This window comes from Podarcis gaigeae (genome assembly GCF_964106915.1).
Source record: "Podarcis gaigeae genome assembly, chromosome: 9".
Taxonomy (NCBI): Eukaryota; Metazoa; Chordata; class Lepidosauria; order Squamata; family Lacertidae; genus Podarcis; species Podarcis gaigeae.
The window spans coordinates 9,809,688-9,953,866 of record NC_139685.1 but is presented as its reverse complement, the minus strand read 5'-3'; the positions used below and the strand labels follow the sequence as shown (position 1 = coordinate 9,953,866).

The window sequence follows — 144,179 nt, the reverse complement described above, 5'->3', positions numbered from 1 at the left end:
TTCAAATGGCTAGGAGATTCCTAGATGACCCTTGGAATCAGTTCCTACTTTACAGTTATAGGATTCTGTGAGTCTATGAATGAAGACCTCTCAGCCCCACGCACAAGAATGTAATTGACAGAAGAGCCCAAAGCTGAGAAACAATTGCAGTTTAATTGAAGTATCTGCAGAAGTGACTGCTATTCAGGAAATTTAATCTGTGGCAATGCATCTGTTGGAGGAAGGGCAAATCTAAAATCAACTCTCATCTAGTTTGACTGTTAGGCCTATTGCCCAAAATGTTTGTTAGTGCTTTTGTCAATAGTGCAGTTTTCATATTTTGTCACAAGTCATTCTTTACAGAACTCTGGTACCAAGATAATTCACTTTGCTCACCACCTAAACCATGTGGAGCTCCATTTCACATCCCTAAACTGTCCCTTTAAAAACATCCTTGGATATGGAAGAATATAACGATTACAGGCTGGTTTTCAATTTACCTTGATTGGGTATTGTTGTTGTTGTTGTTTAGTCGTTTAGTTGTGTCCGACTCTTTGTGACCCCATGGACCAGAGCACGCCAGGCACTTCTGTCCTCCACTGCCTCCTGCAGTTTGGTCAAACTCATGCTGGTAGCTTCAAGACCACCATCCAACCATCTGGTCCTCTGTGGTCCCCTTCTCCTTGTGCCCTCCATCTTTCCCAATATCAGGGTCTTTTCCAGGGAGTCTTCTCTTCTCATGAGGTGGCCCAAGTATTGGAGCCTCAGCTTCAGGATCTGTCCTTCCAGTGAGCACTCCGGGCTGATTTCCTTCAGAATGGAGAGGTTTGATCTTCTTGCAGTCCATGGGACTCTCAAGAGTCTCCTCCAGCACCATAATTCAAAAGCATCAATTCTTCGGCGATTAGCCTTCTTGATGGTCCAGCTCTCACTTCCATACATCACTACTGGGAAAACCATAGCTTTAACTATACGGACCTTTGTTGACCTTGATTGGGTACATTAATTAAATTGTTAATGATCAGACAGGTTTTCCAGATTCATACCAGGATTTAGAATACAATTTGAGTCAGAAAGCAAATTGCTTACCTGGGTTAACTGTATTTGTTTATAACCCCAGAATTATCTAATGAAGCTAAATAGGGAGAGATTTCAGGACTCCCATAGCTAGAATTCGCTGACACAATATGTGGTGATTGTTTTAAGACAGGCATAGGCAAACTCAGACCTCCAGATGTTTTGGGACTACAACTTCCATGATCCCTAGCTAACAGGACCAGTGGTCAGGGATGATGGGAATTGTAGTCCCAAAACATCTGGAGGGCCAAGTTTGCCTATGCCTATTTTAAGATGTCATGTCTTAAAAGGGGATTAGACAAATTTGGGGGTGACGCTATCATTGGCTGCTGCCTTGGTACCACCAAGATCAAAGTTAACATCCCTCTGTATAGCAGTAGCTGAAGAAGAAGAAGAAGAAGAAGAAGAAGAAGAAGAAGAAGAAGAAGAATTTATTTATACCCTGCCCATATGGCTGGGTTTCCCCGGGCAGATGGGTGGCTCCCAACAGAATTAAAAGCACAATAAAACATAAAACATTGAAGGGTTGCATTCAGATGTCTTCTAAAAGTCAAATACAGTGGTACCTTGAGTTACAAACGTTTCGGGTTACATACTCCACTAACCCAGAAGTAGTTGCTCCAGGTCGTGAACTTTGCCCCAGGATGAGAACGGAAATCGTGCGCCAGTGGCATGGCGGCAGCAGGAGGCCCCATTAGCGAAAGCGTGCCTCAGGTTAAGAACGGTTTTGGGTTAAGAACGGACCTCCGGAATGAATTTAATTTGTAACCCAAGGTACCACTGTAGTTGTTTATCTCCTTGACATCTCAAGGGAGGGTGTTCCACAGGGAGGGCGCCACCACTGAGAAGGCCCTCTTCCTGGTTCCCTGTGACCTCACTTCTCGCAGGGAGGGAACCACCAGAAGGCTCTCGGCGCTGGACCTCAGTGTCTGGGCAGAACAATGGGGGTGGAGACGTTCCTTTAGGTCTACTGGACTGAGGCAAGAGAGGGCTGTTGCCTCTATGTCATGTTTCTGGGCTTCCTACAGGCATCTTGTTATTTGCTATAGGCAACAGGAGAGATAGCTCAGTTGGTTAGAGCATGGTGCTGATAATGCCAAGGTTGCAGGTTCGATCCCCGTATGAGACAGCTGCATATATCTGCACTGCAGGGGGTTGGACTAGATGTTCCTCAGGGTCCCTTCTAACTCTATAATTCTATGATAGGTCTTTGGTCTGATCCAAAGACCAAAGACTGGTTATGTAGTAGTTGCCACTCACTATCATCCATCCTTTCAGGGATGCGGGTGGTGCTGTGGTCTAAACCACTGAGCCTTGGACTTGCCAATCAGAAGGTCGGCGGTTCAAAACCCCGTGACAGGGTGAGCTCCTGTTGCTCGGTCCCTGCTTCTGCCAACCTAGCAGTTCGAAAGCACACCAAAGTGCAAGTAGATATATAGGTACCGCTCCGACGGGAAGGTAAACGGCGTTTCCATGCTCTGCTCTGGTTTCACCAGAAGCGGCTTAGTCCTGCTGGTCACATGACCCGGAAAAACTGTCTGCGGACAAACATTGGCTCCCTCAGCCAGTAAAGCAAGATGAGCGCCGCAACCCCAGAGTCATTTGCGACTGGACTTAACTGTCAGAGGTCCATTGTTGTTTAGTCGTGTCCGATTCTTCGTGGCCCCATGGACCAGAGCACGCCAGGCACTCCTGTCTTCCACTGCGTCCCACAGTTTGTTCAAACTCATGCTGGTGGCTTTGAGAACACTGTCCAACCATCTTGTCCTCTGTCGTCCCCTTTTCCTTGTGCCCTCCATCTTTCACAACATCAGGGTCTTTTCCAGGGAATCTTCTCTTCTCATGATGTGGAGCTTCAGCTTCAGGATCTGTCCTTCCAGTGAGCACTCCTTCATGGATCACTGCCCTGTCATGGCGAAGGGGCTTGAATAACTCAGAGAAGCTATGAGCTATGCTGTGCAGGGCCACCCAAGACAGACAAGTCATAGTGGAGAGTTTTGACCAAACGTGATCCACCTGGAGCAGGAACCGGCAAGCCACTCCAGTATCCCTGCCAAGAAAACTCCATGGACAAAGACAACAGGGGTCTGGCAATACCAAGGTTGCAGGTTCAATTCTCCTTTACCTTTACCTTTTTTTACCATCCCTCCTAGATGACCTATAATTAGGTGGGCTCCTACCTGGTTGGTTGGAGTGCTCCGTCTTCTGGAATTTGCCCTGTGGAGTCTTCCAGGGCTCACCCTTCTCCCGTGGTTTTGACATCTACGTGAAACCTGAGAAAGATTGCCCAGGGATATGGAATGCAGTGTCATCAAAATTCCAACGAGACCCAGCAATTTTACCATTCATTTCTTCAGAGCTGGTGGTAGAAGTTCCATCCCTGACTGAAATGTATGAGGGCGGTTTCGAGATGAGAGCAAACAAGCTGAAATGTAATCCCGACAAGAGACAAAGGTAATAGGCCAGCCTCAGGCGAGAAGTTATCGTCTGTCTTGGATAGGGTTACATTCATCCTAAAAGTCAAGGTGCATTATTTGCATGCATTCCTCAACCCTACATTACTATAGGATTAAATTCTGGCAGTAGTGAGGGGAGACTTTCATAAACTTTGACTGTTCAGCCAGTGTGGGCACTTTTCTCGGACAAAAGTTTGGCTGCCATCATTCCTTATGAAGTGAGCAACTACCGCAGTGAACATTATGTGCAGTGCCAATTTATGCCAAACAAGCAATAAGCTAAACAAGCTATAGCTTAGTGGAGGGCCCCAAAAAAATTAAAGGGGGAAAAATGGATGTACATTTCCAAAATATAAGATAAAAAACAAATAAAATAAAACCTACATACAGCAACAGTGTTTTGTGTTGTGTAGGCTCCTATGATGTAAGAAATGGGCCCTGCCTGCTCCCTAAAATATCCCTGGTTTTACTCATTTCTATATATAAGGTAGGGACGCGGGTGGAGCTGTGGGTAAAACCTCAGTGCCCAGGACTTACTGATCATAAGGTCGGCAGTTCGAATCCCCGCAGCGGGGTGAGCTCCCGTCGTTCGGTCCCAGCTCCTGCCCACCTAGCAGCTCGAAAGCACCCCTAAGTGCAAGTAGATAAATAGGTACCGCTTTATAGCAGGAAGGTAAATGGCGTTTCTGTGTGTGGCACTGGTGCTGGCTCGCCAGTGCAGCTTCGTCACACTGGCCACGTGACCCGGAAGTGTCTTCGGACGGCGGCGGCTCCCGGCCTCTTGAGTGAGATGAGCGCACAACCCTAGAGTCGGTCACGACTGGCCCGTATGGGCAGGGGTACCTTTACCTTATATATAAGGTGCCCACATTCTGCATGGACTGGCTGCATGGCAAGATGTGCAAATGGCTTCAGATACCTATTACGTCCATAAATTACCATATAGCATATAGTAAAGGTAAAGGGACCCCTGACCATTAGGTCCAGTCATGACCGACTCTGGGGTTGCGGCGCTCATCTCGCTTTACTGGCCAAGGGAGCCAGCGTACAACTTCCGGGTCATGTGGCCAGCATGACTAAGCCACTTCTGGAGAAGCAGATCAGCGCACAGGAACACCGTTTACCTTCCTGCCAGAGCGGTACCTATTTATCAACTTGCACTTTGATGTGCTTTCGAACTGCTAGGTTGGCAGGAGCAGGGGCCGAGCAACGGGAGCTCACCCCGTCGCGGGGATTCGAACCGCCAACCTTCTGATCGGCAAGTCCTAGGCTCTGTGCCACCCACATCCCTCCATATAGCATATATTCAACACAAAAAACAGCAGCAATTAGTTGTTGACAAAGGACAGCTGGACACATAAAGGGCCCCATTACCTTCAGTAGCTTAGGGCCTCATCAAACCTAAATCCGGCCCTGATTATATGGGGCTGCCTTTGAAGCTTCACTGAATGCTGAATGCTGTTTCTAGCTTCCTGATGAGGACAGGTTCAAGGGAGCACAACACCCCAATATTTGGCTCAACTGCATGAGTCTCCTATTTGGTTCAAGAGACAATTAAGAGTGCTGATGGTTTGTTTTCAAGTCTTACACAGTGTGTGATCTACCTCCTTTCAGTTCCTGTGTTTCCTGGTGATATCGCACCACATCAAGTATGCTTCTGCAGGCTGAAGATGAGGTATATAACATACCTTAAGGTGGTAGTAGTAGTGTATTAGCAGTAGTAATAATGGTAGTATTAATACTAATCTTAAACATTTGGTGTGATCCAAGTTGTCAGGGGTTCAGAAGGAGAGACACAGGAGGGGGAGCAAATGGAGAGTGAGGAGGAGGAGTACGAGGGGGGCGCAGGCAGTGACAGTGGCCAGAGTTATTCCACAAGCCTCTCTAGCGAATCGGAGGACTCACAGAAGGGAGCGCCGGTGGCCAGAGCGAAGGGGGGTCCAGGGGGGAAGCCCCAGGAGGAAGGGGCCAGCGGGGAGTCCCTGAGCAGCAGTTGGAGATCAGGACCAGCGTCTCCACCAGAGCGCAGTGGGGAGGGGGAGTCCCAGGAGTCGGGACCAGTGTCCTCACCACCAGAGGGAGGAGAGGAGTCAGGTTTGGCAACGCCCACATCAGGAAGCGGGGAAACGGTCAGAAGGAAAGTCACCGGCTGGGCGCGCGCGCCAAGTTCAAATGTACAGGAGCGCGGCACAGCGGGGAGCCCGGGAAGGGAGCCAGGTCCTAAAGCCCGCCGGAGGGAGGGGCAAGACTCAGGAGGCTCAGCGTCAGAGGAGTCCAGGAAGGAGGGAACCCCAGAGGGCAGAAGGACCCAGCGCAGGAAAGAGCAGCGCAAGAGGTGGAGCCGGGCTAGAATCTTAAACTGGTGTGGGTGGAGCAGTGAGTCAGAGGGGACTTAGCCGGTCTAGCGTCAAGATGTGGGTCTGTGCGCCCAGAGCTTGGAAATGGAAACTAAACTTTAATAAAGACTTTTGTATATAACATCCACTGGGTGTTGGTCCTCTGTGAGCTGGGACCTAGCGGCAGTCCTGACACAAGTCTTAGATTTCCTGTGTAAAGAGAGGGGAAACATTAAACTAGAAGCCAGAACAGTGTGTTTTTCTATCCTTGGGAGGCAAAATTGCACTGGAAACTGTAGTTGCACACTGTTTAAAGCAGACATCCCCAAACTGTTAAGTGGGAAATAGGTGATTTGACTATACAGTGGTACCTCGGGTTACATATGCTTCAGGTTACATACAATTCAGGTTACACACTCCGCTAACCCAGAAATAGTGCTTCAGGTTCAGAACTTTGCTTCAGGATAAGAACAGAAATCGTGCTTCGGCGGCGCGGCGGCAGCAGGAGGCCCTATTAGCTAAAGTGGTGCTTCAGGTTAAGAACAGTTTCAGGTTAAGAACGGACCTCCGGAACTAATTAAGTACTTAACCCGAGGTACCACTGTAGCTCCCTGCTGGGGAGCCAAATAGCACAATCTTACTGTGACCACGTTTATCCTGAAGTTAGCCCTTCCAAGTTCATTGAGACTTACTTTCCAGTAACTGCATTGGGAATTACAGCCCTAGTGGCAAAGCCAACTTCGTTGCTGCGTAATGTGTGAAATGGTCATGCTTCCAGTTCAGAGTTCAGTTCTGTAAACACTGCACAATGGTTTCGACAAAAATGGCTATCCTGCTCGAGCTGCGCGGCTAAGCAGTGTGCATCCCCCGTGATTTAAAGTGACAGTTATGAAACCAAGGAAACAAAGGCATGTCATTTTGCAGAGACTAATGATTCATATAAAGAGGAGGCTATATACAATGCCAGCTATTTAAAGCTACAGTCTCCCAGATATGGCACTATAGGTAGAATTGTTCAATACATTTGAATGTGGATTGCCAAACAACTGGAGAATGAGGGATTGTTTGTTTGCGTACCAGCAACGTAAAGCAAGTAAAAATATGTAAATCTTAGGTGTATTAAGTTTAGCATTAACATACACACCAGCTATCACTCTCCCTGTTTTCTGTTAGCTGTTCCACATAAACAGCTGCCTGTATTTTGCCTTTTGAAGAAATTGCTAGGATGTTGTGTGTTTATTTGTTGAGTTAGTTTCTGCACAGATATACAAGATTACACTCATTTCTTTCCCACCCCAAAATTGCTTAATCAGATAGTAAATTTTGCTGAATTTATCTGAGTTGCTGTGAGTCTACAGTAATTTCAACCTAGATCCATTGTGAAAGGAACATTTTATTATGAATTCCTAAATTTAACAAAATGCAGCCTTCTCCAAGTACATACCATATTTTTCCGTGTATAACACACACCCATGTATAAGACGCCCCCTATTTTTGGGGATGCAGATTTAAGAAAATGGGGGGGGGGGGAGAGATCTATCCGTGTATAAGACGATCCACAATTTTGAACATAATTTTTTAATTAAAAAAGCCCTAGTCTTTTTATTAAAGACTATGTTACATGGCATCAGGCAGTAATCTTTGGTGTGAGAATAGGATTATTAGGGCCAAATTACACATGACATTAAACACCTCTTTGCATTTAATGTTCTTTACACAGAATCACAGAATTGTATTACAGATGGAAGGGAACCCTACTGTCCTGTTGAGCTGGCTTTTCCAATGGATGTAAAAATGTTTAGTGAAACTCCTATCCCCAATTCATGTGTGCACCAGCTCAGCTCCTTGGATGCTTCCAGACTATTTTTCAGGTGGGAATTTCAGTGGGAATTTCGTGACAACACTTGCTTTGACACAACATCATCTAGCCTCCAGCAAACAAATCCGAGTGAATTCTCAATAAACAAGTCATCTGAAATATCCTTATTTGCTGGACATTGATTGCTGGTATTTTTTTGGTAAATGGCAGTTGCCACTTAGGGTGACTGTATACAATTCTGTGACTACCTTGCTTATACTGCATTTCCATGCATTGTATATTACAGGAGGTGCAGTTAAAAAGTGGGAGGTTCTTAAGTCAAGTGAATGGTATTGTCTTCCTTTGTTATGCTTTAATCATGATCTGGCTGTTGAGAGTAAAATGGAGGATAAAATTTTCACGCCACATATTCACTCCACCCCTGCTGAGGTTAACATTGAAAAAGCCAAGGAAGTTGGGGCAAAGGCTGCCAAACTGGTTATACAGAATCAAGGTCACTCCCACTGATAATAGCAATGAGACTGTGCAGTTGGTTCTCACAGAAATCAATAGCACAAGGACACCACAATAATTTTTTTAAAACTCATAAAACTTATCTGGAAAACCCCATAATAAAAGGGCAGAAATAGCAGAATAGCTACAGGTTGGTGAATGTGTCATGCGACTCACAAGGAAGCAAGACAATCCTAATGTGGATTGCACCTAGATTTTGCTTACATGTGCGTATGTTGGTAATATATTCCAATCATAATTTTAACACCATGAAGTCCAATCACTTGAAGGTGAAAGAAACCATAATTGTATATATATTACCAGCCTGATAAACTCAGTTATTTTGATCAGTAGTCGTTGCCTGATCACCAAAGAATTGATGCTTTTGAATTATGGTGCTGGAGGAGACTCTTGAGAGTCCCATGGACTGCAAGAAGGTCAAACCTCTCCATTCTGAAGGAAATCAGCCCTGAGTGCTGACTGGAAGGACAGATCCTGAAGCTGAGGCTTCAATACTTTGGCCACCTCATGAGAAGAGAAGACTCCCTGGAAAAGACCCTTATGGGAAAGATGGAGGGCCCAAGGAGAAGGGGACGACAGAGGATGAGATGGCTGGACAGTGTTCTCAAAGCTACTAACATGAGTTTGACCAAACTGCGGGAGGCAGTGGAAGACAGGAGTGCCTGGTGTGCTCTGGTCCATGGGGTCATGAAGAGTTGGACACAACTAAACAACAAGTTGCCTTTGCTTTCGGCAAGTTCAATAAAATCCTGTAGGGTATTTTTTTAAAAAAGAAAATGAATTTACTTAGCAAGGTACAAAATGTGCCGTCAGCACACTGCTGGTTATTTTTGTCTTGGGACTAGTGTGTCTTGCATGAAGAAGTAAAGACAGCAAGTGGCATATTTCATTTATAAAATAAACTTTTGCACAAATATTTCATATATGGGAAAACTAAAAATTGGGGGCAGTTTTGACAGCACGTCTGTGATGAGCTTCTGTTTCTCTGCTAAACATTTACCTTTGCACCTGACATGATTGCTCTGAATATAGGTGAACCGGCAGGTTCCCTTTTCACTATGTGTTGCCTGCTGAGACCGAAAGAAAAGTTCTTTTCTGTTGCAGTTTCTTCTGAAGAGACACTTTGGGAACTCCAGCTGTTCGCAAGCATGTATTTTAGGAGCATGGACAGTTTGAGATATATATTTCATACACACTTGCTCTGGATTAAGAATCCCATCCCTAAAGTCGAATTTAATGCAAATTGTATGAAGAATAGCCATATCATTATGGTTGAAACATTTCTTCTTCTTTTTTAAATAATATTTATTAAGGGTTTTTTAATTACAATATAAATAAACAGACAAAAATATTACATATCATAACATCTTTTCTTATCTCCTTTGGACTTCCTCACATCTCCCGCTCCTGCGTTCCAAATTATAAAAATTAAACCAGCAATTTATCACCTTGTCTCCATCCTGACTGTCTATTTTTCCAATGTTATATCTCAAATTTTAGATACATTTATTTCCCTCTTAGCCTGATAATTATCTAAAAAGATTTGTTTTTTCTTAAATTTAATTTGTCTTCATAATTCACCTCATCTGTTTTGATGGTGCCAAATTGTTTATAGTCAAGCATCCTGCTTAACATTCATACAATTTACAATATTTTTGCAAATAAATCTTAAATTTTTTCCAGTCTTCTTCTACTGTCTCCTCTCCCAGATCTCGGATTCTGCCAGTCATCTCGGCCAGTTCCATGTAGTCTATCAGTTGCATCTGCCATTCTTCCAGTGTGGGTAGATCTTGGGTTTTCCAATGCTTAGCACCAAGTATCCTTGCTGCTGTTGTTGCATACATAAAAAATGTTCGGTCCTTCTTTAGCACCCCTTGGCCGACAATACCCAAAAGGAAGGCCTCTGGTTTCTTAGGGAAGGTATACTTAAATACCTTTTTCAGCTCATTATATATCATTTCCCAGAAAGCCTTCACTCTAGGGCAAGTCCACCAGAGGTGAAAGAACGTTCCTTCATTTCCCATACATTTCCAACATTTGTTATCAGACAAGTGGTATATTTTTGCAAGTTTGACTGGGGTCATGTACCATCTATATATCATTTTCATTACATTTTCTTTCAAAGCATTACATGCAGTGAAATTTAGCCCAGTAGTCCACAACCTTTCCCAGTCCTCAAACATAATATTATACCCAATGTCCTGTGCCCACTTTATCATAGCTGATTTAACCGTTTCATCTTGTGTGTTCCATTTTAGCAGCAAGTTATACATTCTTGAGAGTATCTTAGTCTTAGGCTATAACAATTCCGTTTCTAACTTCGATTTTTCCACCTGGAATCCTAGCTTTTTATCATGTTTAAAAACTTCTTTAATCTGAGCATAATGTAACCAGTCTCGGACTTTGTCTTTCATTATGGTTGAAACATTTCTTGGGGAAATTGAGACATAAGGGCTCACCAACTCAGTTATATTATAGTGACCCTGCCAGTCCCCATCTGAATGTGCATGGGGAACAATGCCCATATGACTGTATTTCATCGGCTCCATCCACTGCAATTATGAAGTTTGCAGATGATACTACCATAATGGGTCTAATTACAGGTGGAGATGAATCAGCGTACAGGGGGAAGGTTCAAAAAGTATCTGCATGGTGCCTAGAGAATAACTTGACCTAAATATTAGCAAGACAAAGGAGATGGTGTTGGACTTTTGGAGGAAGAGAGGGGAACTAGCCCCGTTGTATATCGGGGGGGTTGTGTGGAGAGAGTCCTTTAAATTCCTGGGAGTTTACCTTAGTGAAGAGCTGACTTGGAAAAACAATATAACTCAAGTGGTTAGGAAGGCCCAACAGAAACTCCATTTTCTCAGGGTCTTGCGAAAGAACAATGTTAAACAACAATTGATGGCCTCCTTCTAAAGGTAAAGGTACCCCTGCCCATACGGGCCAGTCGTGACCGACTCTGGGGTTGCGCGCCCATCTCGCTTAAGAGGCCGGGGGCCAGCGCTGTCCGAAGACACTTCCGGGTCACGTGGCCAGCGTGACGAAGCTGCTCTGGCGAGCCTGCACCAGCGCAGCACACGGAAACGTCCTTTACCTTCCCGCTATAAAGCGGTCCCTATTTATCTACTTGCACTTAAGGGTGCTTTCGAACTGCTAGGTGGGCAGGAGCTGGGACAAGACCCACAATAGAAAGTGTCCTCTCATATTGTACTACAGTGTGGTACGTTGGCTTGACAGCCATGGACAGAAAGTCTTTACAGAGGGTGGTGAACAAAGCACATGATATCATGGGCTGTCCCCTGAGCCCGCTAGATGACATCGCAAGGGATCGTTGCCTTAGGAGAGCGAGAAAAATTCTCAGGGACGATTCTCATCATGGCCAGCACCTCTTTAATCTTCTACCCTTGGACAGAACATACAGTCATATCTCGGGTTGAAGTTGCTTCATGTTGAGCATTTTTGGGTTGTGCTCCGCGGCGACCCAGAAGTAACAGAACGCGTTACTTCCGGGTTTTGCCACTCGCGCATGCGCAGACGATCAAAATGACGTCACACACATGCGCAGAAGCGGTGAATCGCGACACGTGAAGATGCGGGTTGCATTCTGCTCAGGATGCGAATGGGGCTCCAGAACGGATCCTGTTCGTATCCAGAGGTACCACTGTATAGAAGTATAATTATAGTTGTACCAACAGGCTAAAAACAGTTTCTATTTGTGGGCTGTTAGGTTGCTGAACGGAAAATAATAAAGTGCAACTGACTTTCAGGGTTGGTGTGTTGTGCGACAAGCACACAGAGTGCAATGAGATTGAGTGATTGCGGGGGGAGGCTCAGTTAATTTTATTGTACACAGGTTGTACATTGACAATAAAAGTATTATTATTATTATAATGCTTTCCCCCTTCTGCATTTTGCTCCTGCCTTGCATTTCGCAGTGCTCAAATGTAAACCAGAAATGGGAATTGTGTGCAACCCATATTCTTCTGTCTCCCTGACAAATAACTTGGAAATTAAATGTTTCTCTTAGATAGCTTTCCATTGTTAATAATTCAGCTATTTCAATCATAAATATGACACTAACAGGATAGCACAGGCCCTTCACATCATATTAGGTGTTAGTCAATAGTGATATTATTAGCAAGCAAGATGCAGCCTAAAAGTCTTTCTTTTTCCCTCTCCAAAGGAAACCACGGCAGGTTTAAAATGGTTCTTAAGTTGTTTGCACATTACCATTTACTCCAGCCTGAGTGAATTACCACCGCTGGTATTTGATGCAGAGTACATATGACATTAGCCACAATCCATGAGAAATACTGCTGTTTGATGTGAGGTTTTCCCTCAAACCTGCTTCTATCCAATTTGAAAATGGGAGCTGGGGTTAACCTGAGCTGTGTACAGTTCAGATAGCCATTGCTCATGTGCAGACAACAACTTTATTGAATAGGAATTGGGGTGGAGAGTTGCAAATCGGTTAATGTGCACCAGAATAAACACACACAGACACACACCCATTTGGTGTTTACAGCAAGTACAAATTTGACTTGAAATGGTGCAGGCAGAAATTATCTTGCTGCATTGGATTGGGTAGCTCCTGCAGACCAATCAGACTGCTGCATTCTGAATCCTATTGTTCTAGGCAATCTGCACAGAATTTTGCTTAATGGTTGCCATCAATTTGATTTTAATTTGATTTTAATTAATTTTATAATGAATGTTTTTAGAATGTTGGATTATTTTGATTGTTGTTAGCCGCCCTGAGCCCAGCTTCGGCTGGGGAGGGCGGGATATAAATAACATTTATTATTATTATTATTATTATTATTATTATTATTATTATTATTACTAGGACAAATCAGACTGCTGCATTGTGAATCCTATTGTTCTAGGACCAATCAGACTGCTGCAATTTGGATCCTATTCAACTCAGTACATAACAGTGTCCATAGCCTTCAATGTGTGTTAAAAGTATACCTGAGCCACATGTTTTCTATGGTGAACTTTTGACTTGAAATGTGTGGGTGGAGATGGGGAAGAAGGCAGCCTTTGCATTTCTCAAATCGGACTTTGATTTGATGCATAGAGAGCAATTATGGGAACAGTTGATAAGACATCTCAGTTGATAAAGAGGCAGCTTCATCTCATGAAACAATTATGGTATATTTAGAAGCTTCAGTGCTAATCAGATGTTGTGTGGGAAGCCATCTACCATGTCCCTGTTATTGGTGATAATAATAATAATAATAATAATAATAATAATAATAATAATAATAATAATAAAATAAATTATTTATACCCTGCCCATCTGGCTGGGTTTCCCCAGCCACTCTGGGTGGCTTCCAACAAAATAATAAAATACAATACCCTATTGAACAGTAAAAGCTTCCCTAAACAAGGCTGCCTTCAGATGTCTTCTAAAAGTCTGGTAGTTGTTTTTCTCTTTGACAACTGGTGGAAGGGTGTTCCACAGAGTGGGTGCCACTACCAAGAAGGCCCTCTGCCTGGTTCCCTGTAACTTGGCTTCTCCCGCCTTCTCCCCTGTCAGAGACTGAAGGCAGCTGTTGCACTGCAACATCTAGGGAAGCTAGACAACATACTCAGCTATACAAGTGCAAATAAAACGTTTTAAGTGTGTTGTAAAGTGCATTATGGGATGCGGGTGGCGCTGTGGGTTAAACCACAGAGCCTAGGACTTGCCGATCAGAAGTCGGCGGTTCAAATCCCTGCGACGGGGTGAGCTCCCGTTGCTTGGTCCCTGCTCCTGGCAATCTAGCAGTTCGAAAGCATGTCAAAAGTACAAGTAGATAAATAGGTACCGCTCCGGTGGGAAGGTAAACGGCGTTTCCGTGCACTGCTCTGGTTCGCCAGAAGCTGTTTAGTCATGCTGGCCACATGACCCGGAAGCTGTATGCCAGCTCCCTCGGCCAATAAAGCGAGATGAGCGCCGCAACCCCAGAGTCGGCCCTTTACCTAAAGTGCATTATACAAATGTGACACTAGATGGCGATGGTGAGATATGGCAATTTCTTTCTTTTTTTTATAAAATTTTTATTAAAGTTTCAACAAGTTTTAATCATAACAAAACAACACAATAACAAACAAAACATAAAAGACAGAAAAAAGACAAAAGACAAATAAGTTCAGCTCTTAGTTTCTTGTAACTTACTTTCCCGACTTCCTCACACCTCCCCTTTCTGTATTCCAATTTCTAATTTATTTTCAGCAAATCCTTCCCTTATTTTTGACTTAATTTAATGTTGCTTATTTTCTTTAAATTAACCATTATCGCTACTAACCACTTATTTTCTAATCCACCATCATTTTAACATTGATTAATTTTGCTATATTTCTTAACTTATTTCTCATAAAACATTTTTACATATTCCTTTCAATTATGTCACTAATGCCACACTACCTTTATATCCTGCATCCCTTTAACATTCAAATATTTTGCAATGTTTTTGCAGATAGTCTTTAAATTTCTTCCAATCCTCTTCCGTTTGTTCTTCTCCCGTGTCTCGGATTCTGCCAGTCATTTCTGCCAATTCCATGTAGTCTATCAATTGCATCTGCCATTCTTCCAGGGTGGGCAAATCTTGTGTCTTCCAGTACTTTGCGATAAGTATTCTTGCTGCTGTTGTTGCATACATAAAGAAAATTCTATCCTTCTTTAACACCGTCTGGTCGACAATGCCCAAGAGGAGGGCCTCTGGTTTCTTAAGGAAGGTATACTTAAATACCTTTTTCAGTTCATTATAGATCATTTCCCAGAAAGCCTTAACCTTTGGGCACGTCCACCAGAGGTGAAAGAATGTTCCCTCAGTTTCCTTACATTCCCAACATTTATTATCAGGCAAATGATATACTTTTGCAAGCTTGACTGGTGTCATGTACCACCTATAAATCATTTTCATAATATTTTCTTTTAAGGCATTACATGCCATGAATTTCAAACCGGTGGTCCATAACCGTTCCCAGTCAGCAAACATAATGTTATGACCAATGTCTTGTGCCCACTTAATCATAGCTGATTTGACCGTTTCATCCTGAGTATTCCACTTTAACAGCAAGTTGTACATTCTTTAAAGTACCTTAGTTTTAGGTTCTAACAATTCCATTTCTAATTTCGATTTTTCCACCTGTAAACCTATTTTTTTATCCATATTAAAAACCTCTCTAATTTGGTAATAGTGTAACCAATCTCACACTTTATCTTTTAGTTTCTCAAAGCTCTGCAATCTCCATGTGTCTCCATTTTGTTCTAGTATCTCCCAATATTTCGGCCATTTGGCCTCCATATTGAGTCTTTTCAGAGCCTTAGCTTCCATAGGTGACAACCACCTTGGGGTCTTGTTTTCTAATAAATCTTTATATCTTATCCAGACATTAAATACTGCTTTCCTGACAATATGGTTCTTGAATGCTTTATGAGCCCTAACCTTGTCGTACCACAAATATGCATGCCACCCAAACGCATTGTTAAATCCTTCCAAATCTAAAATGTCAGTGTTCTCAAGAAGTAGCCAGTCTTTCATCCAGCAGAATGCTGCTGATTCATAATATAGCTTCATGTCCGGCAGGGCAAACCCCCCTCTTTCTTTAGCATCAGTCAATATTTTAAATTTTATTCTGGGCTTTTTGCCCTGCCAGACAAACTTAGAAATGTCTCTCTGCCACCTCTTGAAACAGTCCATCCTGTCCACAATCTGCAAAGTTTGAAACAAAAACAACATTTTTGGCAATACATTCATCTTTATAGCAGCAATTCGACCCAACAAGGAGAGCTTCAATTTTGACCAGATTTCTAAATCTTTTTTAACCTCTGACCAACATTTTTCATAATTATCTTTAAATAAATTCAAATTTTTGGCTGTCATATTTATCCCTAGGTATTTCACTTTCTTCACCACATTTCTCTTTCTGAAACCTTTCTATTTCCATTAACGTCATATTTTTCTCCAAAACCTTAGTTTTTTGCTTATTTAGTTTAAATCCTGCCACCTGACCGAATTCCTGAATCAGTTCTAAAACTCTTTTCATACTAGATTCTGGCTCCTGTAACGTCAAAACCAGGTCGTCTGCGAAGGCCTTTAGTTTATATTGTTTAGCTCCGACCTGAATTCCTTTGATCAACTGGTCCTTCCTAATCATATTCAAGAGCACCTCCAGGACCGAAATAAATAGCAATGGAGAGATAGGGCAACCCTGTCGTGTTCCTTTTTCAATTTTAATCCCTTCTGACACCACATTATTAACTATCAATTTTGCCTTTTGTTCCAAATAAATTGCTTCTAGACTATTTTCAAACCCCCGTCCCACTCCCATTCCCTTGAGATTTTTCTTCATAAAATCCCAAGAAATATTATCAAAGGCCTTCTCCGCATCAATAAAAATTAGAACTGCTTTTGTATTAGTGTTCATTTGCAATAGCTCCAATATGTCAGTAATGTTCCTTGTGTTATCAGACAAATGTCTGCCTGGGAGAAAGCCTGCCTGATCTTTGTGTATCACTTCATTTAACACTCTTTTTAATCTATTGGCTAAAATATCTGCAAAAATTTTGTAATCCACATTTAGGAGGGATATGGGATGGTAGTTCTTCATTTGTGCCTTTTCAGCTTCGGATTTTGGTATAAGTGTGATGAAAGCTTCTTTCCACGACTCCGGTGCCTTCTTCCCCTCCATAATCTCTTGCACACCTCCTTTAATGGTTGAATTAAATAGTCTTTCAAAGTCTTATAATACTTGGAGGTTAGCCCGTCCGGCCCTGGAGACTTACCCAATTGCATGTTCTGGATGGCACCTTCAATCTCCTGTTCCGTTATCTTATAGTTCAGTATTGTCTTGTTTTCTTGAGATAGTTTTTGTAATCCATTAGTTCTTAAAAATTGGTCTATATCAGTCTCTTTCTGCGGCCCCTAGATATGGCAATTTCAATATATTTTTCAAAACTTTAAAAAAGCATTTTCACGGTGTTTTTTATATGTGTCTAGATTCCACCAGCATATATTCTATCTGTTCTTTAGTTCAAATTATGTTGAGGACCTTGCACCTTGTCTTAACTCCCCCAAATTTCATACTCCAAACTTTGCAGAGGCAAGGGAAGCCTCTATTCCTCATTGCAGGCGATGCCATTCTACTCAGACACAAATAGGTCTAAAATGTTTATTAAAGCAATTGTCCTAACACTTGCAAGAATGGAGCTCCCATAAATAACCATGACAGGACTCAAGTATTACCCATAGGCTCAAAATGTAACAAAAACTATAATTGGTCTTTTGATGGACTTGTACAAGTTTCAACATGCAAGTATCTAGGCATTTTGTTTTATTCTTCATTATCTTGGACATCTCATGGGAATTTTGTTAATTGAAACTCTAATATGGTTGCTACTCAGCATTCCCTGCTCCCCTGACACTTAGAGGAGGGTCTTAATAAACCCCTCCGTATTGCAAGTTTTTAGTGCTAAAACATGCTAAGCTTTATATGGTTTTCACATTTGGATTTCAGTTCAAGTGTTGAGAAAAGTTCTATCAGGTTTCTTAAGGTCAATCTTTAGTGTCACCAGGTATGGCAGTTGCAGCTCTGAGATTAGAAGTCAGTGTGGTCTAGTGGTTAAGAGCTGTAATCTGGTGAACTGGGTTCGCGTCTCCGCTCCTCCACATGCAGCTGCTGGGTGACCTTGGGCTAGTCACACTTCTCTGAAGTTTCTCAGCCCCACTCACCTCACAGAGTGTTTGTTGTGGGGGAAGAAGGGAAAGGAGAATGTTAGCCGCTTTGAGACTCCTTCGGGTAGTGATAAAGCGGGATATCAAATCCAAACTCTTCTTCTTCTTCTTCTTGGACTGAAGCAGGGGTCATCAAACTTTTTCAGCAGGGGGCCAGTCCACTGTCCCTCAGACCTTGTGGGGGGCCGGAGTATATTTTGAAGGGGGGGGGATGAACAAATTCCTATGCCCCACAAATAATCCAGAGATGCATTTTAAATGAAAGCACACATTCTACTCATGTAAAAACACATTGGTTCCTGGACCGTCCGTGGGCCGGATTTACAAGGCGATTGGGCCAGATCCGGTCCCTGGGCCTTAGTTTGCCTACACATGGACTAAAGCTTTAGCTTTGTTTAATGTTCCTTTCTCCCTCCCTCTCATAGTTATGTATTCATTTAGATCGGTATATAAGCTCATGGACAAAGTCACTAAATTACAAAATTTATATTCTGGGTTTCTCTCTATTGTAGCTTTTTTCATACGGTCCGGACAAGGCTAGATGTTGTACTATTCAGTCTATCAAAGAAACAGTTTTGAAAGTCTGTGGCTTTGGTAGATTGTCGGTAGATCACCTTTGCCGTTTGGCATTAACCATACTTCTATTAAACTCTCAAAGCAAATGTTTGCATAACTTAAGCATTCAGAAATATACAAAGGCATTCTCTTGTATGTTCCATCATCATACCCTCAGATCTTTTAGAGAGCAGACTTAGGGAGGGACCCTATTTTATTAGGTTATTTCCCAGTGGTTCAGAAGTAATTGCAACAGCAAGCCATGTCTTATTATGTCATAACATTTATTGATATCTCTAGAAAGTTGAATAAGCCAGTGGTTTAAACCAGTGTCCTGTGGTATCCCGGAGTTTCTTGAATGAGAGTCGGGGATGCAAGCAAGCAACACTGGCCTCTACCCCTCTTTCCCTCCCTCCTCTGATGCCCTCTCTTATCTCTGCCTCCCCAAGGGGCTGGCCAGGGGGTGTTGGTTGCCAGGAGCTGTGCTGGGCCTGGGGGTAACCCATGAAACGCAGTCCAGGACCGGTCCAGAATCCGAAGGTTCCGCTGGGAGTCAGTCCGACAGGGCCAAGGCAGGACACGAGGCAGGAAACCAGGCAAGGACAGGGACAGGATCTCAGGCAGGATCTAGCATACAGCAATGTTACTCCCACAACCTGGAGCGGGGTCCAACAGCCTTATATCTTTGTCAGGGTAGCAGCCGGTCCTGATCCCCTGGCGACTCACCTCCCTGTTTCACCCGAATGCAAGCACTCCTCCTGCAAGTACTCAGGTCTCTCCTTCTCTCAGACCTCAGTCTCTGCAGCTCAGGAGACGTCAGTGAGTTACTAGACCCAGGGGCTGCCTCAGTCTCCCCTGACCAAACAGTGGAGCAGCTGTAAGTGATGGCCCAGCTGAAGGCAACGAGGTAATCCCCGCATCTGGAGCCAGAGCAGGCTCAGGCCCCTGACTCAACCCAGCTGGTGTTTGTTGCAGAGGAACCTGTGCAGACTGGGACTCTTCAGGATCAGGCCCCAGACTTGGTTCAGATGGTGCCTGAGGCTAAGGATCCGGTGCAGACTGAGTCTGCTCTGGTTCCGAGTCCGAGTCCCAGGCCATCACAGGAACTAAGGTGGTCTCAGAGTAAGCAAGCATGCGGCTGAGGGACGCCAGCAAGCCAGCCCACCAGCCCTTGCCGTTGGGAAACGATGGACAAGTGGGAGACCAGGCAGGAAGGCGCTGTACTGGCCCTTCTCTGTGCAATGCCTGCCTGGGAGCTTAGTGCCTAGTGCCAAAGGGGAGCCTTTCTACTATGCAGGCCTGGCAGTGACAACTGCTGCCTCCCAAGGTGAGTATGTTGCTGGCCCCATGGTCACCCTTTGGCCAGACTCCATCAGGCCACTAATTCTGGGGACATCCTCTTCCCAGGCCCCTGTGGAGCAGCAAAAGAAGGTACCACTCTTTGGGGTGAGAGAGCAGCTTAGAGACAAGGAGTGGTGGCTACAGCTGCCCAGAGGGCAGCTGCCTAGAGGACTCCAAAGGAGAGGGGAGAGGAGGCTGAAGGAACGCTCCACAAGGGAGGGTGTTCAAAAAGGGGTGAGGGGCTGCCGACTCTGCTGGCAAGGGGTTGTTGGGAAACTACTCACACAGAGTCAATTAAGGTTTGGTAGACAATCTGAAGGAGTAAGCCTGCCTGGTGATAACAGAGACATGGAGACCGCTCCCTGATTGGTCAAGCTCTCTCTAGGGAGTGATAATTAATGGCCTACTAACTGGAATGCGTTAGTTCATGAGTTCAGTAGTTCAATGTGTCAGTGTAGGAGTTGTGAGTTGTGTCAGAGAGAGCAAGCAAAAGATCCGTGTTCTGTTCCTGTAAATAGTCCACTGTATATAATAAACACCTAACTACAAGTTCCTGGTTCCTGCTTCGTCTATCCTGTCTGCAGCCAAGTTGCCAATTGCTTCTGTGGATTCTGCGTGTACTCTACTAGTTCTCGCTAAGGTCCTGCAACTAGTCGGAAAGTTGTGAAACACCAAATAGCCAATGGCCGCTTCATATTCCGGAAGATCATCTTAATATTACACTTTTATTCATTGACGTACAGAACCTATAGCTAGAATCCTGTTGAAACTAATGAAGATACGTATAAAGGCCAATCCAAAAAAGCACAATCATGTTTTCCTATCTGCTTGATGTGGATTTGGGGACCACCAGTGTACAATCAAAGCAGGGGCCAAAAAAAACCCCAAAAGACTTTTCCCAGTGAAGTAGCAAATGATAAAACTGAGTTTTGTGTCACCCCTGCTCCAACCAATACGTCCTCACAAAGGGACCCTTTCCAAAATAAAAATAAAATATGTAACCAACACATATTTGATGATTGAGGATGACTACTTGTTGTTGTTTAGTCGTTTAGTCGTGTCCGACTATTCGTGACCCCATGGACCAGAGCACGCCAGGCACTTCTGTCTTCCACTGCCTCCCGCAGTTTGGTCAAACTCATGCTGGTAGCTTCGAGAACACTATCCAACCATCTCATCGTCTGTCGTCTCCTTCTCCTTGTGCCCTCCATCTTTCCCAACATCAGGGTCTTTTCCAGGGAGTCTTCTCTTCTCATGAGGTGGCCAAAGTCTTGGAGCCTCAGCTTCATGATCTGTCCTTCCAGTGAGCACTCAGGGCTGATTTCCATAAGAATGGAGAGGTTTGATCTTCTTGCAGTCCATGGGACTCTCAAGAGTCTCCTCCAGCACCATAATTCAAAAGCATCAATTCTTCGGCGATCAGCCTTCTTTATGGTCCAGCTCTCACTTCCATACATCACTACTGGGAAAACAATAACTTTTACTATACGGACCTTTGTTGGCAAGGTGATGTCTCTCCTTTTTAAAATGCTGTCTAGGTTTGTCATTGCTTTAAGATGACTACTAAGGGAGCCCTTTTCTGCATTAAATTTGAAAGGTATATTGCTGATGAAATGTGTTTATTAAAGATTTGCATGTGTGTGATTTGGTAAAGGCAACCAGAAGTGAATACTGTTGTTTTTTTATTGTACATAATAAAATATGTCTTCAGCTGTAAGAATCTGATTTAAAATCCTCTAGTTCTTTGCTGAAAGGAGTTATGAACCTTGAAAGGTCAGCTGTTGATTTCTCACTCTAATACCACTAGGGCTTAGAAGAGCTTCATAATGAGTGTGTCGAGATATTCTCATAGGTATCACAAATTGTTAAGTCATTTTGTTTCTCCAAGTACTTCCTCCTTCTCTTGTTCCTCAGCTCCCTACCTATATGACTGGAAACAGAAGACTGGCTTTTCACTACTCCCGTGGCAATTTCCCAAATACACCAAATCTATAAAATAAAAGACAGTAAAAACAAAATAGCATTTAATAATATTCAGCCATTAAAGAGAAGAAGACTGATTCAAATAGCATGAAAACTGTCTCCCAAAGCAGCAGATTTATTAGTTCTGCATTTCAGTGTACCATGAACTACAATTTAAAAAAAAAAAAAAAAATCTACAGATTTAGTCAGTGTTCTACATTTCATATAGTTTTGGCTCCATGGGTAGCCCCATTAGAGCAAGACCTTTTCCCTGCTATCTGTGAGCCCCCCAAATTGGCTCTGGAGGTCAGGATAACCCCCAGAACAGTCGTCGTCTTCTTCTTTTCTTTGGTGATCACTCGTAGCCGAGTAAGATTGTCTTCCATAAACACGGTTTTAACAATGAGTCCGTAAGTGACTGTGGAGGCCAATTCTGGATCCACACGTCCTTCCACAGCGGGAACATTGGTTTCCAGGCGGGAGTTGATCACGGAGTGGATTTGCAAGTGTGCCTTCCTCTTAGCACATTTCTCCCTTGTGTCCTGAGTTCGAGTGTCTCCAAAGCCCATGAGACCTTTGGTGGAATGTTTTACAGTACAATCCTTAAATGTGTATGGAGGTAAATCCCATTTTATGCTTTGAGAATTACTCCCAGTATGTACAGGATTACAGTTTCTGTAGTTTGGGGTTAGAGAGAGAGATGTCAGTAGATATATTGGGTGAAATTCACACCATTCTGTGACAAAAGTTCTGTCTATACAAGCATTGCAGGTGGAACAATTCCCTCTCTTTTCTGGCCTTGTTCGTTCCTTGAGTCCACACTCCACCGTGCCTGTTTGTGTTTTGGTACCTAAATTTTACTAGACCTCAAGGCTCGTGTAGCCATTTGCTATGTTTTGTTGGATTCAATAAGGCTGTTTAATTTTAATATAAATTTTTCTATTAAAATTAATTATAGTGTGTATTGGAATTTGTGGTTATAATTAATATTTTCTGCTTTTAGGTGTCAGTCACTCATTAGTTTTCTAAATAACAAGGAACCCTCTTAGTCAGTTGGCATTTTCTAGTGTTTTAATTGCCTGCTGTGATATAATTATTGTGACATTTGGGGATGTTTTTAACATCTTGAATTAAATATTCTGACATCCCACAGAGCACTTCATGAAAACAGCCAAACTGTATTTGAGTCATTAGTAATCTACAGCTAAGCTGTCCCTTAGCATTAAAATTGTTTTTGACACAAACACAGAGGAAATGTAAAGCTTTTAACGGTTTTATTCTAGGCCAAATTTTAGCTCTTAAATATGTGATGTTATTGGAAGTACATTATAATTTGCTAGGGTCAAAACATCACCTTCATTAACATGACCCTTGAGCCACTACAGGTGCTAGATTTAGAAGATCTTACATACTAGAAATCTTTCTTCAAATAGAAGCAACACAAAACCATCTTTGAATCCTACAAATCCTATGTTTATTTAGCATTTGTCCTAAGGCTGTGTCCACACCATGCATTTAAAGCATATTTTCCCACACCATGAATTTTGGGATTTGTAGTTTGTCAAAGGTTCTGTAAACTCCCAATATTGTTCTGGGGGGGGGGGGTACTTTAAATGTATGGTGTGTATATTTGTTTTCACAAAGCTTATATTGTGATTAGACTGTGTTCAGGCTTTATGGAGCATAAGTTCTGTTTTTTTACGGAGTGATTTTAAAACAACAGACACCCATCCTGCTTTGTTTGAAGGGTGCTTACATGTCTTCCAGTTCTGGTCCTTTGTTCATCGCAAATTTATCAGAGTATTTCGCCATCACTTTCTCTTTCTTTCTTTCTTTCTTTCTTTCGCAAATAAGTTTTTATTAGTTTTTCACAGCTACATTTTTACAAATAAAAACAAATACCTTTTCACAAACCTTCTCTTTGAGATTCTTTAAATCTCCAGAGATTTTAAGAGATTTAAAGAATCCCCATCACTTTCTTAACAGCAAAAAAAAAAGAAAAGTTTTTAAGGGGATTTGTTGCGCTAGGCTGACAAAGCACTTTTGATCCAACCTAAAGTTCTGTTATGGGAGTGGCCGCTGGGACCACATAACACTGGTCCTGAGAGATCTGCATTGACCCCCGGTATGTTTCCGAGCACAATTCAAAGTGTTGGTGCTGACCTTGAAAGCCCTAAACAGCCTCGGCCCAGTATACCTGAAGGAGCGTCTCCACCCCCATTGTTCAGCCCGGACACTGAGATCCAGGACTGAGGGCCTTTTGGCGGTTCCCTCATTGCAAGAAGTGAGGTTCCAGGGAACCAGACAGAGGGCCTTCTCAGTAGTGGCACCCACCCTGTGGAACGCCCTCCCTTCAGATGTGAAGGAAATAAGCAGCTATCTTCTCTTTAAAAGACATCTGAAGGCAGCCCTGTTTGGGGAAATTTTTAATATTTAATGCTGTATTGTTTTTAACACTTGATTGGAAGCCGCCCAGAGTGGCTGGGGAAACTCAGCCAGATGGGTGGGGTATAAATAATATATTATTATTATTATTATTATTATTATTATTATTATTATTTACTTGAATCCCTCCTACAAAACCTCCTAGTGGTTCAGCAATAAAACTAGTAGCAGATGTGCAAAACTAAGCTGGGTCTGGTATGGTTTCAGATTGGATAGGGGGGTGTATGTATTTCATGTATTACAGGGGGTGGGACTAGATTACGCTCACAGTCCCTTGCACAGAATCAATTCCGTGATTCTACAGGCTGGAATCACCCTTTGTCTATCCCATCACTGTCCAATGCCTCTTCTCCCTTCTGCAATAGGCCACTCACTGTGCTTTTGACTGAGAGCCAAGGCAAGTCTCTCTTTGTGATGTAATGAGAACTATGGTGCTGATTAAGGGGTCATTCCTGCCTGGTCCATGTAACCACAACTTCCAGAGGACGATCTGTAGGAGAGAACAGGCCTTGTTTGCCTTGCCGTGTTTGGCAACCCTCCAGAGCCCATTCCATTGCAGGCTTCTGGAAGATTTCTTCTGCTTTTTTACACTAGCGTTAACATCCTTCCCATTCCTGGGTCAGCTTGCATTAGTTTCAAGCACTTCTGCAACAGAGTTACTGGTTAAACCTCCACTTTCCCGTTGCAGGCTTCCAGATGCCAGCAAGAGTCTCAGTAATACAGCACTGTGCCAGCTGATTCTTAATAATGTAGCGTGAGTAGATGATGGATCTCAAACCCTCAGTGAGTTAGGGACTTCCTCTGCATGTGACAACAGGCTCCAGCCAACTGAGCAGACAAGACCAATGGTGGGTCCAAAAGTCAATACAGTGGTGCCTCAGGTTAAGTACTTAATTCGTTCCAGAGGTCCGTTCTTAACCTGAAACTGTTCTTAACCTGAAGCACCACTTTAGCTAATGGGGCCTCCTGCTGCTGCCGCGCCGCCAGAACATGATTTCTGTTCTTATCCTGAAGCAAAGTTCTTAACCCGAGGTACTATTTCTGGGTTAGCGGAGTCTGTAACCTGAATCGTCTGTAACCTGAAACGTATGTAACCCGAGGTACCACTGCATAAGCTGTAGAGCAGGGGTCAGCAAACTTTTTCAACCATAGGCTAATCCACCGTCCCTCAGACCTTGTGGGGGGCCAGACTGTATTTCGAAGGGAAAAAATGAACAAATTCCTATGCCCCACAAATAACCCAGGGATGCATTTTAAATAAAAGGACACATTCTACTCATGTAAAAACACGCTGATTCCCGGACCGTCCATGGGCCGGATTTAGAAGGCGATTGGGCCGGATCCAGCCCCCGGGCCTTAGTTTGCCTACCCATGCTGTAGAGGTAAAATGACTCATCAACCTGGGAAGGTAGCCGATCTAGGAGAAGAAAAACTCTGATCCTAAACCTCCACTGTCTTGTGGGATAACTTCAGAAGAAATGACTAAGGAGTAAATCTTACACAAATTTGTAGTGGAATCCTTAAGATGGTTGGATTGCATCTTGTATGCCTCCTTCTGGTAACTCCTGCAACTAAGCTGGTGCCAAATGTGTTTCTCTACTTACTTTTGGACCACATCTGTGAGGCCAAGAGTGGAGTCTTGTCACCTGGGCAGCTCAGGACCTCCCTACACACTGCGTTGGCTTGTACCCTGGGGGTGTCATTTTGGTGCTGCTAACACAGTGGTTTGACTTCACCCCTGGAGGAGCACTCCCTTGTCTCTTGAGAAAGAAAGATTGATGCCTACAAAAGTATAACCCTTGGGTCGTCCCTGATCAGCACCAACCCACTTTCCCCAGTTGGGAGTCCAACAACCTATGGAGAATCATAGGCTTCTTAACCCTGTTCTGGGGGCTATTTTCCTTCTTTTATAGTCAAGCCCCCACCCAGGAAAACCTGAGGTTCTAGTTTGGATGCCTGAGTAGCTGTCCCACTGTAGCCCCACTTATGCGTCCTTGACTACATTTCATATATGACCAAATACAACTACCGTAACATCCGCCAGCGACTCAAGCCTCACAATGGAGGGGATATTTCATGTGCAATTCAGTCCCTCTGAAGTCCCACTTTCTTGATGAGGTATGCCACATTCTGTTTGCATGTGCTTAATTACTGACTGCTGACCCTGTGCTACCAGTTTTATTTTCTACTGTTTCTATTACAGTGGTACCTCAGGTTACAAACACTTCGGGTTACAGACTCCGCTAACCCGGAAGTAGTACCTCGGGTTAAGAACTTACCTCAGGATGAGAACAGAAATTGTGTGGCGGCAGCAGGAGGCCCTATTAGCTAAAGTGGTACCTCAGGTTAAGAATGGACCTCTGGAACAAATTAAGTTCGTAATCAGAGGTACCACTTTAAAAACAATAAAAATAGAGATTAAAAAAACACTGAAGGGTGCATTGACATTCTCCAGCAGATGGCACTGAGTTCATTGTGGCTTTCTACCTTTGCTTCGGAGACTCCTGCTGTATTTTGCAGATCCTGGCACTAAACTGTTTTTCATAGTTGCATTAATGATTTCTGCTAGTGGTCAAATGCTGCGTTTGCATGCAGTTTTATTTGCTCTGCTGCAAATCACCCTGAAAATGTTTTTTTTTTATGGAAAGGCAGAGGAGAAAGATTAAAAATAATTGACACCTGGATGCAAATGATTCCACAGACATTAACCCCATACTGGGGTGTGGGTGTGGGTGTGCGCACACTTGCACACACATTAGGTGGGTGTGCGCACACTTGCACACACATTAACTTATACCATCCAGCTTATAAAGATGGGCAAGAAGAGGATAGCATTCATCAATAGTGTCAAAACACAGGCAAAGGTTTAATTAAACAGAGGAGAGGTTTTAAATAAAGCTTTCCTAAAGTGAAAGGACAAGAACAGCTTTTGAATAAATTCTTGTGACATCTTCCTTTCATCACGCTTGTGCAATTTTTTTTCTTTTAAGAAGACTGCTTTTAGCCTTTTAAAAAAACAAAACCCATCACTTTAGAGTTAAAATTCCTTTTCTCTGTTACAATGTACATTTGCTAAGTCAACAATATCCTCTATACGTGTCTGGAAAGCTTTCATCTGTAACGTGAGGAAACATGAATGAGCCAAAGGAATGTTTAATAACTTGCCTTGATATTGGATTTTTTTAAAAAAAAAATACTTTCCTTGGACAGCACCCATATGCCCCAGTTCACTTAGACATATAAGGCTTTGTTTATGAGAATTAATAATCTGAATTCAATCCTCGGGTAAATTGTTTATCTTAAAGTCCTCCAGAGCAAAGGTACTTTTCCAGTGTTGCATAAGCTGTCATCTTAAAATAAGTGAGTGTGTTGTGTGTGTGTGTTAACTAATATGGGAGAAACACAACTGTTTCTGCTCTACATTTTGAAGACTGGCATGCTGAAAAAACAACAAAAATTGATTAGCTTTCCTCCAGCTCATTTCCAATTCTTTTTCTTTTTTGAGGGGTAGATTTGCATTGTTTCTAATAGTTCTTCAGACATTCATAATGTTGGGGCACCCAGGGGAGCTCTTTGCCACTCCTCTTTACCATTTTCTCTTTCTGAAAACTTAGGGTTTGACACACCTCCACTTGCTCCATGCCTAAAAAGCACAGGTCCGAGAGGATTTGTCAGTAGGATTTGCCAATAGGATTCTGCCTGGCCCATTATAAGGTTTGAGGCAGCAATGCTTCCGAATACCAGTTGCTGGAAACCGCACAAAGAATGGGGAGAGTCCTCTTGCACTCATGTTCTGTTTCCCAGTTTCCCACGGGCACCAGAGATGCTGGACAAGATGGGCCTGTGGGATGATCCAGCAGGCTATTGTGATCTTCTTAAGGTTCCTGAATTCAATGGGATGCGGATGGCACTGTCGTCTAAACCACAGAGCCTAGGGCTTGCCGATCAGAAGGTCGGCGGTTCGAATCCCCACGACAGGGTGAGCTCCCATTGCTCGGTGCCTGCTCCTGCCAACCTAGCAGTTCAAAAGCATGTCAAAGTGCAAGTAGATAAATAGGTACCGCTCTGGCGGGAAGGTAAACGGTGTTTCCGTGCACTGCTCTGGTTTGCCAGAAGTGGCTTAGTCATGCTGGCCACATGACCCGGGAGCTGTCTGCGGACAAATGCCGGCTCCCTCGGCCAGTAAAGCGAGATGAGCGCCGCAACCCCAGAGTCATCTGCAACTGGACTTAACAGTCAGGGGTCCCTTTACCTTTACCTAAGGTTCATCATCAGAGCAACTTTTCATTCAACTTGAATTCTGCACTCTGTGACAATCTGCTTCAGAGATGCGTGTTTATTCAGTACTTCTTGCATATGAAAGGGATCGTTGTTGTTGTTTTTTAAATGAGCTAATTTATGCTTGAATTCCAATGTGTGCACAGATAGGTTCTGCCCACTAAAATAGACAAGGAAACCATCTACAATAGGGACCTCCAGGAACACATAAAAGCACCAGTGCCTTGAAGTAATTACTACACAACAGCCCTTCTGTACGTGATCAAAGATTGCTCAAAACCTTCCTAACATACCATATTTACATAAATCTAATGCACCATCAAGTCTAATGAGCAGCTCAATTGTCAAAACCTTGAAACAAAACAATTATTTGCTGGGGCCATCAAATCTAATGTGCGCTCTAATTTTCACAACATTATTTGACCAAAAAAGTTGTGAAAAATTACATTTGAGTAAATATAGTAACATTTTATCTCATTGATTGGAAGAGGATTCTCAGATAACTGAGGTATATAATATTATCCAGCACTTAAATTTGGAAGCTTTTGTTATATTTATGGTTTGTTAAACATGATGTGTCATGACATCCTAAATAGATTTAACATTGAAGTAATTTTTCCCCACATACATGATATGAATGCCATATGTAATATCCTTACATGTCACAGTCGTGTGGTGGAACTGTAGCTCAGTGGGTATAGCACAGGCCTTTGTATGCAAAGAGCCTTGGGTTCAGAACCTGCTGTCTGAGACTCTGTGTATGGTGTGGACTGTGCATACAGGTGAGTGGTTGACCAACTTTCAATGCAGCCCTCTGGTTGGAAAAGGGCTTGCAGGCAATAGGGCTGCAGAAAATCAGAATCGACAACATCACACATATAGTACTGTAAGCTACCTGTTTGTCCAATTAATGGAAAATTGTATGCAGGTACCATACAACATGGTTTATGTGTAGAAAGCAGGGGTTTTTTCCAGCCAGAACTGAATTCCAGCACCTCTGTAGCATTGTTTATTCTAAACAGTTTTCATTTTACTTGGTCAATATTGAAATCATCGCAATGAACCAAGAGGATTAGAAAGATGCCTTCACACCAACTTGGAGGCTGTATGTTCGCCTAAACAGGCAAATCCATGTGCAAATCCCCATCTAGATAAGGAACCGTGTGAATGGCAGACATGGAGTTCCTCTGCATAATCCAGTTGATGGGGCTACACGAATGGATCCCTTTTTAAAAGCAACAAGAGCTGTTGAGCAGTTGTGGGTTTCCCTCCCCAGCACTGCTGCAAACAGAAAGGCTGTTTGGGCGTGCCTACTCCCATCTTCTTCCTTCTCTTCTAAACCTGAGTTTGTTTACGGTATTTTTCACTTCATAAGATGCGCTTTTTTCCTCTTAAAATCTAAGGGGAAATGTCTGTGTGTCTTATGGAGCGAATGTGTGGTCTGGGGGGGGGGGGGACCCAGGCTTCCCTCGCCAGTCCCAGAGGCGCGGAGAGCAGTGGAAAGGCTCCCCAGGGCTGGTGGTGAGGGAAGCTCGGCTTTCCCCACCGCCAGCCCCACAAGCTGCGGGGAGCAGCAGAAAGCTGCGTGCAGCTTTCGTCGCAGCCTTCCCACTGCCACCCAGGGCTGGCGGTGAGGGAAGCTTGGCTTTCCCACCGCCAGTCCCACAAGCTCGGGGAGCAGCGGTAAGGCTGCGCACAGCCTTTCTGCTGCTCCCCGACCTGCTCTTTGGGTCGAGCAGCTCTGGGGTAGCCCGCGAAGCCTCTGCAGAGCAGCGGGGAGCCTTCATCCCGCTGCCCTGGGGAGGCTTCGCACAGCTATCCCTGGCTTTTGCGGGAGGTGGGGGAAGGGACAGAGCGAGGCTCTCTCACTTCCCCCACCTCCCACAAAAGCCCCCAAGAGCCGCATATATATTTTTTCTTGAATCCCCCCCCCTCCAAAAAAAAAGTAGATGCGCCTTATGGTCAAATGTGCCTTATGGAGCGAAAAATACGGTAGCTACTCCTTGGAGGAATTCCAGTCCTTGCATACAGTCTCTCCTCTTGTACATGCTCCATACCAGCCTCCAGAGTCCAGCAGGAGTATGCCTCTGCTGCCATAACAACTGACTCATGTACCATGGGTCATTGCTTCACTGGCTCTTCTTTCACCAGAGCCACTGTTTGCTCCCATTGGCCCTGCACACAAGCACTAACCAAGCCCATTGGCCAACCAGGAGAGGAAGTAAGGCCTGAATTATCCTTTCTACTGAGAAGCTTATTGGAACTGCCCTATTATCATTTGAAGAGGGCTCTGTGCATATAGCCCCAGACGCTATAAGCATGCACAGTTGGATCTGGGTATCTGTCATTTATCCAGGGCACTCTGCAATAAATGGGATTTGCTAGTAAATGTCATCACTGAACATGTTATTTGGTTGAATTTGGAAATTATCCCATCTGGCTAAGTAAATGTCAACATTTACTGGGAGTACAAGTACTTTTCTAGTTACTAGTAGTAAATGACAGAATGTTCTGACATTTCCCCCTCTCCTTGTAAATGCTATGATTTGCTAATAAATGCTAGCTTTTGTCAACCTTTGGACATTTGCTGCAATAGATATCATAAACATGTGTAATATAATATGGAAAGTTATTTCCTTTGATTCCAAATACTGCAGTGCACATTAAGTACACGGCCAGTTCTGCACACTTATGATTCACTCTACTAATAAAGCTATATTGTAATTGAGTAGAAAGATAAATTATATAGATTTGCAATTGCAGTCTCACACTCAAAAACTGGGGGCAAAATGTCACAATTTTACCAAACATATCAGCCAGGAAATATGGACTGTTCCTAGTAAGAAAGGCCATCTGGAGCCTTAGGAGAAAGAGTGGATCCATTTTGAGATTAAACATGTTTTCTTTTTTAAAAGGAAACTGTTATAGCCAGTTTAAACACACTCTTTCAGTGTAAGTCAGGGCAGAACAAGCTGTTGCAGAATAAAATGAATGCAATGTACCAGCAGGGCAGAGCCTTTAGTTGCAGCGGGAACAGATTTTGGCCGTGATCCTTGGGGTGAGGATAGGTATTACAAATGCAAATGTCCCTGTTGGAGGCTATATTATTCCAAGACTCCTTCACTTGACTTATTTAGACCAGTCACATCCAAAGTGTTATGGTGAATGCTGAAGCATGTGGCCATTTCACATGGGAAAAAGGAGTCCAAGCACCCTGGTCCTAAACCATTCCGCATCGTATTATGTGTACGTGTGTTTGTGTATATATGTGCACACAGGTAATTTGCAACTTATGCACATTTAACTTGCATACAGTCAGCTTTATGTGCTCAGCAAATTTAGAAAAACAATAAAGTGTGAGCAGAAACAGGGTGGTTGTCCGGGGAAAAAGGACTTTGGCAATCCTACCTGCCATTGAACCCAATGCGTTTTTTCACTATATGCATTTTTGGCTTTACATGCTATCTCCCACATAAGTTGAGAATCATCTGTATATATGTCTCTCTCTCTCTCTCTCTCTCTCTCTCTCTCTCTCTCAACACACACACACACACACAAAATTTATATTCTATTTTTCCTGCCCGTGGAGGAAAATAATGACCCAATACCTTAAATTGTGCCTGGAAATGTACTGGTAACCAATGCACTGGTTACTATGCAGTTTATTTATTTGCCTACCTATCTGTATTCTGCTCTTTAGTATATGTATTTCCAGAGAAGCCTACAAAACACCTGGGGGCGGGGCTTAAGTGAATGGTCATGTTAAATGCCCTATTCTCATATATACACATGCTTTTCACTAGAACATATATTAATCTATGAGAACACCAACCCTTCAAAAACAAAAAAGACTGTTTCCTTAAAGACAATAGACCTCTGTGTTCAGGAGTCCACAGCAGATACTAAAACCTGGACAATTTTTAAACTATTGGGACTACTCTGCTCCAAGTGAGAATACATCTATTGAGAAAGAGCAGGTGCTAAAGCAAGCCTGTTCCAAAGGTACAGGTGCACTGGAAAACATCTGGTTATAGCAGGCTAAATCCCACAACATGATGATGTAACTGTTGCATTTGATAACTCTGTAAAGGTAACCTGATTCCTCTACCCGCTTCTCTACCAAAATAAAATGAATGAGACTGTAAACTGTCCATTTACTTTGCCAGCTACAATGCAGATTTACTTTACAAAAAAGTAGGTCTGGTTGATTTCTGCAATTGTTCTGGAGCAGGTATACCATTAGCCTCTTATCTATTCCGTTCTCTTGGCCTATATAAAAAAACAAAGGCAGTGAGCAAGCTTACATCAGTGCCATGGTGAATCTTGAACTACAGACCTTCTGGGAGCTGGAGTTTATCCATTATTCCTGCCTCAGAAATGGACACCCTAGCTCCTAAGCAGCTTAATCCATAAATATTGTTTTAAAAGAAAGAGATAAGAGCAGCCAGAATTGTTTTGCATTAAATGGAGATATGCCATCAGCTGCAATGCTCTATCATTCAGGGGGGAATTGCTCTATCAATTCATCTCCAGTAAAACCCCATATACCATGCAATGAGTTAATTAGCATTGCAGCAAGTTAATTTAAAACTGAAAATGTCAATTAGTATTGGAGAAGGACAACACTGATCCTAAACCTCCACTGACTTGCAGCTATACTCATTCATGAGAATGGCTTCGGGGTTAAACTCCAAGGAACAAGCCAGACCTGCTGCCTTGTGGGACACCTTCGGAAAAATAAAAAGGCTAAGGAGTAAACCCTACATAAATCATGAATGGAGTCCCTAACATGGTTGGATAGTGTCTTGTAAGCCTCCTTCTGGCAACTCCTGTAGCCAAGCGGGTGCCAAACCTATTGCTCTGCTTTCCTTTGGACCGCATCAGTAAGGTCTTGTCATCTCGGCAGCCCAGAACCTCCACATACACTGCCCAGGCTTGGCCCCAGAGATGTCCCTTCGGTGCTGCTAACACAGCAAAAACAATGCAGAAGGCAGCAGTTACAAGTTACCGGTCTCTGCACAGTAGGTACTGTGATTCTCCAGCAGTCTGACTTCAGCCCTGGAGGTGCATTCCATTCTCTCTTGAGACAGATGAATGCCAACAACAATTAGTATTGGACTGAAACTGTACCCCCTTGATTTCACCACTCTGCACCTTGCACCACTTGTCTCCCCTCTGATTGGCCACTGAACTTTTCTTTTTAATATATATATATATATATTATTAACAATTTCAATGTAACAAAATATCAAAACATCTCATATTCATCATCCCCCCCATCAAACCCCCCTCCCTCCCCCACAAGACTTCCTTCAGCACCTCTCTCTGATTTCTCAACTCACATTGTTCTCTGCATACTGTAAAATTGTATGAATCCTTATATTATCTATCTACTACGTTAACAATAAATAGATTTGTGTATTTTTATTCAAACCCTGCCAAGGAGTCCAATTCGTTTTGTTGTCTTTTTAAGTAATATGTGAAAAGTTCCCATTCTTCTTTAAAGTCACAGTTGTCCTTATCTCTCAGTTTGTATGTCAGTTTAGCCATTTCTGCATAGTTCATCAATTTCACTGAACTTTTCTGTCCTTGTATAGCTTTCCCTTTCTAGCAGCAAGCCTGCAAGCCTATGTGTCCTTGCTCTGCTAAGATTCCTGTAACTGACATTGCCTTAGCTCTCTTTGCGCCATTCCTTCAAACTAGCTACCTTGGCCTGATTTTCTTCCTCTGGAAGATCCAGTTGTTGCCTAATCCTTAGACGGTTCTAATCCTGCATTGAAATATGGGACTCTCCAAAGTGTGATAGCTGTAGGCTTGCGCTTCTGGGAATATAGGTGGCTAGGTAAGTGATACTGAAGTCTGAATTAATTGCTATTCTAAAATGGGCAAGATCCTGCTAGGCTATTAATTACAGCAGTCTGTGAAATCGTCTGATGATGAAATCCATTGTCAAATAGTTAATAATGCTACATTACTCTAGTTGACTAATTTGACATTTCCTTTATGTATTGGTAGGGATGAGGGTGGCGCTGTGGGTTAAACCACAGAGCCTAGGGCTTGCTAATCAGGTCGGCAGTTTGAATCCCTGTGACGGGGTGGGCTCCGTTGCTCGGTCCCTGCTCCTGCCAACCTAGCAGTTCAAAAGCACGAAGTGTAAGTAGATAAATAGGTACTGCTCCGGCGGGAAGATAAACAGCGTTTCCGTGCACTGCTCTGGTTCACCAGAAGCGGCTTAGTCATGCTGCCCACATGACCCGGAAGCTGTCTGCGGACAAACGCCGGCTCCCTCGGCCAGTAAAGCAAGACGAGCGCCACAACCCCAGAGTTGTCCATGACTGGACCTAACAGTCAGGGGTCCCTTTACCTTTACCTTATGTATTGGTAATTGTTGCTGAAACAAGTAGCATGTGTAGATAGCCTAAACAAGAGCCCCAGTACATATTGGTCTGGTGTCGCTCTGGGGTGGCTGTTAGCTTTGCTGTCAAACTGGCTGCTGTAGGGGAGGAAGGCTACTCCCTAGGTGCTCTGCTACCATAGTTGAGAGTTTTTTCCCCTGGGGATGGGGGGGGGGTGATCAATAGGAAGGCTCTTATATCCATTACTTCTATTTATTTTGTAATTTTTTCCCAAGCACTTTAACACAAAATGCTTCCAGGGCAACTCAAGAGAATTAAAAATAATATATGGCTATCTAGCTATCAAACATTCCTTCTGTGCACAGACTCATGTTTCTCTGCTTTGGGTCCTGTTTGGATATCTAATATTAAAGTGCAATTAGTAGTGTATCCTCTGTAGGGCTTGCCTCAATATATTTTCTGCTGCCGAGTTGCTGTGGTGATGACATACTTAGTTATACAGCCCCTTTGCAAGAACCACATAGTGGTCCTATTTCAAACCATATTGTCTGAAATGAACTAAATCTACCACCAGTACCAAATATCACCGAATGGTGCTATCATCTGAACTGACAATTTACCATGGTGAACATAACTGTAAGATACTAAACCTGTGACTCACATTGGACTACTCTATCACAAAGTTGTAGGAGGCATAATTGTACTACAAATTTATATGTTATACCAGATTTGCTATCCTGATTCTTCTCTCTTTGTTCACACCCTCCCCAAAGAGTCCTAGTTTACAGTGATGAGAACTGTCTCGAATCCCTAGTTCCCCTCCCAGACCCCAGGGTGCCCTAGAGGTATGAGATATATTCAGGCATTCAGTCCATGTGGTGAGGAATTTCAGAAGGGAAGAGCTGGACCATGCCTGCAAACACAATCTCTCCCCATTCTCACGTTGGGGGAACACCTGCAGAGGGCAGCCTGCTCCAAACATATAGGCTCCCTTTGTGATGTGGAACATAAGGGAGTGTGAAAATCCTATATGCATAGAAGATACTGTACCTGCTTCTATAGATGCCCCCCCATGGGTAGTAGGAGTGGGTGGCAAGTCTAATAGGAATATGATGGTAGGAAAGAACCAGCTGACATGTCTCTCTCCCCCTCCTCGCCCTCCTGTACACATTTAGACTTACACGGCAAAAAATCCTCAACAGGTCTATTGAATAGTTATAAAGCCTATTTTAAGTTTGTAGTATAGATGCACCCATAGTGTAGGCCTTGTCTATGAAAACATTGCTAAAGGAACATGCTGACAGAATACTGCCTTTGAGTGTTCTATATAGAGAGGGTAGGATACACATACCTTTAAGTGAGCTCTTCAGGTTTGCAAGCATGCACATGGGCCCCCAAAAGCTGGTGGCTCCTGCTTTAAAAAAAGACATAGCCAAATGTGTAGTTACAAACCTGTATATAAGGTCCAATTACTAGAATGAGGAGGTAGATAGAAGGAAGGAAGGATAGCAGCGCTTCACCACTTTCACAGAATGTGAAATAACAGCAAGCATACTGCCTGGTTAATTTAGTATTCAGGCTTGTGCAACCGAAAGAAAATGTACCTTCCCCCTTCCACCAAGGTAGAGATGTAACTTTTAGAGACTGGAATGGGGAAGAATAGACTGAAATAGTAAGGGTAGCAATTCTCATAACAAAACGTTTTTAAAAACTTCCATAATCTCCTCAAAGTAGGTAGAAGTACCAAAAAAATGGGTCTGTTTTTGATTTAAAAAGAAGAAGAAATAATTGGCCAATTAATGCTAACAAATAGCAGAAGAACTGGCTCAGTCCTAGGTTTCAGTAGCTAGCAAATGTGGTAACTGATATTCCTCTTGGGATTAGATCTTGTGATCTTCTCACTGCCCTATTTAATTCATATAGTTTAATATTTATATAACATCACCAACATGCACTAGATGTAGTATACAATGATCATGAAGAATCTATGAGACACAAAATCAGCCAACCTACTTGCAACGTGCAAAGCTGTTCTTGTTCATCAAATCATCTTTAAAGGAAGAATGGGTTGAAATGCAATTCTGAGACAAAGGTCAGTAGATTACTAAGGCTGAATCCCATATATCGGGAATAAGGCACATCCCATTGTAAACTGTGGTGTTTTCTTCCAAGTCAGGCTACAGGATTACTGTATGTGCCTCAAACAGCTTTCTACAGTTTGTTGTTTCTGTTTCTGAAATAAGCCATCTTCATTTGTTTTATGTTGCAATGTTCTACACTTACCATGTTCCCTGTAACAGGCAGCTAGTATATGGCTGCTGCTAATCCCCTGCTATAACCACAGTAAAGTTTGAAGGTTGGGGGAGAGAAAAGCCATTATAGATAGATGATAGATGATAGACAGACAGACAGACAGATAGATAGATAGATAGATAGACAGACAGACAGACAGACAGATAGACAGACAAATAGATATTACTAGCATAATTCACAAGGCATGCATCTGGAGCAGTGACAAGCCATGGTTCCTGCAACAGGTAGATGGACCTTGAGAGCAAAGGGGGAAACACTTGTCAGGTAAGTAAACAGGAAAATGTAATTTGTACTTGTCAAGGAATAATCCCAGGTGAGTCAACCACTGATGTATGCAAAGTAAAGAGTATTTAATCTTATTAGGCAGTTTGATTGAACATCTTGTGTCTTTGTGTTGCCTTTTCCCTAGCCTAACATAGTAGTCATAAACAGTCTTTACAACATCTGCCTGGTAAGGGTTTTAAGCAAGATCTTGAGTAGCCTCTTCAAATGAACAAGTTATAAGAGATCCTCTTACAACCCAATTTCTAACACTTGACCCCCTAACATACTGTTATGAGTACTAGAAGAAACTAAAATTGATTAAGTTGGTGGTTCCTGGAAGGAATATCTATGTCTGTATATTTCATTGAAAACTGACGATGTGTGCACATTACTGACTTAAAACACAGCAAGGTCATTATTTTTCTCAATTCAGATCAAAACTGGTTTGGGGAAAACTGCATCAAAACACTGTGTTTCCGAAGAACCAACAGAATAGATATGGATTGCAGCCAACGTTGCGTGCACACCGCTTCCCAAACCGTACCACATGGTATTCTACTATGAATCTTCGGTACATTGTTGCAAAGCAGGAGTATTTGCTTCCAAATCCTGGAGAAATATGAAGCTCAACTTTTTAAAAAAGTTTAGTGGCCTAAATGTAAGTGGAGAAGACCTGCATAATGTGTAGGTATCACAGCAAATCCTGTTTCCCTCATTGCAATCTAATGGCCATTAATGCCTAGCTAGTAGGATGATGCTTTCTCCATGAAGGGGTGGGGTGGTGCTTGCTGAATTTCTGCCTACATCCAGCTGTTAAAGATACTTGCTCTGCTTTGCAAACAACACGGTTAACCTTACTATTGACTATGAATTGAATCACTACAGCAGAGCTGACATATATTGGGATAAATATTATGAGCCATGGCCATTTCTAAAACATTTTTTTGAAGGAAGAGGGGCTTGTGGTACTCAGGAGAACTGTGATGTGCTGCAGCCACTTGCAGCAAAGCCACTCTGAGAAAATGAAGGCGGTGGGTGTCTGTAGTCTCACCCAGCAATTTACTGATCAGGGCCGGACTGCGTACTTACAGTCTAGTAAAACAGCACTCGTTTCCACTTTGCTTAAGGAGTGTCTGATTCCTTATGTCCTACCTTGATCACCAAGACCCCTTATGAGGGACTTCTGGCAGTTCTCAAAGTCCCTGAGATTTGGCTGGCCATCACTAGGGACCAAGGCTATAGTGTGGCAGACCCTACCCTATGGAACTCCTTATTTGCAGTTCAGCGGGAACCATTCCTCCCTTTAGTCACATGCCTCTTGACGACTGTCTTGCTCAGGCCTTTGTAACATGAATTTCTTTTTAATCCAATCACTATTTGATGCTTCAAATAATGTTTTAATGTTGTTTTATGTATCTTTGTTTTTGTTGTTAAATATTGTATAACAGCTTGTTATGTTTTTTAATGAAAGTGCTCTTTATAAATTTGTAAATAAAAAGGCAGGTAGGGATGTTCATTTCTGCTGTTACCACTGCCACTACTTAATAAGCTTATGTGAGCATGGAATGGCATTAGGACTGCACTGAGGGTGGGGACTAGAGGGCATCTTGCCCAAGGTGATGGCATTGATCTGCACAGTCTGTTGAGAATTGAATTTTCAACTTGCTTCTATTCTTTCTTTTATTTAAAAACTCTACTTTTTTGTAATATGAACTGAAATAACTGCATTGCAAACTTTTGTTTCACAGATACTTATGGCAAAAGCGTACTCTGGCAATTCTCCCCTGGTCGGTCCCTGCTGATCTCCCATAACTTAACTGAGGATGTTGATTAGAAGAAGGATCTTGTATCCTTGATTGTAGCTGGCTGGAACTGATAACTACTCCACAGCACATGTCAGGTGTTTGTTGTGATCAACTGTCCAATAAGATAATGTAGAAAATCGCAGTCACATGTGACGCACCTTATTTTTGTGATTGTCAGTTGTTTAATTGTTGCAACCTTAGGGTAAAAGGTGGGTAATAATTGACTATTATTAGTGATAGTAGAATGCTTTTGTTTAAGAAAAGGACTGGTTAACATCCTTCTTAGAGAGGAATAAGTATGTGTGGACAGAATGTTGTATTGGCCTCCAAACTACACTTTCCTACCAGTGTCTGTTAATGAACAGCTGCTACACATCACAAAAGATATGGGATATGCTCTTAGGTGTGCACTCACTTCACATTTCACACATATCACCATGAAAATACCCCCCAGAAGTCTGAATGTTCCCCTTTTGTCAGTACACTGCAAGGAAGATCATTAGTGCATGTATAAGTTATGTTTCATGGCGCTCATTGAGAAGATTTTAAGGACCCCCTTCTGCCTTCAAGTATCCCTTGGAATGCTGTTTGAAAACTATTGGCAACTCCTACAGCTGTGGGGGAAAAAAGATTAAGGGTACTTCTCATTTATAATGCATTTGAAATGAATCCACATTTTTCAAGCAACTAAGCATAAATCGGGACGCGGGTGGTGCTGTGGGTTAAGCCACAGAGCCTAGGACTTGCTGATCAGAAGGTTGGTGGGTCGAATCCCCGCGACAGGGTGAGCTCCCGTTGCTCGGTCCCTGCTCCTGCCAACATAGCAGTTCGAAAGCACGTCAAAGTGCAAGTAGATAAATAGGTACCACTCCGGCGGGAAGGTAAACGGCGTTTCCGTGCGCTGCTCTGGTTTGCCAGAAGCGGCATAGTCATGCTGGCCACATGACCCGGAAGCCATCTGTGGACAAACGCCGGCTCCCTCAGCCAATAAAGCGAGATGAGCACCGCAACCCCAGAGTCGGTCACGACTGGACCCAATGGTCAGGGGTCCCTTTACCTTTACCTTAACATAAATCAGCGGGGGGGGGGGGGAGGATAGCCATGAAGCTCCTAGTTTCATTAGTTTTGTATTGCTCTTTCCCCCTTCCTACTGATTTGTCCTCTATGGTGTGCTGTTAATTTTCCAGTAGCTTTGGTTATATATATTTTTAAAAATTGTTTTTCTTTTTTTCTTACAAAATTGTACATGCATAAATAATGATGCGTGACACGAGTAAGAAAAAGCAGATCACTGGGGGACGAGTAATATACTAGCACTTTGGGTACAAATTTGTGGGCAGCTGAATGTCTGTAATTTGTGTTGATCAACTGGTTTGTTTTATTGCTACACCACTTAATGTTATGGTGATATTGTGGTAGATTGGTGAGCGCGTGTGCAAAATCCTACCCAGACCCCGTGATCATCATCTGACCCCCTTTGTCCACAAGAGGACTGGAGGGTGGCAACACAGGAATTGGGCTTTTCTGCAGTGGTTCCCCATTTTTGGAGTCCTCTCCCCAGGAAGGCTCACCTGGTGGCTTCACTACATATACTTCAGGCGCCAGGCGAAAACCTTTTACTTCTCCCAGGCCTTTGGCTATTCAATCTATGGCCTTTAAAAATTTGTGGGAGGGTTGGGGGTCATTTGTGTTTTATTTTGGCTTTTATTATGTAATTTGCGTTTTTATCTTGTATTTTTATGAGGTGAGCCTTGTTTTTATAGATGCTGGAAGCCGCCCAGAGTAGCTGGGGAAACCCAGCCAGATAGGCGGAGTATAAATAATAAAATTATTATTATTATTTATCCCTGAAATGCACAGATGAAGGGCGGTAGAGAAATGTAATAGTTTGAAGAGCAGCGAACAGCAACCAGATTTATGCAGTTCGCGAAGCTGACAAGGCTCGCGAACCTTTAGGTCCGCCCATCTCGCAGCTGCTACAGGCAGGAGGCCCGCCCTTTGGCGCAAGGGCTTCTGGGGTTTGTAGTCCGCAGGGAGGAGGCCCGCCCTTCTGTTTAACGGCTTTCCACACAGTGCATTACCGGCCCGGCACCCGCTCGCCCGCCGCTGGCAGTACGGAACGGCTGTACCTCCTGCCTCTCTCCGATACTATCCGCTCAGGCGCTTTGCTTCTCCCCGTCCTCCTCTTCGTTCCTCGCGGGTTCGGAAACCTGAGCGGGGAAAAGAGACAGCCGCGAGCGAAGGAGCCTGAGGAGAATCTGAGGAGAGAGCGAGACCGAGAGTAGGCGTGGCGAGCGCGCGCTCCCTCGTATGCAAATGAGAGGGCGTGCCGCGCGGGCTCCCTCCCTCCCGTATGCAAATGAGCGGGCGTGAGGTCAGAGGCAGACGGGAAAGGGAAGAGGCAGAATGGCCGCCGCGGCTCCCGCTCCTGGCGCCTCGCAGTGCCGGAGCCCCCGCTGCACGGCGGAGCGCAGGGGAGTCCGCCGCGAACTCGACTCCTGGCGGCACCGGCTCATGCACTGTGTGGGTAAGGAAGGCGGAGGGGAAAGGGGCTGAGGGGGGTGGGGGGTGGTGTGCGCGGGGCGGGGGGTCGGCCGGTGGAGAGGAGCCGCCGCCGCCGTGAGGGAAGCGCCGTGAGGGAAGCGCCGAGTGCCGGCCGCCAACTCCCCCTCAGGGAAAGGCCTGGAGGGGCGGGGTGGGGCACTTGCCCGCCGCCGCGCTGAGGAGGGTGGGTGAGCGGCGGCTCCTTTTGTCCCGGGTTCCCTCCTCAGAGGGTCCGTCCCTGTGCGCGCCCGCCCCTTTAAGAGGGGAAGCCGCTCGTGCGTTGACGGTTGGGATTTGAAGTTTCCCCCTCCCTCGCTCGCTCGCGCTGGCCTGCGCCCGCCAGCCTCCCTCCCTCCCTCCCGGGGTTGTCATAACAACGGCAGTTCTCGCTCCTTTCTCCCCCTCCTCCTCCACCTCCTCCTCTCCCCCATCCCCGGCTATCCTGTGTCCAGGGCGGCTTATAGGGTCGGGTCGGACACCGTTGTTGTTCTCCTCTCTCTCCCTCTCCGCTCTTGGAAAACTTTTCGACAGCTCCGTTGGCTGCAAAAACCACGTATTAGCTGTGGATTTGGTGCTGAGTGTGTGTGCATGCGTGCACATGTGTGCACATAGAGATTTTCGTGTAGCGTGGGTTAGTGGCGCGACTCTCGATTTCTCGCTCCTTAGGTTTGCTTTTTCCTGCAGACCTTTATCCAGGTGTTGGCCTTATCCCATTCGGGTGGAACTGTTAACATAAGATGAGCAGATCGTAGCCGAGGGGAAGTTGTACAAGCACTATCAAAATGTGCAGCTCCCGTTTCTTGCAGGGACATTTCCAAGTGGCTCGTGCCCCATGTTAGAGATGGGGATGGAGGAAGGAAATGCCTTTTGATTTTTATACAGTACAGTAGTTCCAGTAGCAAAGTGACTTGGGTTGGTCCTTCCTCTGCCTAGTGCTGCTAAATGAAGATCTTTGGATATGATTGTTGAACTACCTCCAGATAGCATTTTTGTTCAGAACTGTGTCTTCCAGTCTGAGGCTTCAAGAAGGCATTTTCTCTCTGACAGTGTGGGGCATCTAGTTTGGCATCATTTAAATTTACATGAAGCACATTGTCTTGCAATCATCAGTTGAATCTCTTGAAGTCAGTAGTAGTATGCTGGCTTCTGTTCATTATGTGGCTAAGAATAAAATGAAAGTGGTTTTGGAGCAGTGTTGGAAACTCAAGATATATAAGTTAGGTGCAAAATGGCTCCTTAACCAAAGGTTACAGTTGCCAAAACAGAAAGTCTGGTTGCCATTTTCGTGCAAGATGCTCTAAAGACTTACTTGTCAAATGATGGACTGACTGATTGATTCTCAGTTAAACATCTGGCTAGTTCAGATGATAACCTTCAGCTAGGTTAAGAGCTTTGAGAGCTTAAGAAAAGTCACAGTCATATACATACATACACATACACACTCACATACATTGGCCTATTTCAACCTCTTATTCTTAATGTTGACTGCTCCTGCTCAGGCTGCACAGGAAAAGCATTTTGGTTCCAGAAATTCATTCCAATTGTGCAGCTAAAATGTAACAGAATTCTACAGGATGTGGTTTTAGTGTGTGAAAACAGTCAGGATCCAATGATCCCCAGGCATCCACCTCCAGATGGCAGAGATTGACAGGTGCCCTCCTGGCACTCGGGCATCTTCACTTGGTCTCAAGTGGCTGAAAGCCTGCCCCCTGGCTAATTTCAAACACTGGTTTGGAGAGGTAAAGGTAAAGGTACCCCTGCCCATACGGGCCAGTCGTGTCCGACTCTAGGGTTGTGCGCCCATCTCACTTAAGAGGCCGGGGGCCAGCGCTGTCCGAAGACACTTCCGGGTCACGTGGCCAGCGTGACAAGCTGCATCTGGCGAGCCAGCGCAGCACACGGAAACACCATTTACCTTCCCGCTAGTAAGCGGTCCCTATTTATCTACTTGCACCCGGGGGTGCTTTCGAACTGCTAGGTTGGCAGGCGCTGGGACTGAACGACTGGAGCGCACCCTGCCACGGGGATTCGAACCGCCGACCATGCGATCGGCAAGTCCTAGGCGCTGAGGTTTTACCCACAGCGCCACCCGTGTCCCGGTTTGGAGAGATACTGATGTATGAATTATGTTTGGATAGCATTAAACTGAAGGATTGCTTTAGTATTTGGGGCCTCTGTCAAATGGACTTTAGCCATTCTGTTAGCTTTATGCAGTGTTTGAGTTTGGTGTTTTAATTTGTTGGAAGCCGCCCAGAGTGGCTGAGGTAACCCAATTAGATGGGTGGTGTATAAATAATAAAATATTATTACTACTACTATTATTAGTGTGGAGTTGCATAAACAGCTGAGAACTTGCAAGTTCTGGCACCTCATTATTCCCTACACTGCATTGCTGCTTGCAGATCGAAAGCTCTTTCACTCAGATAAGAAAAATGATGGGGAAGCAAAAATAAAGTACAGTATGGGCATTCATATGATCTCGTTCAGGTGGTGGTTTCATATTCAAATGTACTATTGAAAGTGGGGGACTTTAATTGTCTATAGAGCCTACTTAAAAATGGTAGAAGCGCAGCCTTCAGGTTGCCCCCCTTCTGTCTAATGTATTGGGAATACAATTTTATAGTTGAGCATCTTTCCTTCCCCCCCTTTATCCCTAGAAATTGCATAGTATTGCTAGTTTACAAAAATGTGGAGAATTCAGAAGCAGTGCTTATTGTTTGTAAAGCAATTGCTATGTCTTGATTAAGAACAGAAGAGCCTGCTGGATAAGGCCAGTGGCATCCTGTTCTCACAGTAGCTGAATAAATGCTTGCAGGAAACCTGGAAGCAGGACCTAAGCACAAAAGTTCTCTCCCCTTCTATGGTTTCCAGCAATGGTATTCAGAATGATTATTTCCTCTGAGTCAATGGAGAATGATCATAACCATCATGGCTAGTAGTCCTCTCCTCAATGGCTCATGACTCAAATGTTGCCTATTTTTACCTGACAAACATTTCTCCCTCCTCCACACTTTTATTCAATATTTTTGTTAGCGCAGAATCAATATTTTAGTATCCAGCTACTGTGTTGCCCAACTGCCATACGTATTTGAAAGATAACATGGACAAGATCCTGGTGAACCATTACATCATCTTTCATGTAGTATTGGGTGCCTTGGTTGTAAACTTAATGGAACAAGTAATTTGGAATATGTCTCTTGCAGGACCAGTCAGTAATAAGCACAAAAAACCAAACTCTTGGAGTTGGCCTGCAGAATTTCTTTGACAGGAAGTTATGAGAGCAGAAAACTTGAATTCAGAAAGAAGTTCACTGTGTGTCACATAAATTTGAACAGTTAATGATGTGCAGTTGGGGTTGTTGTTCTGAAATTTTCTTACTGTTAAAAAACTGGTTCCGGATTTCAGCTTTACGATGTATCACCAGCTAAATATCACAATATCTTTATATATTACAATATATATCTGCTGTGGCGGAGGGCCTTGCTGGGCCTCCCTGCAGGGCCAGAGGGTCCCCCCGTACCTCCCCGCAGTGGTGGAGGGTGTGGCACGCTTTCCTGTGGCGGCAGAGGGTACCACGGGGCCCTCCTCCACCGTGGAGGAGGTCTGGCGAGGCCCTCTGCCACCACAGATATATATTGTGATATATCAAGATATTGTGATGTTTAGCTGGTGATACATCATGATATTGAAAACCAGATATTGCCCAACCCTAGTCTAGTGTGTTTTCTGTATGACCTGTTTTGCTGTGGCTGGTTTCAACCCTCCAGATACCAAAAAGAACCAAATAAATTCTGTCTGTAAAGTTGTTCACAAGTTTATAAAGATACAGGTTTTGGCAAACTACCCCCTCTAATTGAGTAAAAGAGGTTTGGTTTTTACTTTTGCTAGAATGAAACTGCAGTCACATCTCTTCTAGACAGCTTTTCTACTTGATTGCTTTTGTGTGTTTTTTTAAAAAGTTGTCATTTGTGCACAGCATTTATCCATCTTTAGCTAGATCCCCCATCTTGTCTTCATGTGCTTTGTAATCGTGTTAAAAAGTCCCTGGACTGAAATCTAGGTTTAAGGTGCCATTTGGCTCCTAGCTTTTATATTTCAGTTTCTAACATTGATCTTCTCAGTCTCCTCTTTTTCAGGCTAAACATACCCAACTCACTCAACTGTTCCTTATCAGCTTGGTTTCCAGACCATTGATCACCTTGGTCTCTCTCCCGTTCACATGTTCCAGCTTTTTTTTATTCTTCTTAAATTGTGGCCCCCAGAACTGAAAACAGTACTCCAGGTGTGGTCTGACCAAGGCAGAATAGTGTAGTACTATTACTTCCCTTGACTGGGACAGTTGATGAAGCCTAGAATCAGGGTAGATTTGATTTAAATCAATTTGATTTAAACCACTGGTCAGTAAGACTTGATTTAAATCATTTTTTTACAGGAAGACTCATTCTTGCTGGTATAATCTTAATATTTACAATCAGATAGTTTTATTTTTGGAATAATAATTTTTCAGAGTAGTTTTTACAGTTATATCAAAAATTACTGATTTTGTTATACTATTAGAAATACATAGACAGATAATTTTGAAATTATTGTGAGGTTTAATAAGTTAACTGTTCATATTTGGATAACTTTTCTGCTGTACTTTATTGGAAGGAAAAAAATCATTTCCTTAATAACAATTTAAACAACAACATTATATCATATGTATCCATGTTTGTTAACTGATGTGGTTTAAAAAAAAAAAACTTAGCCTGAGTTTTAGCACACATGAAAAACTTACAACAAATCCTTATTTCTTGATGAATAGCCTTTGGACTGTAATGTAACTTAAATAGAAAACTATCTTTAGAAAGATTTTTCCTCTAAAAGCATTTTAAAAATCCAATTTAAATTAAAAAATGATTATTTTTTAAAATCATTGATTTTTATCCACTCTGCCTAGCATAACATTAGCTTTTGTTGTTGTTATTGTTGACTCATCTTAAGCTTATGGTCTACTAAGGCCCCCTAGATTCTTTTCACATTTAGGTTTGGCAAGCCACGTGTCCTCCATCTTATACTTTTGCAGCTGATTAAAAAGGTAAAGGTAAAGGTACCCCTGCCCGTACGGGCCAGTCTTGACAGACTCTGGGGTTGTGCGCCCATCTCACTCAAGAGGCCAGGGGCCAGCGCTGTCCGGAGACACTTCCGGGTCACGTGGCCAGCGTGACATCGCTGCTCTGGCGAGCCAGAGCCGCACACGGAAACGCCGTTTACCTTCCCGCTAGAAAGCGGTCCCTATTTATCTACTTGCACCCGGAGGTGCTTTCGAACTGCTAGGTTGGCAGGCGCTGGGACCGAGCAGCGGGAGCGCACCCCGCCGCAGGGATTCGAACCGCCGACCTTTCGATCGGCAAGTCCTAGGCGCTGAGGCTTTAACCCACAGCGCCACCTGCGTCCTTTGCAGCTGATTATTCCTGCTTAAATGCAGAACCTTAAATTTGTCCCTATTGACATTCATTTTCTTAGTTCTGGCCCAGTTCTCCAATCTGTTAAGGTTGTCTTGAATCCTGTTTCTGTATTTTGTGGCATTGACTACCCCTCCCAGTTTGGTGTCATTTGCGATTTGATAAGTATCCCCTCAATTTCTTCCTCCAAGTCGTTATGGGCCTGGAAGGAAACCCTGTGGCACCCCACTTGCCACTTATTTCTAGGATGATGAGAAACCAGTAGTGAGAATTCTGGGTTTGGTCAGTCAACTAGCTACGAATCCACCTCACAGTTATCTCGTCCAGTCCACATTTTAGTTATCTCCCGCTTGGACTACTGCAATGCACTCTATGTGAGGCTACCTTTGAAGGTGACCCGGAAGCTACAACTAATCCAGAATGTGGCGGCTAGACTGGTGACTGGGAGTGGCCGCCGAGACCACATAACACCGATCCTGAAAGACCTACATTGGCTCCCAGTATGTTTCTGAGAATAATTCAAAGTGTTGGTGCTGACCTTTAAAGCCCTAAACAGCCTTGGCCCAGTATGCCTGAAGGAGCGTCTCCACCCCCATCATTCAACCCAGACACTGAGGTCCAGCGGCGGTTCCCTCACTGCAAGAAGTGAAGTTACAGGGAACTTCTGAGTAGTGGCACTTACTGAAATCAAGATATACTACATCCACAGCATTCCCTGATCCATCAAGCTTGTATCTCTGTCAAAAAAAAAAAAAGAGATTCATATGTCATGTTTTTGCTGGCTCTTAGTAATCATAAAATTCTTTTCTAAGTGCTCACAGTCCGACTGCTTAATTATAACTTGAAATTGTTAACCTCGAAGTAAATATTCCACAAATGAAGAATTATGCTCTCTCTGCATCACTGCAGGGTTTTGTTTTGTTTTTTAAAAACCCTCTAAATTAAATCCTCTCTCCCTCTGATCCGGAGTGTTTTCTCTGTACCATGTAGTACCCCCCCCTTTTTTTACTGCATCCCCATCACACGCCTCCAGTCTTTAGGGTGAGTGAGACAGCTTCCTCAGGTGGTAGATGCTTGGGGCATGGAACAGACAGAGCTATGTGTGCCAAGCAATCTGCCCTGCATCTCCTAAGCTAGTTTACTGTCCCAGAGTGTAGTGGAGGATGCTGTCCCATGGGCAGTGTTAAAGAAAATGCCATTATAATTGGCCTCTATACTTAGAGTCTATAGTAAGATTTGTATAATTGAAAGGGACCCCGAGGATCAACTAGCCCAACCCCCTACAATGCAGGAATATCAACAAAAGGCATACATACAGAATAATGGGTTGGGGTGTCTTGTCCTTTGCCTTATGCAGCAAAATGTCTTGGGGGCAGCCCTGTTTACCCCTCCTTGTTTCCCAAACTTGGGTCTCCAGCTGTTTTTGGACAACAACTCCCATCATGCCTAGCTAGCAGGACCAGGGGTCAGGGATGATGGGAACTGCAGTCCAAAAACAGCTGGAGACCCAAGTTTGGGAAACACTGATCTGCCAACCTGTGCTTCTGAGATCTGCAAAAGAAGCCTTGATGGTGGTGCCCACAACAAGAGCTGTGTGTAGATAGATGACTCAAGAGATTATCGTCTTTGCAGTGTTGCCCCATGTGCAGAACTTTCCCCAGACAGGTAATTCTGTCCCCTACATTATCGGCAATAGAGTAAACATATTTTTGTTTACCCAAGCCACCTGGTCTTCAAGTGACAGTTTGGAATTAAGAAATACCCACAAGCTACATACCTGCTTCTTTGGGGCAGTGCAACTGCTCCCAGAACAGGTAGGCTTCCTAATTCCCAAACATGCATATATATGCTTTAAAGTTCTCAAAAGTTGCCTGTTTCTTAATGTAAGTAGCTTGTGGGGGTTTTTTGGTTGGGGGGTGGGGGGATAGATAGAAGCTGTGTTGTTGAGTTTCACTTACTTTTTTTTTTGCCCTATAGGACGCACCGTCCCATAAGGCGCACCTAGTTTTTTGGGGGGGAAATAAAGGGGGGGAAGTATTCCCCCCCCCCGGGCTGGGGCGGGGGAGGCCCGAGCTTCCCCCGACCCCAGCCCCCAAACAGGCAGCTCTCTGCAAGCCGTGGGAGCCCAGCGCTGGCTCTCGCTGCTTGCTGAGAGGTCCGCGAAGCCTGGACGCGCTGAGCTCAGCGCGCGCAGGTTTCTGCATGCAGGCAACTCTCCGCAAGCAGCGGGAGCACTCCCGCTGCTTGCTGAGAGGTCCGTGAAGCCTGGAGAGCGAGAGGGGTTGGTGCGCACCGACCCCTCGCTCTCCAGGCTTCAGTGAAAGCCTGCATTCGCCCCATAGGGCGCACACACATTTCCCCTTCATTTTTGGAGGGGGGAAAGTGTGTCCTATAGGGCGAAAAATACGGTATCTTGGGGAAAGTGGATAAAACTTTTGTGGGCAGGGATGATAGCTTGCCACAATTGGAAGAATGCTCAAATATTCTGATACTTAATACTTCACTTTAACTGGCTTTTTAAGTTATTTTTCAAGCCATGCAATTCTATCAGAAAGCTGAAAGTGTAATATTAAAAGAAAGGACAAAAATAAAGTAAAAAAATAAAATTTGTCATATTTGGTGTCTTGTAATAGGTGCTACGGGACGCAGGTGGCGCTGTGGGTTAAAGCCTCAGCGCCTAGGACTTGCCGATCGAAAGGTCGGCGGTTCGAATCCCCGTGGCAGGGTGCGCTCCCGCTGCTCGGTCCCAGCGCCTGCCAACCTAGCAGTTCGAAAGCACCTCCGGGTGCAAGTAGATAAATAGGGATCGCTTACTGGCGGGAAGGTAAACGGCGTTTCCGTGTGCGGCTCTGGCTTGCCAGAGCAGCGATGTCACGCTGGCCACGTGACCCGGAAGTGTCTCCGGACAGCGCTGGCCCCTGGCCTCTTGAGTGAGATGGGCGCACAACCCCAGAGTCTGTCAAGACTGGCCCGTACGGGCAGGGGTACCTTTACCTTTAATAGGTGCTACTCTACCCTTATCAAAATCTGTATTCCTTCTGCTTTTATTGAGCTATTGTACTCTGCTATAGTATTCTATTTCAAGTAACAGTAATTTTGTTAAAGACAGTTCTGTTTTGTTTTAATTGTGAGATAACTGCCAGGTATATCAAACTATTCCTGTAAGGAAAAGAAGTCTTGGGCTATGTTTTGGAATTCATTCACTGGTGTGATTTGCTGGTAAAAAGCTTAAGGAATGTGAAGATCTGGGAGATTTGGAGTGTTTCTTACTTTATTTACCCCTGAAATTGGATATGGAAAATGAGTTTCACATTGCAACGCCAACATTTTCAGGTATCTGATCTAGGAATGTGCCAGGCTTGCCGCTCATGGGGGTTTTTTTGGAGGTGGATGGGGATAACTATGAGCATTGGTTTGCACATAATGCAAACGAAGTCTCTGGTTTCCTCCCCAGAATGTCAACAGCAGGACAAGAGTGAAGCAGAGATTTTTGAGCAGCATACGGCAGCACACTGCTAATTCATTTTAAATCATAGTTTATTTTTAACTAATTTAGCCAAATACAGTACCTCAGCTTCCATTCCCATTATATTTGCAGCAAGGCTGGATATTTGTCATCCTCTTGGTTGAGAATGTAACAACATTTTATACCCTTAATATTATCTTTGCCATCTTTCACAGTTTACCTGGCGTAAATATCCTTTGTTTATTTGGGGCCTAAATTAATTAATACTTAAAAATTAAAATTCTGCAGAAACTGAAGGATCTTTGCAAAATAGTAATTAAACCATTGAGAATGTATTAAAAGTGTGTAGGTAGAAGCTCCTGACTTCTTAATCTTCTCTCCTTTCCAGCTTGCCTGCTCTAGGTTTTTCTACCTACTTACTCCTCTCATTCTGCTTCCCCTTCCTTTTCTTACCATTTTTGTTGTGCCTGGATCCTAGGGAAAAGGAAGGCACTTGCTTGAAGTTCGACTTCAGCGGAACTTGCTTCTAAGTAAGTGTACATAGATTACAGCCCAAGTCCCTCAATTTTCCTCCCTTCCTAATCTATAATTTTGGTTAAGGAAGGTTGTTCAAGTTAGCTTCAACTCTCCCCACCCCTGCCAAAAAACAAATTCCCCTTGCCACCCTCTTTGGAACTCACCTATATGCTGTTCTTTCCTGCCGAGGTGTATCTCACTTTTTTCCTATCAGCCTATTCAAGTTTCTAACTTTGCAGAGTACTGTTGTCCCAAGTCCAGTCGGCCGCTGAAAGGATCCCAGGGAGAAAATTGAAGTCACTCCGGCTACTGAAAGAGTTCTGGATAAGTGTATTAAGCTTAGAGCACTGGTTCCCACTTAGCTAAGTGCTGTTGACCCCCTTTTTCAAAAGCCAAGCCATGGCCTCAATACTTCTGAAAATTTTGATAGCTCTGTGGTAGGGCTGGGCGATGTTGGTTAAACTGTGATGTTGAAAAAAATTGCATTGGCCCCAGCCGGCGGGGTGCCGGGTGAAACTGCCACAGCTCTCACCATGGGAGCTGAGGTGCTTTCACCCCAGCGCCTTGCGGGTTGTGGCAATACTTGTGCGCGACCGGCAAGGGACTCTGGGCTCCTTGGGCAGGCTCCGTATGTTTAACTACCTTAGCCTTTACTTGTGCAGGTGTGCTGCCTTTTTCTTTCACCCGAGGAGGAAAGACACAGCCCACCCTCCCAGGTGAAGTCTGCAAGGAGTGGGGTCAGGGCTCTCTCAGCTGGGAAGGACAGGCTTTACGTTTCCCAGCTAAGCAGCCCCGATCCCATTCCTACTCTTGTGCAAGCAGGAGCGGAGGCGGGACTCTCATCTGAGGAGGGGGAACATTTTAACAGAGCCCCCATTCCGCCTCTGGCTTCTGCAAACCGGTGGCGGGTCAGGGGCTCCATAAACTGCTTTGCTGAGGGGAGGGCAGCAGCACGCTCCTCAGCCAAGCAGTTTAAGGAAGTGGAGAGAAGAACAAGCCTTATCGGCAATTCGCCAGTGCAGCTTGTTTCTCCCTCTGCCTGCGCAGAGTGCGATGGCGGTTTCACCAGTGGTATATCGCTGGTGAAAGTGCCACTGCTTGGGTCCCTCTGCCTCCAGCTCCTGGCTAGTTTGTTTCTCCCTCAGCACTCTGGGCGCTGGAGGCAGAGGGACTTGAGCGGTGACTGTTTCACCAGCGATATACCACTGAGTGAAGTTGTCATTGTGGTCTCCCCTCCATACCGATCCTGGGTGATATATCGCCCAGGCCTACTCTGTGGTCGTTTTTGTTATGTGAATGGTGCCACGCACCCCCTGGGTGAGTTACAGAGATCCCCTGACTTTTGGGGACCGCTGGCTTAGAGGACTTGTAGGTCAGATTGTGCATACACCTTGTCCAAAAGTCGACCTTTGACCTGTTTTCATTATTTCTTGACTATGTATAGGTATCATAATAAACTAGATGATGATGATGATGATGATGATGATGATAATAATAATAATAATAATAAATTTTATTTATATCGCGCCCTCCCCAGCTGAATCCGGGCTCAGGGCGGCTAACAACAATAAAATAGTACAACATTCTAAAAACATTTCATTATAAAATTAATTCAAATCAAATTGATGGCAACCATTAGGCTAAAGTTCTGTGAAGATTGCCAAAGGAGGGAGTCACGCTGTGCCCTGACCAAAGGCCTGGTGGAACAGCTCTGTCTTGCAGGCTCTGCGGAAAGATGTCAAGTCCCACAGGGCCCTAGTCTCTTGTGACAGAGCGTTCCACCAGATTGGAGCCACAGCGGAAAAAGCCCTGGCTCTAGTTGAGGCCAGCCAGATGAGCTCCCAGTTTTGCTCAAAAACTTTGGGGCGCTGTATGTCTTCTATAAACTAAAGGCTTTTGCTCTTTTTAAGCCTCAACCCTTCTGCTGTGTTCTGTCACTCTTCTGAGTGACTGTGTCCAGCATCTTCACTACAGACACACCAGGACCTGTAGACCTATAAAAGATTAACTAGGTGCTGGCAAAAAGAATACTGGCATGTCTGTCAATAAAATACTATATGGAATTGGAAAACCAGTCAGATAGAGTGACAAACATGAGAAGACAGCATGATGATGTCAAAGATCTTCCATTAACTTGGATTTACATTTGTTATATATTAGGGGTTGAGTAGGAAGTCCAGCCCTTGAAACCATTAGTGGGAAGATCCTACCAATGCATCTAATGAGTCTAATGCCTTGAGCAGGATTTCAGCTGCTGATTTTATTTAGGAAACATATTTAGGATTCAGTGTTCTCTGAAATACAGTGGTACTTCCGGTTGCACACAGGATCCGTTCTGGAGCTGCGGTCAGATCCCAAGGAATTTGCAACCGCAGGTGCTGCTTCTGCCCATGTTCGCATGGTGAAACCTGGAAAAATACTTACAGGTTTGCTGTGTTTGCATCCTGCGTTCGCATCTCATATGTGGAGATGCACATAGGCACTTGTCTTTGCTGCTGCCCCTTTCAGGTATTCCATATCCTGCAAGGCTATCAATAGCTTCTATGCCAGGGCAGTCCAACTTTTAATGCCCAGTAGGTTGCAAGAATATTTTGACACTGAATTAAATTTACATATCATAAATTAAAGTGTTCCCAATATAATAAAATTATTTAATATACACGGTAAAGGTACCCCTGACTGTTAGGTCCAGTCGTGGATGACTCTGGGGTTGCACACTCATCTTACTCTATAGGCTGAGGGAGCTGGTGTTTGTCCGCAGACAGCTTCCGGGTCATGTGGCCAGAATGACTGGTAAGCCGCTTCTGGCGAACCAGAGCAGTGCACAGAAATGCCGTTTACCTTCCTGTCGGAGCGGTACCTATTTACTTGCATTTTGACGTGGTTTCGAACTGCTAGTTGGGCAGGAGCTGGGACCGAACAACGGGAGCTCACCCCGTCGCAGGGATTCAAACCGCCAACCTTCTGATTGGCAAGTCCTAGGCTCTGTAAACTGATTTAATACACCAACAGATGTATCCGCTTTCGTTAACAGTGCATGACCCTTTTTCAAGACTTTAAGTTGTTTTCTTGAATGTTGCTGAGGGCTGTCAAAAAAGACTTCATGAGCCACATGTGGCCCGTGGGCTGCAGGTTGGACCACCCTGGGCTATGCTCTGCCTCCACTGTCAGAGACAGTATGCTTATAAATACAAGTTGCTGGAAACAGCAGGAGGGGAGAGTGTTCTTGTTCTTGGGTCCTGCTTGTGGGACTCCCATCAGTCTGCGTGGCCATTGTGGGAAACAGGATGCTGAACTGATGGATCACTGGCCTGATCCAGCAGGCTGTTATTATATTCTTAATAGTAATATGTTCCATAGCCTGAGAATCATTGGCTCACTATTCCTAAATTGGGCTTGCTGCTGATAGCTCTCTGCCTCAAGTTTTCTGCACATAAAACTTATATATTTCTCTGAGCATTGGGGCAGGTAGCTCTTCCTAAGCAGTCGAAGGTTAGAGTTTTGTCATCCTTACCATTCAGATCCGTTTTGAATGTTGGTTGTTCATTGGTTGTGCTTCTGGTGTGATTGCCATTTGGTGTGCTGTCCTGCTCGTAGACATCTTGTGTCATTATAGATGATCATACAGGTGGCTACTTAATTCAAATTAAACTGCTGCAAAGGCCTGCAGCATTAAAAAAAGTATTTGAGACACCTGAAAGTAAAAAAATGAGGATGCCTCCCAAATCTTTGCTGGAATAGTGCTCCACAGCATAGGACACTGCAGACAGTACTCCTGTGGATGATTTCCATCAATGGAATATTTTTTTTTCCATTCTCAGATGTGATGGAGTAGGTAGGGGCTTCTTGCTACAAGAAGGCAGCAGGAGGAGGAGATAGTTACCCCCAGACCACCTTCCAAGTTATTCAAAGGGTTCTGCTACACAGAACAGACTTTTCATGATGCAAAGAGAGCAGAAAGAATGGATTAAAATCACACACCCCTGTAGGAACATGCAGTTTGCAGAGGGTCATGCTGAATACAACCCTACAGGTGCAGATTTTAACATGTTTATATATAAAATTAAGATTGCATTTTAAGACGGAATATCTTGAAGAGATGCTTCAGATATCAGAAGATTTTAAAAAATCACTATTATTAATCCATGCTATTTGTTTTCCAAGTCAAACAGATTAGAAAATGAATGTCCCTATAATTAACATGTCACAGAACTGAGATATAATACTTTAGGTTGTTTATTGGTTATTCAGCCAGACATTATAAGAGTTTTATTCTAGTATCATAATCACCCTGTTCATACATCTGGGTACCCAATTTCTATACCATAGTTAGCAGACTGGAATGTTCTTATCTGCTTCCTGCTTACCTTTTCTGTCTCCTGCCGTGGGCCATAGCCAATACTGTAATCTGCAAAAATGTACTGATTCAGATTAATGCTACATATTGAAACAGTAACCATAGCGCAACATTTTTCCATATGTGTATGTAGTATACAGAGGAATCACAGCTTCAGATTTATATCTTCATGAACTTTATGTCTTTGAAATATATGTGTGGTGTATTTCCAATACATTGGCAAGTTTCTTTCATAATACGCAGAAGATGGAGAAATCTGTAGCAGAGGAGGAGAAATCTGAGGCCGTGTGTGACCTTGCCATTGTTTTACAGCCGTAAGAAATCTACGTGGCAGATTCCCAGATTACATTCTTAGACCTGAAGATGTTCTATATTCTTTTAATATTTGAAAGTACTTTTATTACTTTAAGTTTGGGGAAACCAGAAAAGAAAACTCTGTATTTAAACTTTCCTTGAATTTGGTGGTGAGGGCATTTGAGTATCTTAAAAACAAGCCTTTACATCTTCTAGTGTTACTCTATCACCACCATGAACTCAAAACAAGTTACTGTGCTGAACATTAGATATTAGGTGCATAACTAAGTTGATGTACAACGTTACCTTAATTTTCTTCTCTATACTATATAGCATTATTATTTCTGTGATGAGATATTCTCAGAAACTGAAAGATGTGATGGAGCCACATTGATGTTTAGATCACTGAGTCCACAGAATATGACTTTATGGCACAATAAGCTTTAAAAGTTCTTTGGCACTTCCTCCATTAGTATAGCTCTTTTTTAAAAAAAGAAGTCCAAATATCTCTTCCACACCATCTCAAAAATAAAACTACATTTGAAGTCACCACTTCAAAGTGGTGACAAAACTCTGTATTCTTTCTTTCTTGCTTGCTTGCTTGCTTGCTTGCTTGCTTTCATATGTCTTCTACATCTTTCATTGGGGAGTAGAAGTTGGCAAATAAAGGTGGAGTGCATGTGAACACTTTATAATCTTATAAAGTATTATTAGAAGTGAGTTAGAGTTGGCACAATTGTCAAATATGGTCAATTGATTGCTTAGTATTTGATCTTGGTCAAATATGGTTAAATATTCGAAGAACGAAATAGCATACCTTTTTGAAAAGTCATTAATGGTAAAATTCATTAGTAAGAGTGGGAGTGAGGGCAGCAAAGGCATGAGAACTGCAATTCCTTCAACCGTCCAAGGCAGATCTGCTACTGTCTCACTGATAAAGCTGGAGCCATCTTTACACAGGAACATAAGCATTCATCAGTGGCAATGTTGAGTGCACAGTGTGTCTAACTAGGATCATAGAGACTTTGGTTTAGAGCAGTGTTTCTCAAACTTGGGTCCCTGACTGCTGTTGGACTACAACTCTCATAATCCCTGATCACTGGCCTTGCTAGTTAGGGATGATGAGAGTAGTAGTCCAACAACAGTTAGGTACCCAAGCTTGAGAAACATTGGTTTAGAGTTTGATTTGGCCAAGAAGATCATTATGTGATGTTGGCCCCTTTTTTCCTCCACCAGCCCTTTCAGCCCTCTGGTTTGAATGATACGTTTGAGAAATGTGAGACAGAACAAAAATCAATATTCATTTTGAAACCTGCTGCTTTATTTCAGTAATGAGAAGTCTGTGTCCTTCCAGACATTTTTGGGCTCCTTCCATCATCTGCAGTTAGTGTTAGAAACAGAGATGGAAAAGCTAGGAGCCAAAGGATCCCAGAACCTGGGTTACAGGCACAAAAACAAAATGGCTAGTCACCATTCCCCGCCCCCCAAATGCAGCAACACTTTTTGTTTATTTTTTTTGAAACGCATGAACTAATACACATTTTACATCAGTGACAGTTTGCTACTATCATATTTTTAAGAGCAGCTCTTAATTGGATACCACAAACATAAATGGGGCTGAGTCTCAGCAATTGTTGCCAGCCATAAGTATATAAATACTGGTGTGTGTGTGTGTGTGTGTGTGTGTCCGTGTCCGTGTCCGTGTCCGTCTGTCTTAACTCTATGTTATGTTGCAGCTTCAGCAACTACCGCAGTCACAGTTAAAAGTGTCTCTTACAGTATATCAAACTTATTGGAAGAACAGGCCTAACAACACAACTCTGGCCATTTCTACACAAAAATAGATCCTACTGAAATAGATCAAGGCAAATGGGATTGGCGTTGCAACCTAATTTACTATTTTTTGGCAGTAACTCCCCATTTGCAAGAAAACATTTTTTTTGCAGGACTGCCTGTACATCTGAACCTTCAGAATCCTGCTACATGAAAGGTTCTGGGTACCTGGGATGCCACATTTACCAGAATTTGAGAATCTCACTAAAAGATTAATGTTAGCACCATCCCCTCCTTCTCCCTTGAAGGCTTCCATGTCCTCTCAAGAGTGTTTTCTTGTCCCAGCCAATGTGAGTCCAATATTACGAGATTCATTACAATAAAACAACGAGGTGGCAGACTTACAAAGTGGGTTTAAATGAGTCTTTAAAATGCCATAATATTCTTCCTAAATATTATTCCATAGTATTCCTTCAAAACATTGGGGGTTGGGGGAAGAGAGGAGGTCCCAAACTTCTCCAAAGCATCCTTCTGGCGCCTCATTATGTAAACCAGAAAGGAATGCCCACAAATGGAGGAAATAAACTTGTTGCTAAAATAACAACAAAGCAACCTCCCATTCTTCCTTGATTCCCTTCCTCCCTTCCAAAAGCAAAGCTCATTTTGCTTAAAAGAATGTCCATACAAACCCCTTCTCTTCTAAAATAAGAGGGTGGGGGAAGATGACCACCTGGAAGAGAAGGAAGAGGGGGAAACAGACCAATTCATGCCTTTCCTACATGGGAGCAAAGAACAGAAAGCAAACTGAAAAATGCGTGCCTCATTAACAACAGACAGCCTTTGGAATCCTCACCATAGAAGGACAGTTTGCTTTGTCTCCTATAAAGTTGGATTCAAGGCTTCCCTCCTACCCACAAGAGATAAGTAATCCATTTAAGCACATGAAGTAGCTTCATTCACAGGTGGATTGTTTACTTATGCAAAAAGCTCCACAATGGAGTGTCTCTAGCACAGGGGTCAGCAAACTTTTTCAGCAGGGGGCCGGTCTGCTGTCCCTCAGACCTTGTGGGAGCCGGACTATATTTTTTTTGGGGGGGGGGGTGAACAAATTCCTATGCCCCACAAATAACCGAGAGATGCATTTTAAATAAAAGGACACGTTCTACTCATGTAGAAACACTTATTCCTTGGGACTGGCAGAGATGACGAGCAGAATCCGGAACCAGAGAAGAGCTCCGGCGGAAGAGGACTGGGAAAAATTTAAAGAATATCTAAAGAAATACTGTAAAATTAATGAATGCTAGAAAGACGCTGGATCATAAATTAAGGGGTTAATTGCAGTAAGGGATAATTTAAAGAAATTAAAGAATACTAAAATTAAGTTATAAGTAAGGGAAGAATTTGCTGATAACTTAATCAGAAATTAGAATACAGAAAGGGGAGGTATGAGGAAGTCGGGAAAGTAAGTTATAAGAAAGAAAAATTTGAATTTATACGTGTTTTATGTTTGTATTTTTCTACTATAATGTCTTTTTTCTTTTTCTTTTTTTTCTGTTGATTATTGTGTTGTGTGGAAATGTTATAAATTGGTGAAAACCTGAATAAAAATTTATTTTTTAAAAAAAATAGAAACACTTATTCCTGGACCGTCCACAGGCCGGATTTAGAAGGCAATTGGGCTGGATCTGGCCCCTGGGCCTTAGTTTGCCTACCCATGCTAGGCTAGCATATCAACAATAGTTGTTAACAGCTGCCCTTGCTGTCCTGCAGTGGAGATTACTTTCATGGGCAAATGAGGTGACTGCAATTCTTAACTTGGTCACTAGATGGTGATCGTAAGTCGCAAAAAAACAAAAAGGCACCAGTAATTTTGGACTGTGTGCAGTTGGCATGGCCAGTGGTCAGGAATGATGGGAGTTGTAGTCTAGCAACAACATCTGAAGATCCACAAGTCCCCCTGCCCCCAATTCACCCAATTCATTCCATAAACTGGTAACGAAAAATGATCCTGGCCATTGCTGCCACCTGCTACTCAGGTGGAGCAGCATCCCATAATGTCCCCCACTTAAGCTGCAAACCTTCGGAGGATGTGTGACACCATCAAAGACCAGATTTATTGAAACTGGTCATGAATTTATTGATTAAGATTCTATTAGTTTACCATCATGTATCCCAAAATGCCTCTTTTCTATAGGTAGCTAGCTAGAAGGGAAGGTTAGTAAAACTATGCAAATGTTAAATAGCCGCTCTGAGCCCGGCCTTGGCTGGGGAGGGCGGGGTATAAATAAAAAATTATTATTATTATTATTATTATTATTATTATTATTATTATTAAATATGCTTTCTGTTTTAAAACATTTACTGTATGTATATAATAAAACTGTAAGCAGTTGTGTGCTAAAAGACTTGCGCCCTTAAACTGTTTTCAGTCCAGGTCTAATTTCAAACAAAGTTATAGTTGTGTTCTCTGCAACAAGCAGCATATGAATGGAAATTAGAGCTTTTGAAATTTTGCCTACTTCTTCAATGTTTACTGTCTTGCATATATCATTCTAGTATGGGAAGGGGCAGTATCTCTGGTGTGGGAAATGTGTTCCTTCTGGGTAGTTTGTGCGCTCAGCTCTGGGCTCCAAGAAGCAAAATAGAGGATTGGTATTTGACTACTGAATGATATTTATATTTTCCTTCCCTGGTGTGGTTATTGCTGCCTTCTAGATTGCCTCCATTTTGGGCAAGCTGTACACTTCTTTGATTTGACTTCCTGTTGTCTTTATAAACCATGCAAATAATGATGGCTATCCCAAGAGGCTATGTTATAACGGTAGTTTGTAAAGAAAACTACCTTTACAATGTATTATGACCATACATAGTAGCAAAGGTATATCTGAAGGGGGCCTCTGGATTCCTCCATTCATTAGGCTTTTAGCATATGCAATATAGGTAATGTTTGGTGATCCAAAATGTATGTGCAATGTAAATATATGCTATACACCAGGGTTTCACAAACTTGGATCTCCAGCTGTTTTTGGACTATAACACCCATTATCCCTAGCTAGCAGAAGCAGTGGTCAAGGATGATAATTGTAGTCCAAAATAGCTGGAGACCCAAGTTTGGGGAAGCCCTGCTTTGCACATGTAAAATATGAAGATAGCTACTGGCCTTTCACTTACCGTATTTTTCGCCCTATAGGACGCACTTTTTCCCCTCCAAAAATGAAGGGGAAATGTGTGTGCGTCCTATGGGGCGAATGCAGGCTTTCGCTGAAGCCTGTAGAGTGAGAGGGGTCGGTGCGCACCGACCCCTCTCGCTCTCCACGCTTCAAGAGAGCTGCAGAGCCAGCCCCACAAGGTCGGGGGACAGCGGGGAGGCGGAATGCCGCCATCCCGCTGTCTCCCGATGTGGTTTGGAGGCTGACGGCGGGGAGACGCGTGCTTCTCCCCGCTGCCAGCCCCACAAGCACCTGGGGGGGGGAAATCATTTTTTTTTTCTTTATTTCCCCCCAAAAAAACTTGGTGCGTCCTATGGGCCGGTGCGTCCTATGGGGCGAAAAATACGGTATATACCAAGCCAGTATATGGCAACAATCACAGAGCTCCTGAGCTGGAGAAGAAGCTATTTCTGTAACAGAGGAACTACCTCATCCAGTTATGTACTTTGCCCAAATCAGCTATTAAACCGTGTTCCAAAATACTTAAATCTTAGAGGTGGAATGAGTAACATCATAGCCTTGGTGTGTCCACAAGTTAACTAACATTTGAGGGAAGAACAAGAAAGGAGGAGGCAGAATTCATTCCACTCTGTATATAAATCGTAGCTGTCATACTAACTTTGTTCTTGCAAACTTGGCCAAACATTATCAAATAAATAATAATACAGATGTCCAGTTAACACATAATATTAAACCAAACTGGTTGTGAATTCTTGCGAATATTAAAATGTAAAATATAAATTACACAAAAGAGAGATAATGTACTGTAGTAACACAGGGTTGGGTTGTAATTTTACTTCAGAGAAATATAGACAGTAACTCTTAATTTTTAAATAAACTTTGTAAATATTGAGGAACTGAACAATAAAGAGATCCTCTTATTAACCAGCAATCCATATAATAAGTTAATCCTAGCAGTACTATCTATTAGGAAGTGCCCAGTAGTGCCTGGATATTTTTATTGTTGTTGTTGTTTAGTCGTTTAGTCGTGTCCGACTCTTCGTGACCCCATGGACCAGAGAACGCCAGGCACCTCTGTCCTCCACTGCCTCCCGCAGTTTGGTCAAACCTGGATATTTTTAGAAACCAACAAATACTGTGAATTTTAAATGGATAGTGCAATTTGTGAGTTTGGAGCCATCATGCAAAAAATTATGTCTAGTTACTCCAAAAGCATGTTTCAGTCCACCATCTTGATTAAAAATTAAACATCTGAATAGCATCTTGGTGGTGATGAAGTCTTCCATCCCCACCACTGGGGTACAAGGACTGAGTTTGGTGATGATATCTCAAGATTCAAGCAAAACTGTGTCAAATAATGGGCAAAGACAAGTTTCTGTGAGATCCAGACTTTGACAAACAGCACTGACCCCACCTTAGAAACCCTCTGCCAAGTATGGCAGTATGGCAGTCACACACACCCTAAATGCTCTATTCCGAGATGCATTTGTGGGCTGGGGGAGATTATGTACAAGGTTATCAATAACGTGGATGGTGCCATTCTGTCAATAACGCCACTCCCCCAAAAAATACCACTTGGAAGATACCCACTAGCCAATTAGCACTGAGAAGAAACTCCATTTAGTGTCTTGTCCCCAAATGTAATGATATACTTTTCCCACTGCTACATTTGTGTAAATAACTTTTTGATGTAATTGTAAAATGTTTTAATTTTTCTTTTTGGTAGGTTTTGAAAGTATTTTAGAAGGGCTTTATGGACCAAGGCTACGAAGAGACCTCAGTTTATTTGAAGGTAAAAAAAGTTTGAAGTGCTTAAAGGCTACCTTTAAATAATGTGACAATTTGAAGCATGTTTTTGAAAAATAAGGAATTGTGCTGGGGAATTTTAGTGTTTGTTGTCTTTGTTATCTTCTCTACAAGTGCTTTTCCATTTCTTTTAACCTTGATTTAAGATTAGTTTAACATCCTTGATTTAACGTAAGTGTTCCTGATATTTTGTTCTCTTTAGAATATTGACACTGTTAGTTTCTTTTTGGGGTATTACCTAATGAAAGGAATAACAGGAATCGGTGTACTGCTTAGATTATGTTTGAACTAATTAAATATGATAACAGTAATGATTTTGCACCATTATTATCATAACAGGATAAAGTCTCACTTTTCTGAATCCTGTGCAAATGTATATTTGTAAAAATATATTTATTTTAATAAATTATTGTTTAGTTAAAAAAAGCTTTTTAAAAGAGAGTTGGTGCGGTGGCCGAGGACTAGATTCCAGAGTCAGCAGAATCAAGTAGTAAAGCTTTCCCCATATTTATGGCTTCAACGCTATTGCTTCTGCCATTAAAAAAGATGTTAACAGGGAAAATAACAAGAGACTTCAAAGAAGTCAGGAAGACTACTTTTATGGTGCCTTGCACATCAGTCTACTTATTCTCTGTGATGGGATTTGTTGATTTTTCTCTACTGTGATTGGAAACTGCTTGGAAATGAGTTGTCTGGACAGGGCAGAGAGGAATAGTAGTGGCCTTGGTATGCATATTCCAAGGCAGGAGCAGGTAGGGCTGGGGCAGAGAGATAGGCTTATGGGCAGAATGTTGGTAAACGTTTGAAGGTTATCTCCCCTTCCCCATCTCATTGTCCTAGCAGCTCCCCTTTTGTTTTTAAGCTTCTGTTTCTCAATTCAGGTCCATTAATAGATTTCATTATTGATTAAGATACTAAGCTAGTGTTTTATCACAGAAGCCTGGTCAGATGATGCTGAGTTAAAAGTCAGCTTTATCCACTGGATTTTTCTGTGTTGCAGTATCTTAAACCTAGAAGACGGGTAGTGGAGATTCTGTTGCAATTTCACCATTTAAAAATTTTCTGGCAGTCATTTTGAATGTTCTTAAGGGCCAGTGTTAGAGACAAAACTGGGCTTCTGGTGGATGTATCACCCAATCTGCAGTCCAACAGTCTTCCTACCTAAGTTAGCTGGACGGTCTCAGTTTCCCAGGATCGTTTTCTGAGGGATGTCATCCATGCTGAGATCTACCGATACTTGTCATGTTAGTATTTCATGATCTCCATGACAGCTATGAGTCTGTCTGTTAATATCTGTCACCACGCAAGTGTCTGGACACGGTCTTGCTTTCATGTTTTGTGTTGATTGTGATGACAGTGATCTGAAGGTGGAATAACTTGTTATGGTTCCTTCGTCATGGCTGCAACACTACTTGGTAGGATTTAGGCTTAGTGGACTTCCCCTCCTCTGTAGATATGGTTACCTACCTAAATACACCACCTGCGGAGACAGACATATCAAGCTGGTTTCCTAAAAGTTGTAGGGGATTTTCATGCCGCTACAGCTGACATTCCTCTTGAAATATAGTGATTTTTGGAATTTGGAAATGCTCCAAGATGCTGTATTACTCCTGAGCATCCTCTCCTGTTGGAAAACACAATGACAAGAACAATAAATGAAACAATAAAGGCCTTCTAGGTACTAGAAAAAAATCCTAGTGTTAGAAACAGAATTAGCTGGTGCTAGACTCTTAGTCTTTATGCTAGTGTGTTAAATTTTGTAAACAAACACAACCCAATCTGAATGAAGTATGGAGTAATATTCAAAGTTCCTTAAAACAAATACAGTGGTACCTCGAGTTACAAACGCTTCAGGTTACAAACTCTGCTAACCTGGAAGAGTTACCTTGAGTTGAGAACTTTGCCCCAGGATGAGAACGGAAATCGTGTGCCGGCAGCCGCAAGAGGCCCCATTAGCGAAAGCACACCTCTAGTTAATAACAGCTTCAGGTTAAGAACGGACCTCTGGAACAATTTAAGCTCGTAACTAGAGGTACCACTGTAACTTGTGTTTCACATATCCAATATTAGAGGGGAGAATACATCTCAGTGGGTTCAATAGAGAGTGTTATATTGGAATCCTATGCATGTTTATTCAAAAATAAGTTTCATGGGGCATACTCCCAAGTTAGGTAAGGTAGCAGAGGTAGCCAACATGAGGGCATCCTGGGGTTTGGGATTGTAGCCTTAGTCATTCTTAGTTCCCACTGAAATCTGGAATTTAAGTTTTGTCCTAGTTACTTGCTCTTAGGCTCCATTGAAATAAACAGAAAAAGTCACTAATCTGCTTGGGCTCCAAACTAATACAGTATATCTTTTTGAAAACAATGTGCTGTGTACATATGCAATCTTCTCATGGTGACAGCTCATTGTAAAAGTATCTCTTCTTAAGAATAGTTAAACAGATAATTGCCTTTGGTAGTAGTCAATTATAAGTTTCTTTAACACTTTATTTTTATAATTTTCTTATAATTTCCCCCTCTAGACTGTGAACCAGAAGAAGTGGCTGACTGGTCTATGGATGAAAAATGTTCCTTTTGTAATTTACATAAAGACACAGTCAGTGTGAGTATGTGTGCTATAAATTGTTGAAAGAGATGGTTTCTAATATATTTATTAAAATCTTATTTGAATTCAAATTATTTTACAGTATAAAAGATCTGATGAATGCATATTTGTAAAATGGAAAGCCTTCTTAATCTTAGTCACTATTTGCAAACTTTTAGAGCCATAATTTACCCATATTTAGAAGTGTTCTTTATACCTTTTAGGATCATACGACAATTATTGGTTCTTTGCAGTCAACACCTACAGAGGAACTATCATCTCAGGGCCAGTCCAACACTGATAAAATTGAGTGCCAAGCAGAGAATTACCTAAATGCACTCTTTCGCAAGAAAGGTAATATTACTTCAATTGATGTCATAATTGATTGCATTTGTCTACTAATTATTTTGAATCACTTTCAACACGCAACCCTTCAATTGGATATTGCCACGCCTTTGCAGTTTTCATATGTTCTGTTTGCCATTGCCAGTCTGTCCCGTGTCGCTTTATATCCTTCTTTATTTTTATTTTTTTTAATTTAAAACCTTTTCTAATGGTAAGCATTTCTGATGCACTTACCTTATGCTAAAGCTACTTTAAGGGGGAACTGGTTATGGGGTGGGCCTCCCTTTTGGTTGGCATAGAACTGTATGCAGGATGGTCCTGTATCTATGCTGGAGCTACTTGTGGAGAGCAAAGGGAGAGTAGTTAGCAGTAGTCAGCAGCCTGAACACATACACTTCATAGAATGCATGGCTGTGACTGTTTCCATAACTTCTTGCCTTTTTGAGGAAATATACACTAGGCTTTTCAGTCAAGGGCATGGATGGGGGTGTACACCTCTGCTTTCCAGCCATTGTTTATTTAGCACATAATATATAACGGCAATATTTTAGTTTGTCAGCTTTCATGTAATATAAGCATGACTATATACTCTTGTGCCAATTAGAGCTGGGCAGTGTATCAGTACATTGTCAAAAAATCAGTTTGAAGTTCACATTGTGGCAACACTTTCATAATATTCAACGTGGTGATATATCGCGAATCACTATGTGTGCGCTATGTAAGAAATTGTGATGTGGGGAAAACCGTGAAGCCAGTTATTACGGTGCCTTCTGCCCCTGTTGCTCTGTACCATAAAATAACAGTTGTAAAAATATGTTAAAGGTAAGTAAACATGTATCCATTTTATACCCCTAAGTCAGTGGTGGCCAAACTTGGCCCTCCAGCTGTTTTGGGACTACAATTCCCATCATCCCTGACCACTGGTCCTGTTAGCTAGGGATCATGGGAGTTGTAGTCCCAAAACAGCTGGAGGGCCAAGTTTGGCGATCACTGCCCTAAGTAATAGCAGTTTCCAGGACATTACCCCGTTCACCTCTACATAGTTACATCCTTACTTCAGACATCGTGTTATATTGGTATATCACAATGTTGAAAGCCAGACATCGTTCAGCCCTAGTGCCAATTAAGCGTTTCCTACTACAGTATTACATGTTTCTGCCTATTTTTGTAGTAGCAAACATCGATCCTTAAAATCAGATTGCAAGTGGGGCAGGGATATCGCTTTATTAATACCTTTTTTTTGTAAGCTACCTTGAATGGAAAAAATCGTGGGATATAAATACTTTTTGAAAAGTAGAGTCATACCTCAGGATGAATATGCTTCAGGATAAGTATTTTCGGGTTGCGCTCCGCGGCGATCCGGAAGTAACGGAGCGCATTACTTCCAGGTTCACCGCTCACGCATGCGCAGACGGTCAAAATGACGTCGCACACATGCGTAGAAGCAGCGAGACGCGCAGATGCGTCTTACGTTCTGTTCAGGATACGAACGGGGCTCCGGAACGGATCTCATTTGCATCCCAAGCTATCACTGTAGATTAATGTCCTGCTCAGATGATAGCAGTAATTCAGAATGCATGGGCTTTCTGCTGGGTACTAGGGTAAGGGGTGAAGGTTGTCTATTCATGGAAGCTTCTCCTGCAAGATTCCTGCAATGCAGGGGGTTGGGCTAGCCAACTCTTGGGGTTCCTTCCAATTCTATGCAGTTGAGGCCTTTCTAGCCCAGATTTTCTGTATTTTGAGAGCTGAAGAAGCAGCTGCCTCTTCGGCATTGAAGATCTTAGAGCAGAAACTAGATAAATATTTGACTACAAGTGCGATCCTCTTGTGTATATTTGTATTCTTTCTTTGGGATTTTAGCCCTTGAGTTTGTTGAGCTGACAGGACTTACAGAAAATGTTGAATTAACTGCTATTATTTAAATAAGTGAAATCTGTAGAGCATAGATCAGGGGTCAGCAAACTTTTTCAGCAGGGGGCCAGTCTACTGTCCCTCAGACCTTGGGGGGGGGGGGGATGAATGAATTCCTATGCCCCACAAATAACCCCAGAGATGCATTTTAAATAAAAGGACACATTCTACTCATGTAAAAACACGCTGATTCCTGGACCATCCGCAGGCTGGATTTAGAAGGCGATTGAGCCGAATCCGGCCCCCGGGCCTTAGTTTGCCTACCCATGGCATAGACCGACAACTTTATAAATGTTTCATTAAAGTATTAGGTCTTGATGCAGAAGGATAAAGCAAATGCAGTAAATGTGTTTATTCTAATTCATATGTTTATTTGCTATTATTTTCCTGCAGATCTTCCTCAGAACTGTGATCCTAACATTCCCTTAGTTGCTCAGGAATTAATGAAAAAGATGATCCGTCAATTTGCAATTGAATACATTTCAAAAAGTAGTAAAATGCAAGAAAATAGAAACGGTTCGTCATATGAAACAAGTCTGATATGTAAAGGTATCCAAATGAACCAAACAGAAAATTCATTTCAGGAAGAACAGGAGAGCCCTCTAGACCTCACTGTGAATCGAATACAAGAGCAGAATACTCAGCAAGGTAAATTTCTTTTTTGTTGGTTGTTTGTTTGATGTGATTAGAAATAAAATTCATTGAGTTTTATGATAAATAAGAAAGCTATCTTGAATACAGTTTCACTTACTATTATCTATACAAAATAATTTGTAAAGATAGGTGCCACAATCCTCAGATCATACATGATTCTCTTGCATGTATGGCCACACCATATTTAAATGAGCAAATTTTAAACACACCTGTTCACATTGAGTTTTTAAAATGAACTGAGAACCTCTTGGAATATATCTCTTAAGTAGTTGCTGGAGTAGGGTAGGGGCATTAAAATGTAACCAGTTTGTAACCAGTTGCTGTGGGAGTCATCCACATCCTTCCTTTGCCACCAGCACTTCCCGTAGACTCTGAATCCAAGTGAAAGCAAGCAAGATTACTGTGCTTATTGTCCCACACACAGCATAAGAAGAGCACTGATTTTCTTCCCCTGCTGCAGCTCCTAGATACAAAGGCCCAGTGAGAAAGTCCAGTGAGAGAATCACAGCCACTGTATCAGGTTCTGTGGCTTCTGCCTTTAAAGACCTGTAAAAAGAGGAAACAGATTGATGGGAAGGGTAGCCAGCCCTAGCTTACTGCCCCTGAAATCGCATGTGCTGACTACACCTGCAGTGAAAATTGTAGAGGACAATATAATTTGCCACTTGGGTGCTTACCCATGGAAAGCTGCCAGCTACTTAGTGCAGGCAAGTGGCAAATTACAAGACTGAATTGCGTATTTCTGCTAAATGTGCTGTCAGCCGCAAATGAAGATTGAAAGTATAGTTAGTTGGGCATAATGATTAACCTTGATGTTCTTTCAGAGTTGTAAGCATTGTTCTCTGTTTTTGTTTTTAAAAAATCCCTCTTAAATTGACCATATATCCAAATCAAACCAGGAAGGGACAGCTCACATGAAGTTCATTTGTAATTTAGTTCTAACCAGGACTTCATGGAAGAAATAAGGAGATAGTTCTTCCAAAGTCAAGTCACTGATTTCAGTGAAAGGGAGTTAAGTATTGCAGCTTCTCCATGTAAATTAGTGCCTCTTTAAAGTTATTTATTTAAAAATGCAGAACAAAGAGTTAGCAGTAACCGTTTTACTTTTCAAAATGCCATTAAAGAGAATTAATACTGAGCAAGCTAGCATCCTTAGGTCTTAATTATCCTTTTGTTGAATGGGTTAATATATGGACTTTTGCAGACACAAAATAAATTGTTGGTAGTATATAAATGTCTTGTCTTTATTCCATTACTATAACCTCTTTAAATAGAAGGAATAAGACTGTTCACAGACATATACTTATTTAGTGAAAATTAATTTATTTTGTTGTATAAATTTTCTATATATGTATGTTTTACTTTAGAAGCCAGCATTTAAACTTGCCTCTTTTTGACTTTCAACATTGGGGGTGGGAGTTTGTAGTAGGAGTCATACTTACCTGTGTTAATACATCTTCTCTACAGCTGCTGTTTTCATTTTCAGAAAATGCCCTTTCTGAAAATGTGTAGTTTTATTCCAAGCGGCATGATGGAGTTGGGGGTTGCATGATGGGGTTGGGGGTTGCAGCAGCTGAACGAATGGGCCATGAAGCAGGGGATTTCTCTTTAGCCTAAATTTCAGATATCTTAATGAGTAGAAGAGGAGTAGGACTGCACTGAGCAATGAAGATTGAGGGAGTAAAATCGTAATACCCTCCAGATGTGTACAATGCCAAAGAGCAGTGAAATGGGTTGTAAGCATGTTATTGATACTTCTGTTGTACAATATAACAAAGTCAAATGGCTGAAAATGCTGACAGGTATAAATTTTATATATCATATTAGCGATGGCTGTTATAAAAAGTAGTTATTAAAGACACTTGTTGAAATAATAGCTTGCAGCTCAGCCAGGCAGATGAAGATGATGTCCTATAGGCCTCAGGAGTGGGGATTTGGTCCAACTATCGTACTGGATCCTTAATTTCCTTCCTGGCTGTGGGTCAACTTTGACAGGTGCCCAGAATTGCAAATACACCTGTTCACCACTTACTTTGGTCAGACCTTGCTATTCCTCCACTTTTCCTATCAAAAACCTGAAGAGTACTAAGGACCAGGCACTTCTCAGGATGGGTTACAGACACTTTTACTCATTTCTGATATCTGAAATTTAAGCTAAAGAGAAATCCCCAATTTCCAACCCATTTGTTCAACCTGTACTTTGAAATGGCTGAGTATCTGTAACTATCTGCCAATATATTCTCTTTAAAGCTATATAATTAAGGATATGCCTCCCAGTGCTTTTGTGCTAAGCTGCAGCATTTTTCCTAAGTTAAACATGGCATGCACCCATAGAGGGGCGCCAAGTTCTGGAGGGCGCCAGGGAAGAGGCAGAGGCTTGACGTGGCGCCTCCCAGCATCAGCTCGTCGCCTCGCCTGCCTCCTCTATGCCGTGCCGAAGCTGCGCCCAGAGCCTCCGTCTGCCATGTCCACCACGGCACGAAGCGGCCAGCTGAGCCAGGAGATGCCACGTCCACCCTCCGCCTTTTCCCCGCTGGAGGAGCCGCCCTCCAACTGCTGCCCGCCTCCTCCAGTCCCGCCGGCAGCGCCATCCTCCCATAAAAACTCTGGGGAAGGGGGGGCACCACCAGAGGGAGCTTTGCACCACGGCGCCAGATATGCTTAATACTACCCACTATTGTGCCACTGCCATGTAATTATGAACATGGCAATATGAGAAGTAGCTTTCTGTCATCTCATTATGTAGCTCATTTACTCATCTTAATGGTATATATTCTAATTGCATAATTTATATATATCTGCCATCAGTTGAATGTAAAACATATATGTAGCAGAATGAGATAGTAGGATGGGCAGTATCATTTCAGGTTGCTGGTGGGCAATCACATTTTTAAATGTTCCTGTGTGTGCAATTAGAAGGTTAACACATTGTGAAACAGACTGGATTAGTACCTTTCTCTCTGGTATGCTAGGTTTTAACTTGCTGGAAATCGGTAAAGAGACCCCTGACAGTTAAGTCTAGTCGCGAACGACTCTGGGGTTGCGGCGCTCATCTCGCTTTACTGGCTGAGGGAGCCGGTGTTTGTCCGCAGACAGCTTCCGGGTCATGTGGCATGGATAGGGGAGCATTAAAAAAGCATTCTTCATCTCCAGGCAGAAGTAGTACAGTACATTTTACCACTTTTCTCATTCTGCTGCATGTATAGATCAGGCTTATATGTGGAACTTGGAACCCTATTTGGTCACAGTACTGGGGGCATACATGACCTGCACCATAGGTCACCAACCTTTCTAGATCTGTGAGCGCATTTTGAAAACCCGATAAACTGTCATGGGCACTCATCACACACCACTACAGCACATGCATGCTCCAAGGGCACTCATATTTCTTTCCACTGCCAGTAATTAGGCTTGAAAGAAATGTTTTAGCTTTTTCAAGCTTAATGGGGAATAATCTTCCTAGAGAGTGCAGTTGGGGAAGGCATGGTTAACCCTCACTCCCCAGCTGTAATCTACAGGAAGATCACATGCACCTCAGCAAAAGCTAGGCTTGAAAAAAGCCTTCTCTTGGAGCCAAGCCTAATTGTAGCAGGGTAAGGGTGACTTTGAGGAACTGGTGAATGAAGAATTAATCATGTTGACAACCTACAAATTGAGACCTACAATTTGTTAGATCTTACCTACAGCGACCCAACCATTGTACTTCGATGTTTTGTAAAGTTAGAGATAGCAACAACAACAAATCTTTATTACTGTCGTAGACCAGCGTAAGGAGGGAAGGATACAATCAAAAATGAATTTTGTTACTGTAAAGCAAACCTATTACCTAAGTAATCCTTATACTGTTTGCTATTACAATAGGGGATGGAGTGCTAGATCTTTCTACAAAGAAAACAAGCTTGGAACAGTCAGCATATGATGGATCTTGTTCTGAAAATTCTGTGTCTGGGTAAGCAAATAAGCATTATTTTTGTTTTGTTAAACGTAATAAATGGAAATTAAATTTTAAGCTTGAAAACAGATTTCTTTTGTAACCGATTTCTGTAAAATGTTTACTGACACATGTTTTGCTTTTGCCAAAGAGTTTCACTCATAATTGTGTGTTCATATATAACTCATATGTTTCATTTTGTGTTTTTCACATTTTTCTGTTAAAGAAAAGTTATCAGAACAATCACCAAACTTTACTGAATGCTTACATACATAAGGAAACTAGGCTATTGAAGAAAATTTATTCTTCATGATTTAGAGACAAAGAAAAATATTTACATTTTAATAGTAGAAAGTTTTTTAAAGAAACAGCTATATTCCCTATTGTTTCCTAATGAAAGAGAGAGCTCTTGATGGCCATTCTTGCATTTTGATACTACCACTTGTGTCATGCTGCTGAGAGACCCATTTATTATTAGATGTTTAATGTGCTGAAATGTACTATTTACTGAAATAATAGTTAAATAACAGATGTTATAATTTTAGCATCCTTCCATCAATAGCAGGCTCTTTTTGTCAATTGTGCTTTTTGCAAACTTTTTTAAAAAAGACTAACAGTTCAATAGAATTATTCCATGTTGTTTTAAAATTGCTTGTTTTTTTAGATAGTCGTGGAAAAAAATAGATCATTTTATTAGCAATTAGGATGTAAGATTAGGACTTAATTGCAAAACTGAAAAATTAGTTGGATGTCTTAATGTTTTCTGTTAGTAGTTGCAACAAAGTTTCTATGAGGGGGTTGACTCTTTTATTACTTGTTTAGCGGTAACGTCACGTTTCTACTAACAAAACTCCTTTTGGATGGGGGCATTCAATGGATGTTAAATTGTGTAAAGTTTTTAAGTGTTACTCTGCAAGCATCTGTCAAAAGGGAATTGCAAGCAGATACGAAAGTTATCAAATACTGAGCTAGGATTTAAAGTTCTTGGAAGGGCTGCTGTAGAAGCTGGGGTATCATTTTTGACACATGGTCCTACCAGAACTGTAGCTTTTGCTATGGTAATCAATAGCTACCACATCTCAAAGACTTAAAAGTATCAGAAGCAGTGATGTTACCTAAGCAAGGAGTATAATAAAGGAGTGGACCCTTCCCTTCCATAGCTGTGTGAGAGTCTCTCATGCATCAGTTCACCATCGTTTCATTCCATCCATCCAGGAGACTCCACAGACACAGAGAGGACTATGTGGAAAGAAGTGCTGAGTTTGCAGATGGTTTGCTCTCAAAAGCGTTGAAAGACATTCAGTCCGGAGCACTGGACATTAATAAAGCAGGCATACTTTATGGCATACCTCAAAAAACTTTACTTCTCCACTTAGAAGCCTTACCAGCAGGAAAGCCTGCACCCTTTAGAAACAAAACTCGAGATTTCAATGACAGTTACTCTTACAAAGACAGTAGAGAAACTTGTGCAGTGCTGCAAAAAGTAGCCTTGTGGGCAAAAGCTCAAGCAGAGCGCACAGAAAAAAGTAAACTCACTCTACTTGAAACCTCAGAATTAAGATTCCCAACAGCTTCCAGTTACCTCCATCAGTTAACTCTACAAAGAATGGTCACTCAGTTTAAAGAAAAAAATGAAAATGTACAATATGAAACTTCAGCTCCAACAGTACAGTTAAAAATTCCACAGCTAAGAATCAATGCTGTGCCCAAACAACAGCCTGATAGTGCTGGACTTCTGGATGTTATGTACCATGTTTCCAAAACCCCATCAGTCTTAGAAGGATCAGCTCTTCAAAAATTGAAAAATATACTCCCAAAACAGAACAAAATCGAATGTTCTGCATCTGTAACTCAGTCAAGTGTTGATTCATACTTTCTGCATGGGGACCTCTCTCCTTTGTGTCTTAATGCTAAGAATGGAATTGTTGATGGCACCTCTGAATCCACAGAAGATGGTTTAGATCGCAAGGATAACAAACAGCCAAGGAAAAAACGTGGTCGCTACCGACAATATGATCATGAAATAATGGAGGAAGCTATCACAATGGTAATGAGTGGAAAAATGAGTGTTTCCAAAGCACAAGGAATATATGGGGTACCTCACAGCACTTTAGAATACAAAGTTAAAGAAAGATCTGGAACGCTGAAGACTCCGCCGAAAAAGAAACTCCGATTGCAAGACACTGGGTTATTTAACATAACGGATTCAGGGACTGGCACCTGCAAAAATAGCAGCAAGCCTATATAGTTTCATTTGTTAGAAACCTCTGTGTGCGTGCGTGCGTGTGTGTGTGTGCGTGTGTGTGTATGCGGCTGTGTTCAACATACACACATGAGAAACAGAAAAATTCACTTAGACAGAAGACAAATTTTACAGTTCAGAAACCACATACATGCCTTTTTGAAGAATAACTTTATTCAGGGTTTTCACTGTGGACAAAATGATAGAATCGATCACAGTTGTGATAGTTTGTATTTAATATAATCCTTGTACAAATAAGTGAAAAAGATTCAGGTTTTATTCAGTAGTCAATAGCATAAAATGTTTGGAATAACATGTATTTGTCATGTGAAGAATTTTTTTTTTTACTGATGAAGAGTGACCCTAGCCATTCAATAATCCATCTTATTAAGGAAATACATGATTAATACTTTGAAGACATTTATGCCTCAGAATTTTTCAGAAGTTGCAAGTAGCTGAAAATAATACAAATCAAGGGAAATTTAGGGGACAGTGCTAGTTTCTTAACTTGGAAACTAATGTGAAGTATTAGCTGAATATAGAATTTTCTATGGAAGAGAAACTACATAAAGGCTAAACATCTGATATAGATAAAGTTTCATTTTAAAAAGCGTGTGTTAGGTATAAAACTTGGTTCTTTTCATTTTATTGTTGGTTTAGCAAGAAATTGGTGTTTACAAAATATATACTTGTGAAAACTGACAAATTTAGTGTAGCTATATAGAATGATTAACTATTAAATAAGATGGAATACTAAAGGCATAAAATTAACTGTTTTCCTTTAGTGTGGAAAATAAGCTAACTTGTAAGGGTTAAAGATGAAAGTTGGAATGCAGATTAGAGCATGTTCATAATGTGCACAGAATGAGCTTGAGAATGGTTATTTTGGTTTAAGTGTGCTGATTAGTTAGTTGGTGTTATGACTACTTACATTTTATTTAAGGATTGTGTAACACTCCTACTGAAAAACCTCACTTGTAACAGTAATGTATTTGCTGCTGTGACATTTCAAAACTTTTTACTTTATCAAAATGAACATCAGGTTTTCATTTTGGTGGGCCGATACATCATCACTTTGCTAATAACCAAATTTACAGTTCAGGGTCTTATAGAATTACAGATATGAAACAGTGAAACTGTTTCGAATCTTCAGTAACTAGAGATTATTTGTATATTTACTGTTTGGAAGCCGGGCAGTTCATTTTAAATATATAACTTTTCATAGAATCTCAGAGGACCAGTTACCTTTAGATTACAGTTTTTTTAAATGAATTTCAGAGTATTCGTACTGGGCATGATCCTTCCCTGCAAGAAGAATCCCTCTGTGTTCATAGATTTACCATGCTCCACTTGGCTCTCCCAGTAAGCACGCAAGCAGTGCACTAAGGCAGCCTGGGAGATGGGATCCCTGTGTGCACCTCCAATTTTTGCAAGCACCAGAGCTTATGTAACTTGACCAAGTGGGGCTGTGTGAACGTCTGGGACACACGTACACATCCAGTCCCGGAAAACCATCCACTGTGCTACCTGTGAATTCACATGGACTCAGGGCATAAGTAGAGCAACAGAGTTGCTTTTGAGCCCTATGGAAATTCCTTATGTGTTAGGAAGGATCATAGCCACTAGATTTTATACTATGTAACCTGGGTATACTGTCAAATCATATCTCATATTAATGGAGACACCCATGGCCTTTTTCATTGAAAAACTAGATTTTTATGGGAAAGCTTACAATTTTCAGACACTGTATTTTGCCATGCATGTGTGACTGAACACGTTCTAAGCAACATTTTGTGTAAGGTAATATTATTTCGACTCTGTGAATTATACCATCTGAATTCACATGCCATTGTATTTTAAAAGTATGCTATCCACCTCAGTTGGTAACATTTCATAATAAACTATTGAGAGGGGAATCAACCCTTTCTTTTTGATATTTTAAAAACTGGAGTGACAATATAAAATAAAGGTAACAAAACTGGCCTCTTAGTTCCGTGCTGAATCTTCTTCAGCTCTGTTGCGTATTAGGAAATCTTTTAAAAGCAAAATTCTGTATTAGAGAAATTAAGAGAGCATCAAACATCAGGTGTCCAGGTCATCTTTCATTTTGAAGAACAAAGCCATATTTTTGTCAGGATTAAGATGATTGATTTCTTGTGTCTTTCCCAGTAGAAAAAAAAAAGATTACAGGTTTCACTGTCTTTTCTAGAACATTTTACTTGGAGAGCTATTGGGACTTAGTTTACTGCTTAATACATGAGCTGGGATCCTTCTTAGACACCATCATTTCCATCCTTCTCACTACAGTTCCTTTGTCCCCCCTGAAAAATGGTTCCTGAGGGTCAAGAACCTCTGGACCACTGTGTTACGTGACATAAGGGGGGGATTCCACTGTAAGAGGATTTCCCACTGATGCACGACTTCTTAGATCTCAGCCTTTTTTAAAAAATTTCTCAGACAATATTAGACTTTAGTCAGAGATATATATATCAAAGACATTACAGTACACTTTTAATATCATTTTAAAAGGTGGCCTGACCAAAAAAGTAACAGGATTCATAAAATCAGGGATCATTTTGCTATTGACTTTTAACAGTGGTAGTTTTATATGTAATATTAATTTTCAGCATTTTAGTACTTGTATTTATTTTTGGTCAGAAATAGTATATTAAAATATTTTTTGATAGTTTGTAGATAATGCTCAACCTGTACGTTTAAAAAAAGAAATGTAATTATTTCTAATGAATGGTCTGAACCTTTGATTATACAACTGAGGAAAGGCAGGGAAATGCATGGACTCCCCTTATCCATCCCTAATGTGTTCTTTTAAAAAGGTTGTTTAAGTTATAATTTTGAAGTACTTTTAAATTCAGTTACCAGATGCTACTTAGAAATTGACAAGTCTCTGAAAATACATATTTCAGCAGACTTTTAAATGAAGGTGAAAGCAAACCCTACATGCTTTCTACTTATTTGAATGTTTCTCAAGTATTTTATATTAAAAAAAAAAACAGTGCCTCTGTTTTTAGAACTACTGCTCAGTAAAGTTGTTTAAACCATTTCTGGTAGCTAATGACTATTTTATATTAAATTAAATTGTATATTAACTTTAGTAATACTGTTTTTTTAGTTGTTTACAGTACAAATACCTGTATTTGTGTGTTTTTTTTAATTGCAGTATTTCCATTGTTGCAGTAATTTAGTAAAACTCTGTGGCTGCCTTGATTTTTGACAGATTTTGTTAATAACTGATTTCTAGGCAATTAGTTCTATTTATGCATAAATCAATTGCACTATAATTCATGAATTATTTATTACAATATTTTCTAATGAATTCCATGTATTTGTCTTGTGTTGTAAATGTACTGTAATTCTGTTTCCTCTTTGTGTTGTTATATTTCTAAATCTGATTGTATGAATTTGTTAATGTGTTTCTATGTTGTAATTTTTAGTAAAGCACTTCAATGCTTTTGCACATAAATTTACAAAACTGATGTGTCATTGATTTGCTCATTCAGTAAAAAGAAAAATACTTTTATGTTGCCTCATTTGATTTAATCCATGGGCAAGACAACAGTGGTATAACAAGAGCAAAGTTACAATAAGTGACAATTGCACTTTTTACACACTTAGCACAAACATTGACACAGGGCGATATTTTTCATATATGGGCCACTGCCTCTTGCACAGATTCCATTTATTTAAATCGGATGTGTGCAGGAGAACTTCTTGCTGGATCTCCACCCATGGTTAGGGAAACCAATCAGTTCTGATCTGCAAATTTTACAAATTCATTTTCACATTTATAATCAGTTTCAATTTCCAGTATTTCATAAATACTTGTATTTTAATAGTAGACCAGATGAGGAAATCCATATTATTATAACATGCTCTTTTAAATGCCCATTTAAAGCCAACAGATAGCTTTTAAACTTTTCTGCACTTTGTGGTAAAATAAAATGCATAGGACTAGTGGTAAATCTCATTGCAATTTCCCCTTTGGTGTCAAAACAAAAGTAAAATACTGTTAACTGTGTAGCCTAATCTATGCATGGCACTATATGTGCAGCGAGAAACAGTATTGGAAATTCAGAAGAGAAGCTAAGCTATTCTATGTATGTATATGTGTCCTCAAGGTATATGTATGTACTACTGCTTGTTTCCTTTTCTACAACCTTTATCACTGATGGGAATCATACTTTTAGATACATTTATAGTTTATTTCTCTGCCATTCTTGGTGCCCTAAGAACATGAAGCATGTCATTCTTTCACAATTAGGGGCTGACATTTATATTTGAAGTGGACAGGTCTGAGAAATTCATACAAACATTTTTAATGCATACATTTACTTGCAGAGATTATTTACTTTGTAAAAGTGAATGACTGGTATGATGCCAATCTAAATTATTGTGCTTGACTATTCAAGTTTATAGAACACATTCTGAAACTGAATATTTTGCAAGATGACATTTTTCTTCTTGTAACCTGGCTGTTAGGAAGCATGGCTTAACTTTTTCCATGGCCTTTTCAGTAGGAGGTAATCTTGCACATACTGTACTAGTATTTGTGCAAATGGATAGTTTAAAGGGATATGAACCCTCTGTCCATTAGTTCTCCCATTCAAATACCCCTACATTAGCATTGTGATAGAAACATGGTGTTGGGAATTGTGTTTTCTTTGCAGTACTTATACTGTGAATCCACCCTTAGGACAGCGTTTTGAGGGGAGCCTATCTACATTGCCTGAACACGGGTCTTCTGTAACCCAGTGCAAATCTTGGGTTTTTATTATATCAGTTGCTTACTGACCTGACCTCTAGAGATCGTCTCCATTCATAGATGGATAGACTATGGCTGCTGAAGGGATTTAAAGTCCCATCTAAATCAGTGAAAAGTCAGAGTGAGACTTTTATATATGATCAATAACAGGAAGTTTTATTTTTTCTGTGTCACACTTACTTGATATGAAGTCAATGGTACCAAACCCACTTTGCACCACCAACACTATATTTGATGCACTACAGTTGCACATAAACATAAATGAACTTCGATTGTAAAGATTTAGCTTATTGGTCCTTTTAGGCCACCGTTGCATAACCTGACCAGCAGTGGTTTTCCAAAGTCTCAAATGGAGGTCTTTTCCAGCCCTACAGCCTCAGTTATTTTAGCTAAAGACATAAAATATTGTATTTTATGTACGCTTCTAGGCATGTTCTCTATCACTGGGCTTTGGGTCTTTCTTTCTTTGGGACTACTTCACAATTGTTATTCAGAGCTACCTGAGCCATCAAAAGAATACTCTATACTCTTGGTAACCTAGGAACACTTGACATGTAAATTTGGAGCTGTTAATCTGGTAACAGGGACTTAATAGTGCAAATCTAGAGAAATTCTATATTTTAGACAAGAGCAAGACTATGCTTTACAACTTCTGAATCAACAGCAATACTAATGCTACATGTGATCTGATAAAGTATATCTTAAAAAAAACATTTTCTGCAATTCTATAAGGTTAAGCTATAAACACTAAATATTTTAGAAAACAAAAATGGACAGCTACTGTCATGTTCAGAGTTTGGTGATATGTTTGAATATACATACTTTTCTGAAACAGAATTATATTAATATAAGTTAACTTCTCTTAATCAGTACTTTAAAAAATATTGATAGATGTTAATGATTGAGGTTGCAATTCAGGAATGTTGTTCTTAAATCTGTATTTACTTTCTGCTATGAGCTATTAGCTTTTCAGTTTGAATTAATGATTAGGTAAGTAGTAACAGCTTTAAATATTATGTAGTTAGAGAAAATATTTAACTGGTTATTTTAGTTGAAGCCCTATTTAGATCCATATAGATTAAACTATAAAAACTACATTGATTTCCATAGATAGATAGACTTGTCCTATAAATTGAAATATATGTGTACTTGGTTCCTTTTCATTGTCTCAGTTGTACAGTGACTTTAAAAATGGTACCCACCACACACAGTTGTCATGTTGTGGGCACCCATAAGGGCGTTCCCATTTATTTAAATGAAGGACAACATAGTTCTAAAAGAGCAAAAGTTAACTCTGCCCTTGAAAGGAATGAGGAAAACCATTCGTATAAAGTTTTGAGTGAACTAAAGCAACACAGGGTCCAAATTCATATATGCAGTGCAGATTTTTTTAAAAAAGCCAGCATTTTTACACAGTATCCATTCAATTTTTTATTTTATTTATTTTTTTATGTTTAGCAGACTGCTGCCTGTTTAGAAAGAGATTGGAAATAGTCTGGCCCAAGTAAAGTTTTTTTGAATAATACTGATTTCTTAAATTCAAGATAAAAAAGGAAATACTACATTTCTCATTTAACTGGTAACTTAACCTAAATAAGCGTCAAATGAAATTTAATATTAGTGTTTTACTTCCAGAACACATTTTTTCCAGAGTAAGGGTTGCTTACCAAATGGCTAATTTCCTGTATGAAATATGACATTCTTGTAAGAAGCTCATTACATCTTGAATATATTATTATTTATGGAATTTATATACCACCCTATACCCAGAGGTCTCAGGGCAGTTCACAGAACAAAATCAAAATATAAAACCACAAAATATATAATAAAATAAAAACAAATATACAGTCATGCCTGATAGATTCAAATGTGTATGTTTTGCTCCATGTACTAGTAGGGGAAACCATCAACCAACTGAGGGTTTTTTCCTGTACTTTGTGCTTTTGTAGCACAAAATGTACTTTTAGAACTCATGAAATTTGCTATTAAGACATGATATTTGTATTAGAAATTGGCCATGTGTGAAGCGGCCCAGAGTCCTATTGATTTAAATGTAATTTACTTATAGTTAAAATGTGATTAGGATGACAACCATATCGTGACTATTGTTTAAATTAAAATATTATCTCACTGGAGTAAGTGAAGGCTTATTATTTCTGTGGTTAGACTATTTTATGGAAGCTGCAGTTGCATATTTTATATTGGAGAATCTATCTGACTAAAAAATAATTTATTAGCCAAGCTTGAGTTTTTCTTACTGTTGTATCACATAATGTTAGCAGATTCATTAATGTTGTATGTGTTCCATACAATGTATATGCAGAACCTCAGTGGAAGTGTAACTTTTAAATTAAGAGTTTTGGTACCTTATCAGAATTAATCTTCAGTCATATTGTGCCATATTTAACTGCAATTTCCTTTTTGTTTTGATCTGCTTTTCGTTTTCAGTTCAAGTGCAACAGATGATGCAAAATCAGAGGAAACATCTAAATTGGAAAGAGGAAATTCTGCTCTAAGCAAGGTTTTGGAATCCTTATGCTCTTATCATGGGCATCAGATTTTAGCTATGTTGAAATTTTTAAACCAAGAATCGTGTATTGATTCTGTTGGCAGTTGCCAACTGCCGCAAACTATATATTCAGAAGCATCTGAAGATGTTGTGCACATTCCAGTCTGCAGTTGTGATGGCAACATGCAAATGAAAAGGTGCTGTTTACAAAATCAAAGACCAAATACTTGTTTGCCACCTCTGTCAGTCTCTGTGAAAGACTTAGATCGTTTGTCGTGCCAGTCTGTGACCGTTGGATATGTTAACACAGTGGTAAACAAAGGGAATCCTGTGCCTTCTAGTCCTCCTAGGTGCTGCCTCAAACAGTTAAAGGAGTCTAAGAGCCACGTGGCAAGAACAGCACTTTGTACAAATCTCATTTCAGCAGGGCAAAAGATTAACAAAGCTAGCAGAGGCCACAGCCCTTCGCCACCTACATTATCACCTGTGGAAGCTGATGAATATGATTATTTGGAGGAATCAGCTGAAGGATCTCTAAATAGACTTGAAATGAATCATAATCAGCCTCCTTCCCTGTCGCGAGCTGAAAGAAGTTGTTCTGTGTGTGAACCGAAAAACAAATTATGCATTGCAGAAGTGGCCGGTAACGTGGATAAGACTTTTCTAAGTGCAAATCAAGAAACTAGCCTTATAAATTCTGATAAGCTTGAAAAAGTTGAAAATGCTGCCGCCTTTCAGGACTTAATGGATCGAATTAATGAGAAATTAAAATCAATCGAAACTACTGATACAGCAAATCTTGCAAAATTATCTAAGAGTGATGGGAGAACAGAATCTGATATTAAATTACAGAGCTTCATAACCTCTCTCTTACATGATGCTAAGGCAAATGATTATAATTTTATGGAGTTGTTGAGCCAGCATGACAAAGAAGCAGAAAATAAAATTATCCAAACACGATTTCGCAAACGGCAAGAAACCTTATTTGCACTGCATAATTCCCCCGATTCATCACTGTTTAAAAGACAATCGTTGCAAATTAAGAGAGAGATAGCCAGTCTGGATGAAACCTTCATAAGGAAAAAGGCAAATTCAAAGAGAAATGTGAAAAAAATTTACAAACTATCGCCAAACAAAAATGAAAATCATAGCACATCAAAAGATCATTCGTTACAAATTAATGAAAATAAATATCAGCTATTTTCTCCCATTAAATCAAAGTCTTTGCCAATAGGTCAAGAAGAGACAGTAGAACTACTTCTGAACAATTCAGAGACCAATTCTGGTTTAGTAGCATTTTCAGAAAATACTTCTACAGCATCCCAAAGCAGCTTGGCTAAAATACATGGAAATTGTGAACTACATATGGATCCAGTCTCTGTGAAGGGAGATGATGATAGGATGTTGGACAGGACCAAACATAATGTAATTCCTCCTATGTGGTGCTCTGTGTATGTGACAAACAATTTTTTATTTCAAAAATCCTCAAACGGGAAAAAACCTAACTGCATGGAAAGACAAAAAATGCTGAAAGATTTACAGGCCCAAACGTGCAGCAACGAAGATATAAATAAGATTGTACGAAACACAAATCTACACGTTGTTGTAGAGCGTTTGGAAGATACAATAAATATGGCTCAAAAGACCAAAAAGCCATTATTTAATAGTTATAAAATATCCAGCAAACTGAAAGATACGCACAAGTATGAAGCCAACAATAATGCTAAAAATGGTCTTCTTATTAGCATGAGTGAAAGTGGAAGTACGGGACAATATGTGCTGTCACAAGCTCATGCTCCATGTAGCAATAATAGCAAACAGGAATGTCTGCCAACAAAAGAAGAAAAAGTGTCTGATGAAGGATATAAAAGCCTTTTGAAATCATCAGCATTCAATTCAGATACGTTGACTTACCATAATGAGGACTTGCAATCAAGTTCTGATGTGGGAGATAATTCTCCAGCACTAAATTACACTAGTCCTATAAAACTTATGTTCCTTTCAGAGATTAATAGTAGCGAAGGAGTGAAATACACACTAACCTCTGTAAATGATTCCGCTAAATTAAACATTGACCTTTATTCTCTTCAGCGGAAAACAAGTGTGCTGGCAGAAAAACAATTGGAAGCTGCGGATCCTGGTAAAACTGTTTCTCTTGAAAACAGTCCTAAAAAGGAAGTAAATTCTGTTTTTCCTACAGTAATTGCTCATGAAACAAACATTGGTGAGCATAAGCCAAATGAAGATCCTGTAGAACAAAGTGGCAATGGATCCTCTCTGAAAAGAAAACCGGGCCGACCCAAAAAATTAGGTCCTCAAGTTGTGAAGCAGATTAAGCGTCCAATTGGTCGACCGCCAAAGCCTAAGGTAGATGCTGAAAATGCCAATAATATAAGTGATTCCATCAGTGCTAGGAAAAAAAGTGTGAGCTCCAATGCAGAAGTTCTAGAGGACAATAATATTAACAAGAACATTACTGTGACAGTTGTCTTTGGAAGGTCACGAAGGACTAAGAGGTGTGTTTCTGAAAGTAGCCTAAATGTAGTCAGTTTGGTACCAAGTCCTCACAATCATGTTGTATGTGAACCTGATCAAGTGAAGCAGAACTCAGAAACAAGGAATAGTTTGCCAAAAAACAGAAGTATGCAAAATTCTGCTCCTGAACGCAAGACCTCTGCATCTGGCTATGAGTATGTTAGGCCTTTAGAGAGCAGCCCAGTGCTACCATCCTATTGCAGCAATATCGTAAGACCAAAACAGAAGCCTTTAAATATAATTAGAAAACCTGGTAGACCAGCAAAAGTAAAAATATCTGGCATATCAGTGACTGTTAACCAGATTTCATCTCAGGAAAGAATAGTGAGTATTAACAGCTGCCTGCCTCCTTTAGAACAAGAGACTGTGTTAGAAAAACATGGGTCTCCTAAGAAGGTTGATCAACAATGCAATAAGTTGGATGTTTCAAAAAGCTATTGGAATGATAAAAGTAAGGATTTTTCGGATGAAATTATTACAATAGCGCCAAGTAAACCTGAAATCCCTTTGAGACAATCTCTTAGAGATAGAAGACCATCGCTGCCTTTCTTACAGTCCTTAGCATCCTCTAACTCACTGTCTTATAGACGTGCCTTTCTACACAAATCCTATAAGCTCTGTTTGAAAAATGCTAAGAATCAAAAAATAAAACATTCAAACATGGCACCCAAATATACCTCAGGAAATAAGGCCCCAGAAAAAGCAAAAAAAAGTTCAGAGTATAATAAGTTTAGATTTGTTAATGAAATGTCATCAGATCCCACCATTTCATCAAATTCTTCCCTCAGATGGTGGGATCCTTCCATTTCTAATGATTCCTTGTTAAAAGAACTAAATAGTAGATATGAACAGATAACAAATACTTGGTTGCACGTGAACGGAGAAGAATTTGAAAAATGTCTCTATGATGAGCGGTGTCATATTGAACAAGACTATAGCATTAAAGTATCAAAGCCTTTGGACTCCTGCATGTTACAGCTTGAAAACTCTCCTATAAAAATGCTTTTCCAGAAAAAGTGTAATATAGATGAACTGTGCACATGGTTTATGCAAACTACGGAAACACAGTCACTGGCATTAGTGAGAAAAGCGAACGCTCGCAAACCTGTTGAAGTAATCAGTACCCGGCAATTTAAAATTGGAACAAGACAATGTGATTGTAATACTAGTCCTTTGAGAAAGCACTTTAAAAAATTTGCACTATCCACGCCATCAAAATCAGCGGGAAAGATACAAATCCTACATAAAATAGTCAGGTCTCGAGTCTTAAAGAGGAAACGTAACTTCACTTTAGCTAAATTAAGAAGAACCAAATTTGAGAATTTACAGCACGATCGGTGGAGACAAGTGAAAAAGCTGTATAATCATGGAACAAGTGACTGGAAATCGAAAAAGGAGCATTTGCGATTCTTCTGCCAAAGCCAGTGTTTTGCTAACACAAGTCAGGAAATGAACAACAAAATGAGCACAAGCCATGAGAATGGTACGGTAGACACTAAATCACCCGCAATTCTTGTAGACTCTCAGAGTAGCACTTCAACTGGAAATGAAATCACAGCTGCATTTTATCAACAGAAAACACAATTGACAGACCTCAGCACAAAGCCTGGCTTGACAAATAATTGTAGACCAAGCGCACAATCCGTAGATCACAACCAAAAAAATATCGGGAAATCACATGCCTTTGGTGAAGATGACTGGAAAGACAAAACCTTTAAGGATTGTAGAATATTTTTGAAGAAAATCAACCCGGCTGAAGAGCAGCATTCTTTCAGTAGCACTGTTGTTTGCACTCCGGAGTCTGTAGATCGTAGTGCCAGTCGCGGCTACTTTCAGGGGAAAAGGCACTGTACTTTAAGGTCCCATTCTGCTAAGCAGAGAACGTCTGACGGATGCGAAAAGGATGCTGAGGGAGCTAAGAATTTCAGCTTGGTTAAAGACCTGCATATTGAGCAAGACTGCAAGAAACCAAGCAAGCGTGTCACTTTTGAAGATGGTCCTGCTGAGGTCCCTAAGAAAACAAGCAAGAGGAGGAGGACACAGTACAAGCTCACCAACCTGAATATCAGAGAAAGGAATACGAGGCAATTATGCAGCACTGGCCAAGTATCAAGTTGTTACTCAAAGTACCAACTGGGTAAGTTTTCTTTCATCTCCCCCTCACCCCTATACAAAATCTGTATTAACTTTCCATTAAAATGAGACAAATGGGAATGCTCAGTGCAAAAGAGCATTCTTATTATTTTTACAAAAGTCAGGAATCTACCATTTTAAACGATGCAATGCTAAAAGTGTTTAGCACTGCTTAATGTTTTGCTGTATAAAATTGAATTTCCCATTTGCTTTGAGAGTACAATATTTTCAAGCAGGAATTCCCAAACTGGTCTGCAGATTACAAGCTTCATTGAGGTGGTCCACATTCTGTCTGTGGATTTGTGGTAGAAGGATTGGAGATGGCCTATCTGTCACCTTAAATATACTGATTTATAATTGTGTTAATTGCTTCTTTTATTTCTTCAATTGTATTCTTATTGCGTTGCAATTTGAATTCTGTGGAATATAATAAAAATACAATATATAAGTAATATAAGAAGCATTACTAATGCAATTACTAACCATACAACATCTGACACACTGCATTTGAAATGCTACAACAGGCAGGAAAATCACTAAGTGGTCTTCCAAGACCCTCTGCAATTTTCAAGTTGGATGTTTTAAAGCATTTTGGGCAGAGTCTTGAAAAAGTTAGGCTTATACTAAATTCTGCTTCCTTTCAATAAAGTTTAAAGCACACAGTCTTCCTGAACCAGGAAGCTTGATATATGTGCGAAATGAGACTTCCTTACACAGATACTATAGAAAAAGCATCCATTGGGATACAACTATATCCCCTCCCTACTCTGATAGAGCCCAGCATTATGAAACCAGACTGCTGACCCCTTTAGCAGTTGGGCATGTTCATTCTTCGAGAAAGCAGGGCACACACCAAGTACTACTTGGTGCAATAGTCTAAGGAATCTGAATTCAGGCAGAGAACCAACACTACAGAGCTGAAATCTTTTCATTATAAAGGCATAATTGGAAAAGAAGGTTGGATGTGTAATTAAAAATAACATTTAACATGGGTATATAAGAAACAAAAGGAAGATAAAATTTAAATCTTGACTAATTGGGGGGGCTAGTTTCCAGTTATTCAGGATGACAAATTGTAAATTGCAGGGAGGGGAGACACAACCAAATTATATTTAAAAATGAAGAAATATGCTAAATTGGGGAAGAGGCTAAAATGTTTAATTGCTTAGCTTATGTCCCTTTTCATTATCTGTATTATTTCCAAGCCTACATAAACATACGGGGGGGGGGGGTGGAGGGATAACGTGCATATTTTGATTTCTTGAGGACTCTTATCTTGAATGTGTCCTTATGCAATCACTTTGAACCACACTGGTGGGGTGGGGTTTAGATAAATGAACTGTCTATAGCATGAAGTCATTGTTATAAGATGGGCTGCCCATTTTTATATTAATGTATGTATAAAGAGCTCTCTCATGGCTGCCAGTTTTCTTGGTAGGCTAGAGTTTGCCAGATTGCAACCCGCCCCCCCAAAAAATCTTGCCTGTTTATTTAAATCCTAAAACAGGACTGCTGCCCCTCGATGCCCATCCTCTTTACCTATTACAGCAGCTATGGGGGAAATGAAGGAATCAGGAATGAGGCAAAATGATATTGTAGCCACATACTCTGCATGTAAAGGGGCCGGCAAGACCTCCTGTTGTAATCTGGCAACTTTAGATATATATATTCTTGTGGTGGGGTGGAATTTCAAATTACATAGAAAGCACAGGTGTGTTAAAATTGGCAGCGGCAACAAAATTCTGCTTACTATAATAGCTACTTTTTCAGGCATAGCTTTGTGATATCCTTTTTAAGAAAAAGAAGCTGATAACTTTTTCATAGTCTTTCATTATTTCACTTGAGACTTCTGTTGTGTTGTTTTTGTTCTTTCTCTGTTGTTCATGGTTTTCCATACTTACTAGCATGTAAAGGAAACAAACCATTGCTCGCTGGACAGTGCTGTAACCAGAGTAGACATCATGTCAAATCTGCCTCCGTTTGTAATCCAAAGCTCTGATGGTATTAATTTTAGGCACATAATTAGATTCCACGTGCCCTCTTTTAATGACCATAAGAAAATGCCTCACTTTAAGTTCATAGTCATCTATTTAGAATATTCATGTTCTTTCTGGTATTATTATTTTTTAAGTACCGAATCGGTGAATAATAAAACAAATTCAGAACCAAACAACAATTCTGAAACAATTAAATATTCAATAAAACCCCATATTACAATTACCAAGACCAGGAATCATTGAACTTGCATCAGAGGCGCAGGGAAATGTGAGTAATTATATAGGCTTTAACAGCTGGCAAAAGCTCTCCAGAAGCCATATCTCGGTGGGGAACTTATTCCACAGACTGAGAGGTCACATAGAGAAGACCCTCCTCCATGTTGCCACAAATGAAGGTCTGTAGGCAGTGGCATAGTAAATAAGGCCTCCTCTGAACATATTAATCAATGGGCAGAATGGGAGAATGACATATATGTACAATGGCATTTATGTGAAACTTCAGTAATACAACTTAAAGTATCTGTATTGTAGTGCCAAAGTTCTAGTATCAAATTTTCACCAACTGTTTCATGCAGTTAGGAAAGGGGAGTGTTTCGGTGCAAATATTTTTCAGGGCACCTGTATTTTTGAACAGTTTATTGCTGCTATGCAATTAATGTCTATTTTTTTATAAGGAATTAATGCAAGCCTCTATTTTTTTTACTTAGAAGTAATTCCCATTGACCTCAATGAACTCTGAATTGCCATTCCGCTTCCTATGATGACCCCATGTTCCAGTATTATCTATTTTCTTCACCCCATGTATAAAGAAAGTTATAAAGCCCTTCTCGTTATCCTGTACTCGCCTTATTAAAACTAGAAAGGGCCAAATGTAAATAACCTTTCCTCATAGAAGTGCTTGTTCCAGCCCCATTATTTTGGGTGCCCTTTTCTGCACCTTTTCCAGCTCTACAATATTATTTTAGAGATACGGCTGCCAGAACTATATCCAGTATTTTGAAGGTGAGTGCACCATTGATTTGTTTAAAGAAATGACATTGTTAGCAGTTTTATTTCACCACACCCCCAAGAGCTGTTTCTCAGTTCAGATCTTGTCGATGTGCATCATGTTCAACTTATTTACAATGAATTGCCTTTGCCGTATTAATGCCCATTCACTCTGTTTGGATAGATCTTTTTGGAGCTTGAAAATCCCCTTTCATCTTTACCACCCCAAATAATTTGGTGTTTTCAGAAAATGTCATCATCTCACCTAACTAGATAATCTGGGTCCGGGTGGCGCTGTGGGTTAAACCACAGAGCCTAGGACTTGCCGATCAGAAGGTCAGCAGTTTGAATCCCCACGATGGGGTGAGCTCCTGTTGCTCAGTCCCCGTTCCTGCCAACCTAGCAGTTCGAAAGCACATCATAGTGCAAGTAGATAAATAGGTATCGCTCTGGTGGGAAGGTAAACGGCGTTTCCGTGCACTACTCTGGTTCGCCAGAAGTGGCTTAGTCATGCTGGCCACATGACCCGGAAGCTGTACGCCGGCTCCCTCAGCCAATAAAGCGAGATGAGCACTGCAACCCCAGAGTCGGCCACGACTGGTCCTAATGGTCAGGGGTCCCTTTACCTTTACTATAGCTCCTGGGGGAACCCAACTTCTCTCTCCAATTTGAGAACATTTATTCCTACTCTTTTGCTTCCTGTTCTTTATCCAGCTACTGTTTCATCCGACAACTTTCCCTCTTGTCACATTGGGGTCACAAAAGAGTCTTTGATGAGGAACTATCAAAAGAGTATTCAAAGTCCAAGTTCATAGTCTGTATGGTATTGTCCCTGTCCACATGCTAAATGACATCTTCTTTCCTGGATCTCTTTTAAAAATGTATGTTACATTTGGCCGTTTTCCAGTCTTCAGGTATGGAGCTGATTTTAGGGACAAGTTGCATAGTTTTCTTAGTAGACCAGCAATAATAACATTTGAGTTCTTGAAAAGACTCAGGAGAGATAACTTTTGCACCTGGTGAATGGTTAATTTTTAATGGGCCAATAAGATCTAGAACTTCCTCTCATTGCCACTATTTGCCTTGTTTTAATTTAATTATTTTTATTAAATTTGTATACCACCCTTCATCCGTAGATGCATATAGATCTCAGCCTTAGCTTTGCACACTATTTTTGTGAACATACCAGTTTGGACCTGGTGCTGTTGTACATCTTCCACAGTGAAGACGTACACAAAGAATCAATTCAGTCTCTCTGCAGTCTCCTTTTCTTCTTTCGGTACCCCTTTCACTCCCTTGTTATCCAGCAGTCCAACCACTTTTGTGGCTGGTTTCCTAGTTCCGATGTAGTTAACTACATTTTCTTAATGTTTTTAGCAATATCCTGCTCAGATTCTTCTTTCAGCTCTCTTGTTTGCCTGCATTTCTGTTGCCAGTGTTTGTGTTCCTTTTTTGTCTTCCTATGGGCAAGGCTTCCATCTTCTGAAGGAAGGTTTCTGTAATAGCTTCCTTGATTCTGCTCATTAACCACACTGACATCCTCCAGGATTTGATGCTACCATTCCTGCTCTATGTGAGCTTCTATTCTTGCAGTTTTGAGCAGTTGTTTTGGAAAGAGTTAACAATTGAAGGTGCTTTTCAACTTTGTTTTTACCAGTCTCCCCTTTTTACCATTTACCAGTCTGCTCCCTAAATCTCTAGCAAATAAAACAAGTCTTAGCCTCTTCCCCGACATTCCATCTCCTACAAGATATCTGGAGTAGGGCTGGGCGATATATTGATATATCATCCAACACCGGTTTGAAATTCACATCTTGATACAGTGGTGCCTCGCAAGACGAAATTAATCTGTTCCGTGAGTCTCTTCGTATAGCGGTTTTTTCGTCTTGTGAAGCAAGCCCATTGACAGCTTAGCGGATTAGCGCTATTAGCGTTTTTTAGCGGCTTATCAGCTTAGTGGATCAGCTGATAAGTGGCTTAGGTGCTTAGAAAAAGGGGGGGGGAAGGGGGGAAAACCCGCAGGAACTCGCAAGACATTTTCGTCTTGCAAAGCAAGCCCATAGGGAAATTCGTTTTCCGAAGTGCCTCCAAAACGGAAAACCCTTTCGTCTAACAGGTTTTCCGTCTTGCGAGGTGTTCGTCTTGTGGGGCACCACTGTAATTGTTTCATAATATTTGAGCTGGCAATATATCACGAATCACAATGTGTGTAAGGGTTAGGCGATATCTGGTTTTCAACATCGTGGTAGCTCACCAGCTAAACACTGCAATGTTATCACCAGCTAAATATTGCAATCTACCACAATGTCAGAAAGAAGGAAGGAACTACACAGAGGCAAACAGGACAATGTCCTGGCAACTGCTACTACTTAAGGGTCTGAAATGGATAAATGACAATATTAACAGTCATCACACACTCAGTTTCATCAGCAGGCAAGCCGAGATGCATCCCAACCCGACTTTTGGTTTTGGGCGTGGCTACCAAATGGTGGTATTCAGGACAATTGAAAGTACAGCGATAAGTCATAGTGAATACAAATAATCTGGGACTGCCAGCAGGCCTGCCGGGAGGCAGAAACAGCAGTGGCAGAAGCAGCTTGCCATGACCGCAGTATGCGTGGACAGTAGCGGCAACAACCTGCAAGGCCTCATGGTGGCAGCACAATCAGTGGTGGCCTGTGAGTCCTCGTGGCTTCGGCCACCGTTTCCTGCCACCACTGCTATGAAGATGCTTCGCCGGCTGATTATTGTGCCCCTGCTGCCAGGCTGCCAGTGCTTCTGCCATTGCCAGGCTGCTGCCATTTGGGCTGCCTCGTAGGCCTGCTGGCAGTCCCAGATTATTTGTATTCACTATAATCATTTATCAGTTTTAGACCCTTAAGTATTAGCAGTTGCCAGGACATTGCGTATGGTATTGGCCAGAATAAAAGACGTACCCGCAAATAAGCCGCAGCTTTAAATTCAAGGCTTATTTGTGGGTGTGGCCCATCTCCTGGCACTACCGCCCTGAACTGGGGGCGGACGGCGCTGCTTGGTTCTGAGCACACTGCACACCTGATTCCCGACACTACCGCCTCCTGGCACTACCTCCCGGCGCCAGGGGGAGGCTTGGGAGCGGCGGGCAAGATATGTGCCGTGCCGCTTTGTCAGTAGCCTCCCTCCCTTATGGCGGCTTGGGAGAGGCAGTCAGGACGGGCGCACTGGCCACCGCTGTCCCGCACCCCTGATAGCCCTCATGGCCAGCTGTTTCAGCAGTGATACCGTAAGGTTGCGAATATAAGCCACACTTGTAACTTTTCACAATTGGAAAATTGTGGCTTATATTTGGGCCAATATCATAGTTCCTTCCTAGTTTCAGATATCGTGATATATTGCGATGTTTAGCAATATTGCGATTTTGAAAACCATTTATCGCCCAGCCCTAATCTGGAGTTTATCTGCTATGAAATATCACACATTTTATGCCGGCAGACCTCTGACACCTGCACCTGCCAATTGCCCAAGTAACCAATGCTGCTTTGGGTGTGGACTTCCACTAGCCACCCTTTCCTATTATCTTTAACTGCTTTCTGCCACCATCCTCTAATGTGAATTAGAGAAGCAGAATGACTTGCACTTCATTTTGTGATCAGAAGGTGATAGGTCAATGCTTAATCTGAGACCAAAATGTTAATTGTGCAGATTGGTTGATTAATCAATTCACTAGGGTTGGGGGTGGGGTTACTGTCCTTTAACGAAAACATTGCTATAGTTGTTCATTCATTTTTATTTCTTTAAGAAAGAAGAAACACATAAAAACAAAACAGTAGAGTGGCAATGCAAAATACTGTAGCTTAGTCTTTAAAAAATACCAGCAAATATTGATAAATTGCTGATGAGTACAATATCAGCAAATCTAGTCTTCTGCAAACCTGTTTATAAGACGTTAAAAATAAAATAGCAATAGGTACTTCAAAATGCGCTGCTGCTTTACAGGGTTTATTATTAATAGGGTTTATGCCACCAAAATCAGGGTTTATTATTAATAGGGTTTATGTACAAAATGGCTGCAGCAAGTATAGACAACTAAAATGGACATGATCCGCACCCAAATGTGTGCCACCTGAAAGCACTGCTGCTGACACTCCTGGAGAGGAGCTAGGTTTTCCTTCTCACTGCACCCCTTAACATGGTGCCTCTCTGGAGGGGGCAGAGCTGGAGAGGCAATGGTAATTCCCTGCTCCTCCTAAAATATATATATAAAAAAAACCTGGTTTAAATATAAGCATGGTTTCTTGTCACATTGTTAATGTAACATGCATTAGAATCCCAGCTCATATGCAAAGTTTTAGATAAGACTTGCAAAAGAAAGCTAAAGGCATCCCTAACTGGATTATTTGCCTTGTCTACTGTTCCTCTTTTCATCTCATTCTATTTTTTTTTTTCTCATTCTGTTTTTTTGTTAGCTGGGGCTTGAATCTGCCCCGGAATGCATTGCTGAACTGGGGACAAAAATCATTTTCAAAAGTTTCAATGCCAGTTATTTTTCTACAGCTGTAGGAAAAGATAGAAGCTATTGGCCTTATTTCAAATACATTAGCTTTGAGTGTGAAATATTGGAATTTACTTAAGATGAGATCCTAAAACAAACACTGGTTGTATATTAAGATGAAATACTAAAACTACATAATTTCTGTTAACACTGATACCCTTTTTAGGGGGGCTAAATAGGCTACATACAAAATCAAGTGGAAAGGGAACAATCAAGCCAAAGTTACTCAGTGGGGCAGTATAATCAGAAAATTGTAGGGACGGTGAGGGTCATCTAGTCCAACCTCCTGCAACGCAAGAATCTTTTGCCCAACATGGGGCTTGAAGCCATGACCCTGAGATTAAGAGTCTCGTGCTCTAGCAACTGAGCCATGTTAGTAAATCCATAGGATTTTGAAATGCTTCCTTTTAGCAATACAATGCCCTGAATAGTTACATTTTGCCTATCTAAACTAGGAGCAGATTTGATGTCTCTTTAACTGGTCACCATACATTGATCTGTGTAGCTTAAGACCTCCAGAATTCAGCTCCAGATGTGCATGGGCATGTACAGTGGTACCTCGGGTTAAGTACTTAATTCGTTCTGGAGGTCTGTTCTTAACCTGAAACTGTTTTTAACCTGAAGCACCACTTTAGCTAATGGGATCTCCTGCCGCCGCACTACCAGAGCACGATTTCTGTTCTCATCCTGAAGCAAAGTTCTTAACCCGAGGTACTATTTCTGGGTTAGCGGAGTCTGTAACCTGAAGCGTATGAAACCCGAGGTACCACTGTACAAACAGGAAGGCAGGTTTATCGGAAGCGGAGGAAGAACTATGACTTGAAAAGCTCACTTTCTTAATTTTGGTAGTAGGTGCTGTGATTTTGTGGCTTACCTTATGGGCAATGAAGCCTGATAGAATGTTCAAAAATGGATTAATGGACAAAGATGTTATTAAGGTGAATTTAGGGGCTACCGCAGCTGATGCTCAGGGAAGACGCTTCTCTGTTCGTCAGCTGTGGAAGCTGGAAGGGCAGCAGGGCTTTGTTGAGCCACTGACCTGACATATGGGAAAACTTTCCCGCATGTCTGCTAAGCAGCCGCAAAAAGCCTCTGGCTTGCAAGGAGACCCTCCCTGGAGCCCAAAGGGGACAACCTCTTTGGGCTCTGGGGAAGGTCTCCTTGGGAGCAGGAGGTGCAGCAGGGCTTTGCCGAGGCTCTTTAGCCTTCCAGTTAACAGCTGACACATGGGAAAGTGACTACTGTTAGCTGGAAAGCCCCACTGCACCTCCGACTCTGAAGGAGTCCTCTTTGGGCCCTGGGAAAGCTTGTCTTGTGAGCCAGGTTTGTTGAGGTTGCTCGGATCAGCTGCTCTCCTACAAGCCGGAGGGACAAGAGGGGAGCCTTGACCAGCTCAGCTGAGGTGCAGGGAAGCTTTCAACAAGTCTCTGGCTTGCGAGGAGGGTGGGTCTCCTCGCAAGCCACTGGGAATCTCTAGGGTGCTCCCCATTTTACATGATTTCGCTGATGCACACTGGGGTTCAGAACATAACCCCTGTGTAAGTGGCTATCTCAAAACAGAGATAAAAGGAATACGCTTCCTTAGATGATGTAAATACCTTAAATTGATAATTTAGGTAATAATATAATTGAGGCAATAATATAAAGTCTTTCAACACTATGTTATGTGGCTCCCTTGCAAATCACTGACTGACAAATCCTGAATTTGTAAGCTTTGGACAAAGGTCGGGCCTTACATCCCATTGACTTCAATGGAAAAGATTGAAGAGCATGCATGCTTAACTTTTCCATTGAAATTACTAAGGCCGGATTATTTAATTTAGCTGAACTATAAAGAAAAACAGCATTTGACAAAAATTGCAAAGAATAAATACTGTATATTTGTACGGATTAAATGGGTTTTTGTACCATCAGAACCTTCTGCTAAATCTGTGAAGATTGTGAACGCACACACCATTCATACGAAAATGTGTGAAGTCCAGGTCTTAATTTTCTCTTTTTTATAGGACCTCTTAAACCTGTTGGACTGCCTTTGCTGGGAGGATTTGCAAGCAGAGCTGTTGAATACTCCATGATCCCATTTCAGTTGCCTCTTCATGGAAGCTCCCAAGTCTAACAGCAAAACCCATGAGTCGTCAAGATGAGTCCATCTGTCTTGTAGTCCCTGATAAGCATGCAATACTGTGAATGATTGTAAAAACTGAGCAAGCCATTGCTGTAATAACTAAGCAAAACTGCTTTAAAGAGCTAGACACTACCTTTCTGGGGGCTGTTTGGGTTGCTGCCTGGGGTAAGAGCTTCTTCTGATGGTCAGGCATAGTCTTCCCGGAAAGTGGCCTGGGGGACTGTGCCTATTTGTAAGCTTCTTATGACTGACTTCTGAACATGCATGCCAAAATCTCTTTAAAACGGTTAGCCATTCGGTCGTGGTGCCCAGAAGTTGCATGCTGGGCAAACTGGCTTCCTAAAATTCCACCCCACCCCCAATGCAGAGTAAAATTGCATTGCTGTGTTTTTATGTGACATTTTGTGTGTATCTTAAGATGTATGCGTGGTGTGTGTTTTTTCAAAAGGAAGCAACCCTGCCGAAAATAGCAGCTTCAGAAACCTCTCTCCGACGAAGTTGAGATTGCTGTAATGAGCCCTATTTTTATGTATATTTTTTTCTTGGTGTTAAAATTAGCTTTTTTTTTTTTTTTGTCTGCAGAGCTTCCTTAAAATTGTCCCTTTGGCAGACAACTTGGTTGACAAGTTGTTTGGTTGGCAAGGGATCTTTACTGGATACTTGGACTTCTGCACTGTTACCTCACCTGAGACAGACTAGCGGGAATGTAACTGTGGAAGCCATGGACTTTAACTAGATGTCATGTGGAGGACTGGGGTTAGCATTGTTGTGTCCTTATTTACCTTAGGGTGGAAAGGGTTTCCCCCAATCTCTGACCCAATCCAGCTCATTAAGCTGGACTCAGGTGAGCATCATAATAGGTGCTCACCTGCATTGGCCTTGCTAGTAGACGCTTGCTTTTCTGCACAGATTCCCCCAGCCCAGGACTGCATACTGAGCGCAGAGGGAACTGGGAGTGACTTGAAACGGTTTTGTTCTCGATCAGGACTGATGCTACCCCACGGTGATGAAGTTTGTGTGGCTTGAAATGTGTAGGGTCCCTAGATATTATTCCAGTAATAAATCTACCTCTGCACCGAGCTGTCGATTATTTTCATGTACTTTTGATGGATTTCAAAAGTCTCCAGGTTCATAGCTTTGGGGGGGGGGGGCAGTTCTGTAGATTCAATGGGGGAAAAAGATATACTTCCATGGAGGCTAAACTTATTTCCCTCTCTCGCCCCTCCCCAGAGCTAGACCTGCCAGGCTTTCATCAAGCAGAACAGACAATCATGTATAGCTTGGTTCATATTGTAGTCTGCAGCTCTGTTCTTTCTTCCCAGTCTGAGGTATCTGCATGGAAGCACCAAGAAACAGTGTAGCAAGGAGTTTGTGCACATGTATATGACTTGGATGGTGTTTCTTTAGTACTTGAGCATCGCAGTTTATGGTTTAGCTTTGCTTGATAAACTGATTATAAGTTCAGATTTTTTGGGGGGGGGAGAGGGGAAGTTCAATCCAACATTGTATAATCGCAGTAGGCATTTCTTTTTTAAAAAAATAATAATAATCATGTGTTCAGCTACTCATCTTGCAGATTATATTTTAAATAAATGTATAAAAATGCCAGAACATTTTAACATTTTGTAATGATTTCAACCTAAGTAGAATTAGGATTGTTAGATTTGGCAAGAGTAACTATAGGGTTAATCCATCACAGGCTGCTTTTTACAGTATCTGTTTCCGCAGAGTTATGTAAACCTTTGCACTAGAAGGTATAATTATGCCATCTATAGTGAAAAGGGCACTTATATACCTTTTGAAAGTTGTCAGTCCCATTGTGTCTTTGCCCTGGTATTTCTGCTCAGACGGCCCAAGTTATAAATCTTCAAGTACAGTAATGTTCACCAATTACATTATTTCCCTCACCAGCCCAGTGGGGAGAAGGAAATTCTTTTCCCCCAGCAGAGGTTGATGGAGGGATTCCATGAGCAGAGTATGCACAGATCCCTGAATGTGCATGGCTGATAGATATAGGGGACTTCATTCCCCCAAAGCAGCCATTTGATATAGTAGAATGGTCTGCACAGTGCACATAGAAACCTGTCCACAAATTATCCTCTTCAGGACTATGCCATCTTTTTTAGAAGTCAGGTACTGCCTAAGATAGAGGAAGAGCTAGTTCATATTTACAGACCAGGATGCGCACGCTTATATATAGGCTGTAGAAGTATGTAAAGTAAATCATTGGGTGGAATGCAGTTAATTTACTCAGTGTAGTCCTATGGAAATGAAAGGATGTGGCTGTTAGGTCTTTTCATTTCACTGGATCTTCTCAAGAGTAAAATGAAGTTGAATAACACCCTATGCATTTGGCCATGCGAGAGCTTGAAGTGGCCTACAAGGATGCATTAAAAGCACAACGCTCAAATATAGAGTAATACATATGTTTGGAGATTAGTAATACAGCTTGCACTTATGTATCTTTGTAAATAAGCTGATTTGGCCATAAAGGATGCTTGCTTTCCATGGGATCTTTAAGTTTGGATTGTCATGAATGTTAATTAGAGCAGGAGATTATGCAGTTACAAACCATGGCTTTCAGGGTCTTGGTGTTGGCAACTACGCTCTGAATTACTATTAATAGTAGTAGTAGTAGTAGTAGTAGGTACTACCTATCCTTCACCCTAAGGTTTCAGGGTGGGTCGCAACCATTAAAACACAATTCTTAAAATAGTTTAAAACTCTTTGCAATCACAGAAACAAGATGGATCCTAAAAATATACATATTGGGTATCAAGAGAGGTGTTTACAGCATTTGCTAGAGCGGTATGGTTTAGATGTGTGGGGATGGAGTTCCACAACTTAGGAGCTGCAATAGAAGATGCCCTCTCCCGGGCTGTCGCCACCCCCAAGCTTCTGAGGGTAGTGGAATAACAAAAAAGGCCCCCTCTGCTGACCTTAACACCTGAGAGGGTCTGTAGAGAAGGAAATGATATTTCAGGTATTTGGGACCTGAGTAGTTTAGGGCTTTTAAACACCTTGCACCTTGGATTGGGCCTAGAAATGAGCTGGCAACCAGTGCAACTGTTTTAAAACAGGGGTAATATGAGATCTGAACTGAACTGGTAGCACTGCATTTAGGCCAATTGAAGTTTCCAAGTTGTCTTCAGGGACAGCCCCACACATTGCAATAATCCAATCTGGAAGTTACCAGAGCATGGAGTACAGTGGCCAAGCCATTTCTATCCAAACAGAACCTTAACTGGCGAATCAGCCAAAACTAGAAAAAAACAAACCCATCCCTAGTCCTCGCAAATCCCCTGAGCCTCCAGTGCCACCATTCAATTCATGAGTACCTGGTACCCCATCCAAGAGCTTTGAATGTAGGCCACCGTTTTTAAAAGTTGGAATTAACCGATGATCCCCTTCAGCCTTTTTCCCAACGGCAGACAAGCAGACTCATTCCTGTAAGACTTGTGCAGTTATATTAAACATTTGGATTCCACCAGCCCAGTTCCTATACTGTTTGATCTGAATCTGTTCTGAACATGTACACAGTTTTAGGTGTAGCAGCTAGCATAGGACTTATATGAGTTAAAATCTCAGTGATGTCACTGGCTTACTTAAGAGTAGTCTTGATCATAACTAGTCGCACCAGTGGTATATAGCCAGTGGCGTAGCGTGGGGGGTGCAGGGGGGGCCGGCCATACCGGGCGCAACATCTGGGGGTTAGGGTAAGGGGGCGCAAATCCACGGGTTAGGGGGTGCAAATCCACAGGTTAGGGGGCGCAAATTACTTGCCTTGCCCCGGGTGCTGACAACCCATGCTACGCCACTGTGTATAGCTAGTGACCCATCCTGTAGATGCACAACACAGCAGCCTATATTATAGCTGTCCCCAAATGCAACTCTTGACATTTCTCCATTAAAAAGAAACAGCCACTCATTTATAGGAGGAAATAATATGTAGTGTAACTATACCTTTCAACATATGTGCAACTTAACATACTAAGTAAAATGTATCTTGCTGCTTAACTGCACAGAAAAGCCAGTCTCTTTATAAGGGAATGTCATCACCTGGAAGCATGGTGTTCAATGGCTAAGAGCATTCCTTCATTCTTCTTTTTGAGCTAAAATTATGCAACTGGTAGTAAGTTCATCTGAAAGGTGCTAAACTTGGGCACTTCATTCAGTTACCTAACAAAATATTTCTGTATTTTGTGCGGGTTTTAGTGAAACATTGAAAAGGTGTATTTAAAAATACTGTTGAGTATAGCATATAGAGCCTGTACAAACCCAACTTAGTTCCAGTTGAGTTTCAGTTATCCAAGTCTATTGAAAACATAGTAAGTGTGCAGAGGTACAAAAGTCCTTCCCACATACGCATTGAAATATTTGCAGAAATCACTTTCAAGCACTGCACTCTCAGATCATCAACCCATGCTACTTAGATTAGCTGCAAAGAAGTCTAATAGTTGCCTGCCTCTTCCATCTACTTACTGCCACCAGAGAATAAACATGATATAGAAAGTATAATAATTTGAAGTGTACAGGACAGGCTCTACATTAAAAGCAAGCAAATACCCTAATGTATAATAGCAAAACAAAAATGGGGTTGGAACCCATTAACTGTAAGTGTAAGCAATCCCTCAAATCTTATACGAAAGGGTTCCCCAACCCTCAGAAGCTTTTATTTTTTTTGTGGGGGGAGAAGTTCTGCAAAAGTCATTCTCCTTGTGGCTCTCAGGATCCAACCAAATGTATTCCAGAATTGTCCTCATCTCCCCGATTACTGGGAGAGGGTTATGCAAGAGCATACATACATCTGTGCCTTACTACAAGCCGGAGAGCCATGTGTTGTGCAATTTGCAGCAGACTTGAGAAAGTTGTAGCTTTTCCTAGACAGAGATTCACACCCATGACTGCACTAGACGTCTGCACTAGAAGGCGGGATAGACATGTATTGCAGTTCCAATACATGCACTGAGAAGCCCAAACAACTTTACCATTGTCAAGTTATTTTATATACATGTCTCTAGGTGTACTGAGTAGTAGAATAAGTCCGTAGCTTGGAGAGTATTCCAGCGCTGGAAGCAGACAGTTCCTGCATCTGCAAAGCCCAAGAGGTTTCAACATTTTCCATTTTTAGAAGTGTTAATTAAAACTTTGCTCGAAACCACTACACCCTCGTGACGTTTTCCAGATAGAGAAGTAGGACACTGCTAATCACTTTGGAGACTCCTGTTCCTGATTGGGAAATCCAATTTCATAGTAGTTGTGAGATGGGATCTGTGTATGCTCAAATAGCTCAATCCAATAGGACAGGGCAGCACTTAGAAAGCCAATGAAACCTGATATTCTGGACAGTGCAATAAAATTCAGGTTGCTGCATCTACTTTAGATGATAGTTTCAATTTTTAATCTAAATTTAATTCCTGTCCTCCCTCTAACCAGTTTCTACATATGAAAAAAACAGAAAACTGGAACATATTTGACACAAGATAAGCACCCAACCTGTGAAAATAATGATGTGCCTTAAATCTACCCATGGAGTAGAAGCTAAGTTTCACAACAGCATCTCTGGTCAGCTGTATAGTTTTTAACCAAAAGCTCAAAGATGAAGAGAACAAGGAGTTTGCAGCTCTTCTTGCACTATTGTTTTGTACATTGTGTGCAATTGTTTTTTTCTGCTGAATAAGCATTTTTGATCATGAGATGACATGCTGGGATTGTGGCTTCATAGTAAACCATGAATATTGTTAGTTGGCTGTGACTCTTTGCATGTAAATACGAAACAACTTCAGTATAGGTCATAAGAATGAGATACTGTCTTTTATACAGTATGCTGTATTTCTTTCTATTCTTTTGCCGCTAATGATATATTCTCTGGTTTTATTTCGTGCACAGATGTTAATATATTTATGTAACGTGATGTGTAAAAGTTATTCATACATTCAGTAGATAGTTTACCTTGGTGCAAAGCTGTATAAAAATGCAAAGGGTTTTAAAAATCTTAGATTATAATTATTAAAATGTATGGTATGCTTTCTAAATCATAATTTTCACCTATTCTATGAAATGTATGTCATTTTTTTAAAAAATAATAATCTGAAGGGCCATTGATTGTAGAGAAAACAGACTCAGTCATTTCCTAAGCCTTCATTTTATCAACATTTTGCTAAGTGTTTGGCGATGGGGGTGAAAACTTGTAGAAATTACATCAAACTAAGATTAAAATGGTTATAAACTACATTCTGGATTTTCTGTCTTAAAATGGTTACATTGCCTATAGTTTGTTTTAAAAATAGATTACTTGATACTTCTAGCACACAAACAGAAGTCAGTCCTGGCACCATGTTTTCAAATATGGAGCATATTATATCCTACAGCCAGTTTAAACAATCAATCAGTATAATAAATCAACCATTCAATATTCACTCTACAACCAAGATTTCAAAGAAACCCACCTCATTTCCAAAATACTGCTAATAAAATGCAGCAGCATTTTATGCCTTTACACAGCTTTAAGTATTATGAGCACTAACTTTTTTTCCACCGAAACGTGACAGTTAGTGGATGAGAATTCTAGTACACAAGGTATACCCAGCACTAATGGATCATTAGCCATCTCTATCACTACTTCCACCACCAATGGTTTCTTTTTAATAACAACAGTATGAGACACCAGAAGGCAGCCCTGTATAAAGAAGCTTTTAAAGGTTTGATGTCCTATGTTTTTATATATGCTGGAAGCCACCCAGAGTAGCTGGGGCAACCTAGTCAGATGGGTGGGGCAATAATAATTATAATAATTGCCGCAAGGTACAGTGGGCACAACTTGAACTGACCTATGTTTCAGATACATCTCAAATATAAAGGCAGTAAGTCTGAGATTTTAAGGTTTGAGACTTCTAGAATTTTATGCCAGTCCGATCTACCAAAATTCTGCATAATATGTTTATAATCCCGCTTTTACCACCACCTTTGACGCCAAAATAATCTCACAGACATCAAACTGGTAAAGATGAGCAACATCCAGTAAATGTCCTTTATTTTATCTTTTAAAAGAGTAACTTCAACAGTACATTTATACATTTTGCATGGTAAAAAAAACTGACCTATAATCCATAAATAGTGCACCTGCACCATATGCAGGAAACAGAATACAGCTTGCAGTTAAGCCAGATATGCAATGTAACCTCATTAGGTGGTACTATTTGCAAATCATCCACATTGTGCACTACTGTCAAATCTTTTTTTTTAAAAAAAAATGCAAGTCAGAAAAAACTCTTCCGAAATTAAAGAAGAAAGTATTTGTCTTTGCATACCCAAGTCTAACCATTTACTGCATGTGCACACACAAAAAGGATTAAGCAGAAAATGAGTAACCGAGCAGGTATGCTTTGCTTTGTTTTTTACATACAATTATTTAAAAGTGGGTTTACATCCAGCTGCACTGGTCTACTTTTCGGTCAGTTGAATTATTTGTCCAGAAGCTTGGAGAGATTCATTCTGGTTTTTTCAAGAGCTGTTGCTTTTGCTCGGCGTGATGGTCTTGCCAGTGAAACAGATTGTTGATCTTCTTCACTGCAAAGTAAGAGGGTTTAGGAATCATTAATCCACCATTTTAAACTAGAAGCAGCACTCATTTATTTGAGTTATTGCAAATTATTGTGTGAAATTCAGCCTTCTTTACCTCTCTGTTCTGGGTCATATGCACCTCTGCTTTATCTGCCCATTCCCACCCCCAGCTGGGGTGAAACTACAGAGATGGCCATATTTTGCATCACCACACAACAAGCAGCACTCGCCTGGGACCAGCATGAAAGTATCCCAATAAGGCCTAGGCAGGCTGGTACTGGTAGAGGCCATACAGACCCTAGACCCTAAATTGTTCAGGACTTTCTAAGTGGGTCTGATAACATGCATGAGCTCTTTTGGGAGGAAGGGCAGGTTGCAAAACAAATTAATATATAATATAAACCGCAAGTGTGGCTCCTGCAAGATCAGTACACGGTTACGTAACACCTACCGTATTTTTCACTCCATGAGACGAACTTTTCCCCTCCTAAAAAGTATGGGGAAATGTCTGTGTGTCTTATGGAGCGAATGCGCTGGATGGCAGAGGGATCCCTCGGCTGCCACTGCAGTCGCGAGCCGACAGATGCCTCCGTGGCCAGAGCTATGGCTCCTGTCCGTCACTCGCTGTAAAGTAGAGCAAGAGCCGCTGACGCACTCTGCACAGCTCTCGCTTTTCTTGCTTTAGAGCAAGAGCCGTGGAGAGCGTATCAGCAGCTCTTGCTTTGCTGGCTTTACAGCGAGGTATTGCCTACATAATGGTGACCCAAAGTCCCAAATGATGGCAGCACCAAACAGGGTCACGTCACCCAAAGGTGCAGTCCTGTTGTATATATGTAAATCAGCAAATGACTAAACACATCAATTTAGCTGAATGTCTGCTGGTGGGGAGATGAGTGAGAATTATAAATGTTTGTCCAATTGAAACAGGAGTTGCTGCATAAACATTCCATGTTTGCACACAAATTACCTTTCACTTTCGGACTCCACAATTCTGTTATTTCCTCTTCTCGGCACAGACTTCTCTTCCGTTTTTCTCAGACCTAAAAGACCACAAATTACTTTTTTCCCCTCAAAGACTGCCTTTGAAATTGTAGAACTAGTTTCTCTACCCATTTTCACTGCTCCACCCGCAGAGTCCCTGCAAGCACATTCACTGTACTGGCAGTTCCTGACACAAAGTCTCTTTAGCATGCCTGGCTTCTAGCAGGTTGTAAGACTACAGCTCCATCAACACTCAAAGGCTGAACAGGGTCAAAATGAAATCTTCTCTAATCTAAGGGACAGTTCCGTAAGCCAATATTAGAGGGCTTGTAAAGGCCTTAAGGACTATAAAGCCACAAATGTATCTTATCCAATATGTGTTACAGTAATAGCAAAATTATGTGAATGTCTCCGTACATTTTGAGTCACTTACAGACTCGTTGTTAAAACTGTGTTTATGGAAGACAATCCTACTCAGCTACAAGTGATCAACAAAGAAGAAGACATTTTGATCATACAGCAACACACTAACAGCAGCTTAGATGTACAGGCAGCAACAAGGAGGATCAGAATTGAAAAACTGGTATCAGGGAACACACACAAAAAATAATCTAAATATATAAAAATATTAGAATGGGAGACTAAAGATGAACTCATCAAATAGGCAATGACAAATTGAGCAATAGACACTGGGCATATCATTGAAATCTTAGCTTTGGGAAAATATGGAATAAAACAATGAACTTTTCTGCCCGTTATCAGATAAGAGAAAACATGCAAAAGATGCATTGCAGGTGGTATTTGACGCCTGTCAAATTAGTCAAAATGTGTAAAAGAGGTTCCACGCTCTGCTGGAAATGCTTAGAAGCAGAGGGATCATTTCTCCACCTGTGGTGGCAGTGCAAATACACCTGGAAATTTTGAGTTAAAAAAAGATCTTTAAATTTACTTTCCCTAAGAAACCAGAAGCATTCCTTCTGGACATAACTGGAGATGAAGTGACTATGCAGAATTAGCAAGCATAAAATATGAAATCAAAATAAAAAACAATGAGTGGGAAAACTTCGGGGAATATCTACAAAGATATGGCGTTAAATTTAACGTTCAAGTAGGGGTAATCTTACGATCAATAGTTGATAACAATGATATGCAAGGGGGGCGAAAGAGGATGGGTAAATGGATATGCAGGTAGATAAGATGTATCTGAACTGCCATGGAAAGCTGGGTGGTGAAGTCTATGTGAATTATTGTACAAGGATGAAAATATGATCTGTAGTTATAAAACTGGAAAAAGCCCATAAACAAACAAAATATTTCTGCCCACAGCAGCAAAATAAAATGATGATGATGATAATAAATGTACAGGCAGCAACTGTTTTAGGCGAGTCCAATATGCGTGTGACCACACAAATGTGCTGAACCCGGAAATGACCTCAAAACGTCACAAAAAGGGGCGTGGCGGAACAGGGTGAGATAGGCTTACACTTGTAAGACCTGTGTAAATTGCTTGCTGCCTGTATAATTAAAAGAGACAATAGGAATGATTGTATACTCATGAGGGTGTGGTAGAGGGTTGATGGAGGACCCTGTGAGACAGACAAGGAAATGTTGGTCTCCAGGGTAAGAGGCAGGTAGGAGAAAGGAAAGATCCCAGGTGAGAGCTGGGAGGAGCCACTGTCCTCTGTGGGATATATGAGCCAATAATTACTTTTAAGAGAGAACTTTATATTTTACTTATTCGGTTTGTATCTTCTGTAGTTCTACTTTTACTGTATTATGGGGAAATCTTAATTAAAAAAAATATTTTAAAAACTGTTTCTAAGCCCTCACAAAACAAATACTATTAATATATTTACAGGAAAATATTAAATACCTTTTGTGGTTTTCTTTCTTGAAGATCTTGACACTGCAGTTGTGCTTTCTCTCTCTTCAGTTATTTGAGTGGTTTCTTTATTTTCTACTTAACACAAAGAATACCAAAAGCAGAAATTAGTATCCAAGCATCCCTAAGCGCATTTCTGAGATTTGAAGTCCTTTTCACACAGTTTAGGATCACAGGCCCTAAATTTAGGGGGCAAAAATCGAATTGAAAGTTTTACTGCACATGTCCCCACTAAAATGGCACGGTACCCTCTGGGGGAGCCCTGAATCAGCCCCATCACTCCATGCCACCCTAGTGCTCCCAAGCGAGCTTACGAGACAGTAGCCAGTAGGTACCTCTTCCTTCCTTCATTTCTTCCTTAATTTTTATTAAAGATTTTCTCTGGTTACAAAAGTATGCACTTTGTCTCTCTTTCAGGTTGTAACATCTTTTCTACAGATCAGTTACATTTGATGCGAAACATTAGTGTTGTATACAATACAGTGGTACCTCGGGATGCGAACGGGATCCGTTCCGGAGCCCCGTTCGCATCCAGAAGCAAACGTAACTAGCGATGGCACATCTGCACACGCACGCGTCGCTTTTCGCCGCTTCTGCGCATGACGTCATTTTGAGCGCATGCTCGAACACGCTCAACATGAAGCATATTCAACCTGAGCTATGAGTATATAAGGGTGGGGGAGAAGAGAGGGAGAAAGGGGTGGGTGTGATGGTAAAACTTAACATTCTTTTAGTTTGGGGGGGGGGGTTGGTGCCAGTGTCAGCTGGATAGGTTCTCTTCCATTCATTTATTTTTCCTTGGCAGTGAGAGAGGCTCAGGGGCAGGGCACAGTTGGTTGTCTTTTTCCCAGTAGTGATGTATGGAAGTGAGAGCTGGACCATAAAGAAGGCTGATCGCTGAAGAATGGATGCTTTTGAATTCTGGTGCTGGAGGAGACTCTTGAGAGTCCCATGGACTGCAAGAAGATCAAACCTATCCATTCTGAAGGAAATCAGCCCTGAGTGCTCACTGGAAGGACAGATCCTGAAGCTGAGGCTCCAATACTTTGGCCACCTCATGAGAAGAGAAGACTCCCTGGAAAAGACCCTGATATTGGGAAAGATGAAGGGCACAAGGAGAAGGGGACGACAGAGGACGAGATGGTCGGACAGTGTTCTCGAAGTTACCAGCATGAGTTTGACCAAACTGCGGGAGGCAGTGGAAGACAGGAGTGCCTGGCATTCTCTGGTCCATGGGGTGACAAAGAGTCGGACACGACTAAACAACAACAACATTTGACTGCAGCGAGAGTTCTTTGCATATGTGGTGGGAGAGAGAGAGAGATTGTTGGGTCAAGTTAGCCATATCAATCCGTATGCTTTCGAGAGCAGCTGCCTTGCAAAGCAAAGTCAAGGCTGGCGACTTCAAGGAAGATGGCAGGCACCTGCAGCCTCAACCAGAATTTTGCTGCACATCGCCATGTAAAAATGTGGAGGGGGGTGGATGTTGGCACTGTTGAGGTTCAAATCCTCACTCATTTGTGATGCACAATGAGGTAACCTTGGAACAATCATCATCTCTGAAGCCAAGCTATCCAACAAGGGGAGAGAAGAACCATGTAGTCATACCTCATGTTATGTCCGCTTCATGTTGAGTCCTGCGGCAACCCGGAAGTACCGGAACAGGTTACTTCCGGGTTTCGCCGCTCATGCATGCGCAGAAGTGCTAAATCGCATCGTGCATGTGTACAGATGCAGCCCTTTGGCTTGCGTCAGTTCCGTGTTACGGGCGGGGCTCCGGAACGGATCCTGTCCGTAACACGAGGTTCCACTGTATTCCACCTTGCGTTCATTGACGGAAAGGCAAGATATAAATATAGCAAAATACAAAAATATTTAAAGGATGTACATATAATAAATGCCTCCCCACTCATTTCAGTGGCTCTTGGGCAGAAAAACCTTATTGGATGCTCTCCTGGATGCAGGGGCAATACACAATCAGGCATAAAATTGAACAGTTTTCTCTCAGGTTAACTTGATTTATATTGCAATCTTGCATATGTCTACTTAGAAATATGCCTCAATGATTTATTTCCACATAAGTGGGTACAGGGTTGCAGCATTAGACAGCAGGCACTCTTTACATTAGACAGCTATTCTAGAGAGAAGAAAAGAATTCTCAAAAAAACAACCAAGTCTTTTTTCGTTTGTTTCTACATTACCTTCTCCATTCTGGTCAGTGGAATTAGATGTTCTGTCATTATAGTGGTGTTTCTCAGGACTAGCAGTGTCTTGAGTTACTTGAGAAAGGTCCGTTTCCTGTACCCCTTCAGAGATGCCTCCATTAATTCTGTTTTCCCCGTTTATGTTGCTTTTCACTTTTTCTATCATTCGTAAACACATTTTATCGTTCAATTTCTGCAGTGAAGGATAATGGTGAATATTAATACAACCTTAAATGGTGGGAATTAATTATAAGGTAATTGTGCAATGAGCATATATCAACATAACAACACATGCATCTTTTTCACCATCTTAGATGTGAAGCAGTTTGAATTAATTTCAGCTTTAACACACACATTAACAAAGAAGCCCAAGTTAATAACTGCCAATAATCAAACAGCAACATGAGAGATATAGGAATGTTGCTGGAAAACACTTATGCCAAGTTTTAAAGCCACTCGTTTTAATTCTATGGGTTTTTTAGAATCGGCAAACTAAAAGCAAATAAAGGCTTATCATCAACAATATGTGTTTTCCAAAATGAAGTTCTCCAGGGTCATTTATTAATTACTTGACTCAGAGGCAACTTGCACCATAAAAACCAAAGTTATCTCACATGGTCAGGAAGTTCGTGTTTTAAAGGATCTCTCCTATTCAGTTAAGTTCTACTTATGGCAAATGAAGCTAAGAGGCTACCATTTAAGCACTATTCCACACACACACTCCAAATTTAATTTAAAAAGTGATTACCTACCCCAAGGATCTCACCCAATAAAACCAGCAGGTCTTTTGTGAAGTCTTTATTAAGTTCTAAGGAACTCAAAGCTTTTACATAGATACGGACATCAGGCGCACTTGGATCCATCAAGATTTCATTGCATATTTTCACTGCCAAATTATCATGAACTGTCAAACCCTGGAAAAGGTAATAGAACATCATCATATCTGACTGCATATTGTTTAAGAATTTTCTTTTTTAAATGGAGTTTTTGAAAAACGTGCATATGTATAAAACAAAACGATTTCCCACATTAAAAATAAGAGTTCTTTCGAACCCTCAGACTTCCTCCCCTTCCTCTATGCGTTCCATCTTTAAGATTAAATTTACTGCCTCTTTTACCCTTATCTATCTATTATATGGGACACGGGTGGTGCTGTGGGTTAAACCACAGAGCCTAGGACTTGCTGATCAGAAGGTCGGCAGTTCGAATCCCAGCGACAGGGTGAGCTCCCGCTGCTCGGTCCCTGCTCCTGCCAACCTAGCAGTTCGAAAGCACATGAAAGCGCAAGTAGATAAATAGATACCACTCTGGCAGGAAGGTAAATGGCGTTTCTGTGCGCTGCTCTGGTTTGCCAGAAGCGGCTTAGTCCTGTTGGCCACATGAACTGGAAGCTGTACGCCAGCTCCCTCGGCCAATAAAGCGAGATGAGCGCCGCAACCCCAGAGTTGGCCACGACTGGACCTAATGGTCAGGGGTCCCTTTACATTTACCCTTTATCTATTGTATGACCATAATTACAAAAAAAATCCACATTACAGGTGTCTTTATTGTTTAAGAATTTTCTGCAGTTACCGTATTGGCCCGAATATAAACGCACCTGAATATAAGCCACACCTTTAAAATTCAAGGAGGAGAAAAGAAAAAAATGCCGGTGGCCTCCCCCCCTTTTTTCGGCGGCTTGGGGGAGGCTTGGGAGCCATGGATGGGATGGGCACCATTGCGCCATGCTGCTTCCTGGGGGGGGGGGAGAGCTTTGCCGGCGGCCTCCCCCTCTTCCCCCTTATTTTTGGCAGCTTGTGAGGAAGCAGCACAGGGCAACGGCACTATGCTGGGCCTGGGGGTAACCTGGGTAACGCGGTCCAGGTCTGGTCCCGAATCCAAGGATTCCATGAGGAGTCAGTCCAACAAGGCCAAGGCAGGAAACCAGGCAAGGTCAGGCACAGGGTAACAAGCAGGTTCCAGCAAGCAGCAACATTGCTCCCGCAACCTGGGGTGGGGTCCAGTAGCCTTTTACCTCTGATGGGCTAACGGCCAGTCCTGATCCCCCGGTGACTCACCTCCCTGTCTCGCCCGAAGGCGAGCACTCCTCCTGCGAGTACTCAGGCCTCTCCTTCTCTCAGACCTCAGTCTCTGCAGCTTGGGAGATGTCTGTGGGTTACTAGACCCAGGGGCCGCCTCAGCCTCTCCTGACTCAATTGGTTGAGGAGCAGCTGTAAGTGATGGCCCAGCTGAAGGCAATGAGGTAATCCCCGCATCTGGAGCCAGGGCAGGCTCAGGCCCCTGACTCAGCCCCAGCTGGTACTTGTTGCAGGGGAACCTGTGCAGACTGGGACTTTTCAAGCCCCAGACTAGGTTCAGATGCCGCCTGGGGCAAAGGATCCGGTGCAGACTGAGAATCCTCTGGGTCCAAGTCCGATCCCGAATCCCAGGCCATCACAGGCACCCGTCCTGTCTGCAGCTCCCAAGCCACCAAAAAGAAGGGGGGAGGTAGCCAGCAAAGTGCCGTGGCTCCCTTTCCCCAAAGCAGCACAACCTTACAAAAATTGGCCTTGCCTTCCAAGGCTGGAATGGAGAGCACACCCCCTCCCCAAGATGCCACCACAAGGGCCTTCGGGGGTGTGGGACAACGGCCCCCCTCCCGACAGCGGCTCCCAAGCTGCCGAAAAGAAGGGGGATGGGGGGAAGGTTGCTCGCAACGCAGTGTGGCTACCCTCCCCCCTCAGAGGGAGCGCAGGGCAATGGTGCCCATCCTGTCCGCGGCTCCCAAGCTGCCAAACAGAAGGGGGAAGGCCGACAGGGAAAGAATCAAATATTGAAAATTCCTGGGCCACAATCATCTTGTAGCATTTACCAGGTATCAGGAGGCACTGCTCAATCTCAGCTTCAGCAAAACAGGATAGGACTCTGCATACCTGGTAGTTCTGTGAATTCTTAGCCCTTTGATTCAGCCCACTTGGTCTTGTCAGGTCCACCAACAACTCAGAAACATTTGCTGCATCAACTTCAGACAATGGTGAAGATGCAGGAGCATTAAACAATATTTTTAAAGTTGGAAGAAAAGCTTCTCCGAAGCATTCCTGATTTGTCCTGGATTTTTAAAATGGAGTAGATGTTAATATAATGCATTACAAGAAACATTCCAGAAAGTATGTCCAGATCTTGTAATACACATTCAAGGGAACTTGTTTGTCTTGTAATTTCTATGCATTAATGGAGGACCAAGTCATCTATGCCTCCCATGCACATTCCCAATACAAGGGGAAATATGTATTTTTCGCTCTATAAGACGCACCAGACTACAAAACGCACCTAGTTTTTGGAGGAGGAAAACAAGAAAAAAAAATATTCTGAATCTCAGAAGCCAGAACAGCAAGAGGATCACTGCGCAGTGAAAGCAGCAATCCCTCTTGCTGTTCTGGCTTCTAGGATAGCTGCGCAGCCTGCATTCGCTCCATAAGACACACACATTTCCCCTTACTTTTTAGGAGGGGAAAAGTGAGTCTTATAGAGCAAAAAATACGGTGTACCTTTTTAGTCTTGTAAAACCGGGCTCTTTGTTATCAAAATTCTACTTCTAGAAACAAACCACAACTATAGGAAATTCTTCCAAACTCAAGTGAGGAAGAAATGAAATATTGGGTTCTGCCCAAGCAAATTGGATAGATAACCATAGAGAGGAGCAGTTAAAAATGTAGAATGGCCTTGCCCAGCACACTAAACCAAGATAAGCTGCTCACGGCAGCTAGGCATCTGGAGGACAAGGTTAGAAAGAATGAGATGAGACTGCAATCCTATGCACACTTACCTGGGAATAAATCCCACTGAACTCTATGGACCTTACTTCAGAATAGTCATGTATAGGAGTGCACTACACTGTCAGGCAACTTTTCTCATAAAAGCATGAAAACAAACTTTTTTCCTCCTGTTGTCCAATTATGTTAAATTCAAAATGGCTAAAATGCAGGAAAAGGAGGGGGAAAGTGGAGTGGCGAGAGTCGTACCTATTTGAATAAGCGAATAAAGGGAAGAAAACGCCTAGGGAATGGCGGAGACAGGTATCTTCTTCAGTCACCGGATTATACCACAACAAAATAAGTCGAGAAAGCAGCTTAGCACTAATCAGTCGCCCAGAGAACATAAGTTTGGCTAGGCCCTCAGCAGATACGGTCCTGAGTTCTGAAATCTAGAAAAAGGTTTTACTTAGGGTTGCATTTGTTCATTTAGCCTAGATAGGAAAAAGAGTGAGCTATTTGGGTTTCGTTCAGTAAGATTAATACAACAGCACTTGCCAGCCCTCAGTCATCTGTGGTCTGGGGATCACTCATACAGTAGATATATCAGCTCTATAAAAAGCAACAATGTAAAGAAGAAATCATAAATTGTGACACCCTAGCACATCTGCAAAAGTAAAACCTCTCACACGTATTATACAGCCTCTCAAACAGAGTTTAAAGGGGATGGAGGCAATTGCACTGGATGACCCTTTGAAATGTTTTTTCTCTCTCCAGAAATGGTGAACACCCAACATGATGGGTTATGCTGCCCTCCTGTGGCTAAAGATGGGGAAAGCAGACTGGTCTTTGTCCATTGGACACATATTCCTCAGAGGTGTTGAAGAGATAGCGTAGATAGGAGAAAAAATAGAAAGGCAGCCAACCGGGTGGACCTATGTGTTTGCTGCAATGCCCTTTTTACTAAGTTTCTGTAGTTTGGTTGATTTTACTGCTTTTCAAGCACTGATTTCCTTACATGAGTTTAGTCTGATCCATTCAAATGACTGAGGTGATGGAGGCATGGCCAATGGACAAAGACCAGTCTGCATTTCCTGTCTTCAGCCACAGGATGGCAGCACAACGCACCATAACATGTGTTCAACACCTCCAAGACAACACCTGTCAGGCAAGAACCTATTGTTCTTTGTCACTACCTCCGAAAGGGCTGCCCCACTGCAACCTACATTATCTTCCCCCAGAGAAAGTCCATTATCATTTATCCTAACTTTCTTCATCTCCACTGACCTGAATTAGTTCACAGACAAAATATATAAAATCAATTTTCCCCCTGACAATAATTCCAAACTATGAGGTCTTTCCACCATTTATCTTGGAAGCAAAACTCTAATGTTATCTAGGACTGTGAGCTCCTCCTGCTGCCTCTCCTGAGCCCAAGAAATAAGAAAAAGTAGTGAATCTATGTAAACAAACAACATGTAGCAGCAGCAGCAAAAATGTCTTTTGTAAGTCAGCTTTACATACTTAGCTCTGTTGAAATAATAAGCTGCAAGAATATAAACACACCAGTTGTTGCTTTCATATTTAATAACCAACATACTTCTACCCTTTTGTTGTTTTTTTTAAAAAAAATACAATAAAACCCCATGTATTAATATTAGCTGATTTCATGACCTTACCTCACTGTCTAAGAACCCAGAAAGAAGCTGAAGGAGATTGTGGGTAGTTGCAGTTTCTTCTTCAGTTTCCTTAGTCACCTCATTTTCATTCTCTTCATTTTCATTCTCATCATTTTCACTTTGGGCACATTTTCCTTTTTTTGCTTTGAAAGGTTCCATCCCGAACATCATCAGTTGGTCAAAGAGTGCCTTTAAAGCGCTTAGTTTTACCTTTATTTCATCGATTTGCAAGACCTGGCATTAGAAAGATGAACAGGATATCTGAATTCATAAATGTGACCAATTTAATCCCTTGCCTTCAGTGTCAGTTTTGCACACTATTGTCTCTTAAACCCCCTCCCTGAAAATGCTAATAAAGGTAAAGGTAAAGGGACCCCTGACCATTAGATCCAGTCGTGACCAACTGTGGGGTTGTGGCGCTCATCTCGCTTTATTGGCCGAGGGAGCCGGCGTACAGCTTCCGGATCATGTGGCCAGCATTGACTAAGCCGCTTCTGGCGAACCAGAGCAGTGCATGGAAACGCCATTTACCTTCCCGCCAGAGCGGTACCTATTTATCTACTTGCACTTCGATGTGCTTTCGAATTGTTGGCAGGAGCAGGGACCGAGCAACGGGAGCTCACCCCATCACAGGGATTTGAACTGCCAACCTTCTGATCGGCAAGTCCTAGGCTCTGTGGTTTAAACCACAGCGCTACCCGCATCCCGAAAATGCTAATAACCCCAAGTTATAAAAAGATTAAAAAACAATAAGAAAAGCTGCACATTCTCAGGTAATAATGAACAGTTAGGGCTTTGTTTTTTTTTTCATTTGGTTAATAGCTGTACACAACTCCCAATTTTGGAGATACTGCAAGCTCATCTCTAATTTGTTTTTGCGGTCCTTCTACATGAAGTGGTGCCAAGGTTGGAGATCCAATTCTTAACTCCACTTATATGTGGGAAACTACAGCTCTGCAGCTCTCTTTCTCACTAGGGTATAAAAGTAACAACCAATCACCTCTTAATCATCCAACTGGAAGGAAAGATTTAAGTATGCAAGAGAACTTGCCTCATCATGACACAGTAAGAGCCGTGTATTATTGTACTGAGCCAAAAAAGCAGGTCCAAGAGTACTAATATGGGGGTCAATTGTTGATATGCCAGGTTCATCAATTAGCAAATTGCTTCCCATTGCACATTTCCATGGAAAGATATGCAAGTTAAACGAGCCTTTACACCCCACCACTTTTCAAAGCGATAAAGTTTCTTAATTTAAATGAGATAATGTAGAAAGGTCACAATGTAGAATATTTACCTGCAGCAGCAATGCAAGGTGCTGGCTGGCAAATTCTTCGCTCTGCAAACCACAGCCACCCAAACATAAAACTGCCAAATTTCTTACAGCTGGATGAATATTAGTAACTCCTGGAATGATCTAAACAAACAGTAATGCACATTTCATGTAAAGCTTGACATAATCTTCCAAACAGTCATTAAATTGCTTATCTGGGGCGAGTAAGAATAGCCTTCAGACAACTAAACAGGAAAATGAAAGGCGATTCTTGTCTACACCTGACTTCCACCCTTTCAGAACTTATCATAGGAATATTCAAACAGGCAATCTGTCTAGTTAACACCTCACTCCCACCCCGGAATAGTAATTTTTGCATTTATTTGAAAGCGCAGAACTAATTCTTCATAAGAACAGAACTAATTCTTCATAAGTTTTACATTAGAAATGGAATCACTTTTCTTCCTCCCTGAAATTTTCACTGCTCTATCTTTTCAGTGGTTGGTAGCAGCAAGGAAGATAGGCTATCAGGCATTCCAGGCTAAGCAGAACTGACCAACAAGCACCTTAAGGATGGAGATTGGCTGTGTGTACCAAAGCAAATCCAACCTCCCATATCACTACTCTGAGATGATTCAGAATGTAATCTAAGTTGAAGGATGATTGGCCATAAATCTCAGCTGTAAGGATGAAAAGAAACTGTGGGCTGTGGGAGAAAAAGGAATGCAGAGGTTTTAGGAGTTCAAAAGGAGAACTGAATCATCTGAACGTTTGAAAATAGCTTACTCTTCCCAAGCTGAGAGGGTGGGGGGGTGGCAAAGATCTGAGACAGTTTAATCAGTGGGACAGAATGGATTTTAGTTCTGTATTGAAACACTGAATCAAGGGGTTGAGAGATACAGTTCTGCCCCAAGCCATGATGGGAGACAACAGCCAAAAAAGTGGAAGATACACCATATATCAGGGGTAGGCAACCTAAGGCCCAGGGGCCAGATGCGGTCCAATCGCCGTCTCAATCTGGCCTGCGGACGGTCCAGGAATCAGCATGTTTTTACATGAGTAGAATGTGTCCTTTTATTTAAAATGCATCTCTGGGTTATTTGTGGGGCATAGGAATTCGTTCATTATTTTTTCCCCCAAAATATAGTCCGGCCCCCCACATGGTCTGAGGGATGGTGGACCGGCCCACGGCTGAAAAAGGTTGCTGACCCTTGCCATATATGATCAGAAGGAATCTCCATGGACATAACAGTTTTCACACGCAGGACAGAACAATTACAGCTCCTCACTTGAAGTTTTATAAAGTTAAGTAATATAATAACACAATTAGAAATCATTAAGAATGCAGTTGTTGTATAAAGTATTACAGTACTATTTTAACTGTAATGTAAGTGAAATTAATAAGATTATGGAATGCAAAAAAAATTATCAGGAATGCATTAAATCCACTGCGTGGGGAACCACTTTAACCAAAATGTATTAACTGGGAATTAATTGGTATTTGAACAATTTATTAACTGATATTGTTATGATTGGACTATTATTGGGGAATTATTGGAAAACTAATTTTAAAAACTGGCACAAAAAAGTGATGCTTAGCAATCTATGTCAGGTCTGGAGTAGATGGTTTCATCCTCCATATTCTATTGTTCTGCAAAGAGATGAGGTGAGTGTCTCTGAGGCCCAGCCTAACCCTCTGATTTCTGAACTTGGTTGTCCAAATATGGATTTACAAAGCTCAGAAATGGAATATTAATATTCAAGCAGCTCAGAATACATATTCTCAGCTCCCAGGTATGTCTAACTTTTCTTTTGTTGTTACCTACCAAAGATTCAATTATTGCATCCATTGTTGGGCCTAATCCTTTCGAAAGGGACAGCTGCTTGAGAAGTTCATTGCACATCATCAGACATTTCAGTAATGTTTCAGGATCACTCTTTTTTTAAAAAAAAAAGGGAGGAGAGAAAATAATAATTATTTGAACACTGTAGAATGCCACCTTCACATCCCACAAACTGTATCTCCAATTCCATCCCTTTAAGATACTAGGGAGGTCCAAGGTTTTTCTAGTCCTTCATAATTGAGAAATAGTCACTGTGTACAAAGCCTAAATAATCACACAGAAACTGTTATTTGATGTCAGCATTACAACACATCAACATGAGAAGTATACTTTTTTAAGGTTTACTTTGTACCAATTTTAAAAATCACACAAATACATTCATGCTTATTTAAAAACAATGTAACTGAACCCGAGTAGCTGGTGTAAAGGTCAGCACCTTTTCCATGCATATTTCTTTGGTTGGAGGCTCCTCTGCCTCTTTTAACAGGTCACTTTTAATGCTTTCCAGTTCCATTATTCTCTCTTTCAACAGGGATGCCTGGCTGAAATCCTGCAAAGCCACACTTTTCTCCAATGCATCTTTTGCTTCCATAAGTTTCACTTTAATTTCAGCCAGCTGGAAGGAAAACCAGAGATTATAATACACAAGTAGTTTCTATTATTTCTAAAATTGATTTTACAGCCTCGCCTTCAACTTGCCACATCTAACATGAGGGACTAATGCCTAACTTGTGACCGCTTTGGAACTGAAGTTTACTTAATAATTGACAGGTACACCTATCCTTACAGAATCATAGAATCTTAAGAGTTGGAAGCGACCTCAAGGGTCTTATAGCGAAGTATTGGAAGACACAAGATCTACCCACCCGGGAAGAATGGCAGATGAAGGTGATGGACTATATGGAACTGGCGGAAATGACTGGCAGAATCCGAGACCAGGGAGAAGAGTCGGTGGAAGAAGATTGAAAGAAATTTAAAGACTATCTACAGAAACACTGTAAAATTAAGGAATGCTAAAAGGATGTTGGAATGAAGTAATGTGGTTTTTGCAGTAATGCTATATAGGGTTAAGGAAGAATGGATTGTTAACAGGTCAGAATGTAAAGTTACAATATATTAAGATAAATTAGTAAGATAAATACAAGAATGGAAAGGATTTGCTGAAATAATCAATTGAACTAGAATGCAAAAAAGGGAGGTGGGAGGAGGTCAAGGAAACAAGTAAATGAAAGACAAGCCATGGAAAGATGGATTTCTTTTTAACTGTTTTTACTTTTTCTGTATTTTGTATTTTCTGTTTTTCTTTTTCTTTTTTGGTAATCTTTTGAAACTTTAATAAATATTATTAAAAAAAAAAAGGAAGAGACCTCAAGGGCCATCTAGTCCAACTCCCTGAAATGCAGGAATCTCAGCTAAACCATCCATGACAGATGGCCATCCAACCTGTTTAAAAACTTCCAAGGAAGGAGAGTCCACCACCTCTCGTGGGAGTCTGTTCCACTGCCAAACAGCTCTTACTGTCAGAAGGTTTTTCTGAATGTTTAGTCGTAATCTCCTTTCTTGTAACTTGAAGCCATGGCCTTGAGTCCTACCCTTCAGAGCAGGACTCTGAGGGTCATCTAGTCCTGTAATGCAAACCCTCTGCAATGCAGGAGTGTCAACTAAAGCATCCAAGACAGATGGCCATCCAATCTCTGCTTAAAAACATCTAGTGAAGGAGAGCCCACAACCTCCTGAGGGAGAACATTCCACTGTCGAACAGCTCTTACTGTCAGAAAGTTCTCCCTGATGTTTAGTGGGAATCTCCTTTCTTGGAACTTGAAGCTATTGGTTCAGGTCCTACCCACCTGAGGAGAAAACAAGCTTCCTCCCTCTTCCATGTGACTATTGGCAAAACTGATTTGGTGTTTCACAACTTTCTGACTAGTTGCAGGACCTTAGCCAGACCTAGCCGAGAACACACAGAATCCACGGAAGCAATTGGCAACTTGGCTACAGACAGGATAGACAAAGCAGGAACCAAGAACTTGTAGTTAGGTGTTTATTATATACAGTGGACTATTTACAGGAACAGAACACGGATCTTATGCTAGCTCTCTCTGATACGACTCACAACTCCTACACTGACACAGAACTCTGAACACTGAACTAACACATTCCAGTTAGTAGGCCATTAATTATCACTCCCTTGAGAGAGCTTGACCAATCAGGGAGCGGTCTCCATGTCTCTGTTATCACCAGGCAGACTTACTCCTTCACATGACCTTCTGGCTGTCTGCCAAACCTTAATTGACTCTGTGTGAGTAGCTGCACGTACAGTTTTCCAACAGTGACAGCCCTTGAGATATTTGAAGATGGCTATCATATCTTCTCTTGATTGTTCTCCTCTGTACACATTCCAGCTTGTCAACATCCTTCTTAAATTGTGGTGCCAGAATTGGATACAGTATTCCAGGTGTGGTCTGACCAAGGCAGAATACAGTGGTACTATTACTTCCCTTGGTCGGACACTATACTTCTGTTGATGCAGCCTAGAATAGCATTAACTTTTTTTTTACTGCTGCATCACACTGTTGACTCATGTTAAGCTTGTGATCTACCAAGTCCCTTAAATCCTTTTAACATGTAATGCTAGTAAGCCAGGTGTCTCCCATCCTATATTTGAGCATCTGGTTCTTCCTGTCTAAGTGCAGAACCTTACATTTGTCTCTATTGAAATTCATTTTGTTAGCTTGTGCCCAGTTCTCCAATCTGTTACGGTCATTTTGAATTCTATCTTCTGCGTCATTAGCTACCCCTCCCAGTTTGATGCTGTCTGCAAATTTGATGAGCATCCCCTCAATTCATTCATCCAAGTCATTAACAACAACAAATTTATTTATACCCCGCCCATCTGGCTGGGTTTCCCCAGCCACTCCGGGCAGCTTCCAACAGAATATTAAATACGGTATATGATAAAACATCAAACATTAAAAACTTCCCTAAACAGGGCTGCCTTCAGATGTCTTCTAAAAGTCTTATAGTTGTTTAAAAAGACGTTAAACAATTAAACAACAACAGCACCAGGACAGAATCCTGCAGCATCCCACTTGTCACTTTTTCCAGGATGATGAGAAGCCATTAATGAGTACTCTTCAGGTTCTGTCAGTCAACCAGCTACAAATCCAGCTAACAGTTACCTCGTTCAACTCACATTTTATCAGCTTCCTTGCAAGAATATCATGGGGGGTTTTGTCAAAAGCCTTACTGAAATCAAGATACACTGTGTTCACAACATTTCCCTGATCCACCAAGTTTGTAATTCCATCAAAAAAAGAAATCAGATTGATCTGGCATGACTTATTTTTGGGAAACCCATGCTAGATCTTAGTAATCACAGCATCCTTTTCTAAATGCTCATAGTCGAACTTGTTAAATTACCATATTTTTCGCTCTATAACACGCACCTGACCATATCACGCACAGCGTTTTTAGAGGAGGAAAACAAGGGGGGGGGATTCTGAATGAAACAGTGGATGTATCATTTTTGTGCCTCATGCTGTGGCCACAGACATGTGATCTGGTGAGTTTGGGGTAGCCCAATGCAAAGATCCTGAGGATCCATGTGGATCCATGCTTTGTAACCACGTTTTTGCACCATTGCAGCCCCAGGCAACAGTGGGTGCGTGATTTTTTTGGTGCAGGCTGTAGCCATGGACATGTAATGTGATCTGATGGTGAATTTGGGGTGACCCAATGCAAAGATCCTGAGGATCCATGTGGATCCGTGCTTTGTAACCACGTTTTAAGTGGGGAGGGAAGGAAAAACACAGAAGGGACAAGGAGCACGAGAGGGGTGTGCAGAGAAGCAGCTGGCTAAGAATGCAGGAGAGGGGTTTAACGGGAGGGAGGAAAAGAAGGCAAAAGTTTTCACACACACACACACACACACACACACACACACCCAAGCCAGCCCTCCCCCCCTCTCTCCCACCTGCATGTTTTCCGGCTGCCTGCGAGTCCCTAAAATGCTTCCCTGGACGCAGCAGCACCGGAGCACGGAGAGGAATTAGAAGGAAGGACTGTCAGCATTGCCCTTGAGCCAGTGCACCAACTGGACTCATGCACCTCAACCCCGACTGGGCTAGGCGAGCTGGGTAGCACTGCCAGAGACCTCCTTTCCCACAGGAACAGGTCACAGTGCTGTGGACTCACAGCTTAGAGCTGAGAGCACCGGATTCACTGTCTCAATAATACAGTCGTTGTGCAGCAGAGTTTTGCAGAGTCTTGCAGAGTATAAACCACTCGGAGAGCAGCTCTGTAGAATATCTTCCTTTTATTCTGTAACTACAACTATGATACAAAACTATATACAAAGCTGAATATTCTAAGCATAAATCAATGCTACACTGAGAGTCTGCAGCTGCTCTTAGCAGCAACCTTATCTCTAGACACGATCTCTGACACTCTCTCTCTCTCTCCGATACACTGACTGACTGACTCTCTTACACACAGATGTGGTGCTTAGGCAGAATAAGTAGATAGCAGGACACGCCTCCTTTCTGGAGAGTCAGCAGAGACCATCAGGAGATCATCAGGAGATTCTTGGGTATGGGAGGGGTGAAATCTCCTCAAGGACGCGATCCTTTCCTTTCCCCTCTGCTTGCCTGGAGGGGAGGGGATTTGCCTGCTCTTTGTTCCGTTTGAGCAAACAGCAACCGAAACAGAAAAGTTTGGGCAGTAAGACCCTGAGGCAGAATGCAGGAAAGCAACAGCTTCCTCTCTCACGGAGCTCCCTCCTCCCTGACGCTCCCTGACGTGCACGATTGGATTTTTGCCTGATTTTTGCCCCTGTGCTCGGGCCAGTCGGCTCCAGGGACCACACATTCGCTCAATAACACGCACAGACATTTCCCCTTACTTTTTAGGAGAAAAAAATCTGCATGTTATACAAAGAAAAGTACGGTATCTGTTCTAGGACCTTCCCTGCTATTGATGTCAAGCTCGCCAGTCAGTAGTTACCTGAATCTTCCATTTCCCTCTTTTTGAAGATGGGAACAATATTTGCCCGCCTCCAGTCTGTAGGGACCTCAACTGTTCTCCAAGAATTCTCAAAGATAATAGACAATGACTCTGAAATTACATCCGCAAGCTTCTTTAGTACCCTGGGATGCAACTCATCAGGACCTGGAGATTTGAATTCATTTAAAGCAGCTAAGTGTTCCCTTAGTACCTCTTTCCCTATCTTGGGCTGCAGCTCCCTCCTTACATCATTTATTTTGTTATCACCAGGTTGGGCATCACTTTCCTTTTGGGTGAAGACAGAGGCAAAGTAGTTAAGAACAGCTCCACCTTTTCTCTTTCACCCAATAGCATTTCTCCATCTTCCTCATGCAGAGGACCTACCACTTGCTTGTTCTTCCTCTTACTTCAGACATAGCCGAAGAAATGTTTTTTAATATTTTTAACCTCTCTTGCAAGCCTGAGTCATGAGTCTCATTCTACAATCAATTCCTACATTCCAGTCGTGAGTCTTTATGATTAAAGATATTAAAACTTAATGAGTTACACTATAACTGTTGGAGTTGTTGTTGCCTGGATGTTAACAGTGCATCATTTGTGGCTTTCCTGGCTGATAAATGCATAAACCTTGCTTTCTGTCTATGAATGATGTTCTCCTCACTACAGGAACATGACTCTTAACCTCAGGGTTATTAATTCGAGCCCCATATTGAACAAAAGATTCTTGCATTGCAGGGACAAGATTAGATGACCCTCGTGGTCTCTTCCAACTCTGCAATTCTATGATTCTATGTCACACAACGCCGACAATACTGCATTAGTAGCTCTACTGAAATTTGGACTGTCTTGCAACAACTGGCAATTGTCTTGCAATTGCTCAAAGCTGTTGAGGGCTTGACCCCTCTCCCTTCCTAATAATTCTGTTCGTATTAGTAGACGATGGTAAAGCTGGGGAGGGCTGTTAAAATATTCAAGCGGTGCTACAGTTACATTGAACAACAAATCTTTAAAACAAAAATGTAGTGCAATCACCACTTACTTTAAGCTGCTGCTTTCTTATTTCAGTTGCATCTGGGGGCTTGTCTACTGTAATAATTTCATCACGAACCTCCGTTATGATTTCAGCGACCTGGTGATGCAAAGAAAGTTAGTACTCAGCTCAAATTTTGAAGAATTTTGCAAATATTTTCTATCCCCCCCCAAAAAAAACACATACTGCCTTTTCAGTTATTTTTGGAAGGATGCAAAATAGTTTACAGTGCTAGAACATCCATTCATTAAGCCCTTAACCCTCCAAACTTAACACGGAAGTAAAGCTTCAGATGGAGGATCCTTAACATTCCTAAATGCTGCTGCTTAGCATAACTTCACTCCCAAACCTGTCTTCTTTCTAGCAACGGTAATCCCACCGCATAACCAAGTAAACAAGCACACGTGAGATTTTAGGGACCATTTATTTTCCCCTAAAGCCCGTTTTTCATCTTAAATATATCCTTAACATCACCACCCCAAAAAAATGTCACGTGCCACTAGATAAACACTAAGGATATAAAAGATAATATGCTGCCTTTTTCATATCATGATTAGGATGAACCACTGTATTACTTTCTGCATAAAGGCCAAGTGCCTGATCAAATTGTTTTAATAAATAAAAACGCCATCTTCCTGCAAGCAAGGATACAGTACTGCATTTGAAACAAACAAACAAAAAATTCTCTGCTCCTATACTGAGCTATCAAGTGCAATTATATTAGGTTTCTTTGTAATGTGTGAAAAAAAATACTTAATGAGGGCTTCCGGTCCCGCCTGCCTTAATAGAGGCAGCCCCCATGACAGCAGGTGATTGTCGGCAAATTCCCCCTAGGGATGGGGGGTGGGGATGGGAAATGGGCTTCACTTGCAGTTCATCTTGGTACCTGGCTCTCACTCCGGCATGGAATGTGGGAGGCAAGGAGGTGCTGAGTGCAAAAGCACTTCATCTGGCATGTTGGAAATGTCCAAATTTATGAAGCTTTGGGGATTTTAAAAAAAAGAAATATTTAAATGTGCAATACTTATCAAAGCAAAATTTTATCAAGCCAGAATTTATCTTTCTGCTTTAACAACATAAAGTGCAAAATTTATTTATCTTAGTTCATAGGTGTCAGGTCTGCCTCTAGATCCCAGCTCACAGAGGACCAACGCCCGGTGGATATAATGTACAAAAGTCTTTATTGAAGTTTAGTTTCCATTTCAAAGCTCTGGGCGCGCAGACCCACGTCTTGACGCTAGACCGGCTAAGTCCCCTCTGACTCACTGCTCCACCCACACCAGTTTAAGATTCTAGCCCGGCTCCACCTCTTACGCTGTTCTTTCCTTCGCTGGGTCCTTCTGCCCTCTGGGGTTTCCTCCTTCCTGGACTCCTCTGACGCTGAGCCCCCTGAGTCTTGTCCCTCCCTCCGGCGGGCTTTAGGACCTGGCTCCCTTCCCGGGCTCCCCGCTGTGCCGCGCTCCTGTACATTTGAACTTGGCGTGCGCGCCCAGCCGGTGACTTTCCTTCTGACCGTTTCCCCGCTTCCTGATGTGGGCGTTGCCAAACCTGACTCCTCTCCTCCCTCTGGTGGTGAGGACACTGGTCCCGACTCCTGGGACTCCCCCTCCCCACTGCGCTCTGGTGGAGAAGCTGGTCCTGATTTCCAACTGCTGCTCAGGGACTCCCCGCTGGCCCCTTCCTCCTGGGGCTTCCCCCCTGGAACCCCCCTCGCTCTGGCCACCAGCGCTCCCTTCTGTGAGTCCTCCGATTCGCTAGAGAGGCTTGTGGAATAACTCTGGCCACTGTCACTGCCTGCGCCCCCCTCGTACTCCTCCTCCTCACTCTCCATTTGCTCCCCCTCCTGTGTCTCTCCTTCTGAACCCCTGACAATAGGTCACCGAAAGGCCATCCCTGACACCTACAGGATTCTCTACTCTGCCCCAAATCCCAATGGAAATAGGTTTGAAAAAAGCACCCTAATATTGTGGTATATACTTGATTGCAGTGGCAGGGAAAGGTGTGTCTACAAGTTTCTATTTACAAATCTGGCAATTGGTCCAAAAAGTTCGGTAACCTCTAACTTAGTACAATTTTATAGCCTACTTAGCATGTTTATTAAATCTGTACAATTTGTACAAACAAAATTGTGAATACGAGCTGCAGCCGACTTCCATCTGTGCATCTTGCTTAAAACTGAGTTCTCACAAAACCTTTCAGATTTTTCCTCTGAAGTTTTGGCAGCCACAAAAGGTCTTTTGAAGTTTCTGTCCCAACTTCTTTTAACCTTTTTATCCTACAGCAAGGCAGCGCAAAATGCTATTTGTTTCCCAGTCAGTAGCAGGGTGTTCCTGTTGTTGTTTGCGGGGGAATAGTGAAAAGGCTGACCAAGAGGAAAGTAGAAAGAAAGCACAAACACGATACTTCTAGTATCTCCAAACTAAAACAAAGGTAATAAAAAGCCTTTAGAATGTATTTTTCCAGTCTATATCTGTATTGGATTTGAAATAGTTTTCATTGCAAAATTGTTTTATATATGCTTTTGTTAAATCGCTTTGAGATATCTCATAGGAAGTGACTGAATGGAAAAATGAATCTGTGTTGCTTGCGTCAGAATTATTCTTTAATATTGCAGAATGTCTGAGATAAAAATATATTTGAAGGCATTACACTCATTCTAGACGAGAAAATTTTCATGAGGCTTTTTCAGTGTTCCCTGAAATCTCTGATTTTTTCAAAGTTTTTGGGACGTAGCAGGGATTCTCTCTCTCTCTCTCTCTCTCACACACACACACACACACACACACACCCTTTTTATGGCTTTTTTCCTGGAATATAAACTGACAAAGAGCAATTAGAACTTACAGTCTGGATTCTTCTGTCGTCATCTTTGAGAATGCGGAGTAGATTCTCTGTAAGTGATGATACAAGGGATGCTGAAGTAGTGGGCATCTTAAGGATTTTTTGTAACACTGTCAGCAGTCTCTTCCTTAAGAAAAATAATAACATTGATGATATAATAATAAAATGATCCCTAAACAATGAGTAATATTATTCTCGTTTAAAATCCAAGAACTGGCAATTAACTGCTATTTCAGAAGTGAGGCAGTTTCTTTGAATAAGCTATGTTGGTGTTTCCAATACATGTAAGTGTTTAACTGTCTCCCTTCCCAGCCATCACACTTGCAGATCCTGGTTATTACAACTGGAATCTCTTCAAAATCTCTTCCACAGTGGAAAGCAAAGCACAACTTTTACTAAAATTTCTGATGGGGAACAAAACATTCAGACATGACCAGTCAAGTAGGGCAGAGATGAAAATCTAGAAGAGAGAGAGAGGTTGGGGTTGGCCTAGGGCATGGGTAGGCAAACTAAGGCCTGGGGGCTGGATCCGGCCCAATTGCCTTCTGGATCCGGCCCGCGGACGGTCCAGGAATCGCCGCGTAGATCTGATTCTGATTGTACAGGCTGCACCATTTCCACCCCTCTCCCTCACACACACACTGCGGTGGTGCCTCCTCCTGGCTTCTCCCTGCCCTGCCTAGAGGAGTAAGGGGGCTGGGCTTTGTTGCTGCTAGCCCCTCTCCGGAGCCCTTTCGCATGCCACTCATCGTCCCCCCGCTACCACCAGCCCCTGCCACTCGCAAGACACAGGACCCGCGATTGGCTCAGTGCCCATCTCTAGCGGCCACCATTTAAATCAGGCCCTCTCCGGAGCCCTTTCACACACCGTTCATCATTGCTCATTCATTCCCCCCCCCCCAAAAAAATATAGTCTGGCCCCCCACAAGATCTGAGGGACAGTGGACCAGGCCCCTGCTGGAAAAAAAATTGTCAACCCATGGCCTAGGGTTTGGTTGGTTGTTTGTGATTGGCTGTGGTGAACTTTGTTTTCATGTGTGAGTGTGGTGTGTGTGTTTGGATCTGGTTAGCAATATTGATTTGAATCCTGTTGGTGGGTTCGTCTTGTTGGGCTTTGTATGTGATAAAGGGGAACCGAACTGGGGTGAAGGGGTCTTTCTTCTGTCTGTCCCCGTGTTAGTTTCAGTTTGTTGGTTAGTTTTTCTAATACAATCATACCTCGGGTTGAATATGCTTCATGTTGAGCGCGTTCGAGTTGTGCTCCATGGCAACCCGGAAGTAACAGAGCATGTTACTTCCGGGTTTCGCCACTCGCGCATGCGCAGACGCTCAAAATGACGTCACGCGCATGCACAGAAGCGCCGAAAAGCGATGCGCGTGTGTGCAGACATGCTGTCGCTAGTTATGTTTGCTTCTGGGTGCGAATGGGGCTCCGGAACGGATCTCGTTCGCATCCCGAGGTACCACTGTAAGGCCGTTTCCCATACTATTTGATACCATTGGTCTATGTTTACTCCTGGCAGGTCTCTCCAGTGTCTGGCTATGATGTTTCTGGCTGCTGAGTGTAGGTGGGCTATGAGCTCTTTGTGTTGTGAGTAGGCATTATTGTCTTGGAACATAGCAAATTCTTCATCCTGGAACTACAGAGGAACCTGACAGGATCTATGGGGAAAACCTGGTTGGACAGCAAAGTAGTAAGTGCCATCCTATCCAGGCTTGTATAAAGCACTACAGTTTCATTGCAGTCCCAGGACAAGAAAGATATTCTGGTTTCGGTGTGCTGGAGGATGGAAAGAGAAAGAAAAATGTTCAAAATAAGCTATTTAAGTGAATTTGACCATTAAACCAAGTCATTTGGTGCTGTACTGATGAATACTAATGTTGGAACTTTGACATGAAACCAAGTGACTAGAATGCTGAATAAAATGGACTGAGCTACTGAAACATTTCTGAGTCAATTCGAAGTCAACAGAATAACATATACATCAAAAATCTCTTTGTTGCTAAACTAAGTCTTACCTTCCTCCTTCTTCGGCGGTATCCATGCAGCCTATCATAAGGATCAGCTGCTGACCTATAAACTCTTTCGTCATCAGTTGCTCAACACAAGCCATATCTTCTTTCTCTTCTTGACAGAGAACTGGCATATTCTGAAGGTAACTTAATTTTTAAAAATGGTTATTCAGTATGATGCAAGCAACATCTTGATTTTTTTTGAATTTTAGGTTACTGTACCAGTTAAAGGGCTTACAAATATAATTTGACTGAGTCTACCCACAGACAACATTGCTGCCTCGTCAATCTTCACAATACTATGCATTTATCACTGCTTTTATTTTATTCCTTTGCTGGGCCTTACATGAAGAAAAACTGGCGGTTAGAAGGTGTCTAGTTGAACCTCCCAAGAGCATGTCCTACTTTCCAGTGCCAAAGGATTCTTTTTCACACAGACCTATTTTAGCCTACATAGCTACTTCTGCACACTCTACAAGGAGTCAGGAACATAAATTACCGTATTTTGTGCACCATAACACTCACTTTTTTCTTCCTAGAAAGTAAGGGGAAATGCTTGTGCGTGTTATGGAGTGAATGCCTATGGGTGGCGGGGGGGGGGGGATCTGCTGCAGTCGTGAGCAGAGGATCCATGGTTCCCCTTCCTTCCCTCCTCCGTGGCTCGCTTTGAAACAGCAAAGCGGGAGAGGAGCCGCTTACACAGGTGTAAGCGGCTCCTGTCTGGTTGGCTGCTTTAAACCATGCTCTCTGTCCCTCTCTCCTCCCCACTCATCTCGCTAAATAGCAGCAAAGCTTTTCAGCTCTCTAAGCCGGGGAGGAGGGAGAGAAGCAGAGCCTGCTTGTTTTAAAGGAGCAAAGCGGGAGAGGAGAGGAGCCTTCTCCGCTTATACCCCTCTTCTGCATTATTAGCAGCATCCTTCTCCACGCACCCCACGCATGCTCCTTGTCCCTTGAGTGCTTTTCCTTCCCTCCCCACTTAAAACGTGGTTACAAAGCACGGATCCACATGGATCCTCAGGATTTTTGCATTGGGCTACCCCAAACTCACCATCAGATCACATGTCTGTGGCCACAGCATGAACCACAAAAATAATACATCCACTGTTTCGTTTAGAATATTTTTTTTCTTGTTTTCCTCCTCTAAAAACTACGTGCGTGTTATGGTCAGGTGCGTGTTATAGAGCGAAAAATACGGTAGTAACAGTAATCTTTATGTTCCAGCAAACCAGTTTAATTATTGTTTTGTGAACAACACAGATGTAAGTCCAAATCCAGTAACTGGAGATGAAAAGAAGAATAACTGTGAGGACCAAAAGCAGTATAAATTAAACTAATGCCAGTGATTTTTTTTCAGGGGGCACTCAAGGGTACACAACTACCGGCACCTCTTTTTGTTGTTAAAATGTGTACCACTTACTGTAACAACTTCATGGTGAGTACAGGCACCTCTTTTTCTGGAAAAAAGCACTGACTAATGCTTTAACTTTCTTGTTTACTTTACCTTTGCAAATAATCTGCATATATGGCAGGTTCTGGCAGAATGTTCTCTAAGAATTCTTCCCCTTCAGATTTCAAGTACTCACAAAGGGTCTTCCAATACAAAGCATTCTCAGCGGTTAGTTTTTCTATTGGAATTACTTTCCTTGAAAACAAATATATACACGTTACATTTTCAACGGGGGGGGGGGGTTTGCTTTGTCAATTAAGAAGGCAATCACAGTATTTGACAGATATACAAGCTGGCATTCACATTTTAAGCCACACACATTAAAAGCTGAAAAGACAGAGCAGCTGTTACAAGAATTATGTTGTAGACAATTTCATTGATTTAAAAAATGACTTAAGGATCATTATCTCATGGTAACCAGCAGGAATGCCTCACTGAAGCAAAATATAATTATCTTCCATGCAAAATGTTATTCCATAGTTAGTTGCTAGACGAATACTAGTAAGCAGAGCACTATCCTTATCCTAAATTAATGCAATCTCTGTATTTGAAAGTTGGTTCGTAGTGTCACTTTTTCGCATTATTAAGAGACTAACCCCAGTTTCTTGGAATTGTATTTCTTTCTACTGAAGAAATTAAATGGGCTGCCATCTGCACCCAGGTTGAGGGAGGGGTAATATCTTCCGAAGTATTACTGCTGGTGGGGGGGGGGGAGTGCATATACCCTACCACCTCTCATCTGTTATTTTAATAGACATTTTTCTTCTCAACCAATTGTGACTAAACTTTTAGGGGTTGTTGGAGGGAGCAGGAAAACTGTCTGCAAACACTCAGCATGCACACTACAAACATCCTCTTTAGTGGTGCTACTTTGCCCACTAATACATTGATGGCTTTTCCAAAAAGTATTCCTCACTAGTTAATAGGATGCCTTTTAGTAGCTGCTTTTTTGATTTGCCTAAAAACGGGAGGTTCTGGCTGCTACTTGCAGATATTTAGCTATTTATAGGTATTCCAGCAAATATGAGTTCAGTTTACTATTTTCAGAAAGTAATATGTCATAAAAATGTTCAGAAACAAACATGGTTATTTCACTAGTCCTTGGGATAAAGTTTAGGCAAGTAATGAGGCAGAAACCTTTAACTTACTTTCCCAAATTCAACTCTCAAGTATAAAGTTTTTTTTAAAAAAACAAACAAACACATACGTACATACCTTTCATCAAGGTCTGAGAAGTTTTTAATCAAGTCATTGACTGGTGACAGCGAAAACATGGCATTAAGTGCTGGAATACCGACTTCGGGACAACTTTCCACATCCAGCCGATGAAGGAGTTCTAGCACATTTCCCTCAACCAGCCGTAGCCAGGCCTGAAGAAGTTTCTTCTGCACCACTTCTTTTACAGATTCTATTAAGCAGGGAAATTTAAATCGAGATATAATTTCTCTGAATATTTTGCAAAAAAAAAAAAAAAACCCTTTACAGAATAGCTACTATGAGACACACACACACACACACACACTTAGTGATTAAGCTGACTGTCTCTGCCATATCACATTCAACAGTATATAAGCTACGTATATATGGCAGTGTTCACATTATCAACTCCTGACTTGATAAGCCAAGATTTTGTACACACCTTCATTTCTGTTTCACTTCTCCCTTCACTTGAGTCAAGATTCAAGCTGGGAAGCTACGGTTAACAACAGCTTCCTGTTACATGCAAACTGAGTTATGGTAAATGGCTTCCAAACAAGCCAGGATTCAGACGCCAACTATTCCTACTTGCAGGAAGAGAGGAATGAAGGCACTTTGCATTAGTGTGTCTATGTTGACTCACTAAATCAGGATTTCCTTATGAAAGCTGTGCTACTATAAACAATGAGGGCTTCCCAGAAAGAATACTTTAGATGCAATGTATTTTAGTATATTCTTCTATTATATTTATACTGTCTCTTCACATCACTGTGAAGTTTCTTTGTAGATCCTAGCTGTCAGACAAATTTCTCCAACACAGCAACATGCATATACTTGCATAAGGCTATCCATTGTTACTGCCTAACTCCTCCTTTACCTTTTTAGAGGGCTTTTCAGCTAATGTGGGAAGCAGAGGTATGTCTGTTAAAGCCTGGCAGAAGTGATGGAGCCTGTCACCAACATGAGAACTACATATGTTGTCACACATGAGGAGAAGAAGAACCAGATTGCCCACTGTTACAATATAAGCAATATATTGTATAAGTATGTCCCACTAGTTTGCAATGGGACTTACTCCCAAGAATGCATAGGACTGCAGCCTTCGTTTACCATTGTTAGCAAGATGGCTCTCAAGCATTTTGCTAGCAATGAAAAAATAAGGAATTGGCACACTGAACAAGCACACAATATAGGCAACTATAAAATAAAATAAAAATGTCTTACCTGATCTATCATTAAGCCCTTGCTGCACAAGCTTTACTCGTTGGGCTATTGTCAAAGCTTTCATATGAACCTTTTCTGCCAAAACCTTTTAAAGAGCACACAGACTTTAGGGCTTTACTAATAATGACTTTTGACAAATTGGTGCAAGCAACTTTATGTGCCTATCACAACAGCTACATACTGGGAATCTTGCCATAGTAAGTAATAAAACAGTAAGAAGGGAAACTTGAGTTTTATGAGTTAATTCTCAAATTCTGTGTCTAAAACACACTTTAAAAGCTCAGAAGAAGTGAACTCGGGCAGGTGGAATACGAGATATAATTTGGCATTTTAATTCCATCATAAAATGTAATGGATTGATTCGCAAGTAAGCAGGCTGAAAATTAAGAGCCACTGTATTTGTTTTGTTTATATATTGTTTTCCTTCTAAAAGGAAACCCATGAAAACTTCCCAGAACTAAACTCTTAAGACTTTCAAAGAGACATTCATTGCACTAACATAGAACCTGTTATGGCCACAAGAGGTGATATGTTTTATTGACACAAATCCCAGTCCAGCAATAAATACCCATGTATAAAAAGCATTCTTCAGTGGTTAATATGGATACAAATGCACATCTGCATCATGCTCCTCCAGACCTCTGAACTGGCTGCATCCATTATTTGATGCAACTGTGCAGCTCTGAATTCTCACATTTGAAAAACACTCGGCAGCCAGAATACAGTAGATTAATTGGAAAAACTGCTATGATGCAGTTTGAACTGACTTCCTTGGCACAATGATCAGAACCAGCAATATTTATAACGAGTTTAAAAAAACACTGCAAATACACCTATACATAAATTTACACCTGTACCCCAAACATAATTTTGCTCCCCAGAGAGAATAAAGTTGATTTCTCCAAATGTTTACATCATATATTACTAAGAAGCAATGTAAGTATTTGTAGTAAGATATTGACTTACCTGGTATGCCAATTTCCTAACCGTCTCTTTTACATCCATAGTACGACCTATAATTTTTGGCAGGGTTTCAGCTGATGGACCAATACATGACAGCACAGTGCGTCTGACTTCCGGATTGGAGTCGTTCTCAATTAAATTACTGTAAACTAAACAAAAAACAGTATTACACAGAGTATGTTAATGACCGGAAAATGTACATAAAGAAAATGTACATGAATAACAAGTGGCCAACACCCTTTGCATTAAGATTTTATGATGCTCATGTTAGATGCACAACTTCTACATTTTTGGCAGACCTTTAGTTGATGGGCCAAGATATGACAATGTTTTTCCACACCAGATGTAAATACTCAGGGAAATAGGCTGGAATTGACAACAAGCGAAGGGCTTCCTAGCACATGCCCCTGATTCTTAAAAGGCAGAGCACATGTCAGTCATACTTCACATATTTGCTACAGGAAACATTAAGTTACACTAGTGTAGCAAACTTGACACAAACCAAGGCAAACATGATACAGAAACTAGTAGCCTGTGACCTAACCACAGTAGGAAGAGCTGTTTTGGCTTGATGTCCTCTTCCTCTTCCCCTCCACTTCCCCATGCTTTTTCGAAATCCATTCTGGAGTCACAAGAGTACAAGGTCACCATTTTGTGGATGACACCCGTGTTAACTCTCCAGTCCCTGGAACCCAGTAACAAGTCATAATAAACTGACACAAACAACTGAACTATTTGATGACTGATGAAACGCCCCCCCCCATATTGTTATCACTGCAAATAAAGCAACCTTTTATAAGAGGGTCATAAATTCAGTTTTAAGAGATTGTTTGCATTATATTCAGATATCATTTTAAACCAGGTTATTTCCAAAAAAATGTATTGTTCAAAACTATTTTAAAAATAAAGAAAAACAGATTTTAAAAATTAGATTTCGAAACAAATGTTTATTCAGTAGATTTCAATTTCATGAAGGGGGAAGGCAAGCAAGACTATACCATAACAAGCCAGGAAAAGTACAGTACTTCCAAACCAGGCCAGTTTTCTAACTTTTTCTTTTCCCCAACTAGGCCATTACCATAAACTGTTCTTGTACCCTATGTTCTATATTCATACATATCTATTTTCCAATATTATAAAGTATCAACTACTTTCAGTTGCTTGAATAATTACATTCAAGTCTCCCAGGCAGAATTCAATACTAATGTTAATGTCTTAACTATTATAGCCAGTTTTTAAGAACTGAAAAGATAAAAATACATCTTTAAATTAAAATAAATATCATTGATACAGTAACAACGTACCATTAACCACAGGACAATCACTGTCCTTTGGATCTTGAAGTCTAGACAATGCCAGCACAGCTTGAATTCTCACATTTGGAACTTTATCTTTCACTCTGAGCAACATGGCATTGCTAATTTGATCAAATAGCTCATCTTCAATCTGAGCATTCTCCGGCAGGCTTACCAGAAGCTTATTAATAATTTGGCACACCCGAAATCGTACTGCACTGCTGTTTGCTTGGTGAGACTTAAAAAGAAGGAGTTGATTTTTAGTATTCCTGCATTATTGTTCTTATGTATAAAAAATATGAATAGTTTCAAGTATTCACATATAAAAATTTCATAAATTCACCCAATATTTAAGTACCAAATGTATTATTTGGTATAACACCCCCTTCATTTATTCTTACAATCCTGGCAGTCAGTCTTAATCTTAAATTATTTATTTTTCCATTTAAAGGATCTTTAACCCAGGAATGAATGACACCAGGTTAAACCTGAATGGCTTTGCAAAATAAACTTGGTGCTTAAGACAGCAATTATGAAGCTGGTCTTCAGCTGTGGCTGAATGCAAGACTATAGAACATAAATGCAGACTGTAATTATAACCAAAACACAGCCATATCCCATAGAAATCAATTGAGCAAACTGGAGCCTTAGCAACTGCATATCCAAGACCCCTATAATTGCACCCCAGAAATTCTGACCTTAGGTGAATGTTGGTCAGCAGCACAGATTGTTCAAACAAAATCTATCATTGCTTTGTCAGGCATAGGCAAATGCAGCCCTCCAGATGTTTTTGAGACTACAACTCCCATCATCCCTGAACACTGGTCCTGTTAACTAGGGATGATGAGAGTTGTAGTCCCAAAACATCTGGAGGGCCGTGTTTGCCTATGCCTGCTTTATGTCTTTAAGAGCAGGAAAGATAACACAGCCCTTGCATTCAGTGTGATTTCTACCCAATATAACAAGTCTGATTTTACATCACCATTAAGAAAATAAAATACACCCCATTTATATGCAGATTCATATGGTGTACATTAGATCATACTATAAAGAGGAGCATTATGCATCCAATGCTACTTTTTCACCATTACATTATTGCTAAGGTACCTCAAGCAGAAACTTGAACAAATAATTCAGAAGAGAATTTTCCACTTGCTCCTCTTCTTCAGTGTCATCTTTTTCTGGCTCATAAAATGAAACAACAAACTTGGCCGCAAAATTTATCACTTGTTCTACTGCAGGTTCTCTTTTGTAGACAATCAGGGCAAATTTAAGGTAATGAACAAATTCCTCATGAAAAGAGATTTTGTCCTGCAACTAGAACAAAGTTACACAGTAAGTAATGCAATTTCAGTATCAAAATTGATCAATGGTGGAACAGACCTTTATTTAAAAAATGGGCAAATCCAATGATATGTTAAAATCCTTTCCACTGAGAACTGGTTCTTTGGACAGAGCTTGAAAATTCCAGATTAAGTCTTGAAATACTGAAGATTAAGACTCTGAAATACTAGTCATAAGCTATGTTTTGTTGATACTTACAGTCTTCTCATGTCACAGTACAGTGGAACCTTGGTTCTCAAACTTAATCAATTTGACTCCCGAAACCATTTGAAAACCAAGGTGTAGCTTCCAATTGGCTGCAGGAGCTTCCTGCACTCAAGCGGAAGCCACGTCGGACGTTCAGCTTCTGAAAAACGGAAAACTTACTTCTAGGTTTTTGACGTTCGGGAGCCAATTGGTTTATCAACTAAGCTGTTCAAGAACCAAGGTTCCATTGTACTGTACTGTGACATGAGAAGACTTAGTACTGTTATAAGAATTTTAAGGATATATATATCCTTAATCCTTGGTTCATAAATGTACCAAGCAAACACATGTAAACCACATGTGTGAAACCCACAGAAAAGTCCTGAAACCACTTTCTCTCCCAAAATGACCTCAAATATTTCTCTGCAAGGTTGAAAGGAAATGGGAAATCTCCCCATTGTCTCTGTGCTCACAAATCCTGCCAAGGGCACACTTAAGGTGTGAATAGGGTAAGCCTGTGACCTGGATTCAGGAATTAAGTAGTTATAATAACAAAGAGTGGCCAAAACCCAGATAATGCAGTCAGGTAAATGGCAGACAGGAGATAAACAACACACTCAGGATTCTGTTTTAGACCGCCCCCTGTGATGTATGTATGATGTATTGGGGTAAATGGACCTGGGCTACACCCTTTCTGTGATGTATGTGGAATATTTCTGGGGGCGGTCTGGAGTTTGAGAGTGGGCAATTTCAAAGTCTATATAAGGGCGGGCACACCTTTGTTCTGGGTTTTTCTCCCCCTTGTGTGTGGAAGCGGAGCACCCTGTTGCAACAGCTTTAATAAAGATCAGGCTTACTAGCTGCTTCACTTCTCAATATTCTCTGGTTGGTCTGTTATTTTCTCCTACCAATAGAGAACCTACAAACGTCTCTGTATGGGCTCTTGGGTACCCCATAAGGGAAAACGAGTTTTTTCTCATCAACAAAATATCAACAAAACATATATTATAACAGTATGGGTGATATCTGGTTTTCAGTATCATGATATATATCGCCAGCTAAACGTTGCAATATCTCAATATATCACAATGTCTGAAATAAGGCTGGCGCTTATAATAATCTGGGGAAATATAACATATTAAGAACATAGCAATTGATTACAATATCATTCCCTGCAAAAGAATGACTTAATGTTTCCTATAGTTAACAGTTTAATGGGTTCATTGACAAATGTCACCTTTCCTGAACTCAATAGGTGACCATAAGTAGGCCCCTTTCAAACCTTGCTTTCCTCCTCCACTTAGGCAATACAATAATACTACAAGGGTTCTGTACCAACATAACATGAAGCACTTTGAGAACTGTTATATGGAAGTGAAGCACTGTTTATTGCTGCAAAATATACTGTTGTAAACTGAACATGGTTCGCTACAGTGGTACCTCGGGTTACATACGCTTTGGGTTACATACGCTTCAGGTTACAGACTCCACTAACCCAGAAATAGTGCTTCAGGTTAAGAACTTTGCTTTAGGATGAGAGCAGAAATCGTGCTCCAGCGGTGCAGCAGCAGCAGGAGGCTCCATTAGCTAAAGTGGTGCTTCAGGTTAAGTACGGACCTCCGGAACGAATTAAGTACTTAACCCGAGGTACCACTGTACTTGCAAATCCATATGGACATTCTGCAGTTGTATTTATTTAGGGAAGGCAGGCAGATGAAGGTACTTTCACACGCCTGTTAGATATGCTCAGTTGCCCAAGCTTTCCTGTTACATATTCTGTTACATATTCTACTTCCCACCCAATATCTTTCTTGAAGCAACCATTGCATGGTTTTGTAAAGGTTAAGGTTTTCAGTGAGACCAATGTATTTTATGAATGTGTTAGCCACCCTTGGGGGTTAAAGTCAAAAAGCATGAAATTAATAATATTTACCTCATTGTACATGTGCTTCAAGGATGCCACAAGTTTTGCATGATTTTGGTGAGCTTTTTGAGCTTTTTCAAAGGTCTCCTTAATATTGAAGTTCTTCCCTTTCATAGCTGCAAAGAAATGGGTCATTTTAAAAACTTAACTGAATCTTGTACATTCATGGAACCCACTTCACTAGGTGTTCGCATCACCATGGATCAACCATCAGAGTTTTCCAAGTTTTTTCAACTTGCCTAAACACAAGCTTCTACCTGTATTACTTTGCAAACCCTTTTATTCTTAGTCTTATTTGAAAGCTAGTTCTAAATTATTTCATATTTCACTTATATTCTGCCTTCCCACCAAAGGTCTCCATAGTAGTTAACAAGCAAGATTAGAACGACAAAACTTCAGAAAAACCACCTGCAGTTTCCACAGGTGGAATATATTCAAAATCAATGTCACTTTTTTTATTTTAGCACATGCCCTCTCATTTCTTTAGGGCACACAAGTGAGAAATATGCAGCCCATTTTCAGAAGCCCTATGCAAGTGATCAGTTCAGGCCTCAGGTAAAAATTACTGGACTTCCCATACCTGGCAGTATGGGGTAATGGAGGCTGAGAGTAAAGGAGGTACCATGCCAAACAATGGCTTCTGTGCCACCCACGGTCAGTATGCAGCCCTTGGAAAAATGCCCTCAAAGGGGAGCAGAAAGGCTATGTGCTTTTGCCTCAGAAGATAGTAGAGCTACTTACAAGAGCCACTAATACCACACATACTGATGCCTAATCTAAAGAACATAAAGAGCAAACCGTCAGTTTCTATCATTTCAGACTACTTGTCATTCTAAACCAATGACTTCTCTGATGTGCCACACCTGTCCAGGTTTTAGATAGGAAGCTTTCTCTTCCATATCTGGGAGTGTGAGATGCCAGGGATTGAACCTAGAACAGGGGTTCCCAAACTGTGGTTCATGGACCAAACATCATTCCAGTGGTTCATGATGTGTCCGTGGATTTGTGGTTGAATACAGGAGTCAGCATATCTATTGCAATAAATATCCATGTTGATTTTTGACTATTTTATTGAGGTACAGTGGTACCCTGAATGCGAACGGGATCCATTCCGGAACGGGGTTCCGGAATGGATCCCGTTCGCATCCAGAAGTGAACGCAACCTGCGTCTGCACGTGATGTCAATTCGGCATCTGCCCGTGATGTCATTTTGAGCGTCTGCGCATGCACGAGCGGTGAAACGGAGCCCGTTACTTCCGGGTCGCTGCGGAGCGCAACCCGAAAGTATTCATCCCAAAGCTACTTCAACCTGAGGTATGACTGTAATTTTAATCTGTTTTAGTATGGCTGTGAATTTTTCTGTTTTATTTTTATTTTTGTAAACTGCTTGATGGCCCAGTTGCATTCCTATCTGGATAAAGATAGCCTAAAGTCTGGTAACCTCATTATGTTTATTAAAATTGAATGGGCAGTAGTACCTCTGGCTGCGAACGGGATCCGTTCCGGAGGCCCGTTCGCAACATGCATAGAACGCAACCCACAGCGACACATCTGCACACGCGTGGGTTGCGATTCACCGCTTCTGCGCATGATGTCATTTTGCACATCTGCGAAACCCGGAAGTAACCCTTTCCGGTACTTCTGGGTCACAACCTGAAAAAACGTATCATGAAGCAAACATCACATGAGGTAAGACTGTATTTCAAAGCGACAGCATTTCAACTGGTCCTTGGCCGCGTTTGCCATTCGCTTTCCCTCCTCTCCTCTGCCCGATTCCTGTAAGAACTTGTGGGAGAAAAAACCGCTTAAAAAGCAGCTTCATCCCAAACCTGTGTCGCGATATATTCATTTATAGGTCATAAATTCCATTTACGGGTGCCTGTATTCTTGTGTGTTGACTTTGCAGGCCGCCTTGTCTCGCCCAAGGCGGCTTACAATCTCATCCCTCTCCTGCAGGTAATAATAGACTTGGCACGCCTTTCTCTATCGCAGGAAACTGATGAGCGTATGTATTTAATTCCTTTCATTCCGTAAAGCTTCATACATCGCTCGGTCGTGGAAAAACCTCAAAGCGGTTTGCAAAAGATAAAGCAGTATAGACATAATAATAATAATAATAATAATAATAATAATAATAATAATAATCCCAATAAAAACCCCACCCAGAGGGAAAGTGGCGGCGGGGGGCGGAGCCCTCCCAAGCCAGCCCTCTCCTCACATGCCCTCAAAAGACCCGTGTCACCTGAACTACTCAGCGCAGGCCACCAGAAGCCGACCCAGCCGCTACCACGCTCCAACTGCCGCGCGCCTCCCTCTTCCCGCCGTCGCCTTCAAAATTTGGACACGCCCACAGAGGCGAGGGGCGGGGCCGAGCTCCAGCGCTCTCTCTTTCCCCACCCTATTCTCGCGAGATGCTGAAGACTTCGAAATCTTTTTATCGCGCGTCCAACGGAGGAAGCGCGAGGTTGAGAAGGCGGAGCGCTCGCTCGCTCGCTCGCTCACTCGCTCGCTCTCTCTCTCTCTCTCTCTCTCTCTCTCTCTCTCTCTCTCTCCGCTTCAAATCTCGCGAGATCCTGGCGGAAGATAAGCGCGGCGGCGGAGGAGGGGCGCGGTTAAGACTCCCGGGTTGTGACTGGGGGAGGGAAAAGGGGCGGGGCAAACAAATGACGTCAGCGCTAACGGTACTTCGGGTTGTCCGTAGGCCCTTTCGCGCCACGGTGACTGGCGCTGCCTGCATAAATGTCTTCCAGGGTCGAAACGGCGCCAGCTCTTTGCCATGAGGAAAAGTTGCTGCGGTTGTGGGCTTTTCAGTTACACGAGTTACACGCAGCCTTTTGGTTTCAACTCTGGTGGGAGAAAGCGGAATGCTAAGGTTATGTTGGACTACAACTCCCATCATGCCTTGCTAGCAGAATCAGCTGTCGAGGATGATGGGAGTTGTAGTCCACCAAATACCTGGCACCTACTCCCTCCCATCTGAGAGAGACTGGTTTAGACTCGCAGGCTTCCTCAACCTCAGCTCTCCAGGTGTTTTTGGATTACAACTCCCATGATCCCTAGCTAGCAGGACCAGAAGTGAGGGATGATGGGAATTGTAGTCTCAAAACATTTGGAGGGCCTGGTTTAGAGAAGAGGCAAGTAGAAGAGGCTGCAGGGCAGGAGTTTGGATGCTTTTCAGCAGAAGTTGAGCAAGTGGATCTTTTCCTTAAGTTTCCTGCAGTGCAGGGGGTTGGACTAGATGCCCCTTAGGATCCTTCCAAAGTCATTGATTCTAAAAAGTACACAGCCATGGAGAAAGAGCGGAGACAGAGTTTTTCTCCCTTCTCACAACACCAGAATTCATGGGCACCCGATGAAGCTGAACGTTGGAAGAGTTAGGACAGAAAAAGCACTTCTTCACAACAGAATAATAATAATAATAAATTAATAATAACATTAATAATAATTTATTATTTATACCACGCCCATCTGGCTGAGTTTCCCCAGCCACTCCGGCCAGCTCCCAATCAAGTGTTAAAAACAATACAGCATAAAATATTAAAAACTTCCCTAAATAGCTACTTATTTCCTTCACATCTGGTGGGAGGGCGTTCCACAGGGCAGGCGCCACTACCAAGAAGGCCTTCTGTCTGGTTCCCTGTAACCTCACTTCTCACAATGAGGGAACCATATAGTTAATCTATGGAACTCCCTCCCACAGGAAGTGGCAATGTTGGGCCGCCAACTGGGACATCTTTAAAAGAGGGCTGGGCAAATTCATGGAGGAGAAGAGACTTGTCAAAGATTCCACAAGTGATTTCAGGCATACAGGTCAGGAGGTTAGAACGTGGTGCTGATAACACCAAGGGGCAGCTGCGTATTCCTCGACTGCAGAGAGTTGGACTGGATGATCCTCAGGGTCCCTTCCAACTCTTACGATTCTATGAATGGCTATGAGCCACAAAGGCTTTGCTCTGCCTGCACAGTTTTTGAGGCAGTGATGTTTCCAAATGCCAGCTGATGGAATAATGCTTGTCAACTGTTCAGCCACTGTGAGAACAGAATGCTGGACTAGATGGGCCATTGGCCTGATCCAGAAGGCCCTTCTTATGTTCTTATATAGGAACAGTGCAGTGATTGCTGATTCAATGATGTGCATTTTATTTTTGTTGTTGTTCTTTAGTCGTTTAGTCATGTCCGTCTCTTCGTGACCCCATGGACCAGAGCACGCCAGGCACTCCTGTCTTCCACTGCCTCCCGCCATTTGGTCAAACTCATGCTGGTAGCTCTGAGAACACTGTCCAACCATCTCGTCCTCTGTCGTCCCCTTCTCCTTGTGCCCTCCATCTTTCCCAACATCAGGGTCTTTTCCAGGGAGTCTTCTCTTCTCATGAGGTGGCCAAAGTATTGGAGCCTCAGCTTCAGGATCTGTCCTTCCAGTGAGCACTCAGGGCTGATTTCCTTCAGAATGGATAGGTTTGATCTTCTTTTGCAGTCCATGGGACTCTCAAGAGTCTCCTCCAGCACCATAATTCAAAAGCATCAATTCTTCGGCGATCAGCCTTCTTTATGGTCCAGCTCTCACTTCCATAAATCACTACCGGGAAAACCATGGCTTTAACTATACGGACCTTTGTTGGCAAGGTGATGTCTCTACTTTTTAAGATGCTGTCTAGGTTTCTCATTGCTTTTCTCCCAAGAAGCAGGCGTCTTTTAATTTTATTCTTTTTAATTTTAATGTCACTGCTGTCACCATTTGCAGTGATCATGGAGCCCAAGAAAGTAAAATCTCTCACTGCCTCCATTTCTTCCCCTTCTGTTTGCCAGGAGGTGATGGGACCAGTGGCCATGATCTTCATTTTTGTATAATAATGAATAATAATAGCTTAAAGGTCCCGGGCCCTAAGGAAGCCAGACTATCCTCCACCAGGGCCAGGGCTTTTTCAGTGATGGCTCCAACCTGGTGGAATGTTCTGTCCCACGAGACTAGGGCCCTGCAGGACTTGATCTCCTTCCGCAGGGCCTGTAAGACAGAGCTATTCTGCCTGGCCTTCAATTTGAATTAGCCTGATCCTCTGTTCCCTTTTCCCTTTGCTTTTCTATGAAGAAACCCTTTCTCGGACCCCACATTTAAATTCTTCCCTTGCTGGCCCTAGTAGGACCAACTTGGCCAGTTAGCCCTGGTGATCATTTGATGTCTACAGACTGGGTTGTTTTTGTTTGTTTGTTTTCCAAAATGACCCCTGCATTTTTGAATTTTATTTATATTGATGCTGCATTTTATGTTGTGTTTAATGCTGTTTTATGCTGTTTCTAAGTTGCATTTTAATCAGTGTTTTATATTTGCTGTTAGCCACCCTGAACCTGGTTTTTAAACTGGGAAGGGTGGGGTATAATTTTTTAAAATATTATTATTATTATTTAATCCTCCTCTGCCCTTAATCACACGCGAACTAGGATTCTTTTCAATATGATATATTTATTTATACTCTGCCTTTTTCCCTTGACAGGACTCAAGGCCATTACAGATAAGAAAAAACAAAAACGTTAAAAAATGTTAACAGTTGAGCATTAAGAGAATTAAAATGTTACACACCTATAAAATCTGTTTAAAACATACAAATGATGACAATAAAAACAGCACGGCACCAGCTCTGTCATTCAAAGCAGCCACTTCCCAAAAATCTGTTGGAACAAGGTCCTTCACCTGCCAGTGGAAGGACAGCAAGGAAGGAGACAGTCCAGCTTCTCCATAAAGGGAATTGAATAGTCTGGAAGCAGCCACTACCGAGAAGGCCCTTTTCCACGTCTCTGCCAAGTGGGATTGTGAGGGTGTTGGGATCTTTATCACATTTTGACCACATGTGTCTGAAAGACAAGCCCCTTTGAATGTTGAGGATTTGCTTCTAAGTAAACAGGCTGCACTTATAACAACAACCACCTCTCAAGTACTTGCAGTTGTATTATAAATGAATATTTTTATTTGTCATTATTATTATTTACCATTACATGACATTTTCAGAAGATAAATTTAAAATAGTTTCGTTTACCGAAAGCAGTTTATGTGCTTCTTCATCAGATGTAGACTTACCTAGCTAAAAGTTGTCCAGTGACAGAAATACCGTATTTTTCGCTCTATAACACGCACCTGACCATAACACGCACATCGTTTTTAGAGGAGGAAAACAAGGGAAAAAAACATTCTGAATGAAACAGTGGATGTATCATTTTTGTGCTTCATGCTGTGGCCACAGACATGTGATCTGATGGTGAATTTGGGCTGACCCAATGCAAAAATCCTGAGAATCCCTGTGCATCCATGGTTTGTAACCACGTTTTTGCACCATTGCAGCCCCAGGCAACAGTGGGTGCGTGATTTTGGGGGGGCAGGCTGTAGCCATGGACATGCTATGTGCTCTGATGGTGAATTTGGGCTGACCCAATGCAAAGATCCTGAGGATCCATGTGGATCCATGGTTTGTAACCACGTTTTTGCACCATTGCAGCCCCAGGCAACAGTGGGTATGTGATTTGGGGGGGGGGGCAGGCTGTAGCCATGGACATGCTATGTGATCTGATGGTGAATTTGGGGTGACCCAATGCAAAGATCCTGAGGATCCATGCTTTGTAACCACATTTTAAGTGGGGAGGGAAGGAAAAACAAAGAAGGGACATTAGAGGGGTGTGCAGAGAAGCAGCTGGCTAAGAATGCAGG

At 41.9% G+C, this 144,179-nt stretch overlaps 2 protein-coding genes and 3 long non-coding RNA genes across 18 annotated transcripts; 2 read left to right on the top strand and 3 right to left on the bottom strand.

The window, feature by feature from the left end:
- Positions 1–32,626: 32,626 nt before the first annotated feature.
- LOC310852172 lies at positions 32,627–41,453 on the bottom strand. The gene is made up of 3 exons (XR_014568005.1): positions 41,357–41,453; positions 36,197–36,259; positions 32,627–32,758 (listed from the first exon to the last, which is right to left on the bottom strand). It is a non-coding gene; the product is annotated as an uncharacterized lncRNA (long non-coding RNA).
- A 118-nt stretch (positions 41,454–41,571) lies between these two features.
- On the top strand, positions 41,572–103,101 carry LCORL (ligand dependent nuclear receptor corepressor like; the record flags this gene model as incomplete). Of its 11 annotated transcripts, none has more annotated exons than XR_014567972.1 (9): positions 41,572–41,754; positions 62,518–62,583; positions 65,122–65,201; positions 65,408–65,537; positions 67,833–68,087; positions 71,952–72,042; positions 81,495–86,227; positions 95,745–96,619; positions 101,300–102,095. XR_014567972.1 is itself a non-coding variant. In XM_083754781.1 (9 exons), exons 1-9 carry the CDS (start codon positions 41,634–41,636, stop codon positions 89,979–89,981), a joined length of 5,592 nt encoding a protein of 1,863 aa, XP_083610907.1. In that variant the 5' UTR covers positions 41,572–41,633. The 11 variants fall into 11 exon arrangements, 8 of the variants coding, with proteins under 8 accessions (XP_083610907.1, XP_083610912.1, XP_083610908.1 ...); XR_014567973.1 differs by having other exon boundaries at positions 95,745–97,136; XM_083754781.1 differs by lacking the exons at positions 95,745–96,619; positions 101,300–102,095 and adding exons at positions 89,167–89,222; positions 89,922–89,981.
- On the bottom strand, positions 76,714–82,694 carry LOC310852189. Its single transcript, XR_014568021.1, has 2 exons — positions 78,922–82,694; positions 76,714–78,867 (listed from the first exon to the last, which is right to left on the bottom strand). It is a non-coding gene; the product is annotated as an uncharacterized lncRNA (long non-coding RNA).
- Positions 102,865–139,871, bottom strand: NCAPG (non-SMC condensin I complex subunit G). Of its 4 annotated transcripts, none has more exons than XM_083754885.1 (22): positions 139,728–139,871; positions 137,495–137,601; positions 135,139–135,348; positions 134,041–134,269; positions 132,740–132,885; positions 131,774–131,858; positions 130,568–130,760; positions 129,407–129,547; positions 127,912–128,052; positions 125,896–126,019; positions 123,061–123,150; positions 117,457–117,636; positions 117,003–117,113; positions 115,201–115,320; positions 113,904–114,137; positions 112,495–112,676; positions 111,406–111,580; positions 109,246–109,407; positions 108,491–108,686; positions 106,281–106,367; positions 104,394–104,466; positions 102,865–103,432 (listed from the first exon to the last, which is right to left on the bottom strand). In XM_083754885.1, exons 2-22 carry the CDS (start codon positions 137,597–137,599, stop codon positions 103,327–103,329), a joined length of 3,090 nt encoding a protein of 1,029 aa, XP_083611011.1. In that variant the 5' UTR covers positions 137,600–137,601; positions 139,728–139,871; the 3' UTR covers positions 102,865–103,326. The 4 variants fall into 4 exon arrangements, with proteins under 4 accessions (XP_083611011.1, XP_083611014.1, XP_083611012.1 ...); XM_083754888.1 differs by having other exon boundaries at positions 106,281–106,364; XM_083754886.1 differs by having other exon boundaries at positions 139,708–139,816.
- A 1,204-nt stretch (positions 139,872–141,075) lies between these two features.
- On the top strand, positions 141,076–143,025 carry LOC310852195. The gene is made up of 2 exons (XR_014568027.1): positions 141,076–141,295; positions 142,975–143,025. It is a non-coding gene; the product is annotated as an uncharacterized lncRNA (long non-coding RNA).
- The last annotated feature ends 1,154 nt before the right edge of the window (positions 143,026–144,179 follow it).

What these genes read in the sequence shown, in the direction of transcription:
- NCAPG (XM_083754885.1), bottom strand. Translation starts at nt 137,599, where the DNA reads ATGAAAGGGAAGAACTTCAATATTAAGGAGACCTTTGAAAAAGCTCAA. An exon ending in TTCTCAGACCTTGATGAAAG is followed by an intron (nt 129,548 to 130,567) that starts GTATGTACGTAT and finishes TTTGTTTTCAAG; the next exon opens with GAAAGTAATTCCAATAGAAA. An exon ending in AGAATTCACAGAACTACCAG is followed by an intron (nt 109,408 to 111,405) that starts GTATGCAGAGTC and finishes TACCTTTTCCAG; the next exon opens with GGTTTGACAGTTCATGATAA.